This window comes from Camelus bactrianus, chromosome 22 (genome assembly GCF_048773025.1).
Source record: "Camelus bactrianus isolate YW-2024 breed Bactrian camel chromosome 22, ASM4877302v1, whole genome shotgun sequence".
NCBI classification, from domain to species: Eukaryota; Metazoa; Chordata; class Mammalia; order Artiodactyla; family Camelidae; genus Camelus; species Camelus bactrianus.
In genome coordinates this window covers 9,616,733-9,756,559 of record NC_133560.1, presented here as the reverse complement: position 1 = coordinate 9,756,559, position 139,827 = coordinate 9,616,733, and the positions used below count along the sequence as shown (strand labels likewise).

General features: G+C 41.5%; 2 protein-coding genes across 5 annotated transcripts; both read left to right on the top strand.

The window, feature by feature from the left end:
- Positions 1 to 40,815: 40,815 nt before the first annotated feature.
- Positions 40,816 to 103,299, top strand: CPEB4 (cytoplasmic polyadenylation element binding protein 4). 4 transcript variants are annotated; one of them, XM_010972272.3, is made up of 10 exons: positions 40,816 to 43,355; positions 59,584 to 59,665; positions 77,902 to 77,952; positions 86,697 to 86,720; positions 88,598 to 88,771; positions 92,987 to 93,076; positions 93,471 to 93,589; positions 94,970 to 95,084; positions 96,195 to 96,376; positions 98,844 to 103,299. In XM_010972272.3, exons 1-10 carry the CDS (start codon positions 42,231 to 42,233, stop codon positions 99,069 to 99,071), a joined length of 2,190 nt encoding a protein of 729 aa, XP_010970574.2. In that variant the 5' UTR covers positions 40,816 to 42,230; the 3' UTR covers positions 99,072 to 103,299. The 4 variants fall into 4 exon arrangements, with proteins under 4 accessions (XP_010970574.2, XP_010970575.2, XP_010970576.2 ...); XM_010972273.3 differs by lacking the exon at positions 86,697 to 86,720; XM_010972274.3 differs by lacking the exons at positions 77,902 to 77,952; positions 86,697 to 86,720.
- A 17,360-nt stretch (positions 103,300 to 120,659) lies between these two features.
- Positions 120,660 to 132,195, top strand: C22H5orf47 (chromosome 22 C5orf47 homolog). Its single transcript, XM_074350020.1, has 5 exons — positions 120,660 to 121,064; positions 125,326 to 125,411; positions 126,743 to 126,842; positions 128,657 to 128,695; positions 131,776 to 132,195. The coding sequence occupies exons 1-4, from the start codon at positions 120,761 to 120,763 to the stop codon at positions 128,674 to 128,676; spliced, it is 510 nt and encodes a 169-aa protein (XP_074206121.1). The 5' UTR covers positions 120,660 to 120,760; the 3' UTR covers positions 128,677 to 128,695; positions 131,776 to 132,195.
- The last annotated feature ends 7,632 nt before the right edge of the window (positions 132,196 to 139,827 follow it).

Here is a 139,827-nt window from a genome sequence, read left to right as displayed (position 1 = left end):
GTACGTGTGTGTGTACACACAGCTACGAGGCTGTTCTTACCTCCTGGCAGTGGATGCGGGCAGGCTCTGACTGTCTCCTACTGCTCCGAACATTTCTCCAACTCAATAGAAGGGAAAAACAGCTGAAGTCATGGGTTCCCTGTGGAGGTCAAGACAACCAGGTGATTGACTAAGAAAGTACGGACTTCTGGAGTCTGACAGAGGTGTGCGTCCTGGCCGTGCCACTTACTAACTCTGAGCTTGTCACACAAGAGACACAGCACCCACCTCTCAGGGTCAGAGAGCCATCTCCAAAATAAGATACCTTAAGCCAATGCCTGGCACATGGTTGGCTCTCAATGCCTAACAAGTCCCCTTCCCTCTCCGTCAATGCCCAGTGTGCCCTGCGCAGAGGTGGTGGGTCGAGTGGAAGCTCTGCCATGCTGTCCCTTCCCACGGTCCCCTGTCCAGTGCATCGCGCATCCCGTCTCCCGCCCCAGAACTCCGTGAAGGGTGCTGTCTCACTCTTTGTGGAACAGCTGCCTCGCCTCCTGGTCTGAAGGAGGGGCTGCCAGGACGGGAAGCTGCTGGGAAGATCAGCAACCCAGGTCGGGCTACTTCCTGTTTTGAAACTCAGGGCCTTGCTTGCAATCAAGGATGAGCAGTCGAGGAGTGGGGAGGATAGGTCCCAGCACCACATGCATAAGGGCTGCCCGTCACCCATAGTTAGCGCTCCTAACCCCGTATCCTCGAGCCTGCTTCTGGCATAAGAGTGCATCCTTCCTCCATGGGGTTCCTTTGCATCAAAATCCAAGATGGAAGGAAGGCATTATCTGGTGGCCTGACCTGACGTAGGAAGGATAGCCTTTATTCAGCCTTCCACCTGGGCCCACGGTATATGTTGTCCAACCTTTGCCCCCCTTGTGTTCTCCGTCCCTAAGCACGTGGCTAAGAAGGAATGGTACTGGTGCAGCTGGAAAGGCTCCTCACACACTACTTACAGCCTGCCAGGAGCACTCTGCCTGAACCCCATCTCTTGTCTTGGTATCTGCAATTGTCTCCCGATCACTGCTTCCCACACTCTCACCCTTGCCTTCCTGCAGCCCCCTAGTCCACACCCAGGTGGCAGCGGTCGACGTCATCTTTCAGAGTGTAACTCTGGGACCCAGGCCAGGCCAGCGAGCGTACAACATCCCCCTGGCCGGTGGGACTGGTCCAGGGATGGGCTGAAATCCATGCTAGTGTCGTAACTCGTCCGCTAAGCACCTGCCGCAGGCCAGACATGGGACAAAACACCTAACTGTGCGGCATCTCACTCCTTCACTTGTACAGTAACCCTCCGGGGTCAGTGCTGTTATTAGAGCAGGTTAGTAACTGGCCAATCAGGGAGGGCACAGCCAGCACATGAACTCAGTTCTTTCCGACTCCAGACCCCAGGCTCACACTTAAGGGAGAGGGTGGACACAGGGCGCTCTGGGGATGTTTTCTGCAAACAATTGGATTTGTCATTTTCAGCATTTGTCTTCTAGTAGGGATGGTGTTACAGTGCAATATGGACAAAATCAAGGAAAACTGAACAGCTTGTCTGCTAGGGGCTTCTCCCCCTCTCTCCCCTCCCAGCAAGTGTGATAATGAACATTTTATTTTTTTCCTGCATAAAATACCACCCCATCATAGAAATCTGGTGGGTCTTGGTGCATCTCGGTGGACTGATCAGTTTCTCCCTCTGAAACTGATGTGGACATTTTTGTGCATTCATCTTGGGATGAGGTCTCCTGTGAGATCCTTCCTATTTGGTTGGATATGAAATAAAATTGGCTTTGTGGCCAATACCCACATCCTCAGCACCCTTCACAGACTCCCCAGAGAGAGGAGGAGGCTTGTGCTGTGGGGCAGAAATCTGGGGTCAAAAGGATCATTGTTAAGAGCTGTCTGATCTCCAGCCAGATCTGCCAACCGGCTAAACCCATCGGTTGGTGGGATGATGATTCTTCCTCCCTGGTCTGGTGGAGGACCAGGCTTATTTATGCCTCCTGCCTCCTGCCTAGCCTGGTGCCAGGCACATAACAAAGACAATGAATAGGAGCTCTTTTTACTCTTTTTTCTACAGAGAGGAAGACTTGGTTTCAAAACTCAAGCCTGGAATCCTCTGTTGGACTGTTTATGTTCTAACTTCCTTCCTGATCTTGGTCTATTACATCTATCTTTTCCTAATCTTGATTTCATCTCTCTTTATAAATTTCTTCTTCACTGTATTATTGTACACACATAGTATTAGATGTATTATTATAAGAGGCACATAGAAAGGGGTCAATTACATACCTATAAATAGCTATTGTGAAGATGATTTATCAAAGTATTAATTTTTCAATCTGCCATAATCACGTAATCTTGTAAACCCAGATGATGATGAAGCAGGTTGGTGGGGGAAGGGGGTTGTGTGTGTGTGTGCGTGTGTTTGTGTATGTAGGTGTGTCAGAGAAAGACAGAGACAGAGAGATGCTTTGAGCACACCATATATAACCCCATAGTCGACTTGGATCCTGGGTTTGTGATCTTTGTCTGCTGTCTTCTGATAAGCCTGGGTGACTCATTTCTTTCCAGTCTGTCCATCTGTCACAGCCTCCTGGCCACTCCCTGGGTTCTAGAATGATCACCTTTGACCCTCTTTCCATGGGATCCCAGGGTTACCCACAAAGGAACCTTTGAACTTCCTAATCTAGTGCAACCTTTCCATTTTATAATCAAGAAGAATGAGACTCAGAGAGGGAATGGGACTTTCCTGAGATCACACAGCCAGCGAGTAGCACAGTCAGGACCAGAACTGAGGTTTCATGCCTCTTTGTTCATTCATCCCTACATACACATATTTATTTATTTAAAAACGATCTTTGAGGGTGAGCAGGCATCAGGCATGTTGCAGGCGCCAGAGACGCAGCAGTGGGCAAGATGAACACTGGGCTCCCATCCTAGAAGGGCAGATTAACCCAGATGGACCAGGGGATTTCAGATTGTGCTAAGTGCTACACAGCCTACAAAGGGACACCAGGCTAGCGAGGGAGGGGTCGGTGTGGGAAGGTAGCAGAGATCCCTTTAAGTAAGGCGGTCATCAAGGGCCGCTTTGATTCTGATGTCTGAGCCAGCGGCTAGCCCGGGGAAGACCCGAGTCCGGGTGCGTGCATGAGGTTCCGAAGAGGGCACCAGCTTGGCTTGTTCCAGGATCAGGCACGCGCTCCACGGGGCGGAAGGAAGCCACAGGAGAGGAGGCTGAAGGGCACAGCAGGGCCACCGCAAGGTCTCCTGCTCTGTCTGCCTGGCCTTTCCTCCCGCGTGCAGCCCAGCCACAGCTCACCTCTTCTCTCTGGATCAGATTTACACTCAGCGGTATTTTTAGCCTTCTCTCTCCAGCGAATGCGCCCCACATGAAAGAGGAGACAAATTTATCTTTGCGGTTGAGAAAGGCTCACATGGGAGAGGCAACGTGACAACAGGAAAGAGCCTGGGCTTTGGACTGCAGGAAAGCTGGGTTTGAACATCAGCTCTGCCGCCGAACTAGGTGTGGTCCTTAAGCAAGATTACCTCCCGTCTCTTCACCTTGATGTCCCATCTGTGAGATGGAGTCAGTGAGAACCGGTGTTTGTACAATGCTCGGGCAGGTCCTTTATAAATAGTCTCTCGATTCTTCCCCAGGAGCCCTCTTACACTGCTGCATGAGTACCTTGCTTTACTGCGCTTTGCAGATATTGTGGGTTTTTTTTTTTTTTTTTACAAATTGAAGGTTTGTGGCAATCCTGTGTTGAGCACGTCTACTGGCATCATTTTTCCAACAGCATTTCCTCACTTCATGTCTCTGTGTCACATTCTGGTAATTCTCACCATATTTCAAAGTTTTCTCAGTATTATCATATTTGTTAGGGTGATCGGCGATCAGCGATGTTACTACTACAACTTGCTGAGGGCTCAGATGATGGTTAGCATTTTTTAGCAACGAAGCCTTTTTTAATTAAGGCACGTACATTGCTACTGTAGACAGAATGCTATTGCACACCTCATAGACCACTTTGTGGTATAAACGTAACTGTCATATTTCCTGGGAAGCCAAAAAAAGTCGTGTGACTTGCTTTGTTGCAAATACGCTGTTTATTCCGGTGGTCTGGAACCAAACCCACAGTATCTCCGAGATCTGCCTGCATGATCAAGCCCATTTTATACTGATGAGGAAACTGAGACCCAGAGAAGGGGACCTGAAATTCCAGCCCCAGTGGTCTTGTATCTTGCATGTGATGCAACTGTTAGGAGGCTTCAAGGAACTGGGTTCCCAGCCTGGACGCTCACGGTACTTAATCAGTCTGCTGTTTACCCTAAGGAAGCAGATGAATAGTGTAGCAACCAGATGCCCCGTGGCTGCAAACGGGAGGCAGGGGAGAGAAGCAACGCTGGTTGGCTGTGTTGCTTACCAGGACACCTGGGACGTTCCTCTTGCCTTTCTGCCCTGGAAAAATCAATGAGTTCATCTTATTCCCACCGTACTTACTGGTGATCCTTCAGCTACGATTCTTTTCCTCTGGGTTTCCACATTATTCAAGGCCCCTGTGAACCAGGCAGAGCACGCCCCGCCCCCGGGCTCCCCGGGCACTAGGTCCATCCGCATCACGGCCCTTATGAAGCTGTATGGTAATTACCTTTCTTGCCCCGGGCCAAGAACACAAATAGAAGTCCACATATCATAGGTCAAAGTATTGAAGGTTATAAATCAAGCTAACAAACTGTTAAATAAAATATGTTCTATCCACATACCTTGACAAATATATCTACCTAACAATCGGGAAGGCTAAGATGGAGTGGAGAAATCTCAGATGCCTCTGAATTTTGTGCCTCAATCTGGTGATGTGAGAAAGCTAGTCCCCAGTCCCAGGTCTGGCCCCGCCCCCACCCTGGTTTCTGTCCTGTTCTGAGATGGGCTTTGTGCAGGCCAGCACCTGAGGGGACCGCAGCCTCATGTCCAAGCCCCATGCTCTATTCCCCCTCCCCTCCAATGGCTGCCCTTTGGCCTCACTGCTTTCGGATTTGCACAAGGGCAGCTCTCTCAGCCTTTGGGAGGACAGACAGGGGGAAGGAGTCTATGCAGATTCTGGAAATGGGCTCTTAGCCATTTGGACAAAGTGTCCACAGTCCCCAGTATGTGTGCACAGAGCAGGATCCGGAAGGACACTGTCTTGTAGAAATATAATATGAGCTACAGATGCCAGTCGGGTGTGGCATTTAAAATTTACTCTTAGCTCACATTACCGAAAAACAAAAACAAAAACAAAAAAAAGTAAAAAGAAACAGGTCCAATTAATTTTAGTAATACATTCTATTTAACCCAATATATCCAAAATCCTATCATTTTAACATGAAAGCAATTATTTTAAAAAATTCATGAGAAATGGTACATCCTTTTTTTGTCCTAAGTCTCTGAATTCCAGATAGCATATCTCGGTTAGGTAGGTCCAGCCTCATTTCAGATGCTCAGCAGACACTCAGGAGCTAGCAGCTTTTGTGGGAGTGCAGGTCTAGACCCTGGCGACCCCAAGTGTGGTCGAGGACCAGCAGAACCGACAGCACTTGCGGAGTCTCAGGTCCCACGGAACACAGAAGCAGCCTTTCAGCACGATCATCAGGTGATGGGTTTGTCCATTAAAGTTTGAGAAGCTGGCTGCTTCAGAAGCTCCTGGACCGGCTGACTCCGCTGAGGGCGGGTCAGAGCTGGACTCAGAGCCAGGCAGGGGTGCTCTGAAGGGTGGGTTTGCTGGATTGTGTCTATTTATCCACTCCATCTTCCCTCGAGACCCTTCCAAATGGGCAGAAAAGACCAGCACAGCCTGAAAAGGGAAAATGTGGAGGGCTTGGGGAATAGGAAAAAGAGTCATAGTCATCTGTGGAAAGGAAAAAAAAAAAAAAGAAGGAAAATTGTGGTCACAAGGAGACGGCAAGCCAAGTGCCCCTGAGGCAGGTCTGGGGCGGAAGCTTTGAGGAGACGGGACTATGACGGGAGATATGGTAAACAGTTAGGCTGGTTTCTGGGCATGACGAGGTGGGTGTCTAGTAAATGAGAGAAGTTTAAGGTCACCACATGGGAGGCTTCTGAAAAAAGCTGTACGGGGGGAAATTCTTGATCACAAACCCTTAATCTGCAAAATCAGAACTGTGTCTCAATCAATGAAATTTGCCAAAGGTTTGAACAGACATTTTGTCCTGAGGGTAGAAGCCAGTCCCATACAGCACTTTTCATGGTTTCTCAAACACACTAGAGGTGAAAGTTTCTATGGGGAGATATACGGTGGAAATTTCATTGTCTTCATCATTAGCATAATGAATTTTTTGTTTGTTTGTTTGAGAGAAGCATTTTAGGCTGTTAGGTTAAGCTGGCCCTGTAGCAGGGTGGGTTGGGTGGGTGATAGACCTTTTTGGATGTTTTCAGATGAAAATGAAGACAGAATGAGAGAAATTAAGGTCTACCTGAGCACCATGGCTTTGCTTGATAGATAAGGTGTCTCCACAAATGGGCACAATCCTCTCTCAGATGAGGGCAGGTGAGCTTCAGTGGCAGAACAAAATTTTTCCTATTAGCAAGAATCAACCGGGGTGTGGGGGTAGGGGATGGCTGCTTGCAGGGAATCAGCAGCCTGCAGTGGGGACAGCTGTCCCCATTTTACAGATGGATAATGTAAAGCTCAGTTAGAAAACTGTGGAGTTGAGATTCAAGCTCATTTTTCCTGGCTCCCCAGATCTTTGCGTGGCCTCGTTCCCCCTGTGGATTTATTAATAACCCAGAACCGGGAAGGCATAAAAGGTTGGTTCTGTTGGCAGTAGCACACATTCAGATATAGATTATAATTTGGACACACATTGTCAGAAGAAGCGCCTGTGGGCTTATGCTTTGCTCGGCAAGAGATTTTTAAAATTTTATAAATTTATGTTCTGTATTAAAATTAGGAGATTTCAGGGGAAGGGTAGAGCTCCATGGCAGAGCATGTGCTTAGCATGCATGAGGTCCTGGGTTCAATCTCCATTACCTCCATTAAAAAATAATAATAATAATAAAAATTAAAATTAAAAAATTTGGAGATTTCACATTAAAATTCTGATTTCTGGGTCCATCTGAAGAAACATGAGAAGATCTGGCCCCTCTGGCCTGCCAGTCCCTCGTGGCAGAGATCGGTGGGAGCTGAGTAGCAGCCGCTGCTTTTAGCTGGGGCAGGGCACCTAATTTTCCTCATTTCCCAGCATTCTCTCTGACCCCCGCCCAGTTCACCTATTTGTGTTGCTGGCCTTGTCCCAGGCGGCAGTTTACAGCCTCTTCCACCCAGCCCTGCCCCCACAGAGCCTGTGCCTGCACTGATGCTGATGGGATCCAGTAGCATCTGTCCCCCATGCCAATGCTCCCCGCCACAATCTGCAGCCTAGAGTCCTTGAGGAAGGGCAGAGATGGGCCAGTGGGAGCTTCGGGAGGGAATCTGAGTTCTCCTGTGGGGCAAACAGTATTGGGACTCTGTAGGACCTCCCTGCAGGTGCTGCTCTGCAGCCCAAGACACAGCCCTAGGAGGAAGGCCTGGGGCATCACTCCCGGGGCACAGGGTGTGGATACGGAGCCCCAGCCTGCGAGCAGTTTGGGCAAAGGGGCTGGGATGGAGGAGGTAGGGACGAGCCGGGCTGCAAAACCTCCCAGAAGCTGCTTTCTGCTGAAGCTCCCCAATTTTCCTGGGCAATTTCATATCTCCTTAGACTCTCCATTTGTCCTCGGGGACTTGTTTTAGCTGTAAAACACTACCCGGGGACTGACTGTCCTCTAGCTGAAACCACTACCACAGGAAGTTGTGTATAAGCGTTGGGTCTATGTCTTCCTTTTGTTTTTCAGTTCTGAAATACTGCTTGTTTGTTTTATCTTAAGTACATTCATGAATTCATTTGGACAGTGTGGCCCCAGGAGCACTCCATTACAAAAGGAGAGGCAACAGCAATCTTAAAAATGCTGATGATGAAAGTATAGCTAAGAAATGAGACAATGTAGGAGAAAGGTCCTAGCCCAGTGCTGAGGACACAAATACTCAGGGAATTCTCAGTCCAGTGGGAGAGCCAGACATATAAACAGGCCATTACACTGGAATCTGAGCAGGGCGGTGCCAGAAGTAAACAGAGGGTATTCTCGGATCTTGGAGGACCGACACCTCCCTTGAGATGGGAAAGCTCTGGAGGAGGTGATGACTGAATCTTGACGTAAGAATCAGCCAAGCGAAGAAGAGGAGAGGGATGGTCCAGGCAGAAGACATCATGAGAACAAAGCTCTGGAAACTGGCAAGAACAAGAGCACAGTGCGTGGTGGAACCTGCATGTTCCTGGAAGTTGCACAAAAAGGTTTGGGAGGAGGCTGGAGAAGGAAGGAGCAGGTCTCTGAGGACTGAGGATAGGTGCCATGAAGGGTCTTAGGTAGAAATGTGACATGATCAGACATGCTTATTAGAATGATCACCTAGACTTCAGATGTCTTAAGGCTGGAAGATGGATTGGAGGGTAGTTAAAAATTTTTTTTTTGGAGGGTAGATTTGAGGCCAGCAACTGCTCAGTATTATCGCCCACTAAGGAAAGAAGGAAGCTAATATTTGTCCTTCTGTTTCCAGGGTTCTTGATCTCTGTAGTTGGAACTTCCAGTTCCCATCCAGTCAGAAACTTGGACATCCTCCTTAACTCCTACTTTCTCTTACCCTCTGTATCACCAGGACATACAGAGCGTACATCTTCAACATCTTCCCAAAGTGTTCATTTCCCCCTACCACTGCCAAGTTGACATCATCTTCCTCCTCGGTGGTCTCCTAACTGGTCTCCCTGCCCCAGGTGTTTGTTCTCCCCTTCCCAGGTGTTTTCCAAGTCACAGCCTGTGGTCTTTGTCAAATGCAGACTCATCCGGACACTGCTTAGCAGAAATGCCTCCAGTGGCTCACTTCAGTCAGGGTTCCTACTGCAACCAGATGGCTAGCCTATTTACGCAGAACATAAATTTATGAAAAGGGTATAAAGCAACATATGACATCAACAGAAGTTGGTTTGTAAGCTATCGAATGGCAAAGGACATGCCTGATGTCTCAGTCATTTGATGCTGCATAACAAAACATTCCAAAACTTAGTAGCTTAAAACAGCCATAACTGTAGATGATCTCTCAGGGCTCTGTGGGTTGACTGGGCTCTGCTGAGCAGTTTTTCTGCTCCACATGATGTTGGCAGAGGCTACTTTCATCTAGAGGCTCCACTCGGCTGAGTCAGCTCCGTCTCACAGTTGGTCTTTGGTCCTGGCTGTCAGCAGGGAGCTCAGCTGGGGCTGTCAACCAGGCTTCTCTGTTCTCTATGTGGTCTCTCCCTGTGGCATGGGCAGCTGGATTCCAAAAGGAAGTATTTTAAAAGGTGTGAAAGTGGAAGCTGCAAATCTCCTAAAGCCCAGCCTCAAGAGTTATACAGCATCACTTTGGCTGACTTGTATTAGTCAAACCAAGGCACGGGTCAGTCTGGATTTAAAATGGACTCTTCACGGGAGTAGAGGCAAAAAATGTGCAGCCATCTTTGAAGGCACCCTCCCTCCTAAATCGTTGACAGAGGATCCATAATAGGTTCTTAATAAATATTTGTTGAGAATTGATCAATCAATTCAATCATTTACGTATTTATTAATTTTGGAATCACTGACCATAAAACAGATCAGTTGTCCTCTTGGAATAAGTGAGAAGGCAGCTCCCCATCCTGAAGTGAGCCCACCAGACCTGGGGTCGGACCTTGTCTCTCCTCTGACACTTAGTCTTTTGGAATCTCAGTTTGCTCATCAGTAAAATGGGGATAACTATGCCAACAAGTGGGAACCAAAGACTTCAACCTCCCACTTCATTCTGAACTTAGTTTTTCCCTCTGCCAAATGGGGATGAGACCACTGACCTGGCAGGCTTGTGAGTAGCTAACCTGATAATGAATTATAAGGGATGCAGTGCAATGCCTGGCACAGAGGAGTGTCCTACATACACATCTCGTAAATAAACAATGATGGACAGAAGGAATATTTTTATAAGGCACACACATAATGATTTTCTTCCTGTTAAAAAAAAAAAGATAGTCTCAAATGATAGACTTGGATAAATTATGCCTCCACCCCGTGTCACAAAAAGTGCAGAGGGAATTGTACAGCATATTAGAGATAATTAACTCCAAGTTGAATCAGGGCTGCCAGAATTCAGGAAGGATTCCTCTAGTCAGTCTTGCCCTAAAAAGGCACTGAGGCACATGTACGGGAAGGAAAATAGAAGCCAATTAATTCAAAACATTTGGTACCTTGTAGCCTCAAGAGGTTTAGTTGGAAGCACTGAGTGACTGTGACTGAAATAGCAAGTGCGTGGGGGCACGTGGTAGGTTGGACGGAGCTGATTCGGCCACAGTCCCAAGGAGTCCAAGTCCAAGGTGATGTCCATTTCCAGGCACCGTGGACTCCAAGGTAAAATGCAACATCAGGGCCAGTGGGTCTGGAAGGGGAGCTGAGAGCAAAGGCTCATTCTATCTCTGGGGAACTATGTTTGAATCTTTACCCAGTCGCAAGAGAGAAAGGAAGGGAATTGATCAGGCACCTGCAAATGTGCTGGGTGATGGGCGGAAAGGCTCCTGCACAGTGCTTCTGTGAATCCTTGCAGTGCCCATGAGAGGCAGAAGAGGAAACAGGCCAGGGGAGGACAGGGGTCTTGTCCAAGCTCCCGTCACAGCTGAGTGGCCCAAAAGGAACTCAAACTCATGTTGCTTTCACTCTATGCCATGTGTTTCCCACCCCATCAGGCATCAAACACATCAGCCCTACTTTTAAGGTCCGGCCATAACAGCCCCCAAAGAAGCTTCATCCCCATACTGGAAGAAAAACAGAAATCAAACGACAACATGGGACAAGAAACAGAGGACCTGGACTTAAATTCCAGTTCTGCCTCTGCCCCAGAGATCGCTACCATATCTCAATGACTTGAACTCATACGTATTTTTTGTTTCCACATTTTAACATCTGAGAAATCAGAGCATAATTTACAATGAATGGCATGTCATAGTTTGACAGTGGTTATTCTTTCTTACTGGTTCATAAAATAATGGTGTGCTTTATAATTGCTGGTGCCTTTATGACCTATTATTTATTTTTTTAATTTTTTTAATGAAGTGTAGTTGACTTATAATGTTAGTTTCAGGTGTACAGCAAAGTGATTCAGTTATACATGTACATACATACGTGTTTTTTCTTTTCAGATTCTTTTCCATTATATGTTATTGCAAAAAACTGGATATGGTTCCCTGTGCTAGATGGTGGGTCCTTGTTTTTTATGACATATATTGTTATCATCTTCGTTTCTCATGGATGAGTAACAAACAGCCTGTTCCCAAGCGAATCAGGGGTCTCCCGCCTGTCTCCCTGACTTCCCCTCCTCCCAGGACACCTTCTTCTTGCTACATTTATGCTCTCTTCCCACCTCTCACCATCAGTTTATTCTTATTTATACTGGGTACTGTTGGTTGTCTTGTTAACACTCTCTCTCCCTCTCTCCGGGCTAACAGAACCCTGATTTGGGTAAATCTGTCCACCCAAGGAGGGTAGAGGGGTTACCCTACCCCACTGCAATTAGATGCCCAATCTAGTCATGGCTGGTGCCATTTCTCTGACTTGGGATTGGTTTGGGGGCGGGGCTTGTGAGTCAGTTCTCGTTTAAGAAAAAATATACCTGGTGCGCAGGGGGAGAGGGCGCCTGGAGAAGCCTTCTCTTTTAAAAATGACACAAGAGAAGTTTTCTTCCTTCCCTTAGACACAGATCTGAAATATGCCTGGAACTACAGGCAGCCGTTCTAGGACCATAAGGGGGGGGGTGCAGCCTTGGGATGCTGGCACTGGCAGTGACCCCTGGAAGACCCCACATTCTAATGACGTGGTTGAGCACAGCTGTGTCCCCCACTTTTCACCCTCGTACTTGAGAACGTGCAGTCAGGGACACCAGAAACTTCCTTATCATTTAAGCCACCTTGAGCTGGGTTTTTCTGTTACTTTCTGCTGAGAATGTAGGCATAACCTTAAAGCTTTTCTGCTTGCCTGACCCTCTCCCTCTGGCTGGCCCCCCAACTTCATCCTTCAGTCCACCTCCTAGGTTACTCCCGGTTAACTCCCTCCCTGTTGGACATGCCTCTTGCCAGTCATTCCGTTCCATCTTGTTCTGTTTCCTGTAGACCCCTCGGGACTCATCAAACTTCTCCTGTGTAGGGGCAGCACCCTCCTCCTCCACGCTGGAACGCAGGGCCCCGTGAGGGCTATTTATCCCACTTTCCAGGTCGCAGCTCAGTGCCTGGCATATCGTAGGCACTCAAGAAACCATTTCCAGGCAAAGGAGAAGTAGAGAGCTGGCATTCTAAACCGAAGCACCTCCCACCTTGCTAGACACCCCATTTCAGAACGCTTTTCCTCTCTCTTTTCAGATTCAGGTTCCTTGTTTTCCTAGAAGTGCGGGCAACTTCCAGTCAATTAGCCTCCCTGGCATTTCCCCCTCATCATCAGCATTCTCCCTTTGCCCTTGAACTCTTAAAAAACGGACAGTCAACATATAAGCTGCTTCCTGGTCTGCAGTTGGTTTCTCTGCCCAGGATTGATGGTTCCCTAGGCTGAGATCCCGGGCACAGGATTGGAATGGCTTTATCATGCCTCTGGTCCACCACCTCCTCTGCCGGGAGCCTTCCACCTCATCTGCTGCTGAGGAAAAGAAACGTCATGTCACATTGGCAATGGCACCATGGATCCCAAGAATTCCTCAGTAAGAAGGAAACTGCAGCTCAGACGACGAAAGTGATCTGGCCACAGGCAGTGAGTGGAAGACATGGACGAGAATCTTGGTGTGCTCTCTTTTCAGGCTCCAGGATGTTTTCAATAATCTGTTACTTCTCTTAGATGGAGATGGAGAAAACTGGGGTCAGATCCCCAGAGTTGCCATTACCTCCAGAGTCACCTTCAAATTCTACGAGCCTCAATTTACCCAACTGAAGGTTGGGGTGCTCAGCCAGCCTCTTGGTTGTACGTGTGTGTTTCTTAGAAGACAGCACAAGGGCTGATATAAGGCTGATAAAAACACCAAATTAGCTTCTTCTTTAAGGCCAGGTTCAAAAGCCCATCTTAATCAGGCATTTTAAAATTTGACCTCTTATAAACACGCATCCCTGTCCTTAAAGGATGCTTAACCTAAAGCATCCTCGTCTGACGGGCCATCTCTCCCAGATCCCAGACATCTGGTGCCTGCGGCTGGTCCATTAGCTGCCTTGCCTGTTCCCTCCTCCAACCCCTGCCAAAACAGAGAGATCTGTTCTCCACCTCCATCCAAGCCACCATGAAATATTTAAGCAGCCCTGAAAGCAGATAACTTATTTTGACGGGCTTCTGCTAGGACTGTGGATTGAGTTACAGATGAGAGGTCTGATCAGCTAAGAAGAAGTTGGAGGTCTGGAGCAGGGCAGGCTGCAACAGAAGGAAGGAACACGAACAATTAATCGCAGCTTCGGACGCCACTTTTTAAACAAATGCAAACTTTGCAAGCTCACGTTCGCTGCAGACTCCTAAGGAAGTACCCGCGACCTGAGAACCGATTCGGGATGGTGGAGGACTGCAGTCTTTAGAGTCATAAAGATCTGGGTTCAAATCCAGCCTGGTCCCTTTCTAGTGCTATTTCCCTGGTGAGTTACTAAGTTGTACTCGTTTCTCTAGCTGTAAGTTGGGGAAAGTAAAGCTCACCTCCCAAGGTTGCCATGACGCTTAAATGTGATAAGGTATTTGGAGGTACCTGGTAGGTGGTTACTTTATGCAAATTTCCTCCTCCTGTCCAATCCGGGGCTTCTTATCCAGATTAGCTTTAAGACATAGCCAGGCATCACTTGATGAACATAGGGTCACCTGGCACAAATTTACTCCATCCAGACACTTAAAACATACCCCAGACTCAGAATTTCTTTCCCATTTACCCTATTCCCCCCAAAAAAGATCTGAGGCTGTTCATCACAGAGTGTGTTTATATAAACTCCTGTTAATAAAGCAGGAGTAGGAATAATAAACAGCAAATGTTTACAGGGTGTTTACTCTATACCAGGTACCGAGTTAAGTGCCTTACCCACATTGTTTTTCCAAAGATGGAAAAAAGATCAATACTCGGGCAGGCAGGTGGCAGTAGATCTTCTAAGCACTGGTGGCCCATTTCTGGCTTTAATGCCAGCGTGACCCTGAGTTCTGGGTCATGGTTATAAAATCAATTCGATAGGAGAAAAAAATAAGGGGGTTTGGGCTAGAGAGCTTTAACGTTACAGTAGCAAAAATAATTGTTCCTCCAGGAGTCCCAGCAGTAAAAGTGTTTCTGTAGCTGGGAGTTCACAGCCCTAAAACCTAGGTCAGCAGCTCCCGTGGTGCTGGACCACGTGCCACTCCCTTTATGGCCACTGGTTCTGACACTGGGGCAAAACATCTTCGGTATTTTCTTATCCTCTCCATCGTCTTTTCCAGCTGGTGTTATGACGAAGTCTCTCAAAGCAAATGTTACAACTTCAAAGCCTTTCATCAATCACCCTTGTGGTTCCCTTGGGGGGACCCTGTAAGGCAAACCGTACACCATAAATAATCCTTTGGGTTATAGCCAGTTTGCACAATGGGCATTCACACTGTAGGAGAAAAGCCTGTGGTTGAGGGTCTCAGGTCTCTCTGAGCTCCCTGGCAGCCCATTCCCAAAGGGAAACTCGGTGAAGTCGGGAGGGAGCTCTTCCTCCCAAAGCACACAGTCTGGGTATTGATGCTTTGACTTGGCTTCTTTGAAGTGGGTGCCATCTAACAGGATTTGGGCTGGTTGATTGCTTTCCACCCCTCTGGCTGTGTGGGGATGAACATGGTATCTGTCTGCCCTGCTCAATACAGAACACCTGTAGGATTCAACAGGTCCTAGGCTCCCCTCCCATCACCCCCGGAATGTGCCAGTCTGTCTACACGCACAGATTCCACACACACCATTTCGAGGAATCTTAACAAGTCTCCTGTGAGGTAGACAGTACAATCCCCTTCGACAGATGAGGAAAAGGAGGTTCAAAAAGAGAAGATGAGCTGTCCAATCACACGCAGCCAGCCAATGGCAGATCTCAGGCTAGACCCCAGGTCTCCTGATTCCACTGCCGCTTCTGAGAGGTCCGATGACAGACTTAATCACACACGGAGAGCAGGTCACAGAGCTGGGACTCAAACCCAGGGCTCTAGACTCCGAGTCCAGACCTCATCCTACAATAATACACAACCTCGTAGCTTCCACACACCCACCTGATAAATATTTGCTGTGCACTTGCCAGGGACCAGGAGCTACTGGAGGCCCTGAGGGTGCTGCTGTGAGCAAGACAGACAGGATCTGTGTTTCTTGGGCTCACCTTCTAGAGGGGAAGAGAGACTCTAAACAAGGAAGCTGGTAAGTTGGCAGAATCATTGTGGTTGGGATGAGTCTCATGGTGGAAATATGCAGGGGCTGTGGAGGGGAGAAGGTGTGAGGGTGAGGGGTCGCTGCTTTAGACAGGAGGTCAGGGAGGGCTTCTCTGAGGAGGTGACATTATCTGAGAACTGCATGGTAAGCAGGAGGCAGACACGGAAGAGAGAACAGGCGAGGGAGGGCCTGGAGGTGCGAAGGCTCTGTGACAGGGACTGATACGAGGGTGGCTGGAAGGTCATGGATGAAGACTAGAAGTAAACTTGGGGTGGAGTCAGACTCTGGCTAACTGCTTGAGGATGCGTGGAGGGGCTGAATATTTTCCTACGGGCGACACAGAGACATTGGCAGTTTTAGGCATGGAGGTGATGAGGCCAGATTTGCATTTTAGAAAGATTACTTTTGGCTGCTGCTGCTGCTGCTGCTGCTGCTGTGTTTGTGTGTGTGTGTGTGTGTGTGTATGCGCGCATGTGTGTGTGTGCTCATGTGTGCTGGGGGTGGGGGTAGGGGTGGCAGGTGGGGGGTCAGGGAAGCCAGTGAGATGCTGCTGTGGCGGTCCCAGCACATCTAGACTAGGGTGGTGGTAACGAGAATGGAAGAAGGAGCTAGATTTGGGTCATGCTGAAAAAGCAAAATGATCAGTACTTATGGATGGCTTGAAGGTGAACAGCGAGGGAAGGGGAGGTGTTCAGAATGTCTGGCCTCAAGCACACCAGGTGCAGAACAGGGGCTTCTATTTTGGGGCTGTTAGAACAGGACTGTGAGGGCAGGGCCTGGGGAAAGATCAAGGGCCCTGCAGGGAGGCTTGAAGTCTCGAGTCCCACCCAGCAACGGGAGCCCTTCCAGCAGCAACCGGACCCCTCCGCCCACAGCACAGGCAGGCAGATAACCATCCCCACTGTACCCAGGGCCTTCCAGGAGCCCCAGCCAGCCAGGCCCTGATGCAGCCAGGGCATTGCACTCTCTAGATTGGGTTCCTGGAAAAACTGTTCCATTATTGATAAGGAGCCCTCCTGACATCACTGAAAGATGATGAGGCCCTCTCCTCACTGAAGTAACGCCTCTCTGCCCTGCAGGTCCTGGTCCCCCAGCTCCACAGCTGGAGTACGGGGTTGGGGGGGAGTGGGGGAGGGGGCAGGCAACAGTTGAAATGCAGCCGCAAGAAAAACACTCAGCGCATAATAATCATCGTCATGACAATACTGTAATAACTAACATTTTCTGAACAGTTGCTGTGTGCCAGGCTGGGTTCCAAGGGACCACATGCTTCTAAAAGAACTCTAAGAGGGAAGTGCTGTAATTATTCCCACTTTACAGGTGAAGAAACAGAGGCCAAAGGAGGTTAGGTAAGTTGCCCCAGGTCACCCGGCTTGGAAATGGCCAAGTCAGGCTTAAACCCCAACAGTCTGGCTCGACAGTCCCTGGAAACTCCCACTGCTCTGAACTGTCTCCATGTGCTCGCCCAGGTGGGGAGCTGGAGCTGGCCGCAGGGTGCCTCCTTTGTCTTTCCTTGTTCAGAACAAATCCACTAGTGAAACAATGTCATCAGCAGCAACATGGATGGACCCGGAGGTTATGATGCCAAGTGAAGTAAGTCAGCCAGAGAAAGACAAACATACGGTATCACTTATATGCGGCATCTAAAAAAAGGACACACATGAACTTATTTACAAAGCAGAAATAGACTCACAGACATAGAAAATAAACTTATGGTTACCAAAGGGGAAAAGGAGGGGAAGGGATAAATTTGGAATTTGGGATTAACAGATAAACATTACTATATATAAAATAGGTAAACAATAAGCACAGGGAACTATATTCAGTGGCTTGTACTAACCTGCAATGAAAAAGAACATGAAAAAGAATATGTATATATACATATATGTACAACTGAATCACCGTGCTGTGCACCAGAAACTAATACAGCATTGTAAATTAACTATGCTTCAATTGAAAAAATGGAAGAAAAATGACTTCATTCACTAGAGGATGTGGGAAACATGGAACTAAACCCCTGTTGTGGTCTTATATTGACTACTTTACTTAATTGGATTCATTAGCCCCCCTATCAACTGAGGAATCTTGTCATGTCTATTTTACAGATGAGAAAACTGAGGCTAAGAGACAGGAGAGGTTTTATCAAAGGCTGGGCAGCAAGGAAAGGATAGACCTGGAATTTGATCCTTGGTCACGGAACACCAAGGGCCGAGACCTCTAACTTCCCTGCATGGGTATGTATATGTATATTGTATTAATAAATTGCTCAAGTTCATTGAAAAGACTTACTGTTTGAACACAGAGCTCTGAAACACATCCTGATGCGGTGAGGGGGGACCTCCTGAGCGTGTCCATCCCCAGTGAAAGATTCACTCAGAAGCTCAAATTCCAGCTGCTTCTGTGTTTTCTTTTCTCTGATCGTGGGCACGTGCCGGTCTGTTCGTGGCCTTAGAAGAAAGGAAGTTCGATCCTAGACCCATTTTATCTTCCATCCATTTACTGCTTTGATATATTCTATGATTTCTGTCTATTTTGCTGTCTTCAACTATTTTCCTTATTCCTCCTTCCTCTCCTCCCTTGCCTCCTTCGTCATTCACCCCGAGCTTACGGAGCCCTTGCTCGGCTGCTGTGGTGTTGCAGAAAGAGCACCGATAACGGGGCTGAACAGCCGGTGCTCAACTCCCAGCTCTGCCCTTTACTAGCTCTGCGGCCTTGGGCGAGCTCTTTCCTCGCTCCCAGCCTCAATAGCCTCACCTGTGAAATGGGTTAATTGTACCCTCTGTTCCACAGGGGTTGCCACCAATAGCAAAGCCGGTTGCAGCATGACACTGTCTGGCATGGAACGTGGCGTGCAGACTTGTGCTCGGTGAATGTGGGGGGACGCTGAGACTTTGGGCGTGGTAGGAGGCAGAAGGGCCAGATGCAGACGCTGCCTTTTAAGAGCTCTCTGCCTAGAAGGAGAGAGAGGGCAGAAATCAAGGCAGACTGTGTCAAGGGCCATAGGAAGAGGCACTTGAAGTTCCTGTGGACTAGCAGGCATTGTCATGGCAATGCCTTAGGTTCTAAAGAACAGCCTAGAAACACATTCCTTTCTCTCTCTCTCTCTGTGACGGGTCAGGAATATGTTTTTCTAGGCCAGATTCAAGTCCGCCCTGAATCCTTAGTAAAATAGGGCAGAAGGTAATAAGCAGGGATGGAGGTGATGGTACCTATGATTGAGGCCAGCAGGTTTAGAAGCAGCAGAAAGCTCCCTCGGGCTGGCCTTGTCCACGGGCAAGACCCACAAGTCCAGGTCTGCCCCGAGTCCCCCTCTGCCACCTCCCAGCTGCGTGACTTTGGACACACGCCCCACCACCCGAAGCCTCAGGCCCGTCACCTATAAAATACAGCTAACGATCAATGGTTCTATCTTCAGGGTGGCTAGGGGGAGGGCTATGAAAGATTCAAGTTCAGGGTGCATGGAATAGGCATAATGAGGACCAGCTTTTAACTTCTGTTCTCTCTTTGGTAAGTGGGGGTGTGTTTGGGGGCTCTTCTGAGACAGGTGGATTTTATTGGCCAATTAGAATTTTGGCAGCTCTATTGCAGAATGACTAAAGGGTAGGCACTTGACAATTTCATGTTTTCAATATTCGACAGAGGAAACTGTCAGAAGCACGCGTGCTTTTAATCAATGGGAGCAAGCCATTTATGGGAGGGCCAGGCTCCTGCATCCAATTTAGAGCCGAGCTCAGGGGCAACAACCATCTGACCCGATCTCATGGTCCTATTGCAGCGTGGGTTTCCGGAGACTACACAGGGAGGAAGTCCACGAGTGCTTTAGTTGGCAGCAGCCATCACACTGGGATAAACACCGGCAACAGGCCAGCACCAGCAATGATCTTCAGAGCTTCACAAAGCACATATACACACACACAGAGGCTCCGCTGAGCTCATGCATGCAGTCAGCTCATGCATATGCATGAAGTTAGCGTTCAGTGACCAACCAAGGGACACCTTCTGATCAGGAAAATAAAGTGCATTAGATCAGGGAAGCGGAACTCCGTTCAAATCCAGACTCTGTGTCTTTCATCTCCCTGAGCCTCAGTTTCCTCATTTGTGAAAAATGGGGCTAGTAACTGGGACTGTAGGGAATATTAAGTTGGAAAATTGATATGAAAATGACCTGACACGGTGCTGACAAGGTGGTAGGGGCTTAATCAATGCCGGTTAAATTAGAATCTGCCGAGGACTTCAGGGACGTAAAGATTTAACGAATATTCATCGGGATCCTACAGTATGTCAATCTCGTGTCAGGTACTGGGCAGACAGAGATGAATAAAACATGCCATTGTGGGGTCTGCAGTTTAAACAGTGGGACACCCACATGCAAACATCAGGAGAGCCATCCCAGAAGCGAAATTTATGCCAGGTTTGAAGGATGTGAATGGGTTTGTAGTCAGAGCTGCTCCTAAGCTTGCAAAGTCCTCATTGGCCGTTTTGGCTTTTTGGAGAATGTAGCCATGGAGAAAAATGAGATCCCATAGTCGATTCAATTTGAATTGGTTAAAAGACTCCATCCAAAGTGTGGAGGGACAGGAGGTGAGGTCAGGTTCCCAGTCTGGCCTGCATGAATCTAAATATGTACCAGCCATCCACCTCCACAATCCCTGGAACAGGCTGCCATCACTAAGACCCTTCATTTCTCTTGGCTTTTGAGTCTCCGGTCCCAGGAGGGCAACAACCTCTCTGTGGTTCCAGTTGAGAATGAGTGTTCCAGAAATCTTCCTGTGCCCGTCCAGACCCACACGCCACCCTCTTTCACCCTGCTCTGTGCCCTAGTGAGGCTGATCTTGGTGGATTGAATCAACGAAGCCCCTGACCCTCTGGTTCCTGGTTGGGCTCAAACGATGGGGAGCCTGAACAGGAGGCTGGAAGGAGGCAGGAAGATGCGGTTGGTTATTTGTTTCCCTGCCTCTGCCCTGCTGGGCCCCTGTCCGGTTGGCTGAGTCCCTCTACCAAAAGCCACAGCTCCTGCCAGGTGGACCTCTCCATACAGCACTCTGTCTCAGGGTTCAGGTCACCGCTCTGTCCCCTCTCCCTTCAAGCCTAGGGGAGGTGACAGTACTCAGCTATTACCAGCCCCAGGGAACCGCGCTATCTCTGTGGTTCCCCCACACCTTCGTAAATAGCTCCTTTATTCAGCTCTCCTCCAGTTGCCTAATTTGAGCGTGCCATCTGTTTCCTGCCAGCCCTGACTGACACCTCCAAGTTCTCAGCCTGGAGACCGCTTTGCTCTGTGCATATATTTTTCTGGACCAGTGGAAAATGAGGCTGGAAATTTGGCCACGGCGAAATTGCCCTTCCGAATCTTTGCACATCCTGTTTGCTCTTTGGTTTGGAGCAGCTACAGTCACTTTTCTTCCCAGCTCTAAGGAAAAGTGGTTTTCAAGCCTAATCTGAGCTCAGGAACCTCAAACGTGTGTGTGGACAGAATTCACATGAACTACTGGGGCCTGTTTATCTACCACGCGTGCTGGTTCTTGGGATTAATTTGCAGTCACATGGGCCAAGCCCTCAGGACAACACCTGGTATACAGTAGGCACTCGTAAACTTATTTGCTCATATCAGTGGCTTGTCTTTATTCCCTAACAATTCACACAGATATTGTCCCAAACATTCATTCTGCTTTGTCGCCGTGTCATTTTACACCTGCAATGTGGAAAAATATAATTCACGTTTTATTTTTGATCTCCTGTGACAGAGTGGGGGTGGCAGAGTGACGAGCCATGCTCACTCTACCTACTTCCTGCCTTGTTTATTTACCAGCTATGACCTTGAACCAGCGACTCAAGGCCTCTGTTCATGCCTGTCTCCTCATGTGTAAAATGTACACAGTAATGGTCCCTACCGCTTAGATTTATCGTGAGGCTGGGACGACTTAGCTGTGTAAAGCCCTTACACGTGCTTATTATGATCCTGCAGTTCTTTAATCCTCACCACCACCCAGAGGTGTATGTGACTGTCAGAGCTCTGCAGGTCTGTCTGACCCCAAAGTCTGGTTCCAGCACGCTGCCTCTAAGGCCACGGAGATTATGCTGGGGACGAAGCTGGAGAAGGGGTGTAACGAATATATTAACAATGGCTGCTGTGTTGGGTCATTACCATCCCCGCAGGATCGTGCGTTAAGCATCTTACACGCATTATCCCGATTTCAACTTACAATGATGCAACGAGGAAACCATTATTAACCCCATTTTATGGGAGGAAACTGGGGCACCGAGGGTTAAGTTACACATGTAGGGTCATGCATATTAAGTGGCTCTGGCAGCATGGAATCCTGGTCTCTCCTTGACTCAGACAGTCATGTTCTTTACCACCAGGAAAGGACGGTACAACGTTTCTACTGACATAACTCGTGGATCCTACAGAAGCCTGGTCGGGTGGGGGATTCTGCACTGTGAACTCCATCCCAGTATAAACCTGGTTGGCATCCTCTGCTGCAGCAGTGAGATGCGTAGCTCAGCACCGAGGCTGGCAAACGCAGATCTGATGTAATCTATTCCATTACTGAATGCGCAGTAGCTCATGTTAAAAAAAAAGAAAAAAAGAAAAAAGAAAGAAAGGGGGAAAAAAGGCTGTAAAAATGGCAGGAAGGCAGGAGGCTTAGAACCCAGCCAACTGAAAAGTAGCAGCTGGCCCTGTCAAAGCTGATCACAGTGGCCCTCAAACAGGAAGCAGGGGAGGACCCTAACTGGCCAGGTCATCACCATCCCTGTCCGTGGGACAATAAAGGATGAGGGCACTTTGATAAGGCCCGGTTCAGCTGGGCCCAGCTGTACAGAGCAGTGTCACTGCCTCAGAGGAGACCATCTTGGGGGTAGGGCATCCCAGTACATAGGCCTCCGACCTCGGTGTGTGCTGTCATCGCCCAGCTCTGTCATCACCCTCCACCGGCCGCCCACCCCAGGACAGAGGGAGACTACCCTGTTTCTCCATTCAAGGCCTTCCCTCAGGGAGGAGAGATGGACAAAACGCAACAGGAAAATAAGATCTGGCTTCATCCTACAGAAAAGGAGGACAATGTGTGTCAAACTTGGCATGAAAGAGGCTGCGGACAAGGTGGAGGAGGTAGGAGCCCTCCTGAGCAGGAAGCCAACAAAATCTAGCAGCCGGCAGCTGCCGGGAGGGAAGGGTGAAGGTTGCTAGAAGCAGCCCCACTGTAGGTGGAAACCTGGCCTCGCTGGCTTCGGGAACTGGAAGCCCTGGATTCCACTCCTAACTCGGTCTCTCCTCTGGGATTCCAGCCACCAAAGCTGTACCCTGCGACCCCTCCTGTGAGCACATCTGATTGGGCCACGGGAAAGGGTCAGCTGACCCAAGATAGACCAATCAGAATCTCACCGGGAAGGACCCCTACCCCACCTTGAGTTTGTTTTGTTTTGTTTCTTTTTTTCCTATCTTGTGCACCGCTAAATTCCAAGTGCCTGAGATAATGCCAGGCACGTAGTAGGTACTCGGCATATATTGAACTGAATCTTTCTCTGCACTTGGAATCAGGATTCAGCCAACTGGTCTCTGCAAGGGCTGGCCCTGAGGGACCCCCTAACCTGGGAGCTGAGGCAGCCACGATCTGTATGTTCAAAGGATTGAGGACTGTGCAGAGGCAAAAGGAGGAGGACGAAGGAACAGGAACGAGAGGAATGGAGGCAGAGAGAGTCAGAACAGGCTTCCAGAATACATCCGTGTGTCCTTACGGAAACGATCCTCACCCCCTCACCCTCCTTTCTCCTTAAGCGCGCTTGAGTGGGTCTTGATATTTAAAACCAAGTCATTCTAACCACAACAGCATGTCCCCTTAAAGTCCTTCCCCGGAGGGATTGGTGAAAATTCCTGTGAACTCTTGAAGTATTTTTGGCTCAGTGCACTTGGAGGCACGAGGGACGACTTTAGCCCCTGCCTGATCTGCCTGCTGAGACACCGAGGTGGGAAGGTGGGATGGCACTCTGGAGCATGACTGCCTGGTTTCCAGTCCTGGCTCCTTCCCACCCATCCTGCAACCTGTGTCCGATGAACCAACTTTCCCGAACCTCAGTTTCTTCCTCTGCAAAATGGACCATATAATAGCACCTACCTCCATGGATTATTTTGAAAATATAAAATGCTTTGCAAGAACTTAGCCCATGGTTAGTGCTAGGTAAGTACAAATAGTATATCCAATACAGTTACAATTTTTAAAACCTTTTTTTTAACGGGGAATTAAGTGTATTTATTTATTTTAATGGAGGTACTGGGGATTGAACCAGGACCTCATACATGCTAAGCATGCGCTCTACCACTGAGCTGTCCCCTCCCCCTCCAATAGACTGAACAAGCAGGATTCTTGTAATAGCAACTTGATTTTTGTCTCCCATCTCCCTTTAAACCTATTCATTGCATGTAATCTGTTCTTCACTCTAGAATGAGATTATGGGCAGCCCCATGAATTTTCTAATCACTACTAGGTAATAAAAGGTCCTGTGGTCACTTTAAGTCAGGAACAGCTTCTTCAATTCATTACTCAGCTCTTGTCCCCTCTACCCACCAGGGCCCAGTGCCAACAGGATCTTGCTGGTTTGGTGTATCTGCTCCTCCACTAGCTCGCTAACCTAGTTTCTGGTCCCTCCAAGGATCATGTGGCGATAGAGAAGGAAGGTAAGGGGGTTAGGACAGTTCTCAGTTGTTTGGTACCGTCAAAGCCTGGCTTTGTGCTCTCTGAGTCTGACAGGTGTTTTCAGTTGACAGTTTCGCACCCAAGTTTTCTGGAGATGCTTCTGCTGGACCGCCTATGATGACAGGCCCTGGCTTTCCATTTGGCCAGTGTCCCCATTCCCCCTCTTGGCCTCTCCCTTCAGGTACTTGCTTCAGACAGGATCCCTCTGACAAGGATGCCAGGCTGACGTTCCTATTGCTATTCTGAATGTGACAGTCCCCTGGCCCTCGTCCTCTTTTTGCCTACCTCTAACCTGCCATCTTAGGGCCATGTCCCTCCTTCCCCTTCTCTGCTGCCACCAGCCACTGCAGCTTTAGTGAGCAGAGTCAGGGCACACAGAACAAGCTCTCTGAGAGTCCCCATGGGCTGGGGCTGCAGGGCACTGTGGAGTTTGCATAAACTCCTTCTCCAAAGCTTCACAAAACCTTCCCGAAATTTCAACAACCACCCCTTTTCGATCCTCCAAAATGATGAGGAGCTTTGAGAAGGGTGCAACTGGTGTTTAGAATTTTCTGTTTTGTAAACTTTGCACTTGACTGGCCTTGCCCCTCCTGCGGAACGCAGCAGCTGCCATACCTGGGCGTCCTGGCTGAGACTTCCATTTGACTCTCCTGTTAATAACACATTGCCAGATGAATGGGTAAAGAAGACATGGTATACATATATGATGGAATATTACTCAGCCATGAGAAAGAAAGAATTCCATTTGCAGCAACATGGGTGGACCTGGAGATGATCTCACTAAGTGAAGTAAGTCAGACAGAGAAGGACAAACATCATATGATAACACTTACAGGTGGAATCTAAGAAAATAATACAAATGAACTTATTTACAAAACAGATATAGACTCACAGACATAGAAAACAAACTAATGATTGCCCAAGGGGAAAGGCAGGGGGAACGATAAACTGGGAATTTGGGATTAGCATATACACACCACCACTGCAAATATTAGCCACTATATATAAAAATAGATTTAAAAAAACAAATTTCTTTTGTATAGCACTGGGAACTATATTCAATACCTTGTAATAACTTTTAATAACAAAGAATATGAAAATTAATATATGTATGTATATGCATGACTGGGACATTGAGCTGTGCACCAGAAATGGACACATTGTAACTGACTGTACTTCAATTAAAACATAATAAATAAATAATAGGTAAACAACAAAGCCCTACTGGCTAGCACAGGGAACGATATTCAGTATCTTGTGATAACCTATAATGGAAAATAATCTGAGAAAGGCTAGATATATGTAGCTCAGTCACTTTGCTGTCCACCTGAAACACCGTAGATCAACTATACCTCAGTAAAATAAACAAAATAAAATAACGCGTTGACATGTACTTTCCGTTCACAAAATGTGATCAGCTACATTATTTCACTTATTCTTTACAGCAACTCTAACGAGGTGGCGATTCCGCTCTCCCCATTTTTATGATGAGGAGACTGAGGAACAGAGACGTCAGAAAGCTTGTCTGAGATCACACAACTGGAGACTCAGAGCCAGACTGGCACTGTCTCCCTGACTCCTTTCCACTGCGGCACACAGCCTCCCGAGGGGGAAGGCAGATCGAAGCTCTGTGCCCTTGCTCTGTGCTGCGTGGTACTTGGGCTGTGGGCCTTCTGCGGCCCCAAGACACTCCCGACTCGAGGGATGTCCTAAAGGCCTGCCCGGAAAGGCGGCAGCCTCCTCAATACAGAGCTGAAACACAGACTGGAGACTTCCTTGAAGCGGACTGAGGCAGCCAGCCCTGTGACTGGCAGCTGGGTTCAGAGAACCAGCCAAAGAAAAGCCTTGCTTCCTTTGCAGATAAAGCGTCCATTCTCAGCCATACACACTGGCACAGACACTCACAGACCAGCGCCTTCAAAGGGCCGGACAATGAAACAGACACAGGCAAGAGCAAGAGATGTTTTTTTTTTTTTCCTTTCCAAATGCAAAACCCGGATAATACTCAACACTTATACACAATTTGCATATGAGCTGACATTTTTTATAGGAAAGGCAGAGATTTCTTGGTGCCAGAATTTTGGGGGCAGATGGCTGGGGGAGGTGTCTATGAAGACAGCTTTATAGCCTGTGGCCACTTCCTCATGGTGATCAACACATGGGCCCCAAACACACCAGCTCGTCCCCCCTCCCCACCGCCCCCAAGTTTCTTGTCTTCTACCCATCTTCCTCTCTCTCCTCACCTTCTCTCTCCATTACTGATGGTTTCTAGTGGCCAGCCCTGGACTAGCCACAGAGATGCATAGCATTCAGACTTGCCCTCCAGGGGCTCATAGTCAAGTCGGGGAGGTGCGAGAGGAAATGAAACCAACAATGAAAATGCAGGATAATAAAGTAAAGGTGGAGATGCATGCAGAGAGCTGGGGGAATCCCAGAGTGAGGAAAGGGAAAGAAGGCTGGGGGTGGGGGTGTGGGCGGGATTTTCAAGATGTTTTACAACTGAAACCGATGGACTGGGCAGAATGGTTGCCTAATCCATCAGAACAAATTCCAGCCTTTACATAAAACTGGGTGAATATCAGCTCGTGGTAGACCGAGGGAGAGTTTCTCGGAGGAGAAGACGCCTGAGCTGGGTTGTGAGGGCTTGGTCATTAGGCAGACAGACTTCAAGAGCACGGATAGGAGAGTCAGTTGGGGGAACTATCGAGACCTCTTTGTTCCTGGTCCCTTAGAGGCCCAGAGTGGTCAGGAGACGTTTGTTGAATGAATAAATGAATGAGTGAAGTGGAGGCAGGGTGATGGGAAGTCACAGAGGATGAGACTGAAGAGGGGCAATAATGTAGCTGCCATGTATTGTTGTCTACTGTGTTCCCTCCTGCCTGTCAGAGGGAGATGAATTGCCAAGATCAGAGGAGTGAAGATATATATATATATATATATATATAAAATACCTAAGTCAGTCCCTGGCACGGACCAGGTGTTAAATCGGTGTTAGTTATTATCATCCCGAAGTTACAGATACACACGTTGAAACTCAGATTGGACAGCCAGGCCTGTCTGACAGCAAACCCCATTCTATTAGCCCATATCCTGCAGGGGAGTAGGACTGTTTCACTTATGTGAATTGCACCATAGCTATTTGGGAAAAGAAAACACACAAAAAAACAGAACATTTTAATTCTCAATGGCCTGCACCACGGAGTAATTGTGGGGAAGAGTCCTGGATGTGCAGTTCCCCTCACTCATGGCCTCTCACAGCTAAGCATCTCAATGTGATTGCCACGCCACAAGGTTCTTAAATGCAAACCTATACTTTGGGGCTTAATCAAAGAAACTGTGATCTGGTCCAACAATGGAAGCTAAACCATCTTATGGTACAACACACATCGGATAGGAAAGTTTAGGCATTTTCAAGGGTGGTTTTTACAATATACATTGCAGTAAAAGCTGAAGTGTGTTGTAAGGTTGTGCCGTGTACAGCCACCAGGGTTAGGGATAGTGAGCTGATCTTCGGGTTCAAGGCCCTTGGCTTGGCGGTCATCCTTATGCCCCTTTGTCCTTGGAGTGTCTAGAAACCTCTGATTCTCAGTGGCCAAAGCACCCAGATTTTGTCTGAGACCCAATATTGGGGTTTTCCCAGCTGTGGGAACACAATGAAAATCTAACAGACCCCGCTCTGGTCTTGTGGATGCTGCACCCTGGTTCTCCCCTGCTGGTCTTTCTGTCATTAACCTTTGAGCCCCCGGAATGAAGACTCGATCTCAGACTTGGAAAGTCCTCTTCAGGACAAGAAGGAGCTTCTGAGCTGAGACTGTTTCTCTTGACAACCTGAGCCTCAAAATTCAGTCTAGCCATCGCTTGGATCCATATTTCCAAAATGACCAAGCCTGAATTAACCCAGGCACCAAATACCATCCAAATTTTACACTATGTGGAGAGAAAAAAAGGAAAATAAATTCAGACTACTTCATCATTCGTCTCTCGTGAACGCATCATCCTATGAATATTTTTCTTTAAAAGACTAATGTGCTGAGGACTAGGGAAGACATATCTGTGTGTGCATTCATTAAGTCTCCAACTCAGAAACACATTCTGGGACTCATTATTTTTTAACTAACTAATCAGCATGTTTCATTCATAAATTGGGATTTATCAGTATAGCACATGAAAGGAGGGAACATATTATTATTTTAATTTGGTTAATATGCAAAAACGTGCTGTGTTTGTAATGACCTGCTTTCAGTGAATAGAAGCAGGCTGGAAATAGTAGCAACTTCCTCTAATGAGGGTGCTGGCTCCCGGCCCCAGCTGTTCACCATTAGACTCCCTGCTTGCTCCCTGACCCATCAGTGCGTGTGTTCCTCTGGTGAGGGGGCAGGAGCGATTTCCTCACCAGGGGGAAAACTGAACGCCTCGTGTTTGTTCTGCTGATAGAACCAGTTATATCTGCTTTGTTAGTGGGAAGAAAAAGCCTGGAGCGTGGGGGTGGAGGGTGGTGGGAAGGAGTATTCACTTTTGTTGCCTGTAACACACACACACACACAGACACACAGACACACACATACACATGCCCTGAAATTGTCAAGACTAGGACCAAATCTATTAATAAGTGATTCCACCGTAAAAATCGAGTGATTCTTGTCTTCCTAGCCTACTGTGCCTGCCATCCTGCCTGTAGCCTGTCTGCCATGCGAATAAATCCTCTATTCTGAAGTCCCCCGATAAAGGGATTTATTTATCAGCCCGACCTTAAAGAGTGGCTCCTCCCTGCTCTTGGGCATTTCTGATTTAGAGCCACGGAGGCAGGTTCGCCTGTCTATCAGGAGTCTCGATGATCTCCCTCCCCGCCCCCTCCAAACACCAGGTTGGGCTTTGAACCACAATCCTCTATTGCCCTTCTGGCCGGGGGAACCTCTCTGGCCTCCCCCAGGAGGGCAGCGTGGGGAGGGGTGGGGGCCCGAGTCACGCCGGCCCTCCCAGGACACGCTGGAGCAGGGTCCAGCTGCATTCTTTCTCTCCAGCCCTGGTGCCAGCCTGCCGAGGACTCCGCCCGGGGACATCCTGATGTGGCACATTCTCCAGCCAGGCGCTGCCTTTGTGTTCTAAAGGAGGACATTTCCTCTTCTGTTTTTTTGTTTTTTGTTTTTTTTGCTTTTCCTACTTGTTTGTTTTTAACATTTTTACTCTAGGAGCTATTTTTAAATTATGAAAGAAATATACATGCTTATTGTAGAAAATTTAGGAAAAGCAGAAAATTCTCCATTAAAAAAAATCTAAATGCCAAGAGACAACCAGCCTGCACAGCCTCTGTTTGGGGTATTTCCTCGTGATCCTTTGTGCCTGGGGTGAAACAGGTCCCTTCAGCCAGTGAGAGCAGTCTGGGCTTCCTCTGTTTGGGAGGCACATATGAAAGCAGGATGGAAAAAAAAAAAAAAACAACTGTGCTGTATTTTAAATATTTATGTGCAACAATCAGAGTCACATGGTGTCAGCAAGAGGAGCTCTGTGACTCTGTGTGACTATTCAGAGCATCCCTGTGATTATTTATATAACTGCATTTAGAGATCATGTCAAAAGTCTAAATTTGAGACCTTGGGGGAACATGCAGCCCAGTCAAATCGCTCTTCTGGTTCCCCTACCCGACCCCCGTGGCCCTGTGTATGTGTATCTGGACTTATCTTATATCTGAGATCATACTACCTTCACATTTTTATATTCTGACTCAGTATTACTTTGTTAACACTTTTACAAGGCAATAAAATTTTTCTGCAACGAGGTTTGGATGACTACTCAACATTCCATTACATAAACTTGCCATTGAAGCTTTCACCGGTTATTGTACATTTCAGATGATTCCCCTTTTTTCCCCACTGTGATAAATAATACTGCATTGAACATCTTTATATGAAAATCTTTGTGACTCTGAGATTATTTCCTTTGGATGGATTCCTAAAAGGGAAATTGCTGGATCACAAGGTAGGAACATCTTAGTATCTTGTTTCGTGTTGCTCAATTTGATTCTAAATAAGTGGCTCTGATTAACCCTGAAAGAATATTTTCATCATTTTAATTAATCTTTAATTTGCCGAAGTAACTCATCGAATACACACTCCTTGTAAAAGATTTGAAAAGGGAAGGCCTATATCTCTTTTCACTACCTCCTCCAATCTCTGAACCCCTCAGAGGTAGCCACAGTTTTCATTCCAGCAAAAGCCCCCAATCAATGAGATTTATTAAGTCTCTGCGTGTTTATATAAAATGTATATCTATAAACTAATAAAAGCGTGTATATCTCTTTAGCTATAAAAAAACATGGCATTTTTGTGAGCGGATTTTTTTAGGTGAATGATACCATTATTGTATGTGTATTACGCGATTTTTTTTCCCCTCAGCTGTCTGTCTCATAGCCTTTACTGCGTGTATATAAATCTACCTCACTCTTTCTAACTTTTCATACATTTCTGTGGGATAGAGTCAGCCTAGTTTTGATAGCCACTCATCTAAGTATGAACATTTGAGTTGATCCCAATTGTTTTTCATTTTTACAAATAGTGCTGCAATGTGTACATCCTTGTATTCAAACAAATGATTTAAGCAGGTTTTTCCTCTACAGTAGAAACCAAGAAAGAGAATTTCTGGCTCATGGTATATGCACATTTTTTTTAATAATAAATAGTGCCAAATTGCAGAGGACATTTTAAATTACTTTTATTAAGGATCTAGAATGCCTTGGATTTGGGCTTAATTATTAGGATGTATTTCTGAAGTGTTCTATCAGGTAGGACGTTACCCAAAGATCTGTTCATGTATTCATTCATTAACCCCATCCACCTCAGTCTTCTGAGGACCCAGCATGGGCCCTGTTACATAGGACACAGTCAATAAATGTTCATTGGGTGCCTGCCTCTGCATCAGCCACACCCTCAAGGGGCCTCAACCTGACACCAGATTCCTTTCCACGGCTGCCAACCCCCAGCTCAGTTTTCCACACAGCTCTCAAATATCCCCTCTTCTTGGAAGCCCTCCCTGGAGCCCAGGGTGAGTAAGGCAGCTTCTCTTCCATGTCCCCATGGCACCCTGATTTACTGGCTTGTCATGCTTGTTGCAGTTTGGAAATTGGCCACCTCTCCTCCGTTACACTGGGTAGTCTGGGGATTTCAGTAGTGCGTGGCATTCAGGCCCCACCTGATCAGTGTTTGTGGACTGCAGTCAGAGCAACGCGCTCGTGTGCCTGGTGGTCCATCGGCTTCAAAAGAGAGGGGGCCACGAGTACATAGCATTCTTCACACCGAGCTTAACAGGAAAAGGTTGTGAAAAGGGAGATGGCTAATAATTGACCCTTGACGGTGATTATGATGTTGATAAAAATGATGAACAATTGGTAAGTAGGCTGCATCCCAAACACTCCCCGACGCAAAAATATAGAACCACATCATTCACCTCTGGGGAAAATGCCTTATAACACTCCCCACTTCAGTATTTCTCCATGAAATCTAGGAGTTTCGTATGCAATTCATCTTTTAAAATGCATCACAGGGAATGACAAACAGTAGCAAGAAATCTGCTCAAATTCTTGGAATGTGGCAGCTCACTGTCATAAATCTCTGGGTGGCATCTCAACTATGAAAAGAAACATACAAAAAGGGATGAAATAAATAAATCAAAACGTTAATAATGGCTGCCCAGGAAGAGTCAGGGTGATGTGTGATGGTTTTGCCTTCTTTTTACTTTTTTGTAAACCTTTCAGATTATTTTACCATGTATGTAAATTTGTTTCACATAAGAAAGACAGAAATAACCAAAAACATTCCTAGCCATAATTGAAGTTTCTAAGGAGATGATTTAAAATCATCTGCGATGTGTGTGCATCTATGACAGGACAAAATCATTCCAAGAGGACAAACCTGGACTATCATGTCTCAGGCTAGGTAGGCATCATTCAGTATTAATTGGGTACCACAGCCGAGGACTGTGCTTGGGCGGGGGCTAAACCACGAAAATCACGTCCACTTCCCATCCTCACGAAGCTCCCAGTCTAGCGGGAGCCACAAACTCAAGTACTGATGGGGGCCAGGCAGCAAGGAGGAAGGATGAAAATCCACCAGTGGGCCCACTCCTAATATCTGCTGATACTTACAGGCCCTGGAAAGAGTGTAAATGGAAGTTCATTTACTATATGACTCAATACTTACAAGTTATACATTGAGTTAATGAACTGAAGTAACTTCTAGTCTCCTACCTGAACAAATGTAACTTTGTAGTGACCTGGAAGGCCAGGTGCAAATTTAGAATTCTCAGACTCCTCGGATTTCCTGACCTGAAGATGATGACGTGGGGAGAACTGGTCCTTAGGCCAAGGGCCCTCCCCATCCCACTCAGCACATCGTCTGTTCTTTTCTTCCTGTGCTTGACTCCGTCTCCCACAGCAAGGAACTTTGTGCAGGTGGGATGGACACCCCAGCTTTCTCTTGGTCACCTCTGGGCACGGGGTGTGCTCCCTCGCAGTGCTGACCACCCTTGGGAGAACTAACTAGAAAGAGGGGCCTGCAGGCTCTGGAAGCAGGCTCAGGTCATGTGGGCAGGGAACTCCAGGGTCTGCGCCCAGCAGCATGGTCTAGAAGAGGCAGTGGGGCATCCTCTGGCTTTATAGACGTCTGGCCGCATGGCGTCAAGGCAGGGGTTGTACCTGCCTGAGGGTAGCGACTATGATTTCCCGCAGAGCAAACGCCCCATCTTACAATAGCAGCGGCTACTCAACTCCAGCCCTAAACGGCCACATGTGGGGACATGGATTCAGCTAACCACAGCCTCCACTTTTTAAACAGAGGACACAAATCTGGGTTTTCTCATGAAATTGCACACTTTTTACATGTTAGCAAGTAACAATAATAGTTCAAAAAAACCACACAAATCATTCTGCCGGCCAAACGAAAAACATCTGTGAGCCACTGTGACCTCTACAGAAGGGCAGAAATTTAAACTTTCATTTATATGTTGCTGGACCACTATCTGACTTTGAAAATGATATTCACCAATTCATTAATGTCACTTAAACCTGTAAGCAAATATGTCTCCATTGCTGTATGTATGTTTAAATTTCATGCACTTTCTGTTCCCCAGCAGAAATCCAACTTACTTGGAACCTACCAGTACTGATGTATGTCCCCATAAGCTATCAGGAAAGGCCTGATTTGGGGATCTGCGTATTTTTCTTCCCTGAGATTGACTTTCATCATGTCCCCTTCTGGCCCGCCATCATAACCTGGGCACATACCTCTCACTGCACATCCAAAAAACCATTGTCACTAGCTATACATATCTGTCACTTCAAGACTTATCTCCATGTCCCCAGGGCCTACCACAGAGCCTGTCATATGGTAGACACCTAGCACATTTTGTTTGTTCTGAACTGAATTTGTTGGTCGTTAATTCTCTGTGACGACCCACATCTCCACAATCACAAATTAATAACAGACATTTCTTAGACACTTGCTATAGGTTAAATGTCATGCCAAGAGCTTTACATGTATTGCTTCATATAATTCTCTCAACTAACCGCTCAACAATTTTTATCCCCATTTTCCAGATGCAGAAACTGAGGCTCAGAGAGACAAAAGACCTACTCATGAGTTATTTGGCTGGCAAATGGCAGAGGTGGGACTTGAACCAAACTTGCCTGATTTGAAAGGTACATATTACTTAACCAGTAAGCCAGGCTTCCCTAAAAGTGCCACTGACCATTCTTGAGATGTTTTTAGGCAGTACACAGAGGAACTCTTATTTCAATTTCTAGGCTTTTGTTTGACTTAGTATGTATTTATTTCAGTGTGTGTTCGGAAAAAATAAATGATGGCCTCTGTTTATGGCATGGTGTATTGATTTTTCTATTTACATTCGTGATACAGAATTTTTCTTTTAAATTTATTCAGTTAAGTTCTAAAAAACTGAGTCCACTGCCAAATAATGTTGCGTGAATAATAAATAAGATAGGTTGGACAACAATAAAGCAAAAATCATGTGCCCGAGTTTTTAAAAAGGACTAGAATTTGAAAAACATGACCTCATAAACTGCCATATATGGGACTAAAAAAAAAAACACACGCACGCGCGTGCACACACACACACACAAAATGAAACTAATTTTTGAACTCAATTCACGCACTCACAAGTTTGTAGAATGTGGCTTATAAAACGCACCCCAGAGCCTGTCTAAGGAGACTCTAACTAGATTCTAAACTTCTAAATGTGACACGTGTTTATTTCTTTTTCCTCTTTCTATATTTGGAACTTAAGTGGTCAAATGGATTAAAAAAAAATAACCTGCCTCTAAATAAAATATGAGCTAGGGGCCTGGAGCTCCCCTCAGCCTCATTTCAACTCCGAACAAATGGTGAATTACAACACCCCTGGACGTAGAGGTTTCTAACTACCAAGCTGCCAGGCTTTTAAATAACAGTAGCACAGAAGTGTGGCCATAACGCTACCTATTTCCCTTGCTAAATTATTTATGCATTTATTATATTTCACATGGGCTGTTGAACCTGAAGGTACTTCCGTGGGGGGCCAGGTCATTTCAAGAAACCCATCACTGAGAATCAACTCAGCTCCATTAGAAACGGGCACATCCAATTGTATATGATATTGCTCGTTAATGCGACCTAATTACGGCCCCCGCAGTTGTTTTCAGCTGGTGATAACTTTGTGTGTATGTACATGCGTGTGTGCAACTACCCAATGGCTTCAAGGCAATCCACTCCATTAAGAAGCTGTTTAACACTGAGGGTATATCAGTAGAGACTGGCTTAATGCAGTTGTGAAACTGCACCTAAGATGACTCGGCCAAATGAAGCTATTACCCTCATAATGTGTTTTACACGAGATTGAAGTGGTTTACTAAGTTTATAAATCCTCTCGCCGGAATTTACGGTGACTGATTTGCCCTAAGCTCGGCAGCGTAGTAGACGTTTTATGCCAAGAGAAACTTGATGTATGCTATGAAGAGATTTCTGCATTTTTACCCCCATTTTCCCAAGGTATGCTTATTGTTAAAGGCAACCTAATATTTATTGCTTTGCATGACTTGCCTATAAAGGAGAAAGCAAATTAATTCAAACTTAATGCAACAAACTTAAATGCAACAAGCTCACTAAAGGCCTACTGTGTGCTGGGCATAATCCTGAGCTATTTTAGACAAGACCCTTCTCTGGACCTGTTTCCTCACCTGCCAAATGAGGGCACTGACTTGGCTATAAGACCTCAGGTGAGTCATGAAACGTCTCAGGGTCTATGTGCCCCACCCCCTAATATCCACCTCCTTTTGCTTCTTTGGTAATAGAATAGAAATTTTTACCTAAGTACATAAATAAAGACCGTACTTCCCAACCTCTTTTGCCATTAGGTGTGGCCACATGGCCAAACTCTGGCCAAAGAGAAGAGAATGGAAGTGATATGTATGTCTTCTGAAAATCTTCCTCAAAGAGAAGGGTTGTGTCCTTTTCATCTTTTCCTCCTTCTTTTGGTCTGGAATACAGATGTGATGGCGAGAGCCTGGCCAATTATCTTAGATCCCAGGCAGCAGTTACACTTTGAGGAGGGAAGAGGAATGAAAGAGGAAGGAACTCTTGTTCTGAGGACTTCTTGAACCCACGCCACCCGCCCTGTATTGATTCTCCCAAACTTCTTTTATGTGAGAAAGGAAATTTTTTGTTTTAGTCATGCTTCATTTGGGTTTTCTATGCTTTCACAATAGTAGCAGAAAATCTCTGTACCTTATAACTTTATGAGGAAACACTATGAGAAAACTTACGTAATCAGAATATCTTGGGGGGCAGTGCCTGAGAATCTGCATTTGATGGGCTCCTATGGGGACAGATGCATGCCAAAGTTTCAGGTTGGATGCTTACGAATTAACTCTTGTAATTGTTCTTAAAATATATATACTCTGAGAATAGGGAAGCAAGAAATTTGGACATAAAATGAAAGGATCAGCTTTAGTAATTTTTTTTTATATATATATAGATGACTTTCTTTGACCCTCTTGAGCCCTTAAGGGCTCCAGAGTGAAACTCCTTTGGTAGTAAAAATTCTGTCCGAAAGGTAATCATCAAACAAACCGGACCAGTGCCTGTGAGTTTAAGGCTATGTTGGGGCTAGAATTTTGGTCTCTGACTCCCAGCTCTCTGACCTCTGGACTCTGCAGCTTCCCTGCAAGCTCTGAAAAGCTATTATTTTTCCAACATCGCAGGTGAAAATCCTCCAGTCTAGCCACCAAGGGTGAGATGGCAGCTGTTTGGCAGCCCGGCCACGGTTTTGATACAGGGAAGTGAAGTGTGTCCAATTAAAACAGCCAGGGGTAATCTAGGTCAACAGCCCATCCACATAGGTGGCTGGGGCCGCAAAAGAATCCAAGTCTTCCCATGTGATGCCAGTCACAGTTTGGAAGGTCATCCCTCTCTGTTCCAGCTCACCTAAATCGTTGCCAGGAATATGGCAATTTCAAGTAGCGGTGTCTCTGCCTTGGACTTTTCCAAACCTTTTGTTCAGGAGCGACACATTAGAAGAACTGTCTTCACCTCTCCCCACCAAAATGGGTTGTTAACTATGGGCTCCATGTGAATGATGATACCTTAAATGGGAAAGCAGGAATTTAAAATGCAGAGGGCTTGTGCAGGTTATAAAACAACAAACAAAAGGGGATAATGTAACCCAGCAATTGACTGTAAGAAAAAAACAACAACGGTGCTTTCTAAGTAAACATGCACACTTCCCAATACCAAAACAGGGTAAAGATCAGAGGTGGAGTTTAATAGAATCTGCTTTCAGAACTTGGTTCTATTTCTGTCCAGTTTGCCTTCTGGGAGTGAACTTCCAGGTGCCCTTGGAAAAGAGGATATTCCAAAAGTAATTCTATGATTCTCTCTTCCTCTGCCTTTGCAGGACCTGCCTTTTAATATTATTATTATTTTAGTTTCAGTAACATACGTATTCCACCACTACATTAGAATGCTTATTAGCGCTGCTAGGCAAAGTAACTGCTGGGTATTAATCTCTTAGGGGACTGGACCATATACTTGCCCAGACTTGTCTCCTCACTACAGCTCAGGACCAAAAACAACACCAAGGACACTGTGTCCTTCAGTTCTATTACAGAAAGTCCCTGAGCCACCAAATCTAAAAATATCAACTGCTTTACATATTTCTGCATGTGATGAGCATGAGCTCAGGTAATTTATGGTAGTATCTGGTGGCTTTTTGTATGAGTGTCATATTTCCATAATGTGCCTCTGTGGCTGATGGAAATAAACCAAAGCAGAGCCGTTGCATCGTGCAACTCCAGGGGGTGGCTTTTACATCATGGTAAGTGGTGCCTCATGGAGTTGCACAGTGCACAACCTGGGCAACCTTAGGTCGTGGCCCTGATTGCTGAAGTCATCAGATAGGCCCCTGGGGAGCTTGGGTGTGTGCTGTTGGGAGCAGTCAATGGATGCTTCAAGCGCAGTGGTGGACATTAGCAAGTGCGGGGCAGAGTTCACTCTGTGTGATTATGGGATGAGATTTATACCCCCTGCTAAGCTTTAAAAGAGGCTGGTGAAGGCCCTGTTTCCTGGGAGGCTCCGAGTTTGGGTTATGGTTGACCTCAAACCCCAGAGGGAGCTGGGCAGTAGCCAGCAGGGTCCATTCACTAGCCCACGATTTCTCTAAAGGTGTGTCAGCCCTCGCTGGATGGGGAGGGAGAGTTTAAAAAACTTTTTTTAATTAAAAAAAAAATATATATATATATATCTGGTAGCACCTTAACGTTCGGGGAGAGACTGCTTTCTCAGCAACCTGAAAGCTTCCCAATGAGGCTGCTTCACGGGAGGGGCTCTCTTCTGCCAGCAGAGTGTTCAAGCCAACACTCATCTGCAACTGTTCATCTCTTTGGAAATCCTAAATGGAGCTGCCGAATTGTTGTCATGGTTACCTGGGACTGTTTCTCAGGCCAGAATGTTTTCCAGGAGGGCAGCTCAGAGATGGATATCCTGGCTTTCAGAGTCAGGCAACTGACTCAAGAGAATTGCTTTCCTCTTCCTTCTCCCATGTTCCTAGTCCCTAACCAGGAGCTGATGTCTCCAGTGACAACCTGAACTTCAGCCCAGCCCAAACCTACTGCTGATGCCTGATTTAGCCTTAAGAGATCAGGCTGACCTGGCAGCACCCTGACTGTGGCTCTGGTGTACCCTCTCCCTCTACAAACCAACACAGGTTCCTGGATTCACTGATGCATGCAGCTTCCAGACAAAAGACACTTGTGAAGTAGTTCTCTGCCCTTACTATGTTAATAAGGAACTGACATTTTTGAAAACCTCCTATGAGCCCAGCCCTTCACATGTATCTCATGTAATTTACCACCTCTGAGCCAGGGAGGAAATATCATTCACCTCTTATCTATGAGGAACCAGCGGCTTGTAGAGGTGATGTCCAGGCCTCTACGATCAGGAAGGAACAGAGCTGGGATTCAAATTCCCTGTTTGGCTCTAAAGACAGCCCTCTTTCCTTCAAGCTTGGCAGCCATTTTAGGGCACTGAGAATTAGTAGTTCCAAAGGACTCTCAACCATCCACTGGGCACTGAAAGTTCATTCATTCATTTAATAAACATGTCCTGAGTCTGCTCTGTGCCAGACCCTCTGCTGGCCACTGGGAACACAAAGATAAATCAGACACAACCTCTGCCCTCAAAAAAACTAAGTCACTGACAACCAGCAGTAACTAAATAAGATGAATCTACAAGAAGCTAGAGAAAGGAGCAGTCAGGGAAACCATTCCTGGAGGAAATGTTACCTAACCGAATGAGCTAAGTCTCAAGGTATGCCTGGTTGTGGCAAATTAACAGCGGGTAAGACCCAATCCCTAACACTCAAGGTACTCAAAGTGCAGTTGCAGAGACTAGACTCATGCTCATGATACAAGGAAAGACAATAAAATCACCGACTAAGATTCCAAAGAGATATTCTACGGGGAAGTGTGAGAGGATTGAGAAACTGAGGCAGCAGAACTTGGGGCCCTGAGGAAAGGCTGTGGACATGAAATGGAAGCCACCTTTGTTCATAGATTCTTCTTAAAAGTCTTTGATTTCTTTCTTGCTCTCTCTCTCTTTTTCCTACTCTTGCCATAATCCCTTGGGCTCTACTCTGATTTCTCCTTTTCATTTTCATTTCTCATTTTCCACTCAAGGAAAACACTCACTTATTCAACATCTTTAGAGTTTGTGCTGAGAGCAAGCCATTACCCTAGGTCCTGCTGGTGCTCATGGTGGAGGAAATGTACAAATATGAATAAGACATGGAGCCCCTGAGCAACAAACAAATACCCTAAATGATGAAAGTCTGAGAGATGTGAGCTCCAAACCAAACGGCATGAGGAATGAAATAATTCAGACTTGGAAAGGGGACTGTCATTCAGGAAAGACTTCACTGTAGTTGAAGTGTTCACTCATTTCTTCAGCATTCATTCACTGATGACGCCTGTCTACCAGGTCCCCTCCTCAAAGAGCCCACAGTTGACCACAGGTCCAGGAGACAATAGGGAGTAATCATTAGAGGATGATAAACAAGCAGGAGAGGTTCATAAAAGGGAATTCAGAAGACAGAGTTGGTAGCTTTTGAGCGGGTTTCTAGAACTAAACAGGAGTCCACCAGGTGGAGAAAAAAGGAGAGGAAAAGCAAAAAGCACTGAAGATTATATTTGGAACAGCTTGCTGTGGAGCGTTTGGAGGGAGAGGAGGTCTTAAAACATACTGCCCCCAGAGTGTTAAAGACTTGACTACTCGACTGAAAAATTTAGTCTTTTTCAAGGAGGTAGTGGGGAGCCATAGAGAGATCTGAGCAGGCGAGGACAATGATAAGATTCTCGTTTTGGAAATGTCCCTCTGTTAGGAGGGTAGGGTGGACTAAAACCGGATGAGGATGAGGGCTGAAGCACGTATGCCTACAGCAACTGTATCTTTTGTGCCTGAGAGACTGCGCCAGACAGGAGCCTAAACCAAGCAGAAGGAGTGGGGGTGGGGGAATGGAAGGTGAAGGGAGTGTCCCGCGTGAGGTCTACAGCCGGGACGAGAACATACGCAGTTCTAGGCACAGCACAGCTGCTGGGAAGCCCCGCCTCCCCTTCCAGATCCCTCTGGGGCGGAGCTCGGGCCGAAGCACGTGATGCCTAGGGAACCACGTTTACTATGGTCAGTCCTCCGATTCCTCCACGCTTTCGCGGATCGCCACTCGTATCTCCCACACCTGGACTCTTTCCTATGGTGCTAGAGGAATCTGTTTTCTTCCGCGCGTCCCTGTATGCTCCTCCTGCGGAGCCTGGTTAGGCAAGATAAACAGCGCAAGAGTCCTTTGCCCACACTAAAGATGGCGACCCGCTGCGCTCCTCTGGGTTGGGGAGCGGGTTCCAGGCTCCAGGCCTCACTGGGCTAGGCGCAGACGGAAGGGGCGTCCCTCGAGGTAACTTTTCGACCTTCCTGGGAGGGGACCTGGGCCAAGAGGCGTGGCCTCATCTGAATTCTAACAGCTGGTTGGTCTCTCGGCAGGTGGGCGGGGTTTCTGCCCAACCCCACGCCTCCCTCTTCGAACCGGAAGTGTCTCTTGGTCTTTCCAGCTGGTTGTCATTTCACTCGGCTCGGTCCTGAGGAGAAGGACTCAGCCGCGGCTGCGGGACCCGGGCACCGGGAGGCGGTGGCGGCAGCGGCGGCGGCGGTAGCAGCGGCGACAGCAGAGAAGGAAGAGGAGGAAGGAGAAAAGAAGAAGAGCCGGGCGGAGTCCGCCACAACGACAGCGGGGACTGCGGGACCGGGGTAAAGCGACGGCGGCGGCGGCGACGACGACGGCCCGGCAACCGTGAGGAGAAACAAAAGCCTTCTAAATTATACTTTTTAAAAAAAATCTGGGGGGAAAAAAGAGAGAGAGTAAAGGGGGGAGGCCCTTCTCTTTTAGGATAAGCACCCTAGTGGGTTTTTCCTTTTTTTCCTCTTCCCCCTCCTCCTGCGGAGAATCGAACTGAGAGAACTGAACAAACCGCCCCTGGGTCCCATGAGGGAAAAAAACCCCGGAGCCGCAGAGAGGGGAAGAGGCCGAAACCGCAGGACCTTCCAGGTCACCCCCTTGGTCCCCGCACCCCCGGGCCTCCAGCTCGTCCTCGTCGAGTCTCGCTAATCCCTTCTGACCGCGGCACCCCCAAGAGGGAGAAACGGGTGTTTCCAACCCATTTCATGGGGGAGAGGAGGCCGGGGGGAGCCCAGGAACAGAGACCGCAGCAAGATCTGCACGCAGAGCTTCAGGAACAGCCCCAGCGGCCAAAGCTGCACCCCGTGAAAGAGCAGAAACAGGACCAGGAACAGCAGAAACCTCCCTGCAATCATCTTTCCATTAGTCAATGCTGATTTCCTCTCCCGCAACCAGGAATTCGCCTCCCACCCCAGATAACCTAATATAATCTATCTATCTATATATATATATAAATATATAATATATAATGTTCTTAAATTATTCCTGATTTTTTTAACCAAGCTGCCAAGAAAAGAACGTATTCTCCACTTAGCCCTATTCTAATTTTTATGTGAGTAAATCTAAACTGCTGAAGAAGACCATATGTGATTGTTAAATTATATATATATATATTTTTACTCCGCGCAGTGCTTATTCTTCTACATCCATAGATGCTTGAGAAGCTGTGTTTTTGTCATTCATGTACGTTTTCCTTTGGAAAAAGAAAGCGCCTATTTTACTAACCAAAGACTTGATTTTTTACCCTCTTCGTTTTTATTCCCTCCTAGAAATAAGCCCACTTGGATTCATGTCAATGTTTTAAGATTTTTTTTTTTTTTAAATTTCAGAGACCAGAATTCCAAATCTGAACTATTTAGGGTGATAAGCTGCGATCTTTGAGCTAGCTAAAACTAAGACATTTCAAACAAGCAACTTAAATTTGGGGTAGAAGATACAAAGGCTTGCTGTTTTTTATTGTAAGATTTTTATTGTAAGATTCTGAGCCTAAAAATAATAAATGGGGGATTACGGGTTTGGAGTGCTAGTGCAAAGCAATACTGGGAATAAATCTGCTTTTCCAGTCAGATTCCATCCACATCTGCAGCCTCCACACCATCACCAAAATGCCACCCCCAGCCCTGCTGCTTTTATAAATAATAACACAGCTGCCAATGGCAGCAGTGCCGGGTCAGCTTGGCTCTTTCCTGCTCCGGCTACCCATAACATTCAGGATGAGATCTTGGGGTCAGAAAAAGCAAAAAGTCAGCAACAGGAACAGCAAGACCCTTTAGAAAAGCAGCAGCTCTCCCCAAGTCCAGGTCAGGAAGCTGGAATACTGCCTGAAACTGAGAAGGCAAAATCTGAAGAAAATCAAGGGGACAATTCTTCAGAAAATGGCAATGGGAAGGACAAAATAAGAATCGAATCACCAGTGTTAACAGGGTTTGATTATCAAGAAGCCACGGGGCTAGGTACTTCGACCCAACCCTTGACATCTAGTGCATCGTCTCTTACTGGTTTCAGTAACTGGTCAGCAGCAATAGCGCCTTCTTCCTCTACAATCATCAGTGAAGATGCAAGTTTCTTTCACCAGGGAGGGGTCCCAGCTGCTTCGGCTAATAACGGTGCTCTGTTGTTTCAAAATTTTCCCCATCATGTCAGCCCTGGCTTCGGAGGCAGCTTCTCTCCTCAGATCGGGCCTCTCTCCCAGCACCACCCTCATCACCCTCATTTCCAGCATCATCACAGCCAGCATCAGCAGCAAAGGAGGTCTCCTGCCAGTCCCCATCCCCCACCTTTCACACATAGAAATGCTGCTTTTAACCAGCTGCCTCATTTGGCGAATAATCTTAACAAGCCCCCCTCTCCATGGAGCAGCTACCAGAGTCCCTCTCCTACACCGTCTTCTTCCTGGAGCCCAGGAGGTGGTGGATATGGTGGCTGGGGAGGTTCCCAAGGCCGAGATCACCGCAGAGGGCTGAATGGAGGAATAACGCCCTTGAACTCCATCTCGCCTTTGAAGAAAAATTTTGCAAGCAATCATATTCAGCTCCAGAAGTACACTCGCCCCAGCTCTGCTTTTGCTCCTAAATCCTGGATGGAAGATAGCTTGAACAGGGCTGACAACATTTTTCCTTTTCCGGTAAGATTATTATGTTCCATTATTAGATTAAGATGAATAAGGAAATGGCATGGTGTAATAACTGTGTAACTATGAGAGTCTGAATTGTTCGTATTCATATCAGAGCTCTTCTTGAAAATGAGTTAATTACTAGATGTTATTTTGGCAGGAGAGGAGTGTAATTTGGAACAAAATATTCAGCTGTTTTTTTTGAGGGGTAAATTTCTAATTATTATCTTCCCATAGATAATTGTATAAATTGGCATAATTATGAATACCAGGTAGCTAGTGATGTCATAATTATTAACCATAATCTCTGTCTAGCTTGACAAGAGACTCGGGGTTGGTTTTTCCCTACTTATTTTAGTGAGAATAAATAATATATAGATATAAATATATTTCACTGTGGCAGCTGATGGGCATTTTCTATCTATATCCATAAGTGTATAACCAAAACACTTAATTTTTCTCCATTGTAAGGTAGTGAATCCCTGAAAATCAATTATTGAATGACAGTTTTCTCACTGGTTATATTTTAAACCTGAAACCCTTCCGAACCACGCAGTCTGAACAGTCAGAATTCAGCAAACCGGCAGTTCCTCATAAACCTTTTTGCAAATTCTGCTTTGTGGCAGTAAGGATTGCTAGAGAGAAGATCTAAATGTTTTCGTCATCCCTATGTATTTTTGAATACTGTGAAGCTGTTGATCTCAGAGTGACTCTTTTATGATGTCTTTCACCCATTTGTTTATTTTCCAGTGTTAACGCTAGGGGTGTAGATAATTCAGCCATTCCTAAAAATAGATCCAGGCAAAGATCACTTGTCTTGCTTGCCACCAGTGTAGCCTTATGCTGCAGGAGTCACATTGTTTGATGTTTTTGATTTTAATGAGCAGCCAAATCTAGTTGATAGATGTGAGATAAAGGGAATTTCATAGTTAATTGAGCATCAGATGCCCCACTAAATTTGTATACTTTAGGGTATGGTCATTTATATGTGTTTAGGAAATTTAGATGGGTAATAAGGTAACATTGAATCAGTTTTCACAACAAACCCTACAAGGTAAGTTCTAATATTATCCCCATTTTACAGATGAGAAAGTTGAGTATCAGAAAGGTATAATAACTTGCCCCAAAGCACATAACTGATAAGAGTACAAACTCTAGGTTAAAAAGCAAGGATTAAAAGCTATGTCTGTAGACATGTGTACATGTCTATATACATGTGTACACAAACATACGTGCTACGTACATCTAGAGGGTTAATTTAAAGATCATTCTGCAAGAACTAAAACAGATTTCAAAATAGGTGCGGTGTCTCCAAATATGATGTAAGTACCAGTAGAATTATCTGTTTTAATTAATAATTTGCTCAGAGGAAGGGGAAGTTTGCTAATAGAACCCCGTGTCATTCCAAGGAATTAAATCGCTCTCTAAGGATTTAGGTAGAATGGTTAGGATGTATCTTAAAATATTTGGTGAAATCCAGTTTTAGATTTTTTAAAATAATTTTTTGCCCAGGTATAAAGAAGCTGTTGGCTTTTGTTTTTAGAAAGGGTTTTTACTCAAACTGAAGAGAGCAATTATCATGCCTTAGTGGTCAGGTAAAAGGCTGTTTAAGACGTTGGCAGTCCCATGAAATCTATTTTTAAAAAGTTGGTTTTGATATTCCTTTGAACATAAATTTAGAGGAAATTTAATGCAAAAGTAACTTTTATGAATTATTTATATATTGCTAACTTAAAAAATCCAAGATGGCATTCCCGACATTTTAACTAGATTTAAGATTGGCTCAGAATTGAAAATACTTTTCTTTTGCTACTATAAACTGACAGAATGAATATGTGACCTCATAGTTTGTTTTGCATTCTCAGTTTATTGATTTTTGATAAAGGTTTGCTTTGGGAAAAATAAAAATTTCAGAAAGTGAATAAACCACATATATGCCCATTACTGATATTTTATGGAGCTAATGGAATGTGCTTGACGTGTAATTTTTTTCAATCAGATGGTTTCTTAGAGATTAAGCTGGTTTATGAAATAATAATAGACTAAGATTGATGCTAAAAGATATCGTTAGAAGCTAACTCTTCCCTTAGAATTGTTGTCTGTTATGCTGAGGATGGACAAAAGATGAGTCAATATACCTGCCTCAAACATGGTAGAATGAGAAACTAGGTTGTTCATTTCTGCTCACCGTCCCCATCATTTTTAGGAGAGTGTGTGTATTTGTGTGTGTGAAAGAGAGAAGAGAGAGAGGGAGAGGTCGGGGGGTGGGGAGCTGAGAGCAAGCATTGGGGTGATTTGAAAGTCATATGTGATTTAAAAAAAATCTTTATGACAAGAAATTCCTAGTTGGGTTTTGAAAAATATAAGAAGTTAGTGAACTGAGTACTGTGGTGCTTACTTAAATGAATGCAGTTCTTTGTATGTGTGTGTATGTGTGTTTTAAACAATTATTCTTTTGAATTAATTTTTGGCAAAAAAAAAATACCATTTTGAGTTGATATGAATTACTTGATTAAATTTGATATGAAAAAAGTTGAAGGAACATTTATTTGACTGGGAGCCCAGACACCTAGGTTGTAGTCTTGGCCCTATGAGTGTAATAGCATTTGGGGGCCTCAGTTTCTTCATAAAATCGGAGGAGGGGGTGACCTAGATGTTTCTTAAGTTCCTTATGATCCTAAAACAAGCTGCTGTGGGGTTTAAAGTGCTACAGTCACAGTCCACACTCTTTTTTTCTAAGTACTGCTATCTTATTTAAATGTATTACCTTAAACGCTATTCATTTTAGCAAAGACATTTTATAGATGTTAATATTCAATTCCCATTGCTGTTAGAAAGAATTCCTTAGGTATTATAGAGAGATCTTGAAGTTTACCACAGAAATTACAAGATAGAATTTACATGGCTATATTACAATATTGGTATTCAGTCAAAGGCCAGGATAATATTATTGTATTAAAAGGAAATAATTTACCTGAAATGTAACTGATACTGGGCAATGTTTATTTTAATTTGAAATGAATCAGAATGGTTTTTACATTTGTTTAATACAGGTTTGGGTACATACCGTGAATTAAAATTAGTGATGACATTAAGTTTTTTTTGTTTTTTTTTTTTGCCAGTCTTAACCTCTCTTTTACCAATGTTTATGAGCAGGAGCAAAGATTCCAACTATGTGAATAATCCTCTAAGTAACTGATATGACAGGCATTATGTTTTGGTATTTTCTATGTATTAAAATTTGTTTCTAAATTGTTCTTGCTTAGCTTAAAGTTTTCTTCGTGTGAATTCAGATAACATGCCTCAAACCCAGTTTTCAAATACAACTGAACGAATGTGTATTTAATAATAGCCAACATGCCTATGATAATTCTGTTTTACGTATATTAACTCATTTAATTCATTCAACAGGCCTATGAAGTAGAAATTATTGTTTTTGATATTATTATTACAAGTCACACATGAGGTTGGGGGTGGTGGGAATGCTTCCAAGAGGCATGTAAGATTAGAAGAAAGATTTTCAGAGTGAATAATTGATACCTGCTGATCAAAAGCTGATTATGGATTAAGTTTTGAAGTGGGAAATAATAAAATACATTTATTTATCAACTTTAAAATATTAGATAATATTCAAATCAATTGTTTGTTTGTTTGTTTTTAGTACCTACTATATACCAGGCACTGAGCTAGGTGCTTTCACATATGTTATCTCACTTCCTACATAGGATTTCTCAACCCTGTAAGGTTTGGCTTTCTTGTCTCAATTTCAAAATGAAGAAACAAGATCCATATTCATGTGACTAAAGGCATGATTTGACCTTACATTAAGGGGGAAAAAATATCCTACCCATCCTGCCAAACACATCCTGGAATTCTGATGTCCAAACCAAATAATATATTGGGGCACCTGCCAATAATTACGTTTGAATATAGCACTTCTTTGGAAGGGTGCCTAGATCTTCTCTCCTTACAGGAAAGTGAAGGGAAATTGTGTGGTATACATTCTGATACCCTCTTATCTTCAGCTCAGTTACGCCCTAACTAAGAACCGAGAAGTAGGCCACAAGAAAAAAAAAAAAAAAAAAGCAGGGAGACAAAATCTGTCACAAAGACCATCCTAAAACTCGGTTGACAGGGAGACCTTTCGGGGTTTAGAGCCCATTTGCTCTTACTTGGTCATCAAGGATTTGTTGTTAAGTTGTCTTAACCAGGCAAATAATCCATGCCACTTGAATAACTCTCCTTGTGTTGTCGGTTTATTGATCCTTAAAATTGCATATGACATCTTATATTTGAAAATAGGAAGTTACTGCATTGCTTCAGTTCTGAAAGTCATGGTGAATTATTAAAATTGTCTGAAGTACAACCTCATTACATTTTTTGGTTTTTAATATAGTCCCAAGAGGGATCTTTGCATAAGAAACATTTTCTTTGACTTTGTATTTGTTTATATTAGAAGAGGGGAAACTATATATATATAGTTTATATAATATATATGTTTTAACTATAAAGTGTGGGTTGGATGGCTCTGGCTCCAGCAGAACTGAAATATTGGGAGAACTTTGGGAATGCAGATGCAACGTTACTCCTTTTTGTAGGAAGCCTTTTAGCTAGGTTTAATTACTTTTCTGATGGAATCAAAACTTGAGCCGGGTAGAGTTTTCTGATTACTTTTTGTCATGTCTTCAGAGAAGCCATGGAGTATGATCAACACACTGTTTGAACATCTTTCAGGAAAAACCTGTTTATTGCAAGCCTAGTGAATGTGGTTGTTGCTAGTTTCAACTAGAAAGATGCTACTTAGTTCACGAGTTTATGCTTTTGAGAATAATTTTTGTTGGTGTTAACAAGACAGAGACGGAAAAGTAGTTTTAAAGTTAACGTATACCTACCTTGAATTTTAGTCTAAATTTATTTTCCTTATGACTTTTCTGTCTTGCTATAAGGAAAATAAGCTTGAAGTTCCATTATCACATTTTTTTCACCACTGTATTGTACCTTAGTTTTTGGTCCCATCACAGATAAGCTAATGTGTCTGATCCTTTTCTCTTTACGGCAGGGAGCTTATAACATAAACATTCATTTTAATTGTTCTTGACAAAAACTTACGTTATATTTAATTGTTCAAAGAAAATTGTTTTTGCAGAAATTAAAGTATATTTTTTACCATGATACATTGATAGCAATATTATCATTTTTTACTTCAAATTTAGTGTAGAGTCTCATCATATTTTATAATATTGAAACAGAAGGAGTTCCACTTTCAGATTTTCAGAAAATTCTTAGTAGATAGAAAGGTCTATAGATCCTATTTTTAATTAGTTTCTGAAGATGCAACTTTAATAATTACTGAGAAAGGCAATTGTGAGAGGCCAAAAATGTAGTAGACTGAAGCCCAGGCCCTGAATCCAAACAGACCTGTTTGACTCTGAACTCTAATTAGCTGTGCGACCTTGAGCAAATCGTTTAAATTTGGGAAGACAAACCTCATCAAGATATTAATTCCTAGGAGGAAAGGATTATTGTGAGGTACTTTAAGTATGAGGCCATATTAGGTGGCTTAATTTTTTTTTAATTTAAAATATGACTCTCTAATATTGGGTAAAATCATGAAATTAAAGTAATTACAAAAAGCTTGGGTATCTATGAAAGATTCTGAGCAGTCCTTAGAATTGCTTATTGTATTATATAAGCTCTACTTCTCAGAGTACTCCTTTTGAATAAGCTAGATGCAACCCAGAGCAAGTAGAACATTTAGCAGGATTATCAGTTTTCTTGAAGAGAAGTTTTATAATTGTACATATACCCAGACTTCTATTGGCGTTGGCAGCCTGCATCTTTCAGTAGTTTGAGAGATTTGGCTTATAGCAGTTTTAAGAAATTTAGGACATTTGATTGTTTTTGTATACATTAAAGGAGACTCTCCGTTAATGGAGCATTTATGATTGTTGGTAAGAAACAGGAAAACGTACCGTACATTTGAGTTGGGAATGTTTTAGCTTTTATCCTGGAATTAAGTTTTTTTTTATATTTTAATTAATATATTTGGTACATATTTATTGAGTGCCTCCTGTGTTATAAACTAGGCACAGGACTAGATATCTCATAAAAATTGTTTTGATTTGATTTGTAATGTATTTCTCTGCTAATCTTTGAATGATACTGAAGATGCATTTTTTTTATCATTATAAACAAATTAGCAACTAGCCCAATAGTTATATTTTATTTTAATCCAAGAGCTGTTTAAACTTTGAGGCAAACTAATAGGTTCAGCTTTAGGTATAACAGAAACAATGTGTAAATGGCATTTCCAAATGTTTTATTAATGGTCATATTTATAAATACACCCCTATTCATAGTAAGTGCTTTTTTAAGTTCTGTGACAACATGGTACCACAAAAGGCAGACTTTAGCCAGTGGGTTGCAGAATTCAGATCTCATTACTTGTCCAGGGAAAAACTCCATCCAGCCACTTGAGGTCCTCTCTCATGTTTGCAGACTGAATTTTTAGTTCAAAGCCTTAAGCTGAACAAGTACTTTTCATATTTGTAGAGTTATTTAGATTGGACAAAATTTCTATTTGCTGAATATTCATCTGATATATCCCAATCATTGTTTTCTTGTAGATCTAAAATAAGTTATAGTTAATCCCTCAGTATTATGCATTTTAAAACATGTTTATATTTAAATATTATGCAACATACTTTTAATAACAGTTTTCCCAGGTATTTTCGAGGAGTGATTCTGATGCTCGTCAGTAAAGTAGCTGCTGTAACCTTACTGTCTGTAAGAACCTTAAAAAGAACCAAACAAAGAAAGTTAATATAAGAACTTAGAAAAGTTATCCGAGTTATCGTAGGGAAGTCAGATTTGAGTTCCAGCAATGGTTTTACCACTTGCTAGCTATGTGACCAGGGCAAGCTACTCAGCTTTCCTGATCCTTCATTTTCTCATTTCTTTTTGTCCAGTCTTTTTGAGGATAAAATGGAATATGTCTAATATTTGGCTTCCAAAAGATTTTGTTGATATAAGAAAGTCAACACATAGAAATATTAAAAATTTTGTGAATAGCACAGATTCTTCTTATGTGAAAACCGTTGTGTGAGGTAATTTGAGCTTCCTGTCAAAGAAGGATTTTATAAACTGAACTGCCAATTTTGTTTAATAAAATCACTGCACTTCATAGTCACTGTACTTAACAGCCTACATGATGCTCTCATTTTCTTGAGCACTGCAGGAAAATCAAGTGACCAGCTGTTTGTTTCCTCTTTGGGTAAAGATTTTCCCCCTCATGTCTCTTCAGTTTCTTATTCTGGAAAAATTTAAATTTAAAAATTTAAAATATTCCATAGATGGAATAATATAGCAAACTACGAGAACATGTCATGTGGCGTCCAACAGTGGTCAGGTCCTGGACGGTCCTCTTTCATTTCTCTTCCCGACCCTCTTTTCCTGCTTTCATATTATTTTGAAGCATTTCCCAGCTAATAGATCACTTCATCTGTAAATGGTTTAGTATTTCAGAGATATTTAGTATCTCTAAAAGAGAGTCTTTTTTTCTCCCTAAAAAACATACAAAAATATTTTCTAGCTTTTTTTTTTTTTTTTTTTAAAGAAAGATAGTGGAAACTGAAGCAAGGCCCACATTTCTGTTGTGCTTGTTTAGCCTGTTTCACTACTCAACCTGGTGCTAATATCTAAAGAAACCACTTCTGGCCCCATCTCCTCCCTCCTGGGCTAAGAAGGGTGCTGGTGGTCACATGGCCATCAGAAAAAAAAAAAAAAAAGAGGGAGAGAGAGAGATCCAACAAAACATCATCTGATGACCAAAAATGTGAGAGGAGATTGTCCAGGTTTCCTCACTCCATCTCAGCCTTCTCCCAGGTTCAGGCTTCTCTAGACTTTTTGGAAGGCTGTCCAAAAGGAGAGAGAACAGGACAGGACTGAGAGCTTTTCGGTTGCATTTTTATTTGCTAGACCAGTTTTTTTTTTTTTTTTTTTAAGGGGAATTTAGAGGTTTGGAGTCTTTTGCAGGCCTTTGGACTACATCACACTTTTTCATCTCTTTCTCTTTTTCAACTCACAAGTGTTTGGTGCTTACAGTGGCTTGTGTGCTGGGAATACAGGACCAAGGCAGACGTGCTTCTCAAGGAGTGTACAGGCCAGTGACTTCTTGCTTTGTGCCTGAGTGTTGAGAAGCGCTTTCTGCTCAGGAGACTCTGAAGAGCTAAGGGTGTGAGGGTGGGAGTTGTGAGGGCCCTGAAAGGCTGACACCGGGCACAGGCTGCCTCTTGACATTGCTGTCAAGGCTCGCGAAAGCTCAGAGATGTTAAGGATATTGTGGGTTATAGGATACGAGCCTCAGTTTAGGAATAAAGATTGTGTATTTAGGTGACCATTCTCTCTGCTGACTGTGGACCCTGATCAGGCCCAGCAGACGTGGAGCAGAGGAATGCTGACAGCCAGTAAGCAGCCAAAGATAGAGGAATGGCCAGAAGGATCTAAATGACTTCATTCCTTAGGGCTGCATTTTAGTAGTATTTACCTACTGTCCTGAACTAATGACCTCTTGCCCCAAATAGCTTATTTGATGGAAAAAAATCTTTTTCTATTTTGTTTATGAAAATGAGCTACAGGAAAAAGCATGGAACAGCTGAATTATTCAGATATACACAAACAGTACCTACTTAAATATGTTCGTTTCAGGCCCTGTTGCTGTTTGACCAGAGAGAGAAGGGGCAGAGCGGGTCTCTTAACTGGCTCGTGTCATGCACGGTCTGTCATGGGCCTCATCTCATTTCTCCTCACTCCTGTTTAATAAGGGAGATGCCATCCTCATTTTGTTGATGAAATCAAGGTTCAGAGATACAGTATCAAGATTACTCATCTAGCGAGTGGCGATTTAAACACCGGTCTTGGAATAGATTTTAATTATTTCTCTCTGCCAGGCAAGGTGAAAATGAACAAACAGTTAATAAGAGGAAGGGGTCTGTTGACCCAGGAACTGACTGATCAAGTCTAGAAATGCCAAGTTGTGATTTTAATACAGTTAAGTGGTGAGAAGAAATATTTACCGTTTTAAAATCTTTTAATGCTGAAAATGAGTGTGGTTTATTTAGTGAAGTTAGAATAAAAGAAAGTTTTCTAAAAGACTTTCTGGAGAGATCTGATTCATCAGTTCACATGGGAGCAAATGGAGCTATTGATCCAATCAGGGTAATCCGCCGAAGACATGGATTGATTTTGTTATAGTGTATTATTCTATTAGGGGGCACTTGCTAGCCTCAGCTCTGTAAGAGGCTTTGCCTTCATTATAAAGTGGTCATAATGGGAAAGTACCTACTAAAGAGGGACCCTGCTAAGAAATATGAGATGCTACTAAACCTGGTTTCTCCTTCTTTCACTTTAACCACTGATGCTTGTTCTCTGCATTCAGACCCTGTAGACGGTGAAGGATTTCAGACCTTACAGGTGTTAACAGATTGAAATTTCTAGGTCATGACAAAGCTCATTTAAATGGACCACTTTTCTGAGTTTCTGCTCTGAAGTCAGACTCCACCACTTACTTGGTGACTTTGAGGGCAACTGGTTAACTTCTCATAGCTTCATTTGCCTAAAATGGGGGTAATAATTGTACCCAGTTTACATGATGGTTGTGAGGAACTGATGTGCATATGTCATACATCACTCATGTGAGACACAACACTGAGCTGGAAGGGACGTGTTCGCCACTTTAATAATGATGGTGACGATGATGAGGGACTTACTGTATGCTGCACAGTTGCTCCGGTCTGTGGCTGTGGAGATGAGTGATACAGTCCAGTGGTGGGAAGCGGGGTTAGCTGTAACCGAGCTTGTCGATATCACGTGGGATGTCAGCGTGCTAGGGGAGTCTGGGGGAAAGGGGGGCTTGTGCCTGCAACAGGGATGGAAGGGTCTTGAAAGTTGACTATATTGTCAACCTGTGATGTCTGTGGGTTTAAGTATTTAATCCAAGTAGAGTATTTACATTTGGCAAATTTTGGATTAAAACTCCCATGGTTACCTTTGATTATGGGCTCTGCTGGCATCTCAAACTTCCTAGTTATTTTGGCAGCTCATACACTGGCATAGACTTTCCTTTCAAACCAAAATATTTTCCTTTCCCTTCAAAGTTTAAGACAGAAAGAGAAACTTCCATAAGCTGATACAGAGCCATAGCAGTCTGAGAAGTGATGATCACGGTAATATCTGTCTTTATAAGAAGATAATGAGTAAAGGGAGTAGCTGAATTTTGGCTTTGGTTCTTAATGATGTGGTTATATTCAATTTAGTATATTTTGTGTTTTAGACCAGATCTAGTAATGCTAAAATATACTATCTCAAATATAATAAGGCAGAAACCAATAGAGGAGTGGTCATGGTGGTTGATTTCTTGAAGTTGAACTTGATTGTAATCTTTTTCCAATTAATGCATCTTAGACCTGGGAAGAGAGGGCTTTGTTTTGGGTTTTGAGAGCAAAGCCCTTCTCTTCATAAGGAAACCTTAAAATGGCTGGTGTAGACTATTTAAGCTGGACTGCATCACAGCCGTCAACCAGGATGTAAGTTACAAATCACACCCCCAAGTATCTAATGATGTTAACCTGTGGAATGGAATTGCTTAACTCAGTGGTTCTCCAAGTGTGGTCCCTGGCTTCACTTGTAAACTTGTTAGAAATGTGAATTCTTGGGTCCTACCCAGACCTACTGAATGAGAGACTTCAGGGGTTGACCCAGTAGTCTATGTTCTGATGGGACCTCCAGATGGCTCTGATGTACTCTTAAATAGGAGAAACACCAGCTTATATTATCCATCTGGATGTTTAAGAAAAAGAAAAAGTTATGAAATAATAATTTTGGTTTGTAGCATAGTTGCAATCTAGTTGTTCATCCTGACAGTGATAGACCATCAGGTTCCTGTGCTGCTTTTGGCTGCTTCTGGGATGTTAAATAAAAAGCCATGTCATCAATTCTATGCTGATGTAGCTATTTTGCCGTGGCAGTCAGGATTATTCAGATATATTAAAAGGACAGGTCCTACTCTGTGAAACACTAATTTGCTTTGTCAGAAGTTTATTTTTATCAACTTTGATTTTCATAGCATCTTGTGTGGTTTTTCCCTTAGACATTGTCCTGTGAAGTAGAGATGACAGAAACTGAAACCAACCAGTTACTGACCTGTAACTCAATATATTTAGTATAACAATTAAGATTACAAAATAAAAAGAGATCTAGGCACAGTTGTAATCAAGTTTGCTTTGCTGAGCCTTGGAAATAATTGGTGGTCTTTTATTTTTATTGATAATTATTAAGTGTACATGTTCTAGAATCAGAAGGTCTTGGTTCAAATTCTGCCTTCTCCACTTACCTGACATTAATAAACTTACTTAATCACTTTACTTTCTTCATCTGTGAAATGGGATAACTGAACACTTCATTGTATAGGCTTTTTGTGAGGAGTAAATGCGATTGTGCATGTAAGGCATTAGAGCTTGATACATGTTAGCTGCTGATATTATTGTAACTATTACTGCCACTTCAGTTCCTGTGGTTGGCTGCAGTTAATCTAGAGATGCGTTTGTGTTAGGTCTCTAATCTGTGTACCACTATCTGTCATCTCAATAGGAAGAAGGAAGATACAGCTTCTCTATCTCTTCTTACGTTTTAAGTATCTCTGATATTATCCTATGTTACTCTTATGCATACATTTTGTTCTTTTGTTTTATTGAGTAATAATTGAGTGCCTACTGTTTGCTAGCTGCTAGCCAGCATGTTCCTGCCCCCAGGACCCTTATGGCAGAGTGTCTTGTTTATTCTAATTTATATCTTAATGAGTGTGGTATTTTGACTACCATGACCATTACTTTACCCAAGGAAGCACCACCTACTTTGGAGTGAAACTTGAGCTTGAATCTTGGTGAAGCTGCTGAACTGCGCGGTAACATACCTGTGCAGTGAACTGTGGATTTTCCCCAGTCTTGATTGTTATCATTAAAACGAGAATAATGCAGTCTAACTTATAAGGTTTGAAGATTAATTAGGACAGTATTTAAAAGGCACCTAGAATAATGTCAGGTGCTTAGTGGATGCTCAGTGAAGGGCAGCTGCACTTTTCTCTTTTTCCTCCCTGTACGCTGCCGAGAGAGACTGGCAATGATAGCTTGGAGCAAATAGAGTTGTCACTGGCTTTTGCTTTATCATAGATTCTTTGGACTTTTATCTGAAATCAGAATATCCTGCTTCAACAAATTATTTTAAGTAACTTTTTTGGAAAAAGCTCGATATTTTGCATTTGTGAATAGCTTAATGAAAATGGAGTGACTATCCTTTTAAGACTCCAAGACATCATTTTCTTATTAATCTGTCATTGACCCCACCTTTTTGTGGGCAAGAAGTGATAAACTTTGGTTAGTCATTGCCCTTCACATTTTTGGTTGCTGCCATACTCAATCAGAACTTAAACTGCAAATCTTGAAGAGCATAGACCATCTTAGAATGTCAGAAAGCTAGAATATAAATAAATGTATTATGGAGCTAGGAAAGGAACATTAGAGATCTAATCAAACTCCCTTTTCGGATCAGCAAAGAGGTCTAGAGGATGAACGTGCCCAGGTTCACAAGACACGCCGGACTTCCTGGTGTCTAAGGCTCGTTTCCACTGATGCTTACCTTCATATCTTGGTCATCAGCTCAAGTTCCATTAAGAAGAGCTGTCACTTAACAAGATTTCTATTTCATAGTTAGTTTACTTTCCGGGAAATGGATACTAGAAAATAGATAAGTGGTTATGATATTTGGCCCAATTAGCAAGCCAAAAAGGTAAGACTGAAGAGTGAAATACAGAGATCAAAGCACTCTTGATTTGATACTTTGGTTGTTGGGCAGGAAAACCAGCATTGTTTGTGCTGTTCTTATTCCTTGGATTTATTTGTGTCTGTACACCTCTGTCTACTTCTTAATGGCACAGACATTTATATTTCAGTCCTTTTAAAAAAAATGGTTACTTTAAATGGACAGATCAGTGAGGGAGTAATCAGAATGATAAACTTTGGACCCTCTCTGGGAACAGAATGCTTACTTGACAAAATATGTGGCTTTGAACTCTTTAAATTGCCACAGCGTGTTAAGAAACAAAGTGATATACAAATGTAAAGGAGTTTGTAATGATCATATTTACAAATAAGGTTGGATTATGGGGAGGAGTACATATTAGACCGGAGTTGGCAAAAATGTGGTACTTGTGCCATTGGGTCTTATATCTTGCATGTAGTCATCCTTGTTGATCCGTTGAAACACTGTTTTCTTCTAATTCATACAGAGCCAGGAGATTCTTGTCAACGCATTGCATCTGAGAGTCAGTACCAGTTGATCAGAGTTTGTATATTGGTATTTGTTTGTCATCCTTGTATAACATTGTGACAAATGAAAGCTAGTATACGTGTGAAAAGGGTTTTTTTTTTCACTTCTTAATCCCACAAAGCATTACCAAAATTTTAAATATTCATTTAGGGTTTTAGTTTCAAGGTACTCTACCAGTTAGAAGTCAGTGGTGGTTATTTTCGCAAAAGTCTTTACCTTCTAGGCAATAGCCTGCGTGAGGGTGTGAGTATGAAGTGGCTTTGCTAAATTCCAATAACACATTTAGAAACTTATAGGTGAAAAAGCTGCTTCTTTACTTACTGGAAACAGCTGTCATAAAACAAACCAAACAAAAAACACTGTGTGTAATATTCCTCATCAACTGATTCTCTGTGGTGCTCTTGTCATTCAGTGATTGGCAAAATGCAAGTTCTGGAACTTGAAAGGTTGTTTCCTACTTTAGTTTCACTGAAAAAAAAAAATAGTAGGCTGAGGTCTTTTTCTCCATCTCTCCCCCCGCCCCCACCACCATCGCAGTTACTTTGAACAAAAAACCCCTACAATTCTATAGCCAGAAAGGGGATGTATAAAAACAAGCCTGTAAGATAAGGACATAGGAGAAAAGAAATATTTTAAACACTTAAAAATTACTTGAAAGAATTCATTCATTAAGCAAACACATGCATGCTTTCTAACCTGCCGGCTCCTGTGTGAGGCACAGTGATAGAGATACATCGAACGAGGCTTTTCAGCCTGTTTTGCATCATGGCACATATAGAAAATGATCATATTGAAACAGAAATCATCTGCCAGGGACTTCCTACCACAGCAGGCCCCCTGGGCAGTCCTGTGGCTCGAAGAGATGAGCATCTCGGCACACCATCACCCTTTGGAGTTACAGACATTGGGAACATTTGATGGAAGACATACTTCCTACCCTTGAGAAACTGACAGTCAGAGGACACAGGCAAGTGAGCAGACACTGAGAATTAGTGCCTCCGAGACTGGTTTTGTGTTGGAGATAGAGACAGTGGCTGGCCTGATTATGAGTGTGGTTCATAGGATGCTGAAGGGCGGACACATCCAGCTACTGCAGAATGAGATAGTGGAATTTTATTTTAACCTTTTTCTTAAGTTATGCGTCAAATTCACTTTGCTTCCAAAGGAATACGCAGTGAAGTTTTGATTTTATTCAGTGCTTGAGATGAGGAAGGATAAAAACAGAAGAGTTTTTTCTTTTTGTGAACACTAACCCTTAGAAATTCTCATTCTGACCACCTGACCGCCTGCCTCCCTATAGACCTTGTCGAGAAGATGAGGGTAATGAGGAAAGAATCAGGAGGAAAGGTGGGAAAGATATTCTGGAGGAGCCATACCAGTTGGGAGCAGAATAGCATCTTAAGGCACTTACTCCCCATCCCATCTTCATCCCCTGCCACACTAGGGGAGAAAACCTGTAATACTTCCTGCTTAAAATATTGGATTATATCCCAATATAACTGCCCTTGGACTCCGCAGTTTGCAGAAGTTTAAGAAAATTTTGTATCATAAAACAATTCAGTGAACATTACTGACTATCTGTGTGGTGGGGTGGGGTAGGGGGGAGTGGTGCCTATTTCAAGGAAAATAATAGTACAGGGTGAGTAGTGTTACAGAAGGACAAAGGAGAGATGTCAGGGTGATCAAAAGATGCTCTTGAGTGGAGGACAAGCTCTGTCAACCTGAAAGTTCTAGAGGTAAGCTAGGAAGCTGGAAAAGTGAGATCCCGACAAGCTTAAAAAGGGGGGGATACAATTAGGTGAATTCTTTGAAAAAGCCAAAGCTTTGAATTAAAAACTAATGAGAGGCTGGGGAGGGTACAGCTCAGTGATAGAGTGCGTGCTTAGCATGCACGAGGTCCTAGGTTCAATCCCTAGTACCTCTGTTAAAAAAATACAATAAAATAAATAAACCTAATTACCTACCCCCCAAAAAAAATTTAATAAAAATAAAATTTTAAAAATATAATGAGAGAAAATTGAATTGAAGAGAAGTTTATGAAATTGTGCTCATCACATTCCTTTAGCAGCCCCCTTTTCTTTAACACCCTTGCTGTGGTGTCTGTATGTAGATGTGTTTATTCTTAAGGTGGGCCAGAAATGTGTACTACTGCTTCCCCTTTGGTATTTAATTTGAAAATGTTTTCATCTACGTTCCACTAACAAGCTAAACTTTAATTTTAGTTCTCTCTTGTACTTTTCATCCTGAAGAATGCCTCAGCGCTTGGAGGGTTGTGTCTTTTCAGATTCCTCACCCACTAGTGACATGCATTTTGTTAACCAGGGTTTAGACCAGCAATGTTCTCTACTCCCTGTCTGCCTTTTAATTTGAAGGGCAGAAAACTCAAGAATACTTTGCCATTCAGTGGTCTTACAGACATTGGATGACTATTTTCAGATCTTGGCCTAAGAGTAAATATAGCTGTTCTGAAAAGCACGTGTAGACGTCACCTTAGTAAATGACGGCTGGAACACATTACTGCAGTCTTAAGTGGCAGAGAAAGATTACAAATTTTATTTTTACCTTTGTGTAATGTTCTTAACCGGATAGAAATTAGTTTGTTTTTGCTTTGTTCATAAAAGTATTGCTTTAACTGAAATTATTATTAAAATCAAATCAGTCTTTGCTGAGCACTGGGTACTTATTTTGTGGTTTTTGGTGTTTCGTAAGTGTTAAAAATAAAATGTAGTAATTATGTGCCTTACACGGGAGGGAGGAAAATTGCCACTTTTTGATCTTTGTCCCATCAAATGCAGCTTATTGTCCTCTTTTATAATTAAATGCTATTTTAAAAGTGGTCTGTGGCTGTTTGTGTTTACAGGATCGCCCCAGGACATTTGACATGCACTCACTGGAGAGTTCACTCATTGACATAATGAGAGCTGAAAATGATTCGATTAAAGGTAATTTTCAAAATGTAACTATTTGATTTTAGTAAATATTTTAAAATTTGTATTATCTATGTAATATGATGGGCAATATGGCAGATATTATAGGTTCCTATTTTGTATCCAGTCAGTTCCATCATTATATACATGTACCTCTTCCTGTTAAAAAAAAAATCAAGCATTTGATACCCACTGTCGGCCCTTCACAATAAAAACAGCTAAGGGAACTACAAGAGTGCTAATTGCTAAGGGATGGCGGTTAACTGGGAAGATGGGAACGATTCTCCTAATTTTTTTTAATATCTTAGGCAAAACCTGGTTAGTGCCTCAAACGTTTATGTCTGTCCACCTATGACAGTGACAATGTGCTAGGAAGAGTTCAAATGTTGACAGATTTTTTTTTTTAACCTAGTTTCACATTTTAAGAAATGGCCGACAGTTTCAAAGTTAAAATGAAGCTTTGTAGTTCTTGAAATATTTTTTATGTATATTATGTTAAAAAAAACAGTGTTACTCCTACTTGGATTCTGGTCTCACTTCTTTTACCTTGAATATGATATTGCAGTTTGACTAGGCCTCAGTTTCTTCCTCTTTAGAATAAAGGACTTAGAACCACTCTTATAATAAAGGCCTTAATAATGGGGAGCTTTAAAAATAAAATACGGATGTCTGGGCCCCCAGACATCCCAGGTGTGGGGTGGGGCTTATGTTATTTCTTAATGTCTCAGGTGATGTTCATGTGTACCCAGAGTTGAGAATGACCAGATTTGATGTTCTCCAAGGGCCCTTCTAGCTCTGATTTTGTGAAAAATATCCTACAAAATGAAATACTATTCTGCACAAAAATATCATTTTACTAGACTGCAGGGTTTTTTTTTTTTTTTTTAAGAAATTTGGGTTGTTTAGTGTATTTCATCATCCCACTTAAGTTGTTTGTTCATTTATTCATTTGTTTGTTCATTCATTCAACGTTTTTGAGCCTGCTTTGTGCCAGCACAGCTTTGCACTGGGGTTCAAAGTGGCGAAGAGCCTGTCGCTTCAAGTGGTAACCAGCTTAACCCAGTTCCCTTTGAGTTCGGTTTGTCTTATTACTAGTGCAGTAAAACTAACAGCCCAATGATAGTCATTTTTTAATGAGGAGTTTTTTGAGGTCTGGAGAGATGAAAAATAATATGTGAAAAAAATATGCATCCATCTGATGAACTAATTTTGAAATAGGATTATTTTGAAGGTCTTTACCGAATTCCTTAGGGAATTCTGACGGACTCTAATCCGGTTGCATACTTTGTTTTGAGGAAAGATGATCTCTCAGAATTGGCTTTATTTTTGCCACTTCTTAGCACTCTGACTTTGGGTCCTTCAGCCTCTTTGACCCTTTGTTTTCCCATAAGAAAAATGAGGAGAGTCTAAGGCCCTCTCTAGCACCAGAGAAGCTGCACACTCTTCTTCTAGAATTATGTACGGTAGCATTTCTCAGTGATGGTAAAAATCATTGTTAAGTACTGTAATGGCTGCTATCTCCCTCCCCTCCCCCACCTTCTGATTTCACCCCGCTCCATCCCTACCTCCCATTTCCAGCCCTTCTCCTCTCAGGGTCCAGCCCTTACCAGCCTGGCTCAACCCAGCCATCTAGTCGAACTCTTTGGAGGGTACGCGCACTCGGAAATAAAGTAGCTAATGGAGAAATCTGAATGAGGCCTGTGGATTGCACCAGGGTCACTTTCCTGGTTGTGCGCTGTAGTTATGTAAGCTGCTCCCCGCTGGGGACCCTGGATGAGGATACACAGGATCCCCCTGTACTACTTTTTGTAATTTGCTGTGAATCTTTGATTGTTTCAGAATTAAAAGTGAAGTACAAAAAAGGTTTCTAAAGGACATTTTTTTTCCTTTAATGTATTTGATTATTTCAGCACCTTTTTTTTTTTTTTTTTGAGAGCCTCTTATGTACTAGATTCTAGGGGTGATAATTAGAACTCACTTTCATGATAAGTGCCTATGTCTTTTCTCTGACAAAAGAAAGCAGATATAAAAGCAGCAGGTATGGACACTTTATTATGTGATGCTTCTAAGAAGTAAACCCCTAACTAGTACTTAAATAAGAGTTTGCACACATTATTCTAATAGGATTAACTGTATTTCCTTGGCTTCTCAGATGCAGTCAGGACAACTCTCTCACGTTTATTTCTTCTCTCCTAGTTTGCTAAATGGCTCATTGTGTAAACTTCTGCCTTTATTCTGTGTTCCCATTTTAATTTTTTCTTACCAATTTTTACCTACGTTAGTTTTCTTTAGGCTGACTCTGTAGAGATAATCAAAAGTTAAGCCTGGTGACAGGAAAAATTTAAATCTGATTGACCTAGTGTGGGAATACAGAGGTTTTGTAAAATTGTGGCTTGTAAGAAGTGTGGCAGAGTGGAAAGAACATGGGTTTTGGAGTCAGATAAACTTGGATTTAAATTGCCATTCTGTGTGTGAGGTTGTGAGGATTAAATGATGTGATGTGTCTGTGAAATCCAGCATACTGCCTAGTTCACTGAGAAGACAATAAATAGTATCGATTATTACTAAAAATCTATTAAGTATGTTTTCATGCTTATCAAATGAGAAAATCAATTTCAATTTAAGTGCCAAGGTGACTGAAGCATAGTAAATGAATTTTGTGTATTTTTTCCTTCTAAGAGCAATAAAGAATTCACAGATGAGTTCATGGTCCTAAAATACCAGACTCTACTTAGGTTTGATCTTTTTTTTTTTAAACCAGGATGTTGCCCTTTCTACCTTTGTAGTCCGTCACTTCCAAACTGCAGTTTGCTCAGACGAATACGAATAGTTTATTTTTTTTGTCAAACTCTCTTCTGATTTAAAGAGCTGTTTTTAAGAAAACTGTGTTTGATTTCAACAGTGGTTCTATTGTGAGATTTTGTTAAAAGGTGAAAATAAAAGTTGAATATCTTAAAAAACATAACGCACTGTCCTTTTAAAATAAGTATATAAAACTGCCTCTCTTCTGTAAAAATGAATAAGTAGCCTTTTCATGTGCTCTGCTTCCTTAGAAATATAGAAAACAGAAAATGGGCCTTATTTCTTTAAGTCTAGTAGAGAATAATATGCCTCTTAGAAAAAAAGTATAAAAAATTAGATTAATTTGAAAATCGTTTTAAAAAACTATCATATGGAGGCAGATTTTTTATTTTGGTTCCTTTTCCCATAAAAATCATTTTATAAAATATATTTTGAATGACCTTATTTATTTTTAATTTTCATTTGCAATTCCTAATAGATAGTTTGTGTGTATATGTTTAAATAATAAAGCCTAAAATTGAAATAAGAACTACCAATTGAATGAATTGGTAAGGATGTATTATTTATTTAAATTAAAAAAAAAAACACAATTGAATTTGCCTCTTCTTTTGGGGAAAAAAAAAACTTCCTTAATTTAGTAGATTTAAAATTATTTTTGCCATCAACTAACAAGACGTTAATATGCCTAGGAACTTTCAAATATAATTTTTGAGTTTCTTTATGAGTGTGCTGTTCGATGCCAACTGGCTTGTTTAGAAACTTTTAATCTTTTTTTTTCCTTTAAGAAATGTACAAAAGGAGTAGCTAGCCTTCATTTCATAATTTACATTAGTTTTTTTTTTTTACAGTTTATTTAAAAATAGTTTTTCTAAGAATTTTAAGGCTGCTATCATTTTCTGCATGTGCAGAGGTTTACCTCTTTGAGAGGAAAAGGGGTCCTCCCTGTCCCTTATCTCCATGTCCTTTCACTGATCAGCTGGCATGTCTCTAAGTTATTTTTATCCACGAAATTATGTATTGCCTCCTCCATAACTAACACCAGTTCTTCCCCAGAGACCGATTGCATTTTCTTCACTACACACCCAGTTTCGTAAACTAAGAGCCTGAGCTGCAGACTTATTTTTGAATTTTGATCTCTGAGGTGGTAGCTTGCGCGTAGCTACAATAATTAATTCGTCTCATCAAGAGTTTTATTCATCTGGAAAGAAAAATCTTTTACTGTTGTAGATACTGAGATGATTATTTGGGGAATATTGTAACTTACTGTTATTTGTTTTTTTTCTTTTCCTCACCTGTGAAGTTGGTACGTATTGTTTAGAAATGAAGCAGTGTGAAATAGATTAAAACCACATGCGATGTATCTGTTTTCAGGCTTCTGAAGCATAGTTTGGACATAGTGAAATAGAGATTTCATGAAGCGGTATTACATTCAGTGTACAGTAGGAGAGACCTCTGAAAATTAAGGAGCCTTTTTTTTTTTCTTTCCTGTATGTGAAGGGAATAAAGGAATATGGGTATAAACCAGGACGCAGTAGTTCATGGAATGGAAGCAGAAGGAGAGGGCAGAGGAATCAACTGACAAAAACTAGTCCTTGAAAATCATCAGATGTCAGACAGAGTAGAGCAATCCAGTTTCATAATAAGAGATTGAGTATTTTAAATCCTATATATGAAAACCATTTACTATCCAATTAGCTTCATTTCACTAGAAAGCCAAACGAGACAGCAAAATTATTGGGAGAACAAAGGCAATCTGTAAATTGTCAAAATATTATAGAGTTCTTCAGATATTAATTAACTAAATTACGAATCAGAATATCATCTAATTTTTCCAGAGAATATTGGGAAATTAGAGTCCCTTACGCTTCATATTGTTATAGAATATGTCTTGCTTCCAATTTTTGGAAGGAGGAGCTCAACATATCCACCCTGCTCTGAGTTTCAGGCATTTTAAATACTTAATTTGCATGTGGGCAATGATGATTGCATTCAGAAATGCAGCTTGTTTAAAGTGCCAGTCTTTTACTTATTCCCATGGTGCCCAAGAAACCTGTTGCATATGTTGAGTGAGCAGTGGGAGTGTGTTACACGGTTAGACATTACTGCCTTACTTCATGCATTCATTTAATAAGAATTTATTTTTAAGAGCTGGATCAACTCCAGAAATGCTATGTATTTGATTCCTGACTGCTGAAGGTGTTTGTGACCTTGCATTTTAAAATACTTCTGCGATTTTTTGTTTATCTACACATTAAATTAGGGGGCCCGTCCCCCACTATTTTTCATTGCTGTGAATTTGTTTGAAACAAATGCTTAAATGAGTGGGTAAGTGCTGATTCCATCTGTGCCTCTTTTCTTTGTTGCTAAGCAAAAGAATTTATAATAATCTCTCTAGAAGAAAATCACGAAACTCAGTTGAAAGTTTAGTACACAAAGCCAGTTTTGTTAATTTTATGTAAGATTTTTTTATGGCACGGTGAGAGAGTGAGCCACTGTTGGGATGACTGACTAAATTATGTATCTTTATAGTAGCGGGAGGAATGAAGTTAGTGCTACTTGAAAAAGATACCATAAATGATAACCAAAAAGCCTTAAATTTTCCTTTGACCCACTAGTTATCTTAATATTCCTCCACTCCGAATTGCAGTCAGGTAGTTCTCTACAAGAACAGATGTTGTATACTGATACAGATGTTTTCAAACAGATACCGTATACTGACTTTATGTACACTGAGATAGCTCTGGAAACCATGAGCGTTACTGAAAACAGGGCTAAGTTTTAACATCATTCAGTTATAAATTTGAATTTCAAAGTAAATACAGTTTTAAAGAAACCAAAGGAACTTACACTAAAATAAACTCTGTTGCTATAGTATTAAAACAATTGATTTAAAATGGTGGTGGGGGGAGTATATAATTTCTTCCAGTATTTAGACTTTTTCTATTTAAACCAGTTTGCCTGAGGCAATTTAAGAATATACAACTATGCACTACTCTGCACCCCCCCCCCATCACCTTTTTAAAAGATCAGATGGACATTTTCCTTTAAAGGATATCTGGTGGAGCATGATACAAAGTACCATAAAGACGACATGGAAAATGCAAACAGCTGAATTTTACTTGGATTCAGAATCACATTTCTCCTTCCAGGCAAATTACCATTACGTGGTCTTCTGGTAAATGGGGGGATCTTTAAATATTACAAGATTCAGGGTCCTCCAGGCAGCTCCCCGCAAACCGGGCTGGAGCTTTCCTGAACTCGGCTGGTTCTTTCTGGCTGTGTTTGGGTGATACCAAGTAATTCAAAGCAGCATCGCAGGGGAGCGGCTGAGGTCCCTGGGGAGCAGAAAATTGCTTTAGTCCTAGAAGCCTCAGGAGTAATGGAGTAAGGCACATAGCAAAGAGAACCACTTCAGCTTGGCCGCAGTGAACTTCGCGCGTGGCTATTTAGAAGTGAAGTGGTTTCCTCCCCTCTTGCGCTCCCCCTTCCCTGACTGAGGAGATGGAACATCCTAACAGTTCCTCTCTCTTGCTTGGCTTAGCTGTGCGGCAGGATGGGACCTGGGCTTCTGTGTTGAGGTAACTTCCTTTGTGAGGACTAGAGGGCAATGGAGTGGGGCAGGTTTGTCTTTGCATCACCGGCGCGGGGTGTATTCTTAGTTCTGACCCACTGCCTCGTTTCTGGGTTAGTGTCGGTCAGGATTCGGTGGATCCCTCACTGCACTGTGTGTGTTGTACCCAGAGCTTACAGAGATGTGGATTTCAAACTGCGTGATTGTACTTTTCCAGGTGGAGGACTGCTGTTGTTTTTGGGTTTGTTTTGTTTTGTTTTTGTTTTGTTTTTCAAGGGGAGGAGGGAAAAGGGAAGTGCCGGGGAGGCCAAAATGTGGTCCTTGTCAACACTGATGTGCTCGTAGCATTGGGCTGAAGTCTTCCTTACTCTGAACTGAAACCTGCTCGGTTCATACTAAAGGCTCCTTGTGCCTTGGCCAGATCCCCATCTGCCCGTTTTTTCTATAATATGTACTGGTAAGTACAAAGTAGTGATCCTCTGTCCTCTACCCTCCATGTGTGTGGGGTGTAATATTGACCCTTGTTCTTACTTGTTCTGAAAATCCTATAAGCAGTTGTCACAAAGGGGGAGTTTGTCTTATGTCATCCGTGATGTGAGTCCATAATTACTCAAGCAGTCTCCTTATCTTAATCCTGAACATTTGAGCATGAAGGATCTTACTTAAATCCATGAAAACGGAATAGACATCTTAAAACATTGTTACAACTCTGCTATCACCTGGGTGAGAGGTGAGGGTAAAGTGGGGCAGAGGGAAAGGTGACAGGAAACTTTTTATTTTATTAGAAGATTAAAGAGGCTAAACATTTCTTCCAAAGATTCTTTGAAGTCATTAACTTTTTTTCCTCTTTACAGTTGTATTAAGGCTTACATATTTTATGGCTGTTGTGACGTAATTTTGTTTGATTCACATTCAGGGCCGGGATTGGTAAAGGAATAAACTATGTGTGACAGTTAACGCTTGGAAATACCAAATCAGAAGACAAGCAGCAGCCAGGTAGCAAATTAACAGGGGCTTTTCTGTAATCTACATTGTCACATTAAGTATTATGTACAATTTAAGGATAGGTATTACCATCTGGGCAAACTAATATTTTCCATTCAGAAATGAAATCTGAACAACGTTTAAGTAGTAAAAGTTCTCAGACTTTGTCAACAATGTGTCTGTGTTAAATATTAGGGACCTCCCTACAGTTTAAAAAAGTAGAAAGAGGTCCACCTAGAACATTTGTAAAGATCCGTTTTATTCATGCACCACATCCAAATTAATAATAGTATCTTGTACCTTCTGATAGTGTCACTTAATATATTTCTGTTAGTTCCTTCTATATAAAATTCTGTAGAGAGGTGACTTGCTGTTTCATTTCCTGACAGCTGTTAGAACAGCCCTATATGCTAATAATGTGCATAATGAAAACCCTTTTGATTATGGAGTAATACAATGGGGAATTCTCTGTGAAGGGCTAAGACTTTCCTCGATCATGTTATATAACCCTGGAGTACGTCCTTTGCTGACTTTGAGGGTGGGGAAGCAATGCTGCTTGATTCATAGTCATAAAAATATCCAGGATTCTCTTTCCATTCAGTTTAGCTACAGGAAGGATGGAACAGTTGCATAATTGTGCCGCAAAATTATTTTTTCCTGACATGCATGGAATTTCTACTTGAATATTGTGTGCAGCTGATTCATTTATCAGCTGTTGTATATGCCTGGTTTGTGAATTTCTCTATTCACTGCTCTATTTTTTTGCCCTCATGTTGCCACTATCCTCCATCCTAAAGTTAAAAGAGGGGAAGGAGAAAAGAAAAAACAAAAACAAAAACAAAAACAAAAACGGCAAATTTGTTGCTGTTCAGCAGTAAAAAAATTGCAAAAGGAATACTTTTAAACTAGTTTTAAACTATTTACTACTTTTCAAATCAGATACTGAGATGGCCAGACTGCCTCTGGGCTTCGCTATTTTGTCTAATAGACTGATTCTGAATTCAGCCCTACACCAGTGCACTCCGTTCTAAAAGCAAGGCTTTGTTTTATTCTGGGTATTACCTGGTAACCGGTCAGTTAAGAACATTAATGGAACTCTGAAGGGAAAGCAGTTCCATAATCTCTTTGGAATCCATTTGGGCTGATGCCAGTTGCTATATATCGGGAAAGAGAAGGAGGAATCTACCAATTAGAGGACCCTTTTTTAATTCATGAGAAACCGACAATAAAATGCAGATCTTCATTCTGAAGAGTAGCCATGATTAATTGAAGTATGGAGAACCTAAAATGAAAAAAAAATCTAACTTGTACTGGCTATGATATTCCAAATAATAAATGCCTGGTATGATTAATTAAACAGATTTAAATCAGCCACTTGCTCTTTATTGTAAATAATCAGACGTTGTTAGCTTCTAATACATTTTCCCAAATTGTAAGACAAAAAAAAGAGAAGAGTTTAGGATTGTTATTAAAACCTGGTTTTGCCATTAGCAGTTACATGGCTTAAGAGGGTCACTTCCCTCTAGATCTTGGTTGCCTCACCTGTAAATGGATGGATTGAACTTAGTGATCTTTAAATAACCATCAGCAATTCTATACAGTCTCTGGCATGGTATTCCTAAGTGACAAAACGGAAGGTTTTCGGGTTTAATGATGGAAAGTAGCGTGTGGACTTCATGTGACTTGGGTGTGGTGGCAGCATTTCTATTGAATAGCTGGCAAGAAGGGCTATCACCAGAAATCAATCAAATGCATTCAGCTGAGTGAAGGTTTTGTTTCTAGACTGCATCTTTCTGTTTTGAGGTAGGCCTAAAAATACTGTGTTCAGGAAGCAGTTGTTTAAATTTGGCCTTACGTAATGTTTCTGTTCTCCATTTGTGGACCACAGGGCCTCTTCTGCCGTGGGAATTATTTGATGGGGTCTGTGAACCTATCAGAACCAAGCATTCCAGTTAGGTGATAGGTTTGTCATGTATATGTGCATGATCATCCTCCAAATGCGCGAGGATGCTGATGTAATACGATTAAAATACCTTTGCAAGTGTTGCTGAATTCACAGTAGCCTTTTATTATTAAGGTTTTTTGTTGTGGTTGTTTACTTGTAGCATCTCCTGAAGTGGGGCATGCGGGCTTCAGTTGTTATGATGGGGAGCCTCTGGGAAGTGTCTTCAAAAGAGGTCTTAATATTTATACAAGATTATGAAACACTGCTGTAGAGAATTTCTCTAATTGTTCTGCTTGAAACTCCTGCCATTAGAATGTTCCCCAATACCAAAAAGAATGGAACAAAAAAGGGAATTTAATAGAGGAAATGGTGGGGAAGTAGACAGAGAAGAGTGAGCTGTCGCTTACCCTATCGGAGATTGTCATCTCCACCAAATGGCATCTTGGAACTTTGTCTCTGGCATCTGAAGCCATTTTTTTTTTTTTTTTTTTTTGCCTTTGGAGGCATGGTTAGGAGTGTGAACTGTTTAGGCTTCATCCAGCACAATGCCAGGAGGCAGGGGGAGTCATGTGACAAGTGGGGTGCATCCTGGAGTTGGGTAATATGGCAGTCTCTGTTAGGAGGGGGAGATGGCCTTCTTCAAGTCACCTGGTTTGGAAGTGCCTTACATTTTAGCTTCTGCTTATATTCTGGTTCTACAGACATTTGAGCATATTCCATGACTAGGTATAGTCGGCCACAGGACGCATTTGATGCTGGTCAGCGTGTTTCTTTCTTGTGGTGGACCTGCTCAGCCTGTATAGATAGGAAGCAGTGTTAACAACCAGTGTGAAGTGAAAGGGCAGTTGCTTCTGAGACCATTTCTCTGGCTTTTATAAGAATATATGCCCCTTCTGAGAATTATCTTTTAACTTAAATCCTTACAGTAACCTTTCATGTGAGTTTTGTGATCTCTGATTTACAGTGGAAGAAACTGCATTTCAGAGAGATACAACAGCTTTTATAAAGTCATTCAACTAACTGGTGCCTAGAGGATCAAGATAGGATCACGTAGCCTCTGGCTTCTGGTTTAGTAGTTTAGGTACTTACTGTGTAGCTTTTAAGAGAGAAACAAACATTTAAAAAAAAAGTTTACCTTAGTATACTTTAGACAGAATGTAAGGCATTATGGTTCTTAATTTCTGTTTAGGAGACTGGGGACAGAATTTTAGATCTGTATTTTATCATAATCGTTCGTAAAAAACATTCAGATCTCACACCTGCTGGTTTCTTATTAAGGGCTGCCTTTTTGGGGGTGGAGATCAAAATAGAACCACCGAAGGAACTTTTCCAAGCTGGCTTATTTTTGCTGATTCTGATTCACCAGGGCTGTCATGGGACTGAAGCATCTGTATTCCTGAAGTGATTCAGATGCGCTGCTCTCCCTCCTCACCCCCGCCCTCACTCCGCTTTGAGAAGCACTTTGGATACATACGGAAAGTCTAAAGCGAGGGGAGGCCGTTCATAAGACAAATACATATCAGGCATATACTGTGCGCCAAGCACTATTTTAGGCTGTTGGAATATATCAGAAATAAAAACTAAGACTCTTGGCCTCATGCAGCTTATCCTCCAAATAATTTACAGACATCTTTGGGATGTCCTGTTTATTAGTTTTGAAGGGTAAAAAGAGGAAGACTCAGTGCCTTGCGTATTGATAAAGGAAGTTAGGAACTGGGCCTTTGAGAAATAACAAAAGGTGAAATTAGATTAGATACGAAATTCAAGCGCGATCTTCGTTAAGTTTCAGTAAAGTCATCAGCATTTATATTAAAGAAGTGATTAGAGTTGTTGGTTGGTATGCATGCAGAAAGCCCACTGCTGGCTCTGCTGATTGCTTTTTGGGGTTTGGACTTCAGTAACCAGTGTTAAGAGGGACTTTTCTCATCTCTAAAGTTCTCAGCCATTTGCAAGCAACTTAGCCTGTGGTCCATAGGGATTTCATAAGTTTGTCTTGATCTTCATGTCAGTACAAAAAGCCATTTCTCAAAAATCATCTTTACCTTGGGCCAGCTCTACAATTATTTTTGTTAACTATTTCTTTTAAAATGTGTCTCTTAAAACACAGGCTTCTCTTAATCAACTGTTTGCAAGGTGGGAGAATTTTAATTTACTGTCTTGGCTTTGTTTCTGGATTACTTAAAAGCTTTTCTACTATCCATTGGTCTGTTTTTCCACTTTTCTTTTCGTTATATTATTATTATTATTATTATTATTATTATTATTATTATTATTATTATTATTATTATTATTATTTTAACTGGCTTTGGCTGGTTTACTTTGGATTAAAAACTATGCCTAGTTTTTTTTACAGCTTAAAAAATTGCCATTAATCACTGGTATCATAACATCCTCTTAAGGCAAGTTATCTTGTTGCTCTGTCCTCTAAATGTAGCGTCCAGAGTCAGAAGGCCTTTGGCAGGGATAAAAATAGCCTTCCTGCTTGCTGGTTTGTTGTTAGGTTTACTGGCAGTAGGAAATCTTTTGAATTCCTTAATTGGGTCAGCTCTGTGCTGGTGTTTCTCTAGACATTCTCTTCTGCCTGAAATTCTTAGATGATTTTAGATCTTCCAACTTTGCACCTGCCCTGAGTTAGTCAAAGCAATCCTTCTTGTATATGAAACTTCCCTCAATCTGTAGAAACATATCCCACTGACTTTACTTATCTTAAAGGTAAATGTTCTTTTTTGTTTGTTTGTTTTGCCACTGTTACATTGTTTTTCAGCTATCATATCGCAATTGAAAAATTAAATCTGAGCTGTTGGTACAAAAGGAAGATCTTCCTTGGGTTTTATTAAAAGGAATATTTTAAAGTTGAATTTTCGAAGTTTTCATTTCCTAAAATACTTCTGCTACTTTGCCAGTTTGGCTACCATAAAAGTAAAGAGGTTTTTTTCTCTTCTCTCCCCTAGAGAAGAATGAGATCCTCGTTTGTAACTAAGAACATTAGCAAACTCTCATTTCTCTGAAGCTGAGAAATCCCCCAGTTGGCCACTCCCTTCTCCACGGTTCCAGTTTGGGTCTTATTTGGCTAAGAGGAATCCTTCCTCTTTCTTTCTCTCACAAGTGGAAGATTGTTGATTACCTCTGGCTTACAGTTGGTGAGGGGATGGGAATTAATATTCATTGAGCACATACTCCAGACTGGGGGACTTTTCTGGGCGTTCTGTAGAAATTATCTCATGAGTTTCTCACATGTCAATAGAAATATCTTTTACTGAAGTTAAGAGAAACTAAGTAATCTGGCCTAGCTCACAAAATGGGATTGGCCCAGTTCTACCCTTTTCACTGCGTGTTCCATGGCAGAGAGACCACCAGTTGCTGACTTTGTTTCAGTCACTCATTCAAAAGCTATTTATTGACCATCTTTCTCTGCTTTAAGCTCTGGGATGCAAGACCCAAAATCTGTCCTCAAATATTTTGTTGCCCTAGAGGAACAGAGTTTAGAAACAGGTGATTTAAATATAGTATAACTGTGAAGAGTGTTGTATGGCGCCCATAGGGATACCTGAACCCCAGGTGGCTGGGGGCAGGGACTTTCCATAGGGTGTGAGGCCTAACAGGGAATCTACCTGGACAAAACAGGGGAAGCCGGAGTGGTAAAACATTGGGGGCAGAAAGAAAGGAGGGCATTCCAGACAGAGGAAGGAACCCAGGAGTTAATGGACCAGGAGTTCTGAATGTTTAGCCGATGTGGGAAGGGAAATGGCAGTGTGAGAGATGAACTTGAAGAGATAAGTAAGAGAATTCAAGTATTTTTTAGAAGCCCTGGCCTTTAAACTGAAAGTCAGATCCGTCCTGGAGAGGAGTTCTGTTTAGCCTAAACTCTGTGTGTGTGTGTGTGTAATTTAAATGGCTCTTTGGGAGGATGTAAGACTCTCCATCCAGTTGATGTCAGTCCTAGTCAGTTTCTCCTTTGTAATTTTGCATGGAAATGTCTTTACTGGAAGTTGGTTGTATCACAGATAAATCAGGAGGTAGAATAAGATTACTGATTGATTTGGGGAGTTACTTTTAGGTCAATAGAATAAATTATTAAAAATGATTACCTTTGTATCATTAAATGATAGAACATAATAAACACATTTTTATTAGTTCATATTGATAGGTGTTCTGCGTTTGTGTAAATATAAAGTTGGTATTCAAAAACAGTTTATTACACATTTCTTGAACCTTGCTTGCATCGTCCAGGTCCCCACAGCGCCATCTTGCTGCAAGTCTCAGGCAGTGTTGGTGAAAAAAACAGCAGATGCGGAAAGGCAGGTGGAGCACCTCCTTTAAAAAATTATTTATGGCAGTACAGCTTTGGCTTACTTAGATGTGAGCTAAATAAAATTAGCAGGAGCATAATTGGGAGGAGCATCCTTGTTAAATATGTGCATACATGTGGTCATGTGTGTAGATGTTTGATCTGTCTTAGATCTGGGCCTAAGTCCCTGCTTATCCTTCCCTTGTTAGCAGTTTTCAATGATGTCCTCTGAAAACCTCCCCCTTTTCTTTGGAGTATGTTTTTATACTGTGAGTCAATTAAAAAAAAAAGTCAGAATTTCACACTACTTGTCACTTTGTTGGACTGCATGGCTATGTTTTAGACAACCTTGCAGAGTTAGCCCCTCTTATCATTCCGTGGCCTATACCACGTCCCCAGCAATACTGGTGTGACTGGAAAAGAGAAGGTCATAGAATGAAACCTAATAGCACTGTAGAACGTTTGATATTTTTTGTTGTTTATATGTTTGAAATGGCAGCATTTATTATATCATTTCTTGCTGAATCATCAGTAGCAATAATATCTGGGTTACTTTTTAGAAAATAACTTATTTTATCTAATTTTGTGGGTGATAGATACATCTACTGCCAATATTTTAGAGTATTTCCTTCTAGTCTTTTTCTCCTTTCATCTCATTAACTTGGTTCCTTTAGTTAGCGTCTTAAAAAGAGTATGATGGGACATACTGTTCTTTTGAGCACCTCCTCCCCACAGCAATTCTTAGTCATTCTGGTTGGTAAATATTTGTTCTTTCCAACTTGCAAATGCCTAGCATAGAATTGCCTAGTCGGAGTCTGAATCTTTTCCAGGCTGTAGAATTTGGTAGTGTGGTTCCCCAGACTCACACTGTATCAGTTGCCTATATTTGGCTAGGTTGAGTCATGTCACCAAATATAGTGTATGCCTTCTCCATGATGTATGCCAGGTTTCTGGCTCCAAATGCCACAGCTGGCCTCCAGAGGCTACTACTTTCCTTGTCATTGTGTCCCCTAAGGTTAAGACTGCTGATCAGGCAGTATTTCTTTGTATTTATAACACAGTCAATACCAAGAGCCCTCAGAGGCTGAATTTCATTCACTAAATAGATTTACTTGCCTAAAATCCTAACGCCTGCCTTCTCCCTTGAGGAATTCAATTCTAAATGTGCCAAAACCTGGGTTATGTCTATAGATAGATGAATTATCAAAAAACCAGTGAAACAAAACCTACAGACACTGGGTTACATTCATATTTAGATATCTCAGTGATTTTTATTTTACTTAACTTTACTCATTGTGAAATGCTGGTGTTTTAAGTTCCGTGGAATGAACTCATAGAGTGCTTACCTGGTGCCCGAACAGGAAACTCAAGGTCCCTCGGTTTAAAAAAAAAAAAAAAAAAAAAAAAAAAGCTCTAGTTCCTAAAAGAGCCTATTACTTGAAAGAGATAAGAAAGTTAACCAGTAGCTGAAATGATTACCTAAGAAGGTTGGCTGTTACAACACAGATAGAAATAAAATTTGGTGAGTTAATCTAAAAAACGGGGTTTCATTTTTTGGGCAAGATACCCTGGAAAAAGGTGAATCTGAAAAACAGACAAGCAAACAAAAAAAGATTTGAAAATATCCTCCTTTGGAAACAAAGAAGAAGGGCCACTGTCTCAGGGGAAGGGACAGGATTGTCAGTAATCCAGCCATGGAATAGGAAATGCAGATATGCCGGTTAAAATCGGCATCCGTAGAGCAGAGAGGATGCTAGAGCAGAAATGAAAGGTGTACAAGGAGAATGTGAAAGGCTTGTAAAAGGCTGTAAAGTCCCGCGGTGCTTACAGTGGGACCTTTTGGAGGATTCCCAGAAAGGAAACGATACACGTTCTCCATAATAGATGTCATGAATGGATGACTCTAGACAGTTGAATGATTTAAAGAATTTATAGAAAGATTGGGCGGGTGGGGTAGGGGAGCATCATGAACGTTTTTTCTTAAGGGTTTTTTTTTTTTTTTTTAAATGTCACTGCTAATATTGAAAGCATCGCTGATGGTTTAACAAAATATTACAGGTATATTTACTACTCAGAGGCCAGAACTGAGTCCAGCCTGACAGGACTCATGTAATAAGAACAGGTCAAAAAATAAAAGCAAGTATCACTTTCAGAGTTAAAGTGAATTTTGCCAGTGATCCTTCAGTGCCCTGTTGCCTTAGCTGAAGGGCAGGAATACTGTATTCGGAAGTCTAAGGAGCAGAAAAGGCATCAAGGCTTCCCTACCTCCGGGGCGGAGGGTGGCATCTCTTTAGGAGATGTGTGTTGAGGCAGACTCAGATCCTAAGGGATATTTTTGTGCCTGTCATGTTGAGATAGTCTTATCTCTCTCTCCTTAAAAGCTACCCCAAATGTGAGTTTCTGATAAGGTGGAACTTGATTTGTTAAACTGGGCCAGCTAGTTTGGGAATTTGTCCTTTGGGTTCTCTTTGGTATCAAATAAGAGACATTATGGTTCATATGGGACAGCCATGGTTTCAATTCTCATGTTAGCATTACAAAAATTAAAATATCTTCTTAGAAATAACAGAATATTTTCTTCAGTTAATATTGTTAAATGTTTTTGTTTCTGTGTTTATATCATCTTTTTAAAAAACGTTTTATGATAAATAGAAGTGGTGATGTGTGATAGCTGTTTGTTCATTTACTAGAGAGTTTTACAGCTACAATATTTATGCAAATGTTCCATTATAGAAAATCAGCTGCTACTTTGAATTAAGTGATTCAGAAACAGTACTCACCCCACCCTGAGTTTTTAACAGTTAAGATCACATTCTTATTCCAGCATCTCAAGTCTGTGCTTTTTTTTTAAAGATATGCTTGTGGCACGTCGTGTGATCTGGGCTTATATTTAAAGCAGTTCAGCTGGAATTCACTGGATTTGGATACTTGGCTGTGTACATTAGCATTAAATAATGAAAGTAATTTTTAGGAAGAAATTGAAATATCAGAATTAATTTTTACCTCCTCCTCGCCCATCTCTCCCTACCTCACCTCCCTAAATAGAAACAAGCTGAATTTTAAGTGAAACAATTAGCAACTCAATTTTTAAAATCCTTGTATTTGGTTTTAAATTGTAGAAAAACTGAGTTCAGATTTTGTTTCACGTTGGACTCCCAAGTTTTGCGTATGGATTAAATAAAGCTATTAGCAACAGAGAACCATTTCATCTTTTTAATGGCATGAGTTTATTTCTGTGGAGACTATTTCAAAGAAGCAGGCTTTTGAGAGGTTGAAGAATAGTTGTGGCCTAAAGTTCCTTTCCAAAGAGTTAAAAATTTGTAGCTGTTGGATTGATAGGGTCACATATTAGCTCTCACTCCTGCAGTGTTTATTGGAACTAGGTAGAGTCTTCTTGGCATCTTGAAAAGCCTGCCCCAGCCTCTAGTGCTTGCCCACTTTTTCATTGTCTTGGAGAGCCTGCTGTGGTTCTGTGGGGTCAGAGTTTAGACTGCTGCTTCCTTGTAGTTTTGTAGTTTGTAGTCTGTAGTTCTGAGTCAATTTAAAATTCTCACACCACTCCTGATTTATAGAGTGCTGGACTGTGGTAGATAATTATCAAGTTCCTCTATCCATTCCTTAGATGAACGAGACTTGTTGACAGTTTTCCAGCATCCTTGTGAAGGCCATGTGGAATAATATGGTGGCGTAAAAATGTTGTCATAATGATTTTTATAACTTGTAGCATGAACTAGGTACATGGTATGTGGTCTGGACACCTCGACTTACGTGTAGAAACGCTTCCAAAACAGAAATGCATTGCCCCTCTTTACTTGTGGCTACCAACTTGGAAGATGGGGCATCCTCCAAAAATTTTAGAGTTTTATAAGCTCTTTTCCATGGATATCTTGGGTGCCCATTTTAGACTCAAAATGTAATTTTGAACCACTTCATAATTCAAAGGAAATTAACCCAGCATTTATTGAATGCTGTTGTGCTGCGGGCATTGTGCCACGTGTTTTGATGTTTTCTTCATGTGTAAGTACAATGAAATGTGTTTCTTTACCTTCTGTATTTATTCCCCAAAATACGAATTTAAACTCATTAGCATGTCTGTTCATGTAGGCCATAAGACTAGCACTTTTGTTATGAATCATATAAAAATTACCGCTAATTACCTACTTTTACTTTTATTTTTTAATGGAGGAACCGGGGATTGAACCCAGGACCTTGTGCATGTTAAGCACGCACGCTGCCACTGAGTTATTTACCTTACCCCCTAATTACATACTTTCAAAAAGCAGCCAAAAGCTACACATGAAAGAAAAAATTGCACATTTATGGGGGGGAAGAACGTGAAGGTTGTTATTGTGAGCTGGTATTAGAACATAATGGTATAAAGAAAGTTATTTTGGATGGAGATTTGAAAATTAGAATAACGAGATAGTTGAATATGAGGGAAATTTTGTTTTCCCACTTTCAGACTTTCTCTTTTTGAATGTTTGTGAACGTGCTGTTTGATACATCTTCTGACTCATTGTGTTCATTAGGGCAGCAAAGTTTTATTCCCATAATACAGCTTTTAAATGCCTTTTAATGCAGTTACTTCAGATTTGTTGTTGAATACGTTTAAACCATCTATGAAAAAAACACATTTAGTAACGGCCTTCTTTTACCCTCAGGTCGTCTAAACTATTCATATCCAGGATCCGATAGCTCTCTGCTTATTAATGGTAAGTGATAACTGATTCACCCCAGCTAAATTCACAGAACTGTTAGTGCCAGGTAGAAAATACAGTAGTTATGCTTCAGAAAGTGGAGAAATGACATTAGTTTGCTCTGTAATGGTGACTGCAGGTTACTACTAACCAATCAGCTTTTTTATGAATAATGATTATTCCTCCAGATCATGGCAGGAACTTTTTGAAACTTTGAGAGCCAACTGATTTGCTGTCTTGAAACTGGTGGCAGTGAGACTAACTGAGAATCCCATGACAACACACAAAGAGTGACTTCATCTGACATTAGCTTCTGTAGAGTGACCTTTGAAATTTCAACATAAACATTTCCATGTAGTTGGAAAAAAATGTCCCAGGAGAAAGGGAAGGTAATCAGATTAAAATCAGAAAAAGCAGCGTAAGACCACAGGGCTTGACACTGTGAAGGACGAGGTCATTCACTGCTGTCTGATGAGGACAAGGAAAGTGAAGTTTTACTGGCCTTTATTCTAGCGCCTTCAGTAAGTTCTTGCCTGTTCTAAATATTACCACTGCACAGTTGAGTCTCTTTATGTGCATATTAAGCAAACTAAATTTCATAGGGAAGGAGGGGCCATCTACTCATGAAAGGAATTAAAGAATTAAAAACTGTCTGTTTTCAGACTCACAGATGTAGAGAAGGAACTAGTGGTTACCTGTGGGGAGAAGGAGTGGGGAGGGGCAAGATGAAGGTGGAAGATTAAGAGATATAAACTATCGGGTATAAAATAAGCTATAAGGATGTATTGTACACTGTGGGGAATGGAGCCAATATTTTATAATAACTATAAATGGAGTATAACATTTAAACATTGTGAATCACTATACTGTATACCTGTAACATATTGTGCATCAACTATACTTTAATTTAAAAATATGATACTGTAAAATAAATGCATAAATAAAGTTTTAAGTGTCTGTTTTATAGTACTATAGTTTAAAATAATTGGGTGGAATACAGAAGTCTTGTTTACTCCTACTCTTTTCCTGTTGAATGTGGATTTCAGACTTGTGTGTTCGTAATGCCTTTCATTTGCCGAAACTTGACATTGTAAGTCCCACAACCTAAGAGATGTTCTTGACTAAATAGCTTTATTCTCATTATTCCAGGACAAAGCAAAGCCGAAAAATCCTACTCCTTGTCCAAGGAATGGGGAATTAAAAATGATTTTTATGACTGGATTTCGTTTTGGTTAGTGTTTGAAGTCAGTGTTCTGTAGAAAATAGAGTTGTTGAGCCGGGAAAAGTTAGGAGATTTGATTTATGAGAGTTACTGGGAGTGTAAGATCCCCTAGGGACTGTAAGAACCTCACTTGTTCATCAGTCTTTGGTCTTTTCATGCTGCAGCTGCCAGAAATAATGCCAAAGCATAATATGTCAACATAAATGTTTGTAGACCCAAAACCAAACACAGCGGTGACAGTGGCAGTCAGGAGAAGGGGAAATATTGGAAGGCTTCTTGTTGGAGCATGGGTTTATCTTTTCCTGTGGACCGAATTCCAGAGGCAGGTGCTGGAAATGCAGTGAGCCAAGATTTGAGATACTGTTGTGTGATCTTAGGCAAAATGATCAACTCTTCTTTGTCCCAATTTCTTCATGAAGTCACTAAATTAGATCAGTTCCCCCTGGGGTTCATCTTTGTTGAGTTGAGAAAAAGTAACTCTGGTGGGTTTTCCTTAAAGTCAAATTCACTTAATTTTTTTTTTTTTTTGAGTCTGTTATGATGAGATTTTTTTCCTTTTATCTCCCCCGTTGGTATCCATTTTTAAAAGAATAGATTATTTTTTAATGACCCTTACTTGGCAAAGAAAAAAATAAAGGTAACTTCCCCTCCTCTAAGCATTTTATGTGTTGAAATTTTATTGGTCAGTAAACTCTAGAAGGAGACTAGATGGTTCTTATTGTGATATACATGGAAATTTTATTACAAAAGTATACTGACTGAGGTTAACATTGTCTCAAACTGAAAGATAGGAAGATAAAGAACAAAGATGCCAAAGAGGGGAAACTTGCTGGCTCCTCAGGCAAGACCCAGAATATGGGGTTATGGCTGCCATAGCCTTAGGTCCAGAATTGAGCTTTGCAGGGTCCCAAAACTTGATTGTCGGGTTTGATCAAGTGTTAGTTCTTAATAACCATCCACCTAGGACTGGATGCCAATTTATGCATTCATAATGAGGAGTAAAACTTCTAGGTAGACCAGATACTGGTGTTAAGTGATAGGCCCATTCTCTCTCCAATAGCAAAGTCCAGATTGTAGAATATTGCTTAAAAATCTTGAAATTAAAGCACAGTGGGGATGGAGGGATGTTAAGACAATTCTTTAGTCACCTTGATTTAGACTTAGGCATTGTCCATTCTCTTCAGTCAGATTTACGACACATCTTCCATGATGGATTGCTTCTATAGATAGATCGATCTCATTCATGCATTGATTCGTAGTAGCTTTGTTTTCCTGAGAGCTCAGGTTTTGGGGCTCCTCATATTACAAGTCTAGTGTAAGGCACTAATTACGTTTAATGAAGTTAAATTCAAAAATCATAAATACTACCCATCTCATAGGATTGCGGTGAAGATTAAGTGCGTGTAAAGTAATTTAGCGTAGCACCTGGCGTATAGTCAAATTAAAATAATTCACGTCAGTTTGGGGAGATTAGGAATATTAGTGCTAAAGATAAGGAAAAAACACAAAGCAGGGGATTATGAGGAGTTGTAAAATTTGTCTGTGATTGAATGTGCTTTCTTTGTCTGTTAATTAAGATAGATAACCTGAAACTTACTTTATGCCCTTTTAAATGCAGTCCCTTCACATCTTAAATCCATTCAGCTTTTTCTTAAAACTGAAAATAAAAGCCTGATACATTGTGTTGCCTTATATTCATTATTCAATTTTAAGACTTTAAGAAACTATCAGGAGCTGTTCTTTCCTGTCCACCATAAATAATCTATTCAGGCTTTCAAAAACTAGAAAGGTGATTATATATATTCTACTTTGCTGCAGTTACATCCTTCAGGCTTCTGTTGAGTTGAAACTTTTCTTGCTTTGTTTGGATAAAAATCTGAATGAGCTGTTTCCTTTCTTTCTCCTGTGCACATTTGAATTTCAGCTATGATTTTTATTGTACAACTTGTTTTGAAATTTTCAAGCAACCTCAAAGCTTTTTGGAAAGAAGCGGGGTTTAAATCCTAAATAAATAAAAAGAAAAAAGATTCAGAGTAGTCAGTCTACCAGCTTCAGCAGTTCATATTGGAATAATACTGGAATTTGCACGTACGAAGATAAAAAGGGCTTACTCATCCAGCAGGTCAAGTTGCTTTTTTCCCCTTGGCTGTGCTCAATCATCAGTTTTCATACTATGCCGTTACCTTCGTATTCCACTCCTGGCTTGTAAAAGACATTGCCAGAGTAATTCAACAAATAGTAATTACAAATTATAGAGAATTACTGTTGTTGTGTTTTTAGTTGTACAGATTTTTTTTGAGGGGCATTCTTGGGGGGAAATCCTTGTATTTTAAATGTATTTAAAAAAAACTTTCTAGCTACTTTTTGGATACTGTATTTCTTTGCTAGGGCTGTCATAACAGGTCCCATAGACTGGGTGGATTAAACAGAAATTTATTTCCAGTCTTAGAGGCTGGAAGTCTGAGATCAAGGTGACAGCAAGGTTGACTTCTTCTGAGGCCCCTCTCCTTGACTGGTGGATAGTTGTCTTTTCCTGGTCTTTACCTGATTTTTTCTTCTGCTCATGACTGTGTCCCAACCAGTCATACTGGATCAGGGCCAACCCCAGTGCCCTTTAACCTTAATCTCTTCTTTCAAGACCTTAGTTCAAATACAGTCACATCTGGAGGTTCTGGGGGTTTGAGATTTCAGCATACGAATTTTGAAGAGGGAACACTATTCATTCCGTAACAGATACCTTTTCCTAGTTAGTCTTATGTAATAGGAATACAGTTAGAATGTCTATCTTACGGTTATGAAAAGCAAGCCTGCAACTTAGTGTCTCAGCTAAGTCAGAAAAGAGTGCTGAGCATAGGTCAGACTTCCCTCACACTCCCCCCGTGTGTCTTGGTTCAGCTCTGAGATAGACATCAGATTAAATGATTAATTTTCCATTTTACCTGACTTGAAGCTTTAATTTGCCCCAGAAAACTAACATTTAACCACCACCACCTCTGTGTAAAAGGGCTCGTGCCGTGGTACTTTCTCCCTCAACCTCCCATTTCACTGCTTTAGCCCTTAGGATTAGCTGCTTCAAAAATGAACCTTACGGCAGGGAAAGTTCTAGAACAGCAAAATACGGATGTCTTTCACTTAGAAGCATCAGCTAAAATATTTGCTTGTCCCAGAAGACGAGATTAGTAAGAGATCTTTTAAAGGTTAGCATAGAACAACATCTCTTAATTATAGTTCTTTGGAATGAAAGGGGAGAGATTGTTTGCTTAAGGAGGGGTGGGGGACGGAAATCTATGAAAAGAGAGGGTATAATTTACCCAGGAGAAATGTAGGTTGTAGTCACTTAATGAAAATGTATGTAGTGTGGTTCTATAGTTGCTACAGTTAGGGGCACATTGAAAGATCCCGATCCCTTCATGAAAAAGACAATATGAAAATGTATTGTCAACTCTGAAATGCTCTGTAGTCACTAGCAGTGAAATAGCAATGAAAAGCTGAGAGTCACTGTTGAAGACCAAGCTAAGAGTATGTACGTAGGAGTTTACTTTTGAGGAAGAGAGAAAACTATTATTTACTGAGCACCTGACTGTCTGACCATCATATATACACATGGGATCTTTTGTTATTCTCTCTTCATTTCTTCGTTTTATAAATAAGAAACTTTTCATTCATTTTATAGATAAGAGGGTTAGGGATATACAGAAACTGAAATTACATTCATTCTCTGCCCTTCTGTAAGGCAGCTCTTTATAAATAATTGTCTCATGTCTTGTCAGCATACTTTGGACATGGTTATACCAACAAGCCTAGTACAAACACAAGCCAGTTTTAACACAGGAAGTCCTGTTAAGCATGTATCTAAAATAATTTTGTGACAGTGAGCCCATTAATAAGTTAGGAGGTAATTTATAAAATCATTTAAAATGACTCTTTGCATCTTTGTTGAGTTGTGTGCTTCGGTCTTTGTAATGATAGATGATCGTCTGCTTTCTGGTTCTGCCACCTTTATTCTTTTGTTAACAAATTAACTCCTTTTAGCTTCCAGCCTTTGATTTATATCTTTTTAATTGATTTACTCATTTGACTAATTTCCCCACATACATTGGTTTTTTTTTTTTTTGGTCCTACTGGAAAAAATCCGTTATTTGATAATATCTTTTAATCTGAGCCCTCCCCTGGTTTTTCCGAGTAGCCTTGCTATCTGCCTTCTCAGCATGGGGCCAGCGAGAGGGAGGTGAAGCCTGAGTAGGATCAGTCTTTCACTGATCTAGAAGCTAATAATATTTTATTTCTTGTGGCCTAAAGGCCTACCAGATTTGATGAGATGTCCTCATGTAGGATAGGATGCTTTTCTTTAATGTATCATTTATTTGCTTTTAACGTAAATACCAAGAAGAAAACCAAAAAGAGCCCATTAACAAATATAGTAACATAGGCGCTCACAGTAGTAATAAATGTAAATAGTACAAAAAAGGGTAAAGCAAGAATGGAATCATTCTTCCTTTGCCCATCTTAGATCCTGTTCCCAAAGGTTCTTGTGGTTGTGTTTAGAAAAAAATATTTACGTATCTTCTCACATACTTATATTTTCTTTATTTTAGAATTCACACAATAAGAATCATACAATACATATAGTTAGAGAGCCTCATTGGTGCACAGGAATATGTGCTATATTTTTTAAATGGCTGCATTTTTCCTTATGAATATACCACTATTACGGATACTTTCTTTTGTGACTGTAACAAATTTTACAACAAATGAGAAAAAAGATACATTTTAAGAGATAAACAATATTTCCATATATGTATATATATAAATGTATTTTGAAAAAGATCTGGTAAGTCTTTCTATACCTTCTTACAAGTCGAGCATCTCAGACTAGTGGAATGTTTTACTAGAGGAAATTTAATGATGAATATAGGGCATTTGAAAGCAATCTGGTAAAGACCCTTTGGAAATAAAGTATTTATCAGTAGATCTAATAACAGCATGCATCTAGAAGTTATAAAAATTTATAGCCATAATGGTTCCAACCCATTTAGAACGTTCTTGAACCATTTTAGTACTGAACATTAAATTATTGAGGACTTTATAAATCAAAACTAAGAAATAAATATAAAAGCTAAACATAGAAATAGTATTCAGTTTAACTCTGATGGGAACTAGAGGATTTCTTTTTTCACAATATCTGAGGCTGGAAGTCTGTCTGACATGTTCCTCGGGAAAAGTGGTGAAGATCTGTGTCACAAGTATTTCATCCTAATATTTTTGAGCCAAGTATAATTTGAAATAGATAAGAGAAAGGTGCTTAGAACCTCTCTCATACATAGATGAAGTGGCACCACTTACCATTCTGTTAATATCTGGGTTTTGGTTACATAGGTGTGTTCATGTCATAGAAAATTCATTGAACTGTGTACTTATGATTTGTGTTATTTCCCGTGTATGTCACATGTCAAAATCTACATAAAAATAGTATACAGCATTAATAGCATTATAATAAGTGGAAATCAAAAATTTAAATATTCTCATTTTCTGTGCTCCAGAATGTCACTGTCATTTTATTTTCCCCAGTACTAATTTGGGCAGGTTTGTAGTTACAAGCATTGTACACCTATAGCTTGTTTTCCCTAAATATGGGAAAATGTTTCTAAATAGATTTTAGAATTTAATCTCAGAATTTAACCATGAGTTACATTAACCAGCTTGATTTTGTGGTACAGGATCAAAGTTTGAAAGTATACATTTGAAGACTCTGAAAGTATTTGAATTTTGCTTTTGATCTATACCTTTTTTTTTTTTTTTTTTTTGTTACTGTTCCTGATACTATTTTTGAACTAGTGGAAGCTATGAAAGTTTTCCCCTTAATTTTGTACCTTTAAAAGCCTACTCTTTTCAAATATCTATTTTCTTAGAAATCCAAGTAGCATCAATCAACTTTTTAAGATTGACAAGTAAGATTTTCAAATCATTCATTTCCCCAAACTCCCTTGTCTTTGAAGCAGTTATATGAATAGAATGTTCTTAAACAAGCAGCTACTCTTGTGATATCTGTGTCTTTCTAACCTCTGTCAGGTTCACTAAGTGAGAAAATACCTCCCCTCGCCCTAATTTAAGAACTATTTAAGTGAAAACCTTACTGCTTGAGGGAGATTTTATGTGGTTTTAATCCATTTACCCAAGTACTTCGGTGACATGCGGTGTTATCTAGTAGTGATAAAATTGTATTTTAGCGTGAGACATAATTTCATTTTGAAAAATGTGCATATGGTACTTGTAAGTTATAACTCAGTTACAACTGAGTTATACTTCCTTAGCATTTATCCAGAGGGCGAAGGATTAAAACCCTGACCAGTTTGTGTAATGATCTCTTAAAAGGTGCTGCAATTTCTAACTCAAAAAGCTATCCCAGCTTCCTGTTTAAACTTCCTCTCCAGCTAGGACCTGACTTGTTCCATATGCTTCTGTTCTGGGCACCTCTCCGTGAGCTTTCCAGCATCTCGAATTGTGATATTGCCAGGTCTGCAGTGCCCTTTCCCTGTTTTTCCTTTAAGGTCCCTCTCAAAGCCACACCCTCCGGTCTCTGACTCTTTAATCAGAACCAGTTTCTCCTCTTCCTCTGCTCCTGTTGCACCTAACATTTAACGTGCCAATTGCTGTAATAGAGACATTATCATTATTTGCTTATGTGGCTGTCTGGTCTTTAAGTTCCTTGGAGTCAGGGCCGCGTGCTGTTTATCCATAGTGCTTGGCAAGATCAGGCAGTCCAAGAAATGTTTGTTGACTAGAATTAGGGTATTTGGACAAACTGCACTTTTAAGTGTCAGTTTGTTTGAGGGAAGAGATTTTCTCAGCTTTCCTGATTTGAAGTTTATACTGCCGTTTTCTGAGTATTCATTTAAGTGTTGTATGTATCATGGTTTTTCTTGTCTTCTTGGTAGCAGCCTTGGTAATAAAGTGCCACACTTTTTACTTTTCAACATTTGGAACATGGTAGAAGGTTTGATAAGGGACAAGAAACTTTGGCTAAAAGGAGGTTCATAAGTTTCAAAGGTTTTATTTGTTATGATTTTCTTTATTAGGGAATAATTGAGAAATGGTATAAACTTGCTGTTTATCCTGTAATGGTGGAAAAAGTCCTGAATTAATTATTGAAATATCTACTGAATGGCTAGTTAGCAGGGACTTGTGGGAGAAATTCAGATCAATTTGGTAGGAGCTGGTTTAGACTGTGTTACACACTGCCTTAGTTTCACGCGAGTTTGGACCTTGGATGAGAGTGATAGCAGAAAACTTCCTTGAAAACAAGTAAGGGTCAATACACTTTTACAGTGTCCTTGAAGAACTTAAAAAAAAAAAGCATTAAATTGACCTCTCACATTCAAATTCCTTATTTTTTGAGATATTTACCAAGAAATGAGGAATTTAGTCAGTTTTTGTTTTTTCAGTTTCTAAAGCTGGTAGATAAAATCATGGTTGATTCTTCTGACAATGTTTGAAAGGTTGTTTTTTTTTTTTTTTTTTTTTCTCATTTGACATGCAGCAAGGACATATGGGCGAAGGAGAGGTAACATTATTGTTTCTAACTTTTGAATGTGTAGTTGTATTTGGAGAGGACCCAAATTTGCTCAGTTTCTAACCCTGGGGGCGGGGGGATGAAACATAGCTTTGATCCAGACATACTTTATGTGTTACAGTTAATGTTGTAGACATTCTAATTTTGAGGGAGTCAGAATGGGAGGATTTGGATTTGAATCTAAATAATTGCCCTATGTTTTAAACTCAACTTATTTACATCTGAATATTTGTTTCCTTTTTTTTTTCTTTCTGAAAAGACTTTCTTAGGAGAATAAAATTAAGAATCTTTAAAAAGGAAAATACAGTCTGACTAGACTCAAAATACCTGGTTATATTGGAGGTTCAATTATACCTGAATACTTTATGTCTGCTTTTTTTTTTTTAATGAAGTCAGCATAATACATTTGGTTTAAAATGAGATTAGCTAAATTAATGACTAGCCTTATAAACTTCGAACATTGGGGGAGGGGAAAGCTCTAGAAATTTTAGAAGATTTTTAAAAGATTCATTTCCTAGAGGTGCCTGAGTAAACTTTATTTTTGCCTCCTTTACTAGTTTTTCCTTTTTACAAGAGAGTTAGACAGTTAAATAGTTTAGCTTTAAAAATAAGTGACTTTTTGAGGATCCAGAAATAACCTCCAATTTTATAGTCATTTTTTATCTTCATTATGTAACTTTTTTGAACTGTGGTTTTAAAGGGTAAATTCGTAACAAATAAGCGGTGGTTGTTTGTGTTTAATAATGAAAGTTGAAAGGAAGACAAGTGTGGTGACAGAAAGACATTGGAATGTTTCAATAAAGGAAGAAAACCTAAGATACATTTCTGCAGGATCCATTAACAAATTCCTTATGTAGTACCTAGAAGTAAATCTGCAGCTGGGAAAGTGACCAAACAGTGCCTGAGAGAGAGTCTACAGTTATCTGTAGTTCTTTGTTTTGCTTATGATTTATAAATTTGTATTTTGCTGGGAGGTAAGTACGGGAAAGATATTAACCACACCGGCATCTCTGGTCTTTTCTGCTTTTATATTCTGTATGATAGGATTTTTCTAACAGCAAGCGTGATGACTAGTTTTTAGAATTAGATACCACCTGTAGCAGCTGATAATTGCTCAACTTAAAAAAAAAACAGCTTTTGCATGCCTAAAGCTCTTAAATTTTGTAAGACTAGACTGTAAAGCTGGGTAACAGCATTAAGTGGGTTTTGATAATATCCCATCAGTTAGGTAAATCAACATGCGTATTCACTTTAAAAATTGACTTGTTTAGGGGGCAGGGTATAGCTCAATGGTAGAGCGCATGCTTAGCATGCACGAGGTCCTGGGTTCAATCCCCAGTACCTCCATTAAAAAAAAATTAAGCAAATAAATAAATAAACATTATTACCTCCCCCTCAAAAAAAAAATCGATGTTTATTTTAAGGACATTCTTAGAGGAAATTGTGCAGGCTATATTATGTGATGTTTTAAAGACATTTAAATGATCTAGCATCTGATAGTCAAATTTAATACTTAGTGTACACGTCCAAGTTGCCTGTGGCCATGGGACCCTGCCAAGGCAGTGCCGTCTGCTGCCGGCTGCCTTCAAAAGAGTGCTCTCTCCTACTGTACTGCCATTCCACCTCGCTGAAGTGTCTGGAGCCCAGTGGGGAGAGTTGAACAGCCTCTGTTTAACCATGTCCTTTCTCTCTGACTCAGTTGGGACTTTAAGGTGATGGAAATTCAAGAGCGTATCTAAGTGATTTGTTGTTCAGTGAGAAAAAGAAAAGCTTTAATGAGTCTCCTGCTTTCCTTGTTTCTTGTGTAAGATGATCAGTGGCAAGGAGCATTTTCTGTTAGCATTTTTTTTTCCTGCTTTCTGTTCCAGGTCAGTCCTCACTGTTTCCAATGGAAGATGGATTCTTGGATGATGGCCGTGGGGATCAACCTCTTCATAGTGGCCTGGGATCACCTCACTGCTTCACTCACCAGAATGGAGAAAGAGTGGAACGATATTCTCGCAAGGTGTTTGTGGGCGGATTACCTCCTGACATCGATGAAGGTATATTTACAAAGAGCCGTGTATAGGTAACGCATAGTAATGGTTGCTGTTAGTATAATGGCCATCTTATCTGGCTCCGGGCGTTTGGTTTTGATTGCATTGTTCTCTGGTCAGATCTTCTGATCATAGTGTGGAAGATTAGTTCACACAAGGAAGGGGAACATGACTTTGGGAACCAGCTGAAGCAAGTGATTGGATTAAATGACAAAGAGTGCACATCATTGGGAAAACTTCTCAAGGATTCTGTTGTGGGCAAACAGACGCTAACTGCATTTCTGTGTGTCCTGCCTTGGCCTAATTCAGTTATGCATTTTCCTCTCTCTTTTTATGAGCTCTCTTTTAAATGTACAGTTAATTGTTTAAAAGCGTAAAATCTTAGATTCAGCATGAATTTTTGAAAACATAACCTAGAGTTGTAGGGAATCTTGAGTTACATCATTTTGTGAGTATTTTTTCACTTGTCCAATATTTTACATGCTTTCTAAATGCCATGTGCTGTTTTGAGGCTTGTTTACAATAGTAAACAAGATAGAAAGCCCCTTCTTGGATAGATTTGACATTCTAGTGGGGGAAGGCAGATAAGAAAGTGTATAAATATGCAAGAAAATATTAGAGAGCAAGTTCTGAAAAGAAAACAGGTCGATGTGATATAGCGATGCGGGAAGACTTGAGAGGTGAGGTGGTTAAGGAAATCCTCTTTGAGGAAGTGATAATTGAGCTGAGACCTGAGTAAGGAGCATACAAAAGGATGTAAAGGACTAGCTGTCACCTGTGGGCCTAAGTGACCCCAAAGAAAATCAAAGGAGCAGACCTGATAGCAATCGTGTATCTATGGTTGCTTTTTACCCCCTGATCTCTTTTGTCTTGGATCCTGAATGGAAAGGGAGAGAAATGTTGATGGAGGATAGAAGAGTTTTCTCTAAAAATCTTTAGTGTCTAATAATAAGGTTTAATAATCTCCCATTTAGATTGGGATTAAACATACTGAGCCACCGTGTTTTCCTTAAGGTGATCGATCTTTTGGAAAGTTGAGACAAAAATGGTTTCAAACAGCCAAGGATTGAAAAATAAACTCAGATTTCGGGGTTTTTTTTTTCGGTCTGTGATAAAATGTCCTGGAGGAAGCTATGCTGAAATATCAGGCCAAACTGAATCAGTCTCCATCCTTTTCTCAGGAAGTGTAGCTTCTGTTCAGAGTGTTCATCCTGGGCTGAACCTCTGGTCACAGTGTTGTCCACTCCAGTAATACTGGTCCTGGGTGTGGCCTTCTCTTTTCTCTAGCTGGAATCCTCACTTTTCTTACTGTAATGGATTCTAGGGTAATAACAGACCAGGGTCAATTTTTTGACCCTTTGAGGTCAGATCCTTAACACTCCTGAGCCCTGCTTGGACTTTGATGAGTAAATTAACATGCTTATATACAAAAAAACGAAGGCTGAATCTTATCTGACCTTGCTTGGAATAAATTCTTTCTCTGGCCTAGATAGTCTAAATTTTTTTCAGAGAATTACTGAGCAATCTTAAGTGTATCGTTCCTAAAATTCCTAGAGGCACCAGTGAATTTGCCAGTTTGGCAGATGACGTGGTTTAAGCTGAGCAAAATTAATGGAAATTGTGTTAGTCATCTTGCTATGTGCTCGAAACCAAGTGTGTTGATAACAGTAGCAAGTAGGTGGGCAGGCCTCTCTACTAAAGTGTGAAATACGTCTTCCTGAAGAGTATTGTGTTCTGCAGAATTGTGCACTGAGAATTACAGAGTTCATGGGGGAAATGGGGTTAGAGGCAGAGCACGTAAAACCTAATGAATTTTTTACCAGAAGCAGTAACAAAAAGAGAATTAGTACCTTGGAAATAACCTGGATGATTCAGGCAAGTGGCTCAGCATGGTTAGAGGCTGCCTCAAGGAATACTGAAAGTACACAAAACCAACAGAGCAGAAATCCTGGCTTTGCTGGCTCAGGGGCAGCGTAGACAAAACTGGACCTCTGAGCAGCTGAGGAAGTGCCATGTCCCAGGAGACAGGAGCCCTGCGAGGCTGGGCACGCACCTCTCTGGCAGGAGAGCCTTGGTTGCTGTGCTCATTTTTAATTTCCTTATGATGGAGCCGAGGGGGCTTCTGCACATCACAGAAGCTGGGGGCTTTTCCCTTTCCTGCTGAAGGTTGTAGTTCTCCCTCCATGCTCGCCCGCCTTGCTTAGGAGAGATCATTTGTGGACCAGTATAGTGTCCAGGTCACCCTGACATCATTCCCCTATTTACTAATCTCACATGGGCTAAATGGTACAGAACATATTTCTCATCTCTCGTTCTGTTCCTCTGTCCTCCCTACTCCCAGGTCGTATCCACACATGCTTGCTTACTCTTTCCAGAAATACCCTGGAAATTTATTTTCCTAGCGTCTACTCATCAGTTGCCTCCTGTATAATACAGCATGGCTGGTATTGGTTAAATTCATAGTAAAATGTGATGAAGCCTTCCCTGCCCGTCCCACATGCCCTTCCTTTTCCTACCTCATAAGGCTCAGAGACATTGGTGTCCAAGGAGGAGGACTGGTGAGGGGGGAAAGGGTGCCCAGTGGAGGGGGGCGTGGGTGTGTAGGTGGAGGGGGCCTGGGCAGCGGCTTCGGCAGAAGTGTGCGTGGTGTCTGATAGATCAGGGCAGCGAGGGAACAAGGGCTGGGGTGCAGAGGGGGAAGGTGGAGGAGACTGCCCGGGTCTCCTAGCTGAAAGGTTGGTCCCATTGATCAAGTGGGCAAACGTACTGAGGATGTTGGGAGCTTGGATTCTCTCCACGAGGAGGGAATTCACGAACATGGGAAGGGGGAAGGCTAGAAAAAACTGGGAGACGTTGGAGTAGACTTGCAGGTGTCAGTATGAACTCATTTTTATAAACACACATACAGATACAGAAGTAGTTATAAATGTGTCCGTGTGTATACTCATATATTTCCTAGCTTTGTCCTCTGAGAAGACTTAGAAATAATAAATGCCCACTAGCCATGGGTGTATGGAATACCCAGATATTAGTTTCTAACTATCTTTTGTTACTGAAAGGAACCAGGACTTAAGAATTTAAAAAAAAAAAAGCTGATTCTTGGTAGAGAAACAAGAAGACGAAAGCCTTGGGTCAGAAAGTGTGGAAGCACTTACAGAAGGATGGGGATAGGACAGAGGACATAGGAACTCCCACTGGCCAAGTCAGGGACAATTTTGGGGACAAACTGAGCATCAGAATAAATAAGGAGAGAATCAGATTATAACCCATTAAATAAAATAGGTCCATACTGATACACATAAATATATGAGTAAATGAATGGGGGAGAAGGGAAGACTCTTTCTTACTGCATAGTAGTAACTACTAAATGTAGAAAGATTGGAAATAGGTAATCAGCATTGGGCATTTATCGTCGTGGTAGCTGATCTAGGCAGGAATCTTCAGTGGACGCCAAGCCTAACGAGGGAACAGAATATTGATGGATAACACCATGTTCCCCTACAGCATATTAATCAAATTCAAAGGGGAAAATGGTTTCTCATTGGTGGAGACAGCAGGCAGATATCAACCTGACTAGTGGGTCAAGGTTAACACACCCAGTGAAGGGACAGGGCGACCTCGCATCACTGTGGTGGTGTTCCTGTTCTGAATGCATAGCACGCGTCCTGGCGTGAGGAAGCAGTGCAGACCCAGGTTGAGAGTCATCCTGCAGAGCGGATGGCCTGTATGGTTGAAGGCTGTCAGGTACGTAAAAGACGGGAAAGAGTGAGGAGCCGTGGCACACTGCCTGAAAAAGACTGATGCCCTAGGGACATGACATCTAAACGTGGCATGGTTCTGGATAGGATTCTGGATCAGAAAAAAAAGAGGTATCATTGCGATAGTTTAAAAATTGGGTGGAGTGTGTGAATTGGGTAAGAGTGTTGTATGAATGTTGATTTCCTGATTGAAAGGAGTGTATATGGTGGTACATAAGGGGGTGACCTTGCTTTGAGTAGGTACCAGCAGTTGTGTTTTGGCGAGAGAGTCGTGTCAGAAGAAGGTGATAGATGCGATGGATGGATGGATGGATAGATAGATTAGTGCATTCACACAGATAGGAGGAGGAAGGAAAAGAGGGGGAAGGCAAATGTGCAAAATGTTAACTGTTTTTGCTAAACTATTTTCTAAAAGTGATGATAAAAATACTTAAGTCTACCTTTTTGGTTTGTCGTTCGTTAGATGAGATCACAGCTAGTTTCCGTCGCTTTGGCCCTTTGATCGTGGACTGGCCTCATAAAGCAGAGAGCAAATCCTATTTTCCTCCTAAAGGTAATTCTCAAGGTTCAACATCCGTGTACAGTTTATCCCTATATTCTTTTCATAAGTGTTTACTTTCACTGTATAATTTTTCATTGTTAAACTTACGTTTTCCTAAATGTCTCTTTAAAGTTTCTGCTTACTATATACTCTCAATTCAGATTTAATTTTGTTCTAAAAGAGGTTTCAAGATCATACCAAACTGAACTGAATATTGAATTATCAGACTTTGGGTGGGATTCAGTTTTAGTTTTTTGGGGGTTTTTCTTCCTACTCTTTTTCCCTTCCTTAGTTTTATGCTTCCTTTCCCTTGAGGAATTACCAAAAAAAAAAAAAAAGAAGAAGAAGAAGAAGGAGAAGAAGAAAGAAAGAAACTATATAAGCCAATTTCCCCCTTTCTTATTAGGCTATGCATTCCTGCTGTTTCAAGACGAAAGCTCTGTGCAGGCTCTCATCGATGCATGCATTGAAGAAGATGGAAAACTCTACCTGTGTGTATCCAGCCCCACTATCAAAGACAAGCCAGTAAGTGCAGTCTAGCTTGAAAATAGCTTCTGGTTTTTGGCCTCTATTCATTAGCTCCGAAAAGCCCACAGACGTCTTAATGTGTCCGTTAATTGACATGTTTGTACTTAGAATCGAAATGGAAAAGTTTTGTTGTTGTCAAGTTCCTGACGTTGACGTCTTGTATATTTGCGGACATGATTTTCACATTGAAATTTTTGTTACTTAAAATATTGGTAAATCATTCTGTTAAAAGACTTCCCCCTGGGAATGCATTTGATAAATATAAAGTAGCTGAATTTTTTCTGAGTAATAGAACTCAAACAACAAATGTATCTGTCTGGCTTCTTCCTCTCTTTGATGAAGGTTTTATCCAATACGCTCCTTAACATTTTGCATATGGGACTCTCACCAAGTAAAATGAATTATGTCTGTACGTAGATGTACATTGTGTGTTGTTTCTCTTTGAAAAAGTTTTTCTTTAATCTTTAGGAATAGTAGCAACTAGTCTGTTTTGACAAATCTGGCAAACCAGTAATCTGTTATCACTCAGCCAGAGCCTGGTGATGAGGTGGAGTGCATAACGGGGGCGCCAGTGGGCTCAGCTCAAGCAGTCATTTGTGGAGCATCTCTTGGTGTCTTGGGGTTGTCCCGGGGTTCCTGTGTGGCCTAGACTCTTTCTGCTTGACTTGTTTGTTCCCTGCCAGTCCCCGCAGATATTTAAGTTTGGGACCTTCTGGCTTTGGGACTTGGTTGGCATGCATGTTGGGAATACCCCATTATCAATCCCTCAGCCTTTGGTGTGACATTGGTAACAGTTAATAAATGTGGACAATTAAATTGAGGTACTTGATTCTTGGCTGATGTAATGGACACACTTGTATCATAAAAAGGTTTACTGCAAGTAGCATCAATATTTTCATTTTGAAATGCTTTTTGAAACAGTGAACAAACAGATTTGTTAGTATTGGGAGTATTTTGTCTTTCCTGCACATAGGATTGGGCACACGATCCTAGTGTACATAGTACTTTATGCTAATTAATGTCAAAGACCATGCCAAAATTAAATTACGTGGGTACGGGGGGGGGTTGGGTAGACTGGAGGCCCAAATAAGCTGAAAAATAGCTAATTAACTTACAGATAATTATGAACGTGTTAAGTAATTTGGCTTATAATAAATAAGCAGTTAAGTTGAACTTTCCACTTTGGTTTAGTTTATTCTTAAAAATGAAATAAAGGGTTGGGACATGCTACTTTTTAAGTCTTTTCTAGTTTTACAGTTTTATTCATTTGTACTGATATGGATTATTTTTAAAGTGAAATACTCTGCAATAGTTTTAAACATCTTTCCCCCATTATTTGTATTCAGAATGAGACACTTTGGTTTGCACACTCCCCAGGTACAGATTCGGCCTTGGAATCTCAGTGACAGTGACTTTGTGATGGATGGTTCACAGCCTCTTGATCCACGAAAAACTATATTTGTTGGTGGTGTCCCTCGACCATTGCGAGCTGGTATGATTAAACAAAGAAACAAAAACCCCTGTTTATCCTTTACCATAAGAAATACAAAGATTTTTAAAAGATTTTTTTAGGGATTAATTCTCCGTAAGCATTTGTGTTAATGTCTTAAGAGTGAAAGTTCTGGAATCAAGGGTCTGGGTTTGAATTCATGTCCTCTGGTCCCAGTTAATAGTTGAATAACCTTGGGCAAATTAATTTCTCTGATTTTCAATTTCCTCATCTGTCAAATGGAGTTATAAGTATGCACTTTATGTAGAGTTAGTTTGAGGATTAAATGAGATAATGGATGCAGAGTGCTGTGCTCACCGGTCGCATCGTCATCTAAGAGAAGTCTCTCAGGAGCAGGTTATGGGTCACGGTGTTTGCTGCTTGTTTCCCAGTCCTCGTGTGCTTCGCAGCTATTCACCGAGCTCTGAACTGGAACAGGGTTCTCAGCAGCGCATCTTATTTTTAGAGCAGTACTTACGGAAGAAATGTCACCCCCAATTTCAGATAATTTGAGGTTTAACAGCATAAATGAGATAAAGAACATAAAATGAACAAGAAAGCCATTTCAAAATTGTAACATTTCATGGAGAGGATACATTTATTATTTCAAGTTTCTTTATGAAAAATGGGCGAATAGCTAGACTATAGGGAAGGTGAAAGGGTTTTGATGGAAATACGCTAGAAGGACCCCCAGGGAGTCTAGTGATCAGTTTTCTAGTGTTCAAATGATTATTTATATTAAGCAGTACCTTGTTAACTGGTAAATATATGGCGGCATCATAGTAGAGAGCAGGCAGACCAGGGTACAAAGCCCAACAGTCACTTAAGTACTGTGCCCTTGCACAGACTGAGCATCCTCTCTGTGCCTGAGTTTCCCCAGGAAGCTGCTACCTGCTTCACAGGGTTGTTGTGAAGATCCAAAGTGAACGTCCGTGGAACACCCCGCAGGGCCCCTGCCCTCAGTTACTAAGACGAGCACAGCGGACCACTGGTAGTCAGGGCTAGTTTCACTTGCATAACGACTGTAACGACAGATGAGCTGCTCTTGACGAAAGCTTTGGTGAGCCAGGTGAATTGTCCTGATTGCACACACCCTTGCTCTTCCCTGTGCAGTGGAGCTCGCCATGATAATGGACCGGCTGTACGGCGGCGTGTGTTACGCTGGGATTGATACCGACCCTGAGCTGAAATACCCGAAAGGAGCCGGGCGCGTGGCATTCTCTAATCAACAGAGCTACATCGCTGCTATCAGTGCCCGCTTCGTGCAGCTGCAGCATGGAGAGATAGACAAACGGGTAAGTCCTGGCCTACGCTCTGGAAAGTTCTTGAAATGGCTTTCTGACTGTGCCGTCACCAGGCTTGGAATGGGGCAGTTTTATATGACGGCATGTTGACAGCTGACAGTTACACCTAGAGGGCCCATTTGATGCATGGTCTAGAACGCATCTGAGAGTTTGCTGTAAATTTCTGCTCTCTCTTCGTTTTGTGAGTAGCTCCCCAGAGCACTAGAGTCAATTTGCTGGAGTCCATTTAATCTTTCCTAAGCTATCACCTCCATCCATTCACTTACTCAGTTAGTCACTCAATAAATGTTTACCAAGGCCTTCGTACGATGTTTTATCAAGTGTACAAACACGAATGCCCTTGAGATCTGACCTTTTTAAGCCTGGGATATGGAGAGTAAGTACCTCAGCAAGACCTAGTTTCCTATGCACTGTGTAACAGGTGATTAAATAAATTCACTTCTAGGACTGTACTCTTAGAAATATTTCATCATAACAGACTAAGTAGAAGAAGTTGAACCCTTTGCATTTGTAACCCGTTTTACCACCTGAATTTAGGTAATGGTTCACTGGCATTATTTTCACTTTAAATTCCTCTTTGTTGCGTTTACCCTCTGACTCAAAAGGCTGGAGAAAACCTCAAAGGTAACTCTTCCCTCTGTTTTCGAATATATTGTATTTGAGGCTCTATGCTCCACTATGTGTCTTCTCTCTTTGCAGTCACAAATTTCTTATCTTTGTGTCTGAAGCACTCAGCAAATATGTTAGCGCCTGGGACAAGAAGTCCCTGTTCTTATGGGTTTATGTTCTGGTGGATGGAACTCTGTCTTATACCAATACCACTCAGAGTGTGGCCTGTGAACCCGCTGCCAGTCAGTAAATGGCTTGTTACGAGTTTGTGGAGAGAGAGGAATTTACACCAGAATGTGAATCCACTGCAGTAGTAAACACAGTGTTTAGTTCAGATGAGACATTTTTTTTTACATTGAAAGACCTTCTTGATGAAGGAAGCAGTGCGATGATTTATATTCTGGTGTCAGCTCCTTATTTCACGGCAGACTGGTGCTTTCATCAGGGCTGCTTAGACGTCCAGCTCTCCGAGGCATTGTGCTCAAAAAGTCTTCACTGATGGACTGTATGGTGCTGTTCTCAATTCAGTACGTAGAAACGGTCAAGTCAGTAGCGGCTTACACCTGCTGCTCGTGTTCCATTTCGTGTATATTCCACTTCACTGGCAGCTGGAAGTTTATCGTCCTAGTGGTCATCATACCCTACTGTGATCATATTGAGAAAGGTGTGGATTCTATTGTAAACACAGAGGAAGGGGCAAGGTTAGTTGCAGTATGTAATCTTCACACGCCTCCTTGTATTTCATTCACACTTTAAAAAACAGTGCATCTGAGTAAACAGCCTCCTGCCTCACCACTTCACTCCAACACAGGTTTCAGAGTTGTGAGGTTGGCCATTAGAAACTGAGACTTAAGTCGTATTCCTCTACGATCCAGTTCTTTGACCAGCGTTCTTGTCACTCTGGAGATGTGATGGGACGGCCCTGGGGCCAGACGCCGGGTCCTCTAGTCACTTCCGCTTGTCCTGCCTCCCACGTCACTCCTTTTGTTCCCGGCTAATCTTTGTCAGGACTCCTTGTCAACAGTGGACGGCACCAGTGGTAGGAATAGCTCGGTGCAAAGGCGTTTCAATCATGAGCCTCTCCAAGACTAAAAATAACCAACCCTTTTCTCGCTGGAGAATTAAAAGCCAGGTTATTTTTAATGCTTGAGAGGCTCAAATGACAGGTCGGCCTATTGAACACAGGAACAGTTCAGTTTTATAAATTCACCTCTGACTTTTCGACTGAAGGAAACCTTTCTTCCTGACAAAACAAAGCGGGGCTTTAGATCAGGAGTCCTATGGCTGCATCTTGTTTTACCCCGAGTTCGAGGTTTCTGATTATAACCCAAGACGTGTACGCTGGAAATAGAAACCATGACCCAGGCCTCATTGCAGCTCAGATGCTTGTGATGCAGGAGCCAGGCAGCTTCCCTCTGATTTGTGCATTAAAGTGCTGTTTTGCGGCATAGGGAATCTCTCAGTTGGTCTTGTTTAAATTATAATTCCACATGTGACGAGAATTCAGATCTACTAATTAAAGTGACAGTTTCTGACTGTGAAAACTCTCCTGTGGGTTTAACCTCATAATAGTCTAAAACATTAAGTTGACTTCACTTTTTAATTTCTGTTGGAATCTTTTTTTTTTCTTCATTTGAAAAGTGCTCATTTAATAAGACAAAAATGTAAAATGATGGTATAAAAGCCTTATTACCAGGTTCTTAAAAGACAGACTGTCTTAATTTCGATAAAAGAATTATTGGCCCCTCCTTTTGGGCAGCTTGGCGCAGACTCATTCAGATCGTGGACAGCAATGTACACACACATCCCTTCATGGATGTAAACTCCTCTCTTTTACTCTTGATTGCAGGTGGAAGTTAAGCCATATGTCTTGGATGATCAGCTGTGTGATGAATGTCAGGGGGCCCGTTGTGGGGGAAAATTCGCTCCCTTCTTCTGTGCTAATGTTACCTGTCTGCAGTATTACTGTGAATATTGCTGGGCTGCTATTCATTCTCGTGCTGGCAGGGAATTCCACAAGCCCCTGGTGAAGGAAGGCGGTGACCGTCCTCGGCATATTTCATTCCGCTGGAACTAAAGGATGACGACAGTGCTCGTGTCCAGGCCTCAGAATGAGTGCACTCTTCTGTTAATTCTCACCCCCTCCTCAACCTCTTCACCTGGCATGTCCTTTTGTGCAGTCTGTTAACTTAACAATAGCCCAACGGAAGGAATGACCTATAATATAGGTGTTTTGTAGATTCTCGTGTCACTGAAAACAATGCGTATGAACTCCCTTTTCGTATTGCCATCATGTTGCCTGGAAGTTTCTCTCCTCTTGTTTAGCTGGAGACCAAGAGGATCCAAACTTCCCGCAACACTTTCTTAGAGGAGAGAGAGAAATATTAAAAGAGAAATGAAACAATAGAGTATTTTGGGTTTTTAATTAAATTATTGTTAATAATATAACAGATAAGAATACTTTTATTAAAATAACCACGTAACAGTAACACTATCCGTCTCTCCTGACGCGGGGTTCCCCCCAGGGAAGCGCGTTTGCCTTTCTCTTTCTTTTCTTTTCATCTTTTTTGCCTCTCTCTTTTTTTTTTTTTTCCATCCCCTTTATTTTTTTTTTAATTCTTGTAACAGCAGTGGAGGAAGTTAACCATTATTAACAGGAAAGAGCATGTTAAAGCAAACACAAATGCATGAGCAAGACTGAAGCAGCATTATAACTAATTTTAAGGGTTTAGAGGCGGAATATAATTTCATTATGCCTCAAAGTTACTACCACATCAGAAAAAAAAAATAGTAAAGTAGGTAGAGCTAGGTTTATTTTCTTTGAAACAATTTTTCAAATTTAGAATGTAAAAAATGGGGACCTTTACTACTGAGGGGAGTGCACTTATTTTAAACTTACTTGTCTGGTCACAGCCCCAGGAAACCTACCAAAGCGAAAATTAATGACAACTGGTGGGAAAAATTAGCATTTCCTCTTCTAAAGAACAAATATATAAATTTTATTTTTGTTGTCATATATAAACTCTATATCCTAATTTACTAACACTCATCAGGTGTCAGCCTTTGCTCTCCATTTTGACGTTCAAAACAAAACAAAAAACAGATCTAGAGATACCTCAAGGATATCACTTTGATTTTGTGTTGGGCTACATGTGTCGCCCGAACTGGAAGACAAAACCTATATTCGAATTGGCTGCTGATTGGCTTACTTTTAGATTTAAAGTTACTTTGGGTATCCTGTAATTTAGCTGTAACATAGAAAATGAAAAAAAAAAAAGTTAAAAAAAAGTTAAGTAGTTGCAAAGTGTTTTGCACTGTTGAACTAAGTAACTGTGTAAATCTGTGCAAAGGTACGTATGTTTATCTTACTCTTCCTATAAAATAAATAACATTACAGTTTCAGAACTTAGCATGGGACATAGTCAGTGTTTGAAGTGCCAACTTCATCAAGTAATGCATGCTTTATTATAAATAAAATTCTAGCTTTTGAAAGGCATTATTATGTGTTGAACAGTATGCTTCAGGGGTAAGTTTAAAATAGTCTCTTGAAGCCCTGGTCACGGAAGTAATTTTTATTTTAATTGCCATTGTCTTATTAAACGCCCTATCTGACGTTAAAAGGATTAGAATCAGTGTGCAAAACACGAAACAAAACAAAACAGAACAAAACTGATGGCCATCTTGCTAGCTGTGCTGCCTAACAGCACCGTCTTGGATCCTTCAAAACCAAAGACTTGCCCCAGCACTGCGGTGGAACCACCTGGCTGATGACCCCTACTGATGCTCTTTGGGAAAAGCAGTCCTTTATTTTTAATAACGGCTTTAATGAACTCTATACCTGTTAAGTTCCAAAGGTCAAAATGGAGGCATTTGCTGTCAAACAGTCAGACCCAGAAAGGGAGCTGCTTTTTAAAAAGAACCCCCTGCAAATACAGAAAGCAGTCATGCGAGGGGAGGGCGCTCTGGTGTAGCTGGTCAGGGACTTTTTTTCTTTTCTCCTGAACTACATAATTCTAATCGGAATGTTCATTTGCCTCTTTTTATTCTCTTAAATGCTTGTAGGTGGCTTGGGGTGTGCTATCGTGCCGGTCCTACTCAGTAAACAGGTGTGATGAGTTAACAAGAAATAACACTGTTTGAGAACTCGCTTTGAATAATAATTTTTCCCTTTGTACATGACCTGCTGAATTTCGGTACAGTGTTTTTGTAGCTAACTTATTTTGTCATGCACATAATGTATACTTGTTATGCACTACTTTTGTATATCTTGTTTTTCCAACAGTGAACATTTTTAGGCACACTTTTCACTGACGGGATATCTCTTTATGCAATACCTCAATTTTTCATATTGCAAAGAGTAGCTTTTTGTACTTTTATTACTGAGAGATCTTCATATACTTCATTTTTTAATATAAATAATTTTAATAAATTTTATTTTCTTATATTCTGCTTTTTATACATTTCAGTGCTCTGCATACATTTTAAATTATGAATGTTGTGCACTGGCAATGCTATTTTAGAGTCTGCAGAGAAGAGAAAGCATGTTGCTTAAATTTCCTTCCCCAGCACCAGCTATTGGTGTACCTATAATTTAAGAAATAATCTATGTAAAGTCACAAATTAATGAAAAAAAAATTCGCATGAAAATGACAGATAACACTGTAGTTCCTAAAAAAAAAAAAATTTAAATGCGTAAGCATAGGGTAGAAATTTAAAATAACGAAATTGTCTACAGCTTCTTACTAAGTTTTTAAAATTATTCATAACGCAGACATTTTGGGTGAATGTTTAGCCATTTTTAATATTAATAAATTGATGTTAAGTGTTTGATTCAGAGATGTCTGCTCTTTTAAATTATATAAAAAGAAAAAAAAATCGCCTGCCGTGGGCCAGGTGTGTAATGTTAGTGTGCATGACTAATGTAAGAAATCGTTATTCTACTAATATTTACTTGTGATTGTGTGACAAGCGTGTTTACAGATTATTTGGTTACACTTCAATTTACAGGGCATAAACAATTATTATCTATTACTCTGAACTTTCTTGATTACATGTCCTTCAGATTACATGGGATTGTAGTTGGGAGTTACCATGTAACTCAAAACATAATTAACATGTAATTAGTTTACAGATTTTAGGCTGTCACGTCAATTTTCCAAGCATGTAGTTCTCGCGCACTAGCATGGCACCAGCCATGTACTTACAATGTAGTTACAGAGTAATTACATGGTTATTTTTGCAATGTAAAATAAAGTGTTTCTGATTATTTTCTATGTAAAGGAACCCTCTCCCTTCCCCCTCTGGTCCCCACGCTTTGGTATAATATGTATACTTCTCCATACACAGACCTCTGCAGAATGCAAAATAAAACTTGCAGTGAATGAATTTAGCATTTTATGAGAGTGCTGTTGGAAAGACTTGATAATTCACCCTTTTTGTTTTGAAGAGTTGAATCTTCTGTTAAAAGGTGATTTAAAACTTGAATGTGACGAATTGTGGCAAGTTAACTTCAAGTTATGTGCAATACTTATTTCAAACTTTTGAAAGATCTTTGCAGTGTAATTCTTTGTTTTTAATTGCAGACATTTAAAAATGTCATTTTCTACTGTTAAGAGTAATCCTCTTTCTTGCTGGTGTTTCTAAAGAAAAGAATCAGAAATCAATCTTTCTACTAATGTAAATTTGAGATTATTTTTAAAAATGGAATAAAAGAGGTTTTAGTCATCTGCTTTATTTTATTATCTTATTTTAAAGCTACTGTGATTGATAGCATTGTAAGAATTGGGACAATATTGTATTCAACTGTTTTATTTTTTATATTTTTAAAATTTAAAGTATAATTAGGTTTTATAATTTTCATCAGATTTTTGTTATATTTTTTGGAAGTGAAACTTTTAGCAAGTGGGTGTCTAGTTTTTACTAATCCCTAATGTTTTTTTTTTTTCCAGTGTATTGCTCATATTATCAGAAGGAAAAGTTATTTAAGTATGTCAGTTAATTGTACTACTTGGCTGAATTTCCATATAGTTTTTACTGTGTATGGGGAGGTTGTAGTATTTATTATAGCATTTTAAATAAGGGTAATTCATTTTTTATTAAAGTCATTTTCACGTTAAGTTCCTATTTTTGTATGTTCTACTCTTAAGTTATAACACAGTTCCTTTTTTAAAAGAGTTCATTTGTTGAAGTGCTAGTGGAAAATTAATGTTATTAAATAGTTTGCAAATGACTATTTATACCAGTATGCATATAATTTTTAAATATTTGTAATGTGAGATGTTGAATGAATAAAACTTTTAACTCAGCTTTCTTTTAACATATTTATTTTCACCATAAGTAGATTATGCTTCCATGGTTGGGAATGTAACATTTTAAAAATGTTAAGAATATATTCTTTGGCCAAAGCAGAACAAACTGAAATGGAAAGATGTCCGGTTGTATAAGACCTGCCGGCAGGCGTGCGTTGCTTATTTAAGCCTGTAAATGTCAGCGGGCTGTTGTTTTTGGCGGCACTCCTGGTTCTCATGCGGCCTGCAGAGGTCTTTTTATTGGTAGCCTTCAGTGTGCGTGTGAGGCCTGAGCCCAGGCTCTGAGCGTTCGGTCATCTGCATGAGGCCAAATGTCCAGTAAAATAAGAGAACATGCGCATATTTATTTAATAGGAAAGCGCAGTATCTGAGAGCTTTGGTTTGGGGTCTTTGTCAGTGGAGAGCCTTCATTTCTAGCCACTCTACAAGGGGATCTTGGTTAACAAGCCCCTTTTGAGTTTTAGTCCCCCGGTTCCTCCCTAGCTCCTAGCATTATAGGAGGTGGCCTCTGGGATTATAATCTCTCTCTCGTGTGAATTGGAAGTACTATCTTTGGGTTGGTCCAGAAACCATGTGATCTATATTTTAAACTGCATTTTTAAGCTTTAAAGGGTTTATTGTAATGTGAAACGTTTTAACACTGAGAATGTCTCATTTTTGTCAAGTTTAATTCCTGCTCTTTCTTACCTGAGTATGGTGTTCTTAAGACTAGAAGAAGCAGGTCTCGTCCTGAGACAAATGGACTGTGGTGGTCTTTTGCTTCTTAATTGTCTATAAACAGTCCTAATACGCAACACTTCCAGCTGTAGGGGCTTCTGAGAGTAATGCTCAGGACCCCCCAGGGGTACTAGGTCCCAGTAGCTAAAACTTACATCCGGAGTTCAGTGAAGGGCTCCTGAGAAAGCCCCAGGGCCATTGGAGATGTGGGTCACATTGATTGCCACCTCTGCAGTACCTCTGGGCATTGTGGCATGGTTTCAACGCTGTGGGAAAGAGAGAGAGAGAGAAAAAAAGACATGAGTAGATTTAATTTATTGCAAGAAATATTTATTTTAGGCAAGTGATATTTCAACTGTAAGTGATGTAACAACTAGATCTTGAAATAATACGTAGCTGCAATACGGCTGGTGTCTCAAGTCACAGAGTCAGAGGGTGTGAGAGAGGTTGTAAGGGCTGCGTCGTCTTGCTGCTGGTTCACTGAGACCCACTCAACAAGGAGATCTGTGTATGCCATCCTTAATTGTCCTTGACAATGAAGTTATTTCACTGGTAAGCGGGTTGTGTTCGCACCCAGTTCAGAAGGAAAGTAAGTCATCTTGTTAGGATTTTTTTTTTTTTAAAGTCTGAGCAATACTTGAAGTCTGATCAAAAGTCATGGGGGAAGTAAATTTCTGATTTTAAAAATTAAGGAACATTGAAGATGTCACTGAAGTAAGTTAAAAACATTTAAAAGTTTAATTTTTTATCCCAGCGGGGCCTCCAAAAAAAAAAAAAGAAAAAAAAAGTTTAATTTTTTTTTCCTGAAGTATGTAATGACAATAGTAAACAATAAGAAACCCTTAATAAATCTATTTCCCAAGTTATGATCTTCAGAGCACTAAGTTCTTACTGCCAGAAAAGGACAAAAAATAAAAAATTGTCATGAAGTAGGTTGTGTGTGTATGTGTGTGTGTAAATTTTATATAAAACAAAAGAGCTACAAAAGAAAAAAGTTCTGTCATTAAATTAACTTAGAAAGTAAAGCACCCTGTTTCTTGGAAAATCAAAATAGGAGATTGGCTTATTTAGGCTTTGAGAAGTCCTACAGAGGAGAAACCTATTTGTTTTGTTTAAAATGTTTTCCTCGTTAAGTTTGACTGTTCACAGGTAACATAGGATCAGGACCCCTGGGAACATAGTTTGGGGTCCACTGCTCTACATTTTCGTATGTTTGCCAGCGTCAGCCTTAGAACCCCACTTTGGTTTTTCTTCTGCAAGGCCTTGTGTTCCTGCCCCACCTCGGTCACCCAGCCATTGTCCACATTTACTTGCCCAGCCTCTAACCCCTGTCCCATTTCCACTTCAGCTCCTTCCTTCCCTCCTCCCTCCCCCCGCCACCCCAGAAGGAAAAGAAGCCATTACTCTGCAGCAAGAACCATCATCACCTTGCAAAGCTGCTTTGATTTGGCTCCTCACTGGCTCAGGTCAGCCCTGATTTTTCCTGAGTGCCACAAATACCGCGTCACACAAGCAGCCTGTGTTCCAAACCTGCCAGTCTGTGCTACGCCATGTACCTTTCTGATAGCGCGTATCATTTCACTCCTTCAAAAATGTCCTTTGCAAACTTCCCCCAGCACACCTCCTCCCTTCCTCATGGTCTGAGAATAGGGACCACAACGTTTGAATAAACTCGAAGAATTCAGAAAATGAACGTTTGTGCCCTACTATGAACTCTATCTAGCAGTACCAGTTCAGCCTCTCTTACTAGAGAACATTTTGTTTTGGCACGCCTGAATCTTTGTTTTGGCACGCCTGAATCTTGGCGGCGTTTCAAAGGTCGAATCTTTTTCTAGTCCAATTGGGTGTCATTGTTGGCTGGCTGGGAAAAGTGTCTTCTTGTGATTCATTGTGCTGACCAGAGCTGGAAAAGTAAAGTTTGTCTCAAGGAAGTTAAAAGTGTACAGCAGCCTCGAAATCCCATGTGCACCCAAACCTACCATGTTTTCTATTGTGTGTGAATCTAATCACATGTCAGTTAAAAACCTGCCTGTGGGTAGATGGGGGCGGAGGGTGATGAATCAGAGAATGTAATCCCAGAAGCTAAGCCTGCACTTTCTTCATCCTTTTCACTGGAGTTCTATTTCAGTAAGCAGGGCTTTGACACCATTGAAATGTCAATGTGATCAAGCAGATGTCAACCATTTTTAAAGAAAAAAAAAGAAAAAGCTTCTCTGACCCCAACCCCAAAAGAGAGGAGAAAAGAACCAGACATATCTAGGAGCAACCCCCCTGGAATTCACTCAACGCAGGAGGGCATTTAAAACGTGGTGCCCAGAAGGTGGTAATAGAAATCTGTGAAAACATGAAAAGTTTTAGACAGAATCCAGGAAAGACCTGTGCCTTTTTACTTGAATGAATGGAGGCATAATTCACCTCATCTCTAAGAGAAAAAGCCAAGTGGCCCCTCGTGTGTTTCACCGCGGGGCAGGGAGGGATGTGGAATGGCGTGGTGACTCCGCCCTCCTGACCCTGCGAGGTCGATGGCTTGGTTCTGGAAGGAGAAACTAGCAACTGCTGATCGCCTGTGGGGCGTCAGGCACTTAGGTACATGAGCAGAGTAACATCCCGCCCCCAACTAGTATGTGGTGAAGCCTGGATTCCAGTCCCCACCTACCACAGCCCCACTTCTTCCCCGGTAAACCTCATTGCCCTGTGGTATAGCAATGGACAGGATTTCCTTTTTTCAAGTTGAGTTTGTTTTTAAAACAAAAAAAAAATTTCATTCCTAAATCTAATCGGGGCACAAGCTCTCATATTTGAAGGTATAGAGCTAGGAGGGTGAAAAAATTCTCCAGAGAGGTGAGTTTTGATTGTCAGTCCTCACACGAGGGCACTTACTCCTCGAAAACCGGCTCTTGGTTAAAGGATTTGCTCCAGGTCACACAGGTGGGTAGTGGAGGCCAGGTAAAGAGGCCCAGTGGCTCCCATCTCCCTCTATAATTCTCGTCTGCCTCGTTGGCCTCCCTTAAATGTGTGTCCATGATTCAGCGGCCAGACCTGGGCGTACATTTCCAGGAGTAGCGGCAAGGGAGTTGAAATGTCATTTCCACCCACTTCAAGGAACTGCAGACTTCTTAGGGCATATTCTTTCTCTTTGACTTCACCACCAGGAAAAGACATCTATCAGTTTGGGGCAAGAAAACAAGGGAAGAGGAAAGGACTTTTCTTTAGTACTGTGACCCCCTACCACCAAATCCCAGAAACACAAGCAGTTCTGGGAATGAGAAGAATAATAATGAAGATTACAAGCACCACAGGCATGGATGGGTCCTTCCCAGGCGCGGGCATCGTGCTGCAGGCGTCCTGCTGCCTGGCCGACTGCCCCCAGCCCTCTGCATCAGGGGCTGCTAGCATGCTCATTTTAACATGGTCATGATTCGGAAAGGTGAGCCAGTTTGCAAAGTCAGGGTTCAAACACAGGTGTGCAGATTCCAGGTCCTGTTTCCCCTCAGAGAAATTTCATTAAAATTTTATTCCCCCTACAAAGCCATCAAAAACCATTTTTCCTTTATTTTGTTTGACAAGGATGATAGCTATTCTTTGTGGCCGTTGTGTTATCCACTAAATTGTCAGGCGACTAAGAAGTGGTCCAACCAACTGTAATCACATGGGTGCCAAGGAGGGCTATCTAGTTATTCACATGGACGTATGGATGGGTGGATGGATGGATGAACAGATGGATGGATGAACAGATGGATGGATGGATAGGTAGTTAGGCAGGCAATAGATACAGATATTGGAGATACTAGAGAGAGAGAGATACAGATAAGCAATTCACGTATACATCTACACATCACGGTGGGTTTTTTTTGTTTTTGTTTTTGTTTAGATTTAGATTTTCCACCAAAGAAAAAGGCTTTTCCTTCTTTCTATAGAACTATAATTGAATAACACATTCTGCATAGAAATCAAGCCTCTTCTTATGAATCTCATCCTTTGAGACTCTGCACAATCTCTGTAATCGGAACAAAAACAGCCCTGAAATGCAAAGGGGCAAAGGAAAGAGGGTTTCTTACTGCTTTGTCCTGTTGAACTGCAGAACAGCACTTGAATATTTTGCTTCTGGACTGAGATGTTAGAATCATTAAAATAGATTTCTAAACAGAATTTATGTTCCTGATTATATACATGTATTTAAAGAAAGAAAAGAAGCATTTGCCGTTTTTAGATCACCGGAGCTCTGGAATGCACAGCTTTGATCGTGGCTGCAGCCTGAACAGCTGTTCCTGAACAGATGTGAGGCTGTGGAGCCTGGAAGAACCAACTTAGAATTCTGGAACACAGATTTGCTGCAAAACATCCTTCTGAGGGACACATTCAGGCCGTAGCCACAGACAACAGCAACTTCCTTTTATTTGCCACTCAAAGATTTCAAATCTAACAAAGGCCAAATACAAAATTCTGTAATTGGAAGGGACGCAAATGGGGGCTCAGATTTAGGCCCGTAAAGCGTCTGACTTAAATCAGGGTCAGCAGCCCTCCCCCAAGGGGTGTCAGAAGGTGGCGGGAAGGATGGTGGGTGAAGGGGAGTGTGGCGGGAAGAGGAAGAGAAGGACAGTGGAATCTAACCATCAAGTGCAATTTAGTGTCCAGAAGCCAATAGCACCTCGTCCACACGCACACCCCAGCCCCAGGGCACAGCCTCCCACACTCCTGATCACCATCCCACCTCTCTGTCTCCCAGGGCGAGGCAATTCTGCAGGGATGCAGTCGTCACTCATAAAGGGGGATGTTGGAATCTTTCGGGGGCTTTCCTTATAATGCTTTCTCCTTTGAATTACACGTGAAGAGTGGAGCTCCATTAACTTTGGAAGCTGGGGTCTTCACATGTCTTCATCTGTTTCTGATAGGACTTGGCGCCCTGCCTGGCAGAGAGGAAGTACTCAGTACATGTAACTGTTATTAGCAGCATCAGAACGATGGTGGTGGTGGTTGCCATTATCATCTGTGAACTTAACGAAGTGCCAGTCCCTGTGCTGGGTCACGGGCAGGAGGTGGGAACGCTCTGAGGATGCCGCTTTCCCACCTCCTGCCTGTTCTCGCGGTTCCACCCCGGCCAGCCTGCCAGAGTTGCCATGGCAACGGGAGAAAGCACAGGGACTCCAGGCCAAGCGTCCACTGCCGCGGCGCCCAGTTCCTGCTATCTTTCTTCCCATCTTGGGAACAGGGCTCCTCCCACGGAGCCGAGGACCACACACGGCTGAGTCTGGGCTACCAACGTGAGGGCGACTCCAAAGCACTATGCCCTGGGTCCCTGGTTTTCTGGAATCTTTCTCTTTAGGCAAAGAAGCAGGGAAAGGTGAATGCGAGTGGGAAAGCAAGCTGTCTCCTGGCTGACAGCTCATTTATTCTGTCTTTGAGGAAACACGATTTTCGGGTCCTCAATTATTTTTCCTTTGCCCTTATGAATGGCAAATTGTAGGCGACGGTGACCCAGGCATGGTAGAGGCCACTTGGGTTTGGAAGTCAGGCAAAGTAGGGTACTCAAACCCCAAAGGCAGGGATCGCTGGGGTTAGGGACGGGGTTCTGAGATGAGACCCTCCCCCCCCAGGATTTGTCCCTTTGCCATCTCTGGTGGAGTGACTTTGGCCACACGAGGTAACCTCTGAGTATCAGTCATCTCTTTAATCAGAAGGGGCAAATAATATCTCCATCATCGGGCTGAGGTAAGGATTAAATGAAGCAATCATAAAAAATAAAACCCACAAACTATCAACATTAGAGACTCTCATTGTCATAATCATTATTGTCCCAGATCTGGCCAGTGTTGTCAGAAACTACCCTGGGACAGTCCCTTCCCCGCTGTTCTATAAGCCACCCTGCCCCCCCATCTCTGTTTGGAGGGGACTGGGGTGAGGGTGGAGTTCTGTGAATGCCCTGGCTCCTCACTGCCCTGCCAGCTGCTACCCTCCCCCTGCTGCTAGAGCTGAACAGAAACCTGGCTTTGCCAAACCTTGCGAAAATCCTCCAACAGCTTCCCATGGCCCTGGAGATAAAATCCACACGTTTTCCCAGGCGTGGGTGCCCTGCAGAATCTGGCCTAGCCCCTACCCCACCCTGCTCTCCTATTTCTCCCTCTCTCCATCATCTCCAGCCACATGGCGACCTCTCTCCTTCCTCCAGTGCCAGCCCCCTTTCCTGGGGCAGGGTCTTCTCACTCGTTTTTTTGCCTCTGGTGAGAAATGATCCGCCCACCTGCCCCACCCTCTCCCTGGCTTCAACTGGACACAGAACAGAGCCGGCTCCTTATTCACCGCTTGCGACTTAGACCAAACATCACCTCCTCTGAGAGAAATTCCTGAATCATTTTTTCGACACACGCACCCCCCACCGCCCCCATTCACCAGCATTCCACGCTGCTTGTTATCGGAAGCGCTCCTTCTGTCCAGCCTTTATTGCAATATGTAATTATCACTATATATAACTTGTTTACCTGCCTTCTGGGGGAGGTGAGGGACACAAATAACGTCTTAATCATGTTTGTGTCCTCGGGACCTGTCATGTGCCTCGCACATCATAAGTGCTTAATAAATGTTTGCCGAGTCTGTGACTCACAGGATCCTGACGCTGGTTCTCTTTCCAAGGCCGCCTCTCCAAATGGCCACTGAGAGGATGGACAGCTGGGGTGGGGGGCGAGGCTCAGGTATTTCACAAGCAAAGTAGAGATTAGGATGCTTGATAAAGGCAGCTCAGGGCTCTCAAAGGCTCATGGGCGCCAGGTTCACCTGGGGATATTGTTCAAAGGCGGGTTGTGGCTCAGCCTCCCTGATAGCCTGGAACTCTGCATTTCTAACCAGCTTTCCAGGTGACCTTGCTGCGGCTGCTGCCTCGGAGAACATGCTGGGGAAACAAGAACTTAATCCCCGCGAAAGCCTTGGAGTGACAAGGATGGGGAGAGCGTTGGCGCCGGGAGAGGAGAGTCTAGCTGGGCTGCGGGTGCAGCTTCTGGACTGGAAGCTGCTGGACCCCGGCCCCGTGGGGGTGGGGATGAGGTGGGGGGAGGAGCAAAGAGCTGGCCTCCCGTGATGCCAGAACAGACCAACCAGATAGGGCGAGAGGCTGGAATCGGCTATTTTTTAGAATTTGTCCTAGTCCCAGAGAGAGAATTCTACCCAGGAGTTTGCTCACTCACTTACTCATATATTTCTTCAGCAAATATTTGCATATTATTTACCCTGAGGATACTGTGGGGACAAGACACATAAAGTTTCCATCCTCTTGGTGTTTACATCCTGGAGACAAAGACTGGGATTTGAGAGCTCAGGTGTGTGTGTGTGTGTGTGTGTGTGTGTGTGTGATTCTGGTGAGTCATTTCAGTCTGAGCATCAGTAAAATGTGCTGTCCATACCCAGCATTGTGAGCTGTTGGGCAGATCTCAGGAGATAATGCCTTCCAAAGATAAGGCCTTGTTATTATTATTCACAGAACCACTAATCTGAATTTTGAGCTTGCTCTCTGTTAGTCAAAGGTGGCCATCTGCAAAGGATACTCATATTAAAGAGTTTTCTTATTCATTCAGCCATTCATCCAAGTGTCTGCCCTTATCCTGAACTCCAGGGATACCGTGGGGGCAAAGTTAGCAAAGTCCTTGTCTGACAGGTGCTTACTTTTGAAGATGAAATCAAACCATCAACAACCATTACATTAGGGTTCATTCTTGATGTTGTATGTTCTATGGGCTTTGACAAAATGCATAATGACATGCAGCCACCACTATAACATCACACAGAAGATGAAATCAAACCATCAACAAGGGAACACTTATAAACAAGAGGATGTTAGTGCTGAGTGTTATGAGAAAAATAAAACTGGAAACTATGGTGTGGACTGGGAATGGGGCTACCTGAACTGGGAGATTAGAGGAGGCACCTCTGACCGGTGAGATTTAAGTTGAGATCCGAATGACAAGAGAAAAACAAGGCCAAAATCTGAGGGAAAAGCATTCTGGGCAGAGGGAACAGCCTTTGTTTGCAAGTCTCAGGACAAGACTGAGCTTGATATATCCAAGGCAGAGCAGTGCAGCAGGGGAGGGGGGTCATGAGATGAGCTCTGAGAGGTCAAGGGACCAGAGACGGCGGGGCCTTGTTACCCAGGGTGGAGATTTTGGATTTTAAATTAGATGGAGAGCCACTAAAGAGTAGCTGTAGGGGAGGGACAGGACCTGACTTGTGATCACGCTGGCAACTGCACGGAGGAGAGACTGTAGGGGAGGGAGGGTGGGAGCAGAAGAGCCATTTGAGGGGACGGCAGTGGTCTCTGTGAGTGATGTTAGTGGATGACGGTGATTGTGAGTGTCGGTGGATGATGATGGCTTGAGTCAGGATGATGGCAACAGAATGGAGAGAGGTGGGCAGGTTAGGGCTACAAGTTGGAGGACACGTGGGGAGCGAGGAGGATACCCGAGAATGACTTGGGATTTGGCAAAAATCCCACATGCACCACGATTTGGGGAGGAGTCACAATCTGCCATGCAGTACTGACCCTGCTCCCTTCGAACACTTCAGCAAAGGCAAAGCCTCGGTGAAAGTGGAAGGAACAGAGGTCTGTCCTCATCCTACCCAGACACCCAGAGGCTTCAGAAGGAGGGTATTGATTACAAAGGGCAATCTTTACCCCAGTCCCCTCCCTGCCCTCTGAAGCCTCATTGAAATTCTCCGCTTGTTTGAAAGGGCACAAGAGATCCTGCTGTGACAAGGAATGAGTGGCACTTAGAGGCGTTGAACAGGCTCTAATTCTGACTAAGCGTCATTCTGACTAGGAAAGGGTATATGAAAGGGAGGTGCGATAGATGGATGACGCAGACAACTTAATTAATCTTAAGAGATAGGGCTGAAAAACCAGGAGTGGAGCCGTGTTTGTGTGTGTGTGTGTGTGTGCGTGTGTGTGTGTGTGTGTGTGTGTGTGCGTGTGTGTGTGTTGGTGTACTGGTGGTGAGGCAACAGGGGAGGGGAGAAGTGCTCTATTTCCCTGTTACCAGGTCTCGGGGATTTTCTCTTTCGGTTCCCCATAGGGTGAGGTCCTCGCATCCATTCACTCCAGACAAACTCAGTGTTAGGCTGGGTGCCCTGGGACCCAAGATGCTCCCATTCACAGAGGGCCAAAAATGGAGAAAGTCAACATTACTTAGAGGGTAAACAAGAGATCCACTGACACGTAGAAGAGAACTGAGCCATCCAGCACCTTTTTTCTTTTCTTTTCTTTTTTTTAAATAGATTTTATTTTTTTAGAGCAGTTTCAGGTTTACAGCAAAATTGAGCAGAAAATACAGAGTTCCCACATAGCCCTCCCCACCCACACATATATACTCTCCTACCCTCAACACCCCTCATCAGTGTGGCGTATTTAGTACAATCGATGAACCAACATGGGCACATTATTATCAACCAAAGTCCATAGTTTACATTAGGGTTCATTCTTGATGTTGTATGTTCTATGGGCTTTGACAAAATGCATAATGACATGCAGCCACCACTATAACATCACACAGAAGAATTTCACTGCCCTAAAAATCCCTTGTGCTCCATCTATTCATCCCTCCCTCCCTCCCTCTCTCTCCCCAAACCCCTGGAAACCACAAACTTTTTATTGTTTCTGTAGCTGAAGCACCTTTTTTCTTAAAAATTTTTTGAAATTGAAGTCTACTGGATTTACAGTGTTATGTTAGTTTCGAGCCATCGCTCACCTTTAAGCTTCAGTGCCATTATCACATCCTCTGCCTGTAACACATAAAGAATCCAGTCTTAAAAATAACTCCTTGTGGTTAGCAGGGCAGAAAGGGGAGGGAGAGTTTGGGATTAACAGATACACATTACTGTATACAAAATAGATAAACAAAGACCTACTGTATAGCACAGGGAACTATATTCAATTTCTTATAATGAGAATGGAAAATGGAGAAGAAACTGAAAAAAAAATGCATGTATGTATATGTATAACTGAATCGCTTTGCTGTACACCTGAAACTAACGTAAATTGACTACACTTCAATAAAAAATAAGAATAAAATTTAAAAAAATAACTCCTGTAATTTCGTGAAGAAAAGCACGATTCTGTTACACTGTATTTTGGAGGTTAATAGCATTTATTTGTTTGATGTAAGCATTTAAAACCCATCCCAATTTCTTTATTTAAAAGAAAAATATATATATACTTTCCCTCTTGCCTCCCTCCCGCTGCCACGGAATTGGCCTGGCTTCTTTCTTGCTGGAAGTCCTGGGATTTGCTTTATGAAAGTAGCGGCCGGTTTAGCAGCAAGGACCATTCCAGCCCCCACCCCCTTCCCACTCTCCGGAACACGGTGGAAGCTGCCAGAAGCGTGGCATTTCAGGCGCAGATGAGGTGCGAAGGTCCTTTTCTGCCAGTCATCTGCGGCTGTCTCCTCAAGGGGCCACGCGTCCCCATCCCGCTGCTGGCCAAATGGAGTTCACGACTCGGAACATGCATCCTTCGCTTTTGTCCTCAGCTCCTGCAGCTGTTTGATGAGGGGTAGGGGAGGGAGGAGCAAATCATCTCTCTTGCGGGCTGAAAAGACGTCTTGCACAATCCGTTGCTCCCAGTGGTCTTACTCGGCGCACCCCTGCAGCCGGCGCTGCACTGCGTCACCCGCCCGGGCCCCGGCGGCGCACCCAGGGCCACTCACCCCTCTGCAAACGGCGATTGGAAACGCACTTTCTCCAAGGGTAGTTTTCAAAAAGCTCAACCTTGAAAGAGTCGAGCTTTGAATTCAGACTACTCAATCCTTGGTAAAAATAAAAATTAACTTCTTTCTTTCTTACAGTGGGGGAAATAAAGGGAGAGACGGCTTTATCTGGGAGGTGCGACCGCCACCTGGTGGATGATGTTAGCTCAGCAACTAAAAAGGCTGCTTACTCTACAAAGAGTCGGTCAGTCATTCATGTCTCTCTTCTGCTCAGTTGTGTTCATGGGGAGCAGCTCCGAGGAGGAGAGGAGAGGGATGGCCACCGCACAGCGTGACAGATGTTGTGATAGGGACAGTCTTGAATAGGGGTTAAGGGCGTGGGTGCAGGAGCCACACTGCCTGGTTTGAATCTCTGCTCTAGGACTTTCACGTTGTTAAGTTTGGCTGGGCTGTTAAACCTCTCCTGTGCCTCCACGTCCTCATCTGTGAAATGGGGCTGATAACAGTCCCCATCTCACAGAGTGACGGTGAGAAATCAACTGCCTACTCCCTGTAAATGCTTAGCACCAAGGCGGGTCATAGAAAGTATTCAGTATTAGTTAGTTGGTGGCATGGAGGAAAACATAGGGCTGGGGGCACCTTTGGACCTACTATGTGCTCGGCATGCAGTGGTGCATTGAGGATATGATGGTGAACAGAAACATTGCCCTGATCTCATCATCAAGTTTGTCTGGTGAGAGTGAAGGGTATGAGCAAATGAACAGCCAATGGAAGAGCAAAGCTCGTGCCTCCAGGGTCTAGCTGGGGAGTTAAACCTGGAAATGGGTAATTATAATTTGTGATGAGTTTATTCCAAGCTGGTACTCAGTGCTGTAGGATCACAAAAGGGGCAACTCACCCACTGGGGGAGGGGGATGTTTGTGAGGAAGGGGCACCTGGAGGATGAGAAGGAGTCGCCAACTGAGGCAAGGAGAAGAGGGTTTGAGCAGTTAAAATGCTGCTCGCAATGGCTCAGAGATGAAATCAGCCTCAATGCCTTTGAGGAACTGACAGGCTGGGTAGGGCTGGAGGCCAAGGGCGATCTGAGAGGAAGGTGAAGATGCAGGCAGGGGCCAGCTCCCCGAGAGGGCCCTACGGGGCCATGAAGGGGAACGTACTTTGTCGTCAGAGCAATGGGGAGCCATGGAGAGGTTAAGGAGGGGGAGGAAGGTCAAAAGTGGAGAATGACCTTATCATGTCAGTGGACCGGCGCAGGTGGGACGTCCTGCTGCAAAGGGTTGATTACCTGTATGTGGGAGGAAGTTGGCTACGTAAGTGGTGGGGTGAACCGGCGCACGCTTCCTCTCTGTTGTCAGAAGAGTAAAGTCAACGGAAGCCGGTGGAGCTGATGTGGAGAAGCCGGTGCCATCGCGTGGAAACACGCTCACCGCCGGGATGGTTTCTTTCGAAATGGCACCAACAAGGTGGGGCGGGGGACGGGAGAGGGTCAGAGGTCTGGCCCCAACGACTCTAACAGAGGAAATAAACAGCTCTTCCTTCTGAATGTAGCTACGGAAAATGAATGTGTATCTCCACTAAGGGACTTAGTAAAGAGAAACAACGGGGCTGACAGAGACACCCAGCTGGGACTGGGACACCCACATCCATCCTTATTCTTAGGACCCAAGTCCCATCACCTCCCTCTGCACCGGGTAGGACAGAGCAGGGAGAGGAGGAAGTCAGGAAAGGAGGAACATACTCTTGGCACAGATCTCGTGTGGAAGAGATGGTCCTCGTTTTACCCTTCATCCCTGCTACCCTTGCCCTTTTATAATTTGGCCATTCATTTAGTTGCAGGCAGACCTCGTTTTATTGTAGTTTATTGCACTTCACAGATTCTGCTTTTTTACAAACTGAAGGTTTGTGTCAGCCCCGCGTGGGACAAGCCTCCTTGCGCCATTTTTTTCCCAACAGCATGTGCTCCCTTATTGTCTCTGTGTCACATGTGGGTAATTCTCCTCATAGTTCAAACTTGTTCATGATTAATCTGTTTGCTACGGTGATCACTGATCTTTGACGTTAGTACTACAACTCGCTGAAGGCTCAGATGATAAGCAATTTTGGGCAATAAAGTATTTTTAATTAAAGTATGCACTTTTTAGACATAATGCTATTATTGGACACTTAATAGGCTACAGTATAGTGTAAACATAACTTTTACATGCAGTGGGAAACCAAAAAAAATGTATAACTTGCTTTCCTGCAGTATTTGCTTTATTGTGGTGGTCTGGAACTAAACCCACAGTATCTCTGAGGTCCGCCTGTATTTTGTTATTAATACAATAAATGAATGTGGAATGCTGGTGTGTGCCAGGCACTGTGTTGGGCACCTGAGTACACGCTGTGGGAACAAAAAGGTCAGGGTCCTCATTTCATGTAGCAATTGTGGGGGTTGTGGGGCGAGGGTACCATACCATTCAATAAACACGTAAACCACTGAATAGGAAAGACGATTTCAGATGGTGGTGAAGACCATGTATGAGGGAGGGATTGGGGACAGGAGCTGCTTTGGAGAGAGGGACCCAGAGTGGGTGCTCTCAGGAGGGGCCTACGGGCCGAGACTTGAATGGTGACAAGGTTCTGTGAACCCCTTTCACCCACCAGGCTCTCTTGCAACCTGCTGGTCATCCCACAGGCGTCCGTTTGTGCCGATCTCTAGCGGAGCATGAGGAAGGCCCCAGGTGACAGTCAGCTCTGTGACTGTTCCATGTGCGCAGCCTCGTGAGGCTCAGTGGCGTCAGTCCACAGTCCACCCTACATTTGTCCCATCCTTGCTCTGGCCAGGGGGCTCTAGTTTGTGTTACATCTGTTGTCTCTTCCACCAAGAAAAAAAAAAAAAATCAACCACTGGATGAAAAAGAAACATAAATCTGTTCAAAAGAATTCGAGAGCTATTGCAGTGGTAAGACCTTGAGGGGCCCAGATCCCAGGGACAAGAAAAGCAGTGTGATGGCTCAGTGTTCAGTGTAGCTCCCCTCACTGGGTGTTGCTGGCTTGTGAGTGGCAGCCTAGAGGCTTGGAAATTGAGCAGAGCTACAGGCAGTCTCATGGGCTAAAGGAATAAAACCTGGAGTCCAGGGCCAGCCCAGGAGGGTCCTAATAAGTGTCCTGGACTTTAAGTTGGGACACCTGAAGAGCTATACTCTAAAGAGTAACGTCAAACAAGACATACACCGGCTTATATAGAGACTGAAGCCAAGCTACAAACAACTCAGTTCCTGATAGGATTAAGATGAACTCCCCCTACCTTAACTTCCTGCCAGAAACAAAAGTAAATCCTCCATGGAGAAAGATAATATCATCCCAACCCTCAGATAATCTCTATGATTTTAAATGTACAGTGTCTGTCAATTAACTAAACAAACAAACAAACAAACAAACAAACAAACAAACTCCCCATCATAAGAGGATTCAAAGTCAAATAACAAAAAACAAGAGAGGGGAAAAAATTAGTGCAGTCACCATAGTGGTATTAAAAATAACTCTGATCAATATGTTCTAGAAAAGATTCTGAGAAATTCTGAAGAAGATAATTTGGCAGGACAGAAATGGAAATTCTAGAAATGAAAAACATAATAACTGAAATTTAGAACTCAGTGAGGGAGTTTAAAGGCAGGTTAGATGGTACTGAAGAGAGGATTCGTGAACTGCTATACAGATCAGTAGAAAATAACCAGATAGAAGCTTTGATAAACAGGTGGAAACTACAGACAAGAGCAAGAGAGATACATGGAACAGAGTAAAAAGATTTAACATGTGTAGCGGTGAGTCACGACTTGAGTAGATGAAATAGCCAAAAAAATAATGGTGTAGAATTCACCAAAACTGATAAATGCTATAAAATCACATATTCAAGAAGCACTATGATGTCTAAGCAGGACAGATACGAAGAAAATCATGCCTTGTCCTATCGACGTTAAACTACTGAAAAGCAAAGACAAAAAGAAAATCTGAAAAGGAAGCAGATGAAAAAAGAATGCATTACTTTCCAGTGGGGGCAGTAATAGGACTGACAGCTGACTTCTCAAAAGGAATAGTAGAACTCATCAGACGATAGAATTTCTTCAGAGTGCTGAAAGAAAACAGCTGGCAACTTTGAATTTGATACCGCCACAGGGTGTTAAAAAAGAACTGGGAAACAACAGAGGGAATCAACAAAGTCAACATTGATTCTTTGAAAAGGTTAATAAAATTGGTAAATTACTGTTGAGACCAAATCAAAAGAAGTGCATAAATTATCCATATCAGGAATGAAAAGGGGGATATCACAATGCTCCTAGAGACATTAAGAAGAAAACGAAAGCATATTTGAACACTTTTTTGCCATCAAGTTTTAAAGGCTAGAAAGAATGAAAAAATTCATAGAACACAATTTATTGAAACTGACCCCAAAAGAAATAGAAATCTAAACAATCCTATAGTTACTAAAAACCTCTCACAAAGAAAGCTCCATGCCAAGATGTCTTTATGGGTGAATTCTACCAAATACAGAAGAAAGAAGTCATTCTCTCTCACGAACGTAGAAGTAAAAAGTCTAAACAAAGTATTAACAGATCAAATTTAGAAGTACACCTAACATATCAATTGATAAACAAGTAGGATTTATTCCAAAATGCACGGTTGGTTTAACATTAGAAATCAATTAATGTAATTCATCGTATTTACAAAATAGAGAAGTAAAATCATATAATCATCTCAATAGATTATAGCAAAAGTATTGGATAAAATTTAACACCCATTTATTACCAAAAACTCTCAGAAAATTAAAAATAGAAGGGAACTTCCTTAATCTGTTAAATGATATGACAAAAAACAAACCTACAGCACATATTAAACTTAATAGTGAAACACTGAAACTTCCTTTTGAGATCAGAAACAAGACAAGGATGTTCACTACCATCATTTGTATCATTTGTAGTCAACCTCCTATTGGAGGTTTTAGCCAGAGTCAGCTGGATACCCACATGGACAAATGAGTAATCTTGACACTCTGTATCATACTATTCATAAAAACCAGTTCCAGATGTGCAGACAAAACAATAAAGCTTCTAGAAGATAACTTCTAGGAGAATATCTTGGAATAGGTGAAGATTTATTTAACCAAACACAAAAAGTATAATCCTAAAGAAAAATATTAATATTTTTGACCACATTAAAGTTAACATTTTTTATTTATTAAGAGTCCATTATGAGAATAAAAAGGTGAAGTGCAGATGAGAAAAAATTTGCAATACATACAAATAACCAATAGCTAAAATACAGAATATAAAAAGAATTCCTCTTAACGAATGAGAACAAGATAAGAACCCCAAATAGAAACAGACAAGATATTAAAGCGCAAAAGATAACATCCAATCGCCAATGAGCTCAGCTTCATACAGCATCAGGGAAACGCAAATTACAAGAAGGCAATACCACATTGTGATGGCTAATTTTATGTGTCAACTTACCCAGATATTTGGTGAAACATTCTAGACATTTCTGTGAAAGCATTTTTCAGATGAGATTAACATTTAAACCGGTAGACTTTAAGTAAAACAGATTACTCTCCATCATGTGGATGGACATCATCCAATTGGTTGAAGGCCTTGATAGAAAAAACAGAAAAAAAAAAATGACCTCTTGAAGAAGGGTGAATTTAGCTAGCAGATGGTCTTCAGACTTGAACTCCAGTATCCATTCTTCCCTGGGTCTCTGACCTGCTAACCTAGAAGATTTTGGACTTGTCTACGAACACATGCACAACCCCTCCATTGGTTCTTTTTCTAGAGTCCCCCCCGCCCCACCCGAGTGGTCTGTTCCCTCAGCTCTGCACCTCCCCCCTCCCGAGTGGTCTGTTCCCTCAGCTCTGCACCACCCCCCCCCCCAGTGGTCTGTTCCCTCAGCTCTGCAGCCCCCTCCCCCCGCCTCCCAGCAGAGGTCCGGCGCCGGGGTCCCCCCTCCTCCCCGCGTCGCCCGCCCCCAGTCGCTCTCCGCCGGTGGCTGAGGGCAGTTGGCGGCGGTGCCCGACGACGGCAGCGATGGCGGCGGCCGGCCGGGAGCGGGAGCGGGCGCGCTTCGTCTACGTGACCCGCTTCGGCTCGCACCAGTGCGGCAGCGTCCTGCGGCTGGGCGGCCGGCGGGCTCAGGGCCGGTGGACCCCCGGGCTCGGGGCGGGCCGCAGCCGAGAGGAGCCGCGGGAGGCGGCGGCGGCGGCGGCGGCGGCGGCGGCGGCGGCGGGAGGCGGGGAGATGCCCCCCGGCTCCCGGCCCAGGGCCCCCGCTGCCTCCTCCCCGGAGCGGGCGTCGAGCGCGCGGAGCGGGCCCCGGCCGGCGGCGCATGCAGGTGGCGCGAGGGGCCGGGCGGGCGGGGCCTCGGGGTCTGTGGGGATGGCCGGCTGGCGTCCGTCCCCCTCCGGGCAGCCGTCCCTCCGGGCGTCCTGGTGCCCGGACGGTCGGCTTCCTGTCAGCCTTCCCCGGGGGGCCGCTCGGGCCGTCGGCGGCTGGCTCCGCCCTCCTGTCAGCCTGGACGGAGGGACCGGGCCGGGCCCGCGCTTCGGGGCTGCCCCAGAGGGCGCCGCCTGCACGGGAAGGCCCGAAACTGAGTCCTGAGGTCGGACTCTGAGACGAGAGGCTGTTGGATGGGGTCCCTGAAGCCCCTCAGAGTGAGGGGGTCCCCGGCTTGCTTGTCCATGTGCCTTTCAGGAGTCACTGAATTTACAAATTAGCCCGAGGAGAACCGGCGTCGTCAAAATGATGTCATCTCCTCTTTGAGAACGGGAGACGACGTCTTTCCATCTTCCCTCTACTTTTGTGTCTCTCAGGGATGTTTGATATTTAAAAATTTTCCTTCTATAAGTTTTTAAAATAGTTTTATTTTATTTTAGCATCTAAGTCTTGTTTTGAATCTAGGAGGAATTCCTGTGATACTTGTTGTCGTTTTCATATTTGTCAGATTTGGGGAAGGGGGGACTTACTTTTTATTATTTGAGGAAAGTACTTTTTTTTTTTTTTTAATGGAGGTACCGGGGAATGAACCCAGGACCTTGCACATGCTAAGCACACGCTCTCCCACTGAGCTGTACCTCCATATCCTGTAGGGTTTATTCTATATCGTGTAAATTTATTCCTAGGTAGTTGATCTTCTCTGCTGCTGTACATGGGGTTTTCCTCTTGCATAATGTCCTCCAAATGTTCATTAATTGTGTATGTAAAGCGTCTTGATAAAACAACAGCAATAACAACGTTGAGGAGATTTGAGAAAGTTATCCACCTGGTAGTACCCCACCACAATCAGGATCTAAAACATTTCCATCGACTCAAAAAGTCCATTCCTCTACCCATGCTTAAAAAAAAAAAATAGTTTATTGAGATACAGTTCACAGTCCACTCAGTTTACCCAAGTAGATAATTGAGTGGTTTTTACAGTGTTGTGCTACCATCATCGCAGTCAATTTAGAACATTTTTACTACCTCCTCAAAAGAAACCCTGTAACCATTAGTCATTGATCATCCCCCCTTCACTGCCCTCCCCTCCCCCCAGCCCCAGCTGTAAAACGCTGAACTTCTTTCTGTCTCCATAGATTTGCCGATTCTGGATACTTAGTATAAATGGAATCATACAGTATGTGGGCTTTTGTGACTGGCTTCTTTCAGTTAGCCTATTGGGGTTTTTATGTTAATTTCTGATCCCAGTACTTCGCTGAATTCTTTTAGTATTTGGGTTAGTTTTATCATTGATACTGAAGATTTTCCAGGTATATTATTTGTAAATGGATCACTTTATTTCTTTTTAACCCGTTTTTCTGCCTCCAATTGACTTGTTTGTCTAACTGCGTTGGCTAATACTATGAGTATAATGTTGAATAGTAGTGGAGATAGCATCCTTGCCTTGTTTCTGATCTTAGAAGAAATACTTCTAGTATTTTCCCATTAAATAAGGTATTGGCTTTAAGACTAAAGCATATATATTTAAAACATTAAACTGTATTCCTCAATTTTTATTTTCTTTCGTGTTTTTATCATGAATGGGTGTTGAATTTTGTCAGAGGCTTTCTTAGATCTGTGGTGATATATTTTCCATTAGATTTATTAATATGGCATATGATACAGGTGGACTTCCTAAGCTTGAACCAACTTTGCCTTCCTGAAATATATCCCATGTGGTTATGATGTACTATTTTCTTAACATTGTTGGACTCTGTTTGCTAATAATTTATTTAGGATTTTTGCATTGGTGTTTGAAAGAGGTATCTATAGTTTTTCTTTGTACTTCATCTGACTTAGCTGTCAGTTATATTTAGTTCATAAAAGGAATTAAGAATTTTTCCTTTCTTTTCAATGTTCTGGAATAATTTGGAGAACATTGGGACTATCTGATGTTTGAAGATGTGGTAGAATTCTTCTGTGAAACCATCTGGGTCTAGTGCTTTTTATGGGCTAATTCCTTAATAATTTTCTCTGTAACTTCTATGGAAATTGGTCCCTTCATACTTTCTAACTCTAATGGGTCAATTTTGGTAACCTGTATTTTCTTAGGAAATTATCCATTTCATGTAGATTTTTAAACATTTATTTGCATAGACGTCTGCAAATTAGTATCTTATGATTTTTAAAAATTTCTTGTGTTTCAATGGTTATTTCACCCTTTTCATTTTTTTCATATATGTGTTTTTTTCTTTTTCTTGATCAAGTTAGCCAATGTTTTATTTTATTAATTTTTTTAAATTCAGGAATTTTGTTTGTTAATTAGGTATTTTGTTTCTCTAGACTCCTAGACTAGATAATAAATGCTAAAGATATAAAGAAAATAATAAATAAAGATAAATACTACAGATAAAGTATTTCCTTATGTGTTTTCTTTTGGTTTATTTTGTTATTTTTATGCTTTCATTTTGAGCAAGAAATTTAACTCATTTATTTTTTCTTCCTTTTAATTGGTAACAATTTAGTTTAGTGCAAGGAATTTTTTTTTCTAACCACTACTTTAGATTCCATAGATTTTAATATATAGTGTTTTTATTGTCACTATTAAATTTATTTTTGTAATTTCAGTTTGTATTACCACTTTGAATCTAGAGTTGCTTAATAGATTTAATTTTTTAATTTCCAGGACTTTCTTTTCTTTCCTTTCCTTTTTCTCTTTCTTTCTTTCTTTCTTTCTTTCTTTTTTTTTTTTTTTTGGCTAGTAAACTCTAGTTTTATTGCATTGTGCTCAGAATGTTGTTTGTAATGTCTCCACTTTATATATCTTACCGATGTTTTCTTTGTGACCTAATTTATGAACTTTCCTTTTTGTTCTTTTTCTTCTCTAAAAGCCATGAGATTAGAAGACTGTCCCTTTAAGTCATACTTGTCCCTTTAAATCATGCTACCTTAATCAAGTTGGTTCCATTAAATTGCATGCTTTTGGTACTTTATGTGGTATCTCGCCTTTTAAATTGTACATTGAAATGCTTCTGGTAGTCTGTGTTGCGATCTGCCTGGTTATGCTTTAGTATTTTCACATTTAGGGTGAATTTAATCTTTCTGTTGGTTGCTCCAGCTCTCCTGCAGGCACCTTTTCTAGTGTCCTTCCTTTCTCTCCCTTGCTGGCTGCAAAGCCCTGCTTAGGGTGATGTTGGAGCAGATGGGATCATAGTACCGCAGTTTAACAACTTTTCTCATTTTACTTACGTTTATTTTGCAGTTTCAGCGTTCTCTGTTTTCAAGTAATGCAGAGGGTGTGGTTTTCTGTAGAACTTTTGTAATGTAAAGTTGTTTGGTGAGAAATCTGGGAAGTTGATTACCCCACTGGGCATTGTGTTCAGCTACCCAGAAGTTCTGCATTGAAAGGTTTTGAACAAGAGAAGTGATGGGAAAGATTTACTTAGTTCACGCTGTGTACCAGAGATAAACTGGAGGCAGACAAGACTCAAGTCCAAGTTAAGAAGTATATAAATATTTTGTCTGGTGTCCTTTCAGAACTTACTTAATTTTACTTTGATAATTTAACTTACTTAAATTTAGTTTGATAATTTGGAAGTGTAAAGCTGTACTCTGTGTAAGTTGATTGGCTCCTGGGAGTGAGCTATGGTGGGAAGCCTTCAGAGATTCTTCATCAGGGGCACTGTTTTAGACTTCATACCACTCCAGAGATTCCATAGTTAAAAGGCACTCAAGGTTTTTTTTTTTTTTTTTTTTTTTTGCCGCTATGCTGCTGATTTAAAAATTCAGGGGTAGCCCGAGACACCTTAGCACTAGGTTTCCAGCTCCTTTGAATAACAAGAACAGATGAAATATTTATTCTAGGAATTGGACAGAGTGTGGTGGTAGCGGTGGTGGTGGTGAACTCTTCATCTTTGAAGCAGAGAGAGCAGGAAGTAAGGAAAGAATAAAATGCATCAGGTAAAAAGCCTGACTGCGTTAACACAGACAGATCAAAGAGACGTGTGGCAGTCCAGCACTAAGACAGTGGATTGGAAATGAAGCGCGTTGAAAAACAGACGAAGAGGCTCAAAATAGAACTCAAGAGACATTTATAATTGTCTACTCTCAGGATAGTGAGTCCTTTAAAGTATGTGCTAACCTTGATATGTTACCTTGTCAATCTCCTCTTTTAAAATTAGGTTTAACTCAGGAGGATTTGGCTAAAAAGTTTGACTTCCCCATACCTTTGAATGAAGCTTCCAAAATAATGAAGAAAAAGAAAAAGGTATATTATTGTAAAGGGGAATAAGTGATATTTTGAATTTTAGATTAACCTGTTTAAATACAAATGTGTAAAGATACTCAGGACAGGAAAAGTAATGCCATAGTCTTTCCAGTGTTTGAAGATACAAAACAATTTTAACCAAAATGTAACCGACTGGGAGCTTTTTCAAAGCATGAAAATATATGTTCCATAGAATATAACAAACTGATAGTGTAACATAAGAAAATCATGGATTTCACAGAAAAGAATAATGTATCTGTATTGGTGCCATATTGCTCTTTTAAAGACAAGGGATGTGCGTTAAGTTTCTAGCAGAAAAGCTGACAAGCGTGAACCTTTATAATGAACCATTTTCCATTTTCATCTCTGGTTGTCCAGATGTCATGGTAACTGGAATGTTTTAAACATATTCAAGATCAGCTGCTCTGCTAATCTTTGTTTCCCACCATGGTATTTTACTCTTCAGGTTAAAGAAATTGTTAGTTGATAACAACACACGAAATCATATTATTTCTGAGCTTTGAGTTTGATTTCCAATCCATGTATAGTATACAATAGCATTCAGAGTAACTAACCCGTGCAGCAGGTGTGCTTTGAGTGGGCATTTAACCTTCCCATTATACTGAGAAATCTTTCTTCCAAGAACCAATTCCTCTTGGGCAATAGCCAATATATACTTACACCTACTTTGTGCCAAATGGACAATGGGGTAAGTGCTTTACATATACTTTTCATTCATTCTAATAACCCAATGTGTGAAGTTGTTCCTAGATGAGATTAAAACACTTGCCCAGTGTCAAGCAACTGGTTTAAGTGGCAAAGCCAGAATTTGAGCCTGGATCTATTTGTTTGCTTCCATAGTCCGCATTCTTCCTGTTCAAGTATATCCATGCTCTCTAGTGCGTTTGCTTTGGTGTGTCCTAGGAGAAAGGTTAAAAATTAACTAGAATAAAATACACAAATAAATCATTGTCCAGTGGTTTAGACATATGAATAGAAACTCACTATCTTTATTACCTTTCAAAACAAAAGTGAGTATGTTGATACCATAGAACATTATGGACATTGCCTTTGAAGGAAGACTTCATCCAGGACAGTTAATTTAAATACTACAGAGAGGAAATGCTCGGAAGTTGGAAAAAGATATCAGAGAATTCAGTGATCATGGGAAAACAATTATGTTTAAGTTTTAGTCTCTAAGTGTAAGATTGCTTTATAATGATAATACCAAATTGGCATGCAGCACAGTTGAGTCAATCCCAATTGCCTGTATCGAAATGTATTCCTTGATTCTCTGCTCAGTGTTCCTTAACTATGCTTATCTTTTTAAGGCTTCAGTATGGAATGGAGTGTACAAAGTCATTTGTAAAATGCTTGAAGAAAATGAAAAATATAGACTCAGGCTGAAATCTCAACAATTACCTGGTGGAAGTAAGTTAACACGATTTTTATTGTATTAAAGAAGACTGGCTTCTCTAACAGTTTAGTTACCCTTGGGTCATGTTAGACCGGTAGTTTTCCTGATCGTCACGTTCAATGTATAGAACTGTAGAAACAAGGCTACCATATTATCACTGTTCGCCATAGTTGATGATGTCACTTACGTGTGGAATCTGAAAAATGATATAAATGAACTTATCTACTAAACAGAAACAGACTCACAGACATAGAAAACAAACTTACGCTTGCCAAAAGGAAAAGCGAGGGGAGGGATCAATTAGGAATTTGGGATTTGCAGATACTAATTCCTGTATATAAAATAGATAAACAACAAGATCCTACTGTAGAGCACAGGGAACTATATTCAATATGTTGTAATAACCTATAATGAAAAAGAATGTATATATGCACATACATATGTATATAAAACTGAATCTCTATGCTGTACACCAGAAACTAACACAACACTGTAAATCAACTATACTTTAATTAAAAAAAAAAGGAAGTACAGAACATTGTGGAGCTGTGAGTGTGGAGTGGACTGCAGGTGTGCGTATGAGTGAGAGGGTGCAGGGGTGCATGTTGACTGGACCTCACCGAGCGAAGGGAACGTGCTTGTCTATTAAATCTGAATTTGATGCCAACTTTTTAATACAGATTACAAAACTCATCCATATTGATGAAGAAAAACGTTTAATCTGCATTCTAGAAGTGTACATTTTGTGTCACTTTGTACTTCCACTTCCTTTTCGTGATGCTGCCGTCCAATGTAATGCATTTAACAAAATCTGCCCTCGAGTTATGGCCCTGATGTCATTATTTCATTCCTGGAAAACAACTCATAAATTAAAACGTTCTAAAGCTGCATCAATATTGAGTTGATATTGTGGCCAGAGCAAAATTAGATGTAATCTAGTGTGTTTATTAAAGTAGTTGAAAGTTCTGGATTCTCAAACAGTTAAGTTGGATAAAACTTATGTAACTAATAATGCCACATAAATTGGTGAATCATAAGTTGTTTTCTTTCCTTCATATGCATATCCTAATATATATGTTATCGTGCTTCTGTAAGTTTTTAGCAGTCATTCAATGACAAGTTTTATTTTGACAGTCAGTAAATCTGCAGAATTAGATTTTGTGAAGAATATTTTCATAAGATAATAAGCAGAACAGATTGCCGGGTTTTGTAAGCAGTCTAACACTGGAACCTCATCACTCTTCCTGTAATATTGCATCAGTAATAACACACATTGTTTGCAATAATGGCATATAAACTAATATTCACATTAGTGGTGCTCTGCTTTACTTTTCTCATCCAGTTAAGAAGAAGAATGAGGCAGGAGAGGGACTTATGAGGAAAAAAGTAGCCAGTGGTTTTGTAGGTGACAAGGATGTTTGAATAGACAGAGAAATGTGCAAAAAACCCAGACTTTTTTTTCTGAGTGTTAATCCAGATGCAATTACTTGAATAAACATACTAGATTACGTCTAATTTTGCTCTGGCCATAATCTTGAGCTTGTCGGGTTCTCTTGTGCCTCAGCAGTAGGCCTTCTGCTGAACATCAAATGACCTAAGGATTATTTAGCAACTTAAAATAATATGCTGTGTTTTCTAGAAATACCCTCTTATAAACAAAAGGTTACGTAAATCCTTTTTTAATTAGAATTTTAAGCCAGATTATAAAAACTAATAATTATATTTTAAAAATGTATTATAACTCTTATTCTTCAATTTGTATTTATTAATGAGAAAACCAGTGCCAAAGACTAATTTGAATTTTCCTTACATTTTATGTTGTTTCTAGACTCAGATTACACAGGATGAACCTTCTTGAAATCCTCTGGTAAGAATCCATTTAGATAACTATTAAAAAGTGTAGACTTCTTCCTTCCCTCTTACATCCTACCGTCTCCAATCTTTACTGCATGCCCATTGCTAATTCCAGCCCGTTTCCTTCCTTAAACCCAGTGCTTGGCACACAGAAGGGACTTACTCAATACTTGTTGAAATTTAATACACTCTTTTTGGGCCCCGTCTTCACAGTGCTGTTGAAACTTCTGTCTCCATGGTCCATGTTGTTTTTTTCTTTTTTCTTTCTTCTTTCTGAACACGCTGTCACATTTAATATTCTATTACTACTACTCCTTTAATTTCCTCCTTTCTTATTGTCCTGAAGACTATGTCATGGTCCTCTTCCTGCCTTTCTGACTGTATTTTCTGTGTATTTTTTTTTTTTTTTTGAGGATAGAAAGGAACAGCTTTATTGCTTTGCCAGGCAAAGGGAGTCACAGCAGGGTCATGCCTTAAAGACTGTGAGCCCCTATTTTCTGTGTATTTTTAATTTGCCCCTTTAGCTACCATCTAATAACAGGAAATGCTGCCCTGGGAGTAATTGTTGGTCCTACTCTGTCTTTACATATTTATTCTGAGACCACTCACCCATTTTATAGCTTTAGTCCCACTTTCTTGGCGTATGACCCTTAAATCTCTATTCTACTCCTGACCTCTGTTCTTGTACCTCTGAATTCATTTAGGCTGTTCTACAGTTACTTTTTTTTTTTTTTAAATTGAAGTACATGCAGTTACAATGTGTCAATTTCTGGCGTACAGCACAATGTCCCAGTCATGCATATACATACATGTATTCATTTTAATACTCTTTTTCATTAAAGGTTATTACAAGATATTGAATATAGTTCCCTCTACAGTTACTTTTAAACACCACATGTTTTAAACTGAGCATATCAACTCCTCCCCCTCCCTTTTTTTTCAACTGTGCCCTGGTTTACTAATCACCTGGGTTCATCCCATTCTTAGGGATAGGTTACACCCAGTGTGGTGGGGTTTGGAACGTAGTAGAAAAGGTAAGTAAGGAGGGCCTTGGAAACGAGAAATTAGATTTTTATAAGTGGGAATATGGGGGAAGGGTGTGTACTTTAGACACGGACATGAGCATATTCATGGAGTCCAAGAAGATGTTTAGGAATGCAGTTTGGTTAAAGCTTGTTTAAGGGAGTTGTAGTGAAGAAAGGTATACAGTACACTGAGACTGTATTTCAAATGGTCTCACATGAATATTTGGCCAAGAGTTTATTCTCAGTTTAGTAGGCAGTGAAGAAACATGGAACATTTCCTTAACCCTTTATTCCAAATGATTTCAAATGTACAGAAAGATTGCAGGGAAAATACATAGAACTCCAGAGTACCCCTCACCTAGGCTTACTGGTGTTTGCATTTGCTTTATCTTTCTCCTGCTCCTCTCTCTCCTTCTCTCCCTCTCTGTGTTTGTGTGTGTGTGTGTATAAAGTATTGCCCCCTGATACTTTGGTGTGTGTATCCTAAGAACAAAGATTTTTTTAATAACCGCACTACAGTTGCCAAATTCAGGAAATTTAATATTTTTCTAAGACTTTAACCTATATTCTATATTCCAATTTTTTTCAATGGTGATAATAATTTCTTTAATGGGATATTTCTTCTGATACCAGCTCTGGTTGAGGATCATGTGCTGCGTTTCATTGCCATGTGTCTTTAGTCTTCTTTAATCTGTACAGTTCTTCAGCCTTCCCTTGTTTTTTATGATAATGACATATTTGAAGAATGTAGGCCAGTTATTTTTCATGCTCCCTCCGTACTTGCTGATATCTTCTCATGACTTGATCCATATTTTGCATTTTGACTGGAACGTTACATAAGCAGTCGTGTCATTTCTTCCTCAGAAGCTCACATCTGGAGTCATGTGACCTTCATTTATCCCTTATTGATGATATTAACTTTGATATTGGTTAAGATGTCTGTTTCTCCACTACACATGGTTACTATTTTTCTTTTTATAAGTAATAAGTATTTTATGAAAAGATAATAAAAGACTGTGCAAACCTCTTGTACATCATCAGTATGGAACATTTTAAAGCAGTGGGTTGATCAGATCTGTGTTTTCAAAAGAATCAAATGTCATTTTGTGAAGAGGTTTGGGATAGAGACCAGACACGAAGTGAAAAAGATCTGGGGATTGTAGCAGCTGTCCGAGTGAGAAGTGAAATGCACTTACTGAGAGTGGAGAGGAGACAGGTGACTAGATGTAGGGGAAGATGAGAAATGATACTGAGGTTGGAGAATGAGTACCTAAGAAATAAGGAAGTCAAGAGAAAGAGCTGGTTTTGTGAAGTTACTGAGTTTTATTTTGGCGTGTAAATTTTAGGTAATTTCACTCAGGTGAAAATTCCAAGCAATTGGAATTCACAGTGGAGCCAGTGTGCTGTCTATGCTGCATAAAGGTCATGTGTAGTTCTAGTAGATGTAGTGAGGATGGAGGGAGAGAAGAGGACTGAGGATAGAATGTCAGGCAATGTCTACAATGAGGAGGAGGTCTCAATCCCTCAAAGAGGGACTTAATTAGGAGGACAGAAAGAAATGATTGTAGGGCTGAGGGGGACGCAAATGAGATCAAGGGACTGGCAGTTCAAAGGAGGGCAGTGACGTTGCTCAGGGACAGTCAAGGGTACAGAAGGTAGGAGTATAGAAATACACCAGCTGAGCACACTTTGAGGTTCCCGCACTGAGAAGTAAAGCACAAGGTCCACGTGATGACGGTGTCCCCGCGATGACCTTGCTTGTGGGAGGCTGAGGTGGCCTGGAGTAAAGGCCTGTGGTATAGTGTTTTTGTGACACCGTTCTTGTAATTGGGGCTGTTGAAGGCACCAAGGGTATTGGCAGGAGGAGTTGGAGTGGAGAAGAGAAGTATGAGTTGCACAGTGAGTCCATCAGAAGCTTTTCATGGGCAACTAGACAAAGTAAGTTATCAACGCAGTGAAAGCAGGGAGTGGCTAACTGTTACTTTGCAATCTTAGAAATGTTAGAACTTTTCAGTGACCACTGATTATGACATATTAATAAGATTCAATTTTGTCATCTTTTATGTAGGATTAACCTATCTTTGGATCTGTTTACCAAAGAAGATTTTGAAGAATTTAAAGATGGAACTTTATTGAATCATATTTATGTATTAATTTTGGTGTGTTTTGTTGGAATTGGGACTTTAATTGTTGAATAGAAAAAAACTACATTCTCTATAAATTAGTATTTCTTTGCAAATTAATAAAAATTTTAGCTAAATATTATTCATACACATACAGTTGTTATTTCTAGAATGAATACTATTCCATACTTGTTCAAATTAATATTTTACATAAAATTTATATTAGCGTATCAGTATAACTGCATGCATTTAAAACGCCAACTTTCCCCTCTTATTAATGAGTCTGCAGCTGCCTCTTTATTCATCCCTTCATATAAATTTAACTGTTTTAAGTTGAATTTGGATTCACTTAAATTATTTTTGGCTTCCTCACTTTTTCTAAATTTCTCAATTACTTTATGGTCAAAACCTATAATTTACATAGTAACAATTATTTTGGATGTTTAAACTAATAGTTATTTTGAGCCATCTTTTCTTACTGGGGAAAGTTAGTAAATTTATTCAAACTCTAGATATTTCCTCTATCTCTTTAAATTTTTATTTAATAAGTTCTGGTGAAAATATATTAAATGTCTCTTTTGTTAAATAGAATATAGTAAATATAATACAGCTGTTCTTTGCTGACACGTCACTGAATAGCAACTGTAGTTTATTTTTGGTTCTGTAGTTCCAGAAGGGGTTCATGATGCCTGCATTAAGTCACCCCACGTTACTCAGAGGTCCTGCCTTTCCTTCATCTCTAGCCCAGAGTCTCTTTTGTCCGATCTGCGTGAGTAGGAGCACTCACTTGCCAAATATGTACGTGACTCTTCCTTTCTTCTGCTTAGACCAAAGGCATTTTTTGTTTGTTTGCTTATTTTTTTATGAGGGAGGAGGTAATTAGGTTTTAAATTAAAAAAAAATTATTTGTCTATTTTTCAGTGGAGGTACTGAGGATTGAACCCAGGACCTTGTGCATGCTAAGCATGCACTCTACCACTGAGCTATACCCTCCCTGCTAGACCAAAGGCATTTTATTTTAGCCCAATAGTCCAGTATTTGCAACTTTTGTTTTGGGGTCTGCAGTGGGTGTTTAATGCTTAGCTGTGCAGGGTGGAGAGGGAAGAGATCTTTAAGTAGTTCAAATTAAGGATTTGGTGAATACAGAATAGAGGAGAAACATGTCAATACTTCAGAATATTACTTAGCCATTTATTCCAGCCACCTGAAAGATTGTAGGTGAGTTTTTAGAATTATGAAGAAAAACCAATGGGATCTTTTACCAAAGAAGCTAACTAAAATCCAAGATATTTTCCCATCTGGCGTAAACTGAAGAAAGGTTAAAATTTGGGAAAAGTTTTGGGTAACCTAAGAGTCTTTGAGAGTTGGTTTATAACACAATGGTGAGAGACGAGCTTTGAGTTTGGGAGCCAGGCCTGTGGGAGTGGAAGTGGAAACATACTAGTGCAGCACTTATTACGGGGAGGATGCCCGACAGTGGGCTGTGCCGCTGCGGCGGCATCCCTAGAGCCTACGTCAGGAAACTGTATAAATTTGCTTCTCAGACTTCCTACCACAGGGGGCGCGATCGACGGACGGCCCACCTGTACTGCACTGTGAACCGACTGCTGCGTTTGTGTGAGGCCCTGCTTCCCAACTGGTGGCCCCCGGCCAGTGATTAAGCGGGGGGGGGGGATATTAAGGCAGGCACGTTTCTGTGAGACAGGCCTTGAAGACTCCCAACTTGCCTTGCGGAAGCTTTCTTAGAACCACAGCCGAGAGTGTGTAAGACTTTTCCTACCCAACCGTCTTTCCTTTCCTCTCCCCTGCAGAGGTCAGTCCTCCATCATGGTGGGGTGGCTCTCCCGGCCCCCCTTGCTCTCTCTCAGTTTTCTCTCATAGGCATCTCTCCAGTAAATACCTGCACATCTGATTCCCCCTTAGCATCTGTTTCTGAGAGGACTCAAATGAACACAAGCGATGTCAGGAGGGGTCTGACAGAGCAGGCAGTGAGATGGGGCGCTGAGGTGGTGTATTTACCAGCCGCCTGGCAACAAGATACCTTGCTGGGCGGCATGTGCAGTATGGATAGTCCCTGGCACATGGTGGCCGTCCTGTTCTTAAAGATCTCACCTGAGGTCACTTGGAAAACCTTCCGGTGGAGTGGGATGTCTTTGCAGGTGTGATGATCCAGGCATTTGAGAGATACGTGGCAAGTAATGCCTTCAAACATAGTTCAGTTGGCCGGTTACTGCTATGTTGTAGTAACACCCTGCAGAGAGGATAGTAAGAAACTGTATGTCCTGAATCAGAGATGGAAGTGGGGGCAGCAGGTGTGGAAGGAGAGAGAAGGCTCATTACTTGTCAGTGGGGTGACAATCTTGGCTCCCTAGTTGGCATTTTCTGACATCACCCCACTGAGGGTGCTGGGGCACCTTGGTACAGGGGCAGATTGTCTGTTTCATTGTCCTGGAAGCGTAAGTCGCAATTGATATTTTACAAAGGAAATGTGCAATGGCAGTTCAGTGAAGAAAGGATAGTCCCTTTAATAAATGGTGCTGAAACAATTGATTATCCATGTGCAAAAAAATACTAACTTCTACCTAAACCTCACACCTTATATAAAAGAACAGCTGAAAATGGATCATAGATCTAAAAGTAAAATGTAAAACCATAAAATGTTTAGAAGAAAATATAGAAGAAAGTCTTCATGGCAGGATTACCCAAAGTTCAAAGTGGATGAGTTTGATTTCATCAAATTAGAATTAAAAAACTAGCAGCTTTATTTGTAACAATTAAAACCTGAAAATAACCCAGATGTCCTTCAGTGGGTGAATAACCAAACAAAGTGTGGAATGCTGCTCATTAATACAAAGGAACAAACTATTGACACATGCAACCACCTGGATGAATCTCCAGAGAATTATGCTGAGTGGAAAAAACCAATCCCAAGAGGTCATATACTATATTATTCCATTTCTTTAGCATTCTTGAAATGGGAAAATTATAGAAATAGAAAATAGATCAGGGGTTGGCAGTGATTGAGGAAGGGGTGGGGGCTTGAGAGAAGTGCACACAGCTACACTAAGGTGAGTTCCATTGATTTAATGTCAGTGTTGAGCAAACCTTGCATTCCTGAGATAAACTCTGCTTGGATATGACGTAATATTCTTTTCTCTATATTGTTGGAACTGACTTGATACAGTTCTGTTGAGGATTTTTGCCTTTATATTTGTGATGGCTATAGGTCTGTAACTTTCTCTTATTGCAATGCTTTGTGTGGTTTTGGTATCAGGGTAATGCTATTCTCATGTAATATTATTAGGGGCATACACATTGAGAACTGTAATGACCTCTCATAAAGGTCGATTTATACCTTTATCATTAGGTAATGTCTTTATTTCCAGTAATATTCCTTGTTCTGAAGTGTACTTTGTATTAACATAGCTATATCAACCTTATTTTGATTAGCACTGCATGGTATATCTTTTTCCCACTCTGTTACTTTTAACGTGTCCCATGTTAAATTTAAAGTGTATTTTTTGCTGCTGGTGGGAATGCAGTTTGGTGAAGCTACTATTGAAAACAGTGTGGCGATTCCTCAAAAGACTAGGAATAGACTTACCGTATGACCCAGGAATCCTGCTCCTGGGCTTATATCCAGAAGGAACCCTACTTCAGGATGACACCTGCACCCCAATGTTCATAGCAGCACTATTTACAATAGCCAAGACATGGAAACAACCTAAATGTCCATCAACAGATGACTGGTTAAAGAAGATATGGTATATTTATACAATGGAATACTACTCAGCCATAAAAACTGACAACATAACGCTATTTGCAGCAACATGGATGGTCCTGGAGAATGTCATCCTAAGTGAAGTAAGCCAGAAAGAGAAAGAAAAATACTGTATGAGATCACTTATATGTGGAATCTAAAAAACAAAAACAAAAACAAAAATAAAAAACAAAGCATAAATACAAAACAGAAATGGACTCATAGACATAAAATACAAACTTGTTGCCAAGGGGGTGGAGGGTGGGAAGGGATAGATGGGATTTCAAAATTGTAGAATAGATAAACAAGATTATACTGTATAGCACAGGGAAATATGCACAAGATCTTATGGTAGCTCACAGAGAAAAAAATGTGACAATGAATATATATATATGTTCATGTATAACTGAAAAATTGTGCTCTACACTGGAATTTGACACAACATTGTAAAATGATTATAAATCAATAAAAAATGTTAAAAAAAATTTTTTTTACTTGATCAGATGTACAATGCCAAGCTATTAAGATACGATTCACAATGGATATATTCTTATTGTCAATAAATTCCTCCCATCTCAAAAAAAAATTTAAATGTATTTTTTGTAGAAAGCCTATAATTGTTTTTTCTAATCCAATTTGACAAGTTTTGTCATTTATTTATTTATTTATTTATTTATTTATTTATTTATTTTTAATATTTTCATTGAGTTACAGTCATTTTACAATGTTGTGTCAAGTTTTGCCTTTTAATTTGTATGTTTAGACCATTTAGAATAAATACAGTTACTAACATGATTAGGTTAAGGCCCACCATGAAGGTAGCCATTCCCTATTGGTTCTGTCTCTTTTGGCTCTCTTTGTTTTCTTTTGGGTTGAGTGTTTTTTATTATTCCATTTTATCTCAACTATTGGCTTAAGTATTAGTTGTCCCTGGCTACACAGCAGATTATCCCCAAATTTTGTGGCATAACAACAGACACATGCATAATCTCACAGTTTCTGTGGGTCAGGAATATAGACACAGCTGAACTGAATCCTCCACTTCATGGTCTCTCTCAAGACTGGAGAGTGTCAGCTCAGCTTCTGTGGTCTTATCTGAAGTCTCAGCTGGAGAAAGATCTGCTTTTAAGTTCACTTACTGGTTACTGGCAGCATTTGGTTCCTTGGTAGCTATTAGCTTATGGCCACCCTGAGTTTCTTGCCATATAGGTCTCTCCAAAACAGTGAAAACTGCTAGCAATGTGGATGTCACGGTCTGTTTTTAATTTTAATTTTATTGAAGTGTAGTTGATTTAATGTTAGTTTCAGGTGTACAGCAAAACAATTCAGTTATACATATACAGACATACGTATTTTTTCAGATTCTTTTCCATTACATTACATTATTACAAGAAGTGAATATAGTTCCTCGTTGCTATATGGTAAGTCCTTGTCATTTATCTGTTGTATATATACTAATGTGATCTGCTAATCCCAAACTCCTCATTTATCCCTCCCTCACCTTTTTCCCTTTGGTAACCGTGGTTTGTTTTCTATGTCTGTGAGTCTGTTTTTGGTTTGTAAATAGAATTTGTGTTTTTTTTTTTTTTTAAGATTCCAATATAAGTGATATCATATGATACTTGTCTTCCTCTGAGAAAGTCACAGTCTTTTATAGACTATCAGAACTGATAATTCCATCACTTTTGTTAAGTTTTATTAGTTTATACAGGTTCTTCCTGTATTTAAAGGGGAGCAATTACATGAGGATGTGAATGCCAAAGTGAGATTATTAGTGGCCATCACAGAAGTCTTAAAAAAGTTACCTCTTAAAAAGATTTAGTGATCTCTTCAGGGTTTTCAATATACCTCTTAAGTTATTTAGCTTACCTTCAAATAATCTTTTAGAGCAACTAAAAATAAAAACTAAACTATATATTTATATATTTACTTTCATTATGCCATTTCTAGTGACCTTCATTTATTTGTATTTATTCAGGTTTCTGTCTGCTTCATTCCTGACTGAGGAACTTCCTTTAACATTTCTTGTAGTGCATGTCTGATAGTAATGATTACTCTTATTTTTTGTTTTTCTGAAAAAAATCTTTATTTTGTTTTCATTTTTTTGGAGAATATTTTCCCTGTATAGAACTCTGAATTAACTTTTCTTTTTAAGCATTTTAAGGATGACATTCCATCGTCTTCTAGCTTGCATAGTTTCTGATAAGTCTGCTGTTATCTCTATCTTTGTTCCTTTGTATGTAATTTCTTTTGTTTCTGGCTGTCTTCAAGAGTTTCCCTCTGTTTTTGGTTTTTAACAGTTTGAAAATGATGTGTGTAGGTTGGTGTGGTTTGTTTTTATCCTTCTTGGAGTCCTCTGAACTTTTTGGATGTTTGGTTTCGTGTCTTACTACTTTTGGACAATTCTGGCTACTATCTCTTCAAATATTTCTTCCATTCCGTTCTTTCTTTCTTCTTTTGGTACCCCAATTACACGTATATTAGACATTTGATATTGTCCCACAGTTTGTGGATGCTCTGTTCTATTTTTTTCCATTCTTTTGCATTTTTTGTTTTTCAGTTTGAGCAATTTCTATTGATTTATCTTCCTGTTCATTGATTCTTTCCACCAGTGTGTAAAGTCTACTGATGAGCCTTCAGAAGGCATTTTTAACCTCTGTTACTAGCATTTAATTTTTCTTATTCTAGCGTTTTTTATTCCTAGCATTCCTACGTGATTCTTTTATAGTTTTTATTTTTCTGATGAAATTCCTTTTCTGGACATTCATGTTGTCAATATTTTCCACTAGAGACTTTATTCTAGTCATCAGACTTATTTGAAATTCCCTGTCTGTTAATTCCAACATCAGCATCACAAATGAATCTTCTTCCGTTTATTGCTTGTGTGTTGGCTTTTTTTTTTTTCTTGCTTCCTCGTGTGTCTCTTAATTTTTTTCTTAATTTTTGATTCACCAGTGCTTAACTCTATTGCTTGTAGGGAGATAGGGAAGAAGGATCTGAACAGAATTTTGTGCCTCTTACAGTGCTGCTGTTTTCCTATCTAAGTTCTACACTATAAGGGAGGCTTTCTGTGGTCTCTGTTCTAAGTCCTTCTTGTGAGCATCTGAGGAGATATGTGGAGAAGACCTGGGAACAGGTGAAAATTCTCATGTCTGCGGTGCCTGGGGATTCTGTACTTTCACACTAGCTCACATTCAGCTTTTTAACAATCCATTAAAATTCTAAGCTGAATTATTCTTACCAACTTGTACAATGTCTGGCATCTATCCCAGGCAAGCAAACGCTGGCTTCTTGTCTCTCCTTGGAGGTGCCTGTCTTTCCTTAGAGTTCAAGTCAGTTGGTTGCACTGCTACCTCAGCAATCTGATGGATTAAAGAAACATTGCAATTTTGCAGATATCCAGCTTTCTTTTTGTTAGAGTGGGTGTGATGCTCTTTCCAGTTTGGGACATACTAAGCTGAATTCAGAAATTTGGTCCACTTATTCTCAATTGATTATAATTAATGTTACCATGAAATTATGATCACCATGTCTTTCCCCTGTCGAATTTATGAATCTCAAATATAGAGATTGAATTAATCACTAATCCCTGGTTCATGACATTCTAATTGGTCAGTGCATGGTCTGCTTTTATTTAGTTATTTTTAATGATGCAATAAACAACTGTGAACCTACCACCAAAACAATATCTTGAAAATAACTTATATCTAATCATTTTAACCAGTAATTCCCAACCCATTCTTCCTGCCTTTTCTACTCAAGATAATCATCAAACTGAATATACGCATATGATTTCTTTATTTTGCTTTTTTATGTAGTGTTATTGCAATTGTATGTCTTTTTTAAACTTGCCTTATAAATCTAGGTGTTTAATTTTCTAGTGAGGACATTATGTTTCATATAATCTTTTTGGACTTTTAGTATTACATTGATACTACTTTTTATCACATTGCTAAAATTTCATGCATATTGTTGACTGTAATTGTGGTTCATTCGTTTTACTCTGAATTTTCTAAAAGTCAAAGTATGGAGAAGTATCCACATCCCTGGGAATAATACAAATTATCCCACTTTTATAATAGCCCAAATTATCCCGCTTTTCTCATGATCATGATAAACTCATTACCCCTTGCTTAATTGTTTTAACTTTACTGATAATGAATGATAAAAATGCTTACTGAGTCCTCTGATCCATATGCTTTTAGAAATCTGGTTGTGTAGAAGACAATTTTCTATT

Excerpts from the sequence above, each read along its gene's own strand:
- CPEB4 (XM_010972272.3), top strand. The coding sequence starts at position 42,231 with ATGGGGGATTACGGGTTTGGAGTGCTAGTGCAAAGCAATACTGGGAAT. Across the intron at positions 59,666-77,901 it reads TGAAAATGATTCGATTAAAG|GTCGTCTAAACTATTCATAT; the intron begins GTAATTTTCAAA and ends TTTTACCCTCAG. Across the intron at positions 86,721-88,597 it reads GACATATGGGCGAAGGAGAG|GTCAGTCCTCACTGTTTCCA; the intron begins GTAACATTATTG and ends TTTCTGTTCCAG.
- C22H5orf47 (XM_074350020.1), top strand. The coding sequence starts at position 120,761 with ATGGCGGCGGCCGGCCGGGAGCGGGAGCGGGCGCGCTTCGTCTACGTG. Across the intron at positions 125,412-126,742 it reads TAATGAAGAAAAAGAAAAAG|GCTTCAGTATGGAATGGAGT; the intron begins GTATATTATTGT and ends TATCTTTTTAAG. Across the intron at positions 126,843-128,656 it reads TCAACAATTACCTGGTGGAA|ACTCAGATTACACAGGATGA; the intron begins GTAAGTTAACAC and ends TGTTGTTTCTAG.